The sequence below is a fragment of the Rhinatrema bivittatum genome, chromosome 8, assembly GCF_901001135.1.
Source record: "Rhinatrema bivittatum chromosome 8, aRhiBiv1.1, whole genome shotgun sequence".
Taxonomy (NCBI): domain Eukaryota; kingdom Metazoa; phylum Chordata; class Amphibia; order Gymnophiona; family Rhinatrematidae; genus Rhinatrema; species Rhinatrema bivittatum.
In genome coordinates this window covers 261,322,664-261,466,523 of record NC_042622.1, presented here as the reverse complement: position 1 = coordinate 261,466,523, position 143,860 = coordinate 261,322,664, and the positions used below count along the sequence as shown (strand labels likewise).

At 45.7% G+C, this 143,860-nt stretch overlaps 1 protein-coding gene across 4 annotated transcripts; it reads right to left on the bottom strand.

Annotated features, from left to right (window-relative positions):
• Window positions 1-32,244: 32,244 nt before the first annotated feature.
• FKBP2 (FKBP prolyl isomerase 2) lies at window positions 32,245-111,824 on the bottom strand. Of its 4 annotated transcripts, none has more exons than XM_029614778.1 (7): window positions 105,491-105,584; window positions 88,669-88,763; window positions 65,191-65,373; window positions 64,635-64,747; window positions 58,353-58,399; window positions 57,950-57,985; window positions 32,245-32,511 (listed from the first exon to the last, which is right to left on the bottom strand). In XM_029614778.1, exons 3-7 carry the CDS (start codon window positions 65,356-65,358, stop codon window positions 32,450-32,452), a joined length of 426 nt encoding a protein of 141 aa, XP_029470638.1. In that variant the 5' UTR covers window positions 65,359-65,373; window positions 88,669-88,763; window positions 105,491-105,584; the 3' UTR covers window positions 32,245-32,449. The 4 variants fall into 4 exon arrangements, with proteins under 4 accessions (XP_029470638.1, XP_029470637.1, XP_029470639.1 ...); XM_029614777.1 differs by lacking the exon at window positions 88,669-88,763 and adding an exon at window positions 101,514-101,600 and having other exon boundaries at window positions 105,491-105,583; XM_029614779.1 differs by lacking the exons at window positions 88,669-88,763; window positions 105,491-105,584 and adding an exon at window positions 111,736-111,824.
• Between the last annotated feature and the right edge of the window lie 32,036 nt (window positions 111,825-143,860).

Sequence of the window (143,860 nt, the reverse complement as noted above, 5' to 3'; positions counted from 1 at the left end):
AGTCTCTGGGGGAGAATAAGGTCCACAAGTTACCCAGTTACCTCGGAGCTCCAGGACATTCAGCTCTACTCATACCCATTTTCGGGGTCAACGTTGTTTTCGGCAGGCAAGACCAGTTTCACAAAAGCCATCCTCCTCCAGGTCGCAGGCCTGGTCCCATTCCTTTTGGGGGACGAAGACCAACCAGGGATAACTCCTCTCAAGGGGCTCCCTCCAAATCCTCCCAATGAAGTATTGCCGGCCCACTCTTCGACCCTCAGGATAGGGGGCCGGCTGTCCCTCTACTACGAGGAGTGGGTCAAGATCACCTCAGACTAATGGGTCCTGGATATTCTACAGCACGGCTACGCTTTAGAATTTGCTCGGCCCCTAAGAAACAGGTTTGTATTCTCCCCGTGCAGACCAGTGAAGAAACAAGAAATAGTTCGCCAGACATTCGATCATCTCCTGAATTTAGGGGCCATTCTCCCGGTGCCCTTAGCGGAACAAGGATTAGGCCATTATTCCATCTACTTCGTTGTCCCCAAAAAGGAAGGGTCCTTTCGCCCAATACTCGATCTCAAGATCAACAGGGCCCTCAAAGTTCCACATTTCCGGACGGAAACATTGAGCTCCGTGATAGCGGCGGTACAGAAGGGGAGTTCTTAGGCCTCCGTCAAATCCAAGGAAGCTATCTCCACATCCCAATATTCCAAGCCCATCAGCACTTCGCTTCAAGATCCTCGGCCAGCATTTTCAATTTCAGGCCCTGCCCTTCGGGCTGGCAACCGCTCCGCGCACATTCACCAAGGTGATGGTTGTCGTAGCAACGGCACTACGGAAGGAGGGGATCCTAGTGCATCCTTACCTGGACAACTGGCTCATCTGAGCGAAGTCCAGGGATCTGAGCCAGCGGGCAGTCAACAGAGTCCTCCATTTCCTCCGCTCTCTGGGATGGGTTGTCAATCTTGCCAAGAAAGCAGTCTTATTCCCTCGCAGACACTAGACTTTCTAGGAGCCCACTTCAATACTATGCTGGGCAAAGTATTCCTTCGTCTGGTCCGGGCGCAATCTCTGCTCACTCAGGTTCAGTGCTTCAGCGGTCTTCTGCTCCCCCACTGCATGGGACTACCTCCAAGTGCTGGGCTCTATGGCTTCAACTATAGATTTAGTTCCTTGGGCCTTCACACATATGCCTCCTTTACAGAGTGCATTACTCTCTCGTTGGAAGCCAGTGTCGCGGGAGTTCCAAGCACCCCTCCCACTGACGAACTCGGCCAGGGGCATTCAGTTTTGGTGGCTTAGTTTGGATCACTTGTTTTGGGGAGTGGACTTAGAGATGCCACAGTGGGTGATCGTCACCATGGTCGCCAGTCTCTCCGGCTGGGGAGCAGTATGCTAGATGCAGTCAACTCAAGGTCGATGGATGCCCATGAAGGTATCATAGCTGATTAATCGTCTGGAGACTAGAGCGGTCCGGCTGACGTTGAAGCATTTCCTCCCCTTAGTCCAGGGGCGAGCGGTGCGCATAGTCTCCGACAAACCGACGACAGCAGCATACGTCAACCGTCAAGTGGGAACAAGGAGCAGTCATGTATCCCGGGAGGCGGACAAGTTGATGGCATGGGCGGAGCTCCACCTCCCCAGGCTAGTGGCATCCCACATAGCGGGAGTGGACAATGTTCAAGCAGACTTATTTATTTATTTATTTAAACAAATTTATATACCGTTTTCCAGTAAAATTTACCGATCAAAGCGGTTTACAGTAATACAAACCTTAAATTATTAAAGGTTAAAAATAATTTGTACTAAATAAAACTTAAAATAACTAAGTATGAATAAAAATACATCATGGTTACATTATCAATAAAAATAAAAATGATTAAGAGAGAGAGAGTGGCCAATTTTCATTAAAAAATTAAAAGCAGGAAAAGTAAAGTAAGCTATGTAAACACACTTGATTTGTCTTATACTTTCTATTAAGGAACTTCTACATCTTTGAACGCTTCCTGAAAAAGATAGGTTTTTAACGCCTTCTTAAAATCCTTACGATTATTTATCAACCTAAGTGGGTCTGGCAGTGAGTTCCACATTATGGGGCCAGCAACCGAGAACGCTCTATTCCTAGTCATGCTTAATGCCGCGTTTTTCACTGAGGGAATTTCTAGCAGATTCTTCCCCATAGATCTCAGTTCTCGTTGAGGTCTGTAAAAATGTAACGTGAAACACATCCAAGTAGATTCAATGTTATTCAAGAGAGAGTGAATTAACATAATGATTTTATATTGAATCCTGTATTTAACTGGAAGCCAATGTAATTTGTACAGAATTGGTGAGATATGTTGCTTTAGTGGGGTACCGGTGAGGAGTCTAGCTGCTGAATTCAATATCAATTGTAACGGTCTAATGGAGGAATCTGGCAATCCCAAGTATAGGCCGTTACAATAGTCTAGACCAGATAAAATTAATGCTTGAAGCACAGAACGATAATCATGAGGAAATAAAAGGGGGCGTAATCGTTTGAGAACATGTAGTTTAAAAAATGAGGTTTTCACCACTTTTGAGATGTGTTGTTTTAAGGATAGATTAGTGTCTACCCACACACCGAGATTACGTGCAAGTTTGGTAACTTGAATGGTTTCTTTGCCAACTACTAAACTAGTAGGTGGTGCGTTAGAGGGGTTGGTTATAAAACTCAAACATAATATTTCCGTTTTCTTTTTATTGAGTTTTAGACGATTGTGTGCCATCCATTGTTCAATTGTGTTAATATAGACTTGGATCAGGGAAAAGGTGTCAGCCCAGGAAGACTTGTAAGGGACGAATAACTGAATATCATCAGCATACAGTTTGAATTGTACATTTAATGCTGACAGAATTTGACACAAAGGCAAAAGATAAATATTAAACAATATTGGGGACAACGAAGAGCCCTGAGGGACACCAGTTGTCTGGGCATATTTTTGGGAAGAAAAAGTACCCATAGTAATTTGACAAGTACGATTAGAAAGGAAGCTACTGAACCAACTCATGACTGTTGATTTAATTCCTATAAGTTGTAGAGCGGACAAGAGTAATTTATGATCTAACGTGTCGAACGCTGCTGATATATCCAATAGAACAACTACATAATCTGTATACGAGTCAAAGCCTCTCCTAAGCTGTCAACGCTTGGATCCAGGGGAGTGGGAACTGTCCTACAGACGGTGCAGCTTCTCTTCCGCAGATGGGGGACACCCCCCCCCCCCATCTAGATCTAATGGCCACTCAGCAAAATCTCCATGATTTTTCAGTCACAGAAGAGAGCACGGCGCGGAAGGAGTGGATGCTCTGGTCCTCCCATGGCCGCGGAAACTGCTACTCTATGTATTCCCCCCCATGGCTTCTGGTGGAAAAGGTGCTTCGGAGACTAGAAATCCACCAAGGGCCAGTAATCCTTGTGGAGCCGGAATGGCCTCGAAGGCTATGATTTGCGGACTTGATCAACATGGCAGTGAAAGGTCCTCTTTGCCTGGGACATCTGCCGAACCTCCTACGTCAGGGACCGGTATTTTTCGACCGGGCAGATCGCTTCTGTCTTGCGGCCTGGCTTTTGAGAGGCGCAGGCTGACACGACTAGGTTATCCAGAGGCCATTATTTCCACTCTCCTCAAGGCCAGGAAAATTTCTACATCCATCACATATGTCCACGTCTGGAAAGTATTTGAGGCCTGGTGTGTCTCTATGCATAATCCTCCACGTCGTGCTTCGGTAGCCAATGTTCTTTCCTTCTTACAACGAGGTCTAGAGAGAGGTTTGGCCTCTAATTCTCTGAGAGTTCAGGTGGCGGCCCTCGGTTCCCTTGTGCATCACCTGGACGGAGCTCCTCTTTCTTCTCATCCTGACATAGTACGGTTCTTGCATGGAGCAAAGCACATCAAACCACCCGTTCAGCTTGTGTCCATCTTGGAGCCTAAATTTGGTCCTCAGGAGCCTGTGCGCCCCACCTTTCGAGCCGCTGGCAAGAGCAACCCTCAAAGATCTCACTCTCAAGACGGGTTTTCCTGGTGTCTATCTGTTCGGCTTGAAGGATCTCAGAAATCCAAGCTCTGTTATGTAGGGAGCCCTACCTCTGTTTGTTTATTTATTTTATTTATTTAGCATTTTTCTATACCGTCGTTTGGTGGGGACCGTCACAACGGTTTACATTAAGGCACATAAAAGAGGCTAACGTATCTTAATTTACATAGGTGCCATTTTAGGGTTGGTAACATAGTTTGTAAATGATATTAATTGGTAAGTGTAATGAGTCATTTCCAGTTTACATTTTAACAGTTTAGGTTACTAGAATACCTTTATCATTGTACTTTCATCCTTTTGCTGAGCTTTAAAAGAATGAAACTTATTCTGATTAAAATTGCACACATTGATTTTGGTTATGTGTTTGTTGTTCAATTGTTTGTTTGTACCTGCTTTCCCTTTCATAGATTCAGGTGTCTCCTTGACCACAGTACCATCTTTTCTGCCTAAGGTGGTTTCCGCTTTTCATTTGAACCAGTTGGTGGAACTTCCATCTTTTCCGGACGAAGAGTCCAGAGAACTTTGACTCGTTCTCAAGCACATCCTCATTCGATATTTGGAGGTTACTAATGATTTCTATTTGTCGGACCACCTCTTTGTACTTTGCAGCGGGCCCAACAGAGGACACAAAGCTTCGAAAGCCTCTATTGTTCGATGGCTAAAGGAAGCTATTTCTTCAGCGTACATTGGTGCTGGTCGTTCGCCTCCAGAGGGCATCAAGGCTCATTCGCTTCGTGGTCAAGCAGCTTCCTGGGCAGAAAGCCAGGTTGTCTCTCCACAGGAGATCTGCAGAGCAGCTACCTGGAAGTTGTTGCACACGTTTGCACGGCACTATCGGTTGAATGTCCAACCACCGGTGTTTTGGCTCTTTTGGTATGCAAGTCATTCGAGCTGGGCTATCCGGGGTCCACGCTACATAGGAAGCATTAATACATCCCACAGTCTGGACTGATCCGGGTACATACAGGGAAAAGAAAATTATTCCTTACCTGCTAATTTTCATTCCTGTAGTACCACGGATCAGTCCAGACGCCCTCCCTAAGGTTCTATGGGATAGGGATTATCCTCAGCTCGACTGCTTAATTCACTTAGGATGTCTTTGTGACTGACTAATGGTTCATTTTTGCAAGTTTTTACAAGTTTACAGTTCAATGTTTTTCTTGATCCATCCAATGTTTCTTACTTGCTTTGATATTCTTTATACTGAAGGGACGCAGAGGGCGCTCCAACCTATTAGGGGCCGTCCTTACACTTTTTGCTCTGACTCCATCTGCTGGAAGGGGGACATAACCCACTGTCTGGACTGATCCGTGGTACTACAAGAACGAAAATTAGCAGGTAAGGAATAATTTTCTTATAAATTTCCTAGAGCTAAAGGTGGATAGCTATGCTTTCAAAGCAGTGGTTCCCAAACCTGTCCGGGGGGGGGGGGGGGTGGCTCTCATCCAGTTAGGTTTTCAGGATATCCACAATTAATATGCATGAGAGATTTGCATGAGCTGCCTCCAATGCACACACATTCATTGCAGATATTCTGAAACTCTAAATGGTTGGGGATCCCTAGGATAGGTTTGGGAACCACTGCTCTGTAGGCTTTCAAAAGTGACCTGGTTGCAGATAAACAATCAAGTAGCGAGATATATTACATCAGCAAGCAGATAAAAAAAAAAAAAGCTGGTTTCTCTGGATTTTTCGAGCCTGATTTCTCTTGGTGAGGGTACAGTCAATTAGGTGCTGTTGTAAAGAATAAAGATGCCGATCCTTGCAATCCCTGCTTGCCTCCGCTTGGAGTGAGTGACCCCATGTGGATGTGTGGTTTAATGTCAACCTGCACATGCCCAGTAGGATGAAGCCAAAGCCCTAGCAACTTTGACATAAAAGTTCCGGGCCAGGCTCTATCAAATAAGAACATACGGTATGCCATACTGGATAAAACCAAGGGTTCATCAAGCTCAGTATCCTGTGGCCAATCCAAGTCACAAGTATTTGGAAAGTACCCAAATATTAAATAGATCCCATGCTACTAATGCCAGCAACAAGCAGTAGCTATTCCCTATTGATTAATAGCCGTTAATGGACTTCTCCTCCAGGACATATCCAACCTTTTTTAAACCCAACTACACTAACTACCATAACCATATCTTCTGTCAATTATTTCCAGAGCTTAATTATGCATTGAATGAAAAAGAATTTTCTCCGATTTGCTTTAAATGTGCTACTTGCTAACTTCACGGAGTGCCCCCTAGTCCTTGTATTATCCGAAAAAGTAAATAACCATTTCACATTTACCCGTTTAAGTCCTTTCATGATTTTGTAGATCTTTATCATATCCCTCCTCAGCCGTCACTTCTCCAAGTTGAATAGCCCTAACCTCTTTAGTCTTTCTTCATAGGGGAGTCGTTCTAATGCCTTTTATCATTTTGGTCAGCCTTCTCTGTACTTTCTCCAATGCAACAATATCTTTTTTGAAATGCAGTGACCAGAATTGCACACAGCATTCAAGGTGCAGTCTCACCATGGAACAATGCAGAGGCATTATGGCATCCTCTGTTTTATTTGCCATTTCTTCCTAATAATTCTTAACATTCAGTTTGCTTTTTTGATCAGCTCAGCAAATTGAGCAGACAGTTTCAATGTTATATCAAATATGAAGCCCATCTCTTTTACGGGATGGTAACTCCTAATATGGAAACTAACATCGTGTAACTACAGCAAGGGCTACTTTTCCCTATATGTATCACCGTGTATTTATACACATTATATTTCATCTGCCATATGGATGTCCAATCTTCCAGCCTCGCAAGGTCCTCCTACAACTTATCACAATCCGTTTTTGAATAATTTTGTGTCATCTGCAAATTTGATCACTTCACACATCGTACCTCTTTCCAGATCATTTATAAGTACAGATCCCTGAGGCATCTATTGTTTACCTTTTTCCAGTATGAAAACTGGCCATTTAATACTATTCTCTGTTTCCTGTCTTTTAAGGAGTTTACAATCCACAAAAGAACATCGCCTCCTATCTCATGACTTTTTAGTTTTCTTAGAAGTTTTTTATGAGGAACTTTGTGAAACGCCTTCTGAAAATCTACATGTTTATTCATCCCTTTAAAAAATATGTAGCAGATTTGTGAGGCACGACTTGCCTTGGGTAAATCCATGCTGGCTGTATCCTATTAAACCATGTCTGTGTAAATGTTCTGTGATTTTATTCTTTACAATGGTTTCCACGATTTTTCCTGGTAGTGAAGTCAAGCTCACCAGTGTATAATTTTCTGAATCACCTCTGGAGCTCTTTTTAAAAATTGGGGTTACATTGGCCATCTTCCAGTCTTCAGGTATAATGGATGATTGTAATGATAGGTTACAAATTACGTGTCAAAGGTCTGAAATTTCATTTCTGAGTTTTTTCAGAACCTGGGGTATATACCATCCAGTCCAGGTGATTTGCTACTCTTCAGTTTGTCAATCTGGCCAGGTTCACTGTGCTTTGGTTCAGTTCAACTGACTCATCACCCTTGAAAGCCATCTCCAGAACTGGTACCTCCCCAAACATCCTCATCAGTAAGCAGTGAAGCAAAGAATTCATTTAGTCTTTCCGCAATGGCCTTATCTTCCCTAAAAGCCCTCAATCATCTAACAGTCCAACAGACTCCCTTGCAGGCTTCCTGCTCCGGATATATTTTAAAAAGTTTTTATTATGAGTTTTTGCCGCTGTGGCCAACTTCTTTTCAAGTTCTTTCTTAGCCTGTTTTATCAGTGTTTTACTTGTAACAACTGACATCCTGCTGTCCTCAGCGAACACCTCTCACAAATAAGCAACTCTGTTTTTTTTTCTTGGAAAAAGGTAGTGGATGCCTGGAATTCCTTTCCGCAAAGGGTGATGGAAGCTTAAATGGTAACCGAATTCACAGAAGATCCTTATTTTCAAAAAGTGAAGGGATATTGGAAGAGTAGTGGCATCATAGGGCATGTGGGTAGCCAAGAGGTAAGCCACACAGAGTGGATATGACTGTAACAACAGTGGTATGGCTGCGTCAGGCTTCCAAGAAGGCACTGGAGTGGCCTGCATGGAATGAGGGATTAAAACCCAGACTTCAATGAGCATGGGGAGGCCAGATGTTTTGGACAATGGCGTTTTGAGTAACTAAATTATAGGAAAAGTCGGTAATAAGACATGGAAGGGGTCCTGAGTGTTGGACTTACGAATGGTCTCCTACACGGAGCCGGCCCTTTAACAGATTCTGGCATGCTTGGGATGGACATGATGGGCAATGGCAGGAAAGTGGTTGGAAATTTAGGTAAAAGACGGGCGACTCAGGAGCTGGTGTTGGGTTGAGTATAAGAGTTTATGTGCACATCTGTCCGACGTAGAGGAATTGCATCTGGGAACACTGGATGGACCAATTTGGTCTTTTTATGCTGTCATTTACTATGTGTCCATAATAAAATGAGACACTGTTTGTCCTTCCCCTCCCCCCAAAAAAGGTATAAAACCATAAAATAGGGCATAAAGAAGAGACCCAGGAACATGCCAAGGAGCAGCAGCCCGCCCCTGACGAAGCAGACAGACAGATGGCCGCTGCTCGAAGGAGCTCCATTATTCCTGGCAACTGGTGTGCAGGCAGCTCAGTTCTTCATCTTGCTGGGGATCTGCCTCATGGCAGGGGATCTGCTGGGGATCTGCCTCATGGCAAAGAAAGCAACACCTTTTCTACCTTTTCCCTAAACTTCTCAGTTAATTGTAGCCGTCTCCATCTGCTGGTGGCTGGATATGGGCAATGCTGTTTTAAGTGGAGCTGCTTTTCAGGTCTCTGTCTCTTTAAAGGAAGCGAGCAGCGAGTCCCCTGGAGCTGTTACTATGGAAGGGACATAGCCACCCCAGCCGAGCAGGGCTCGTCATAAATAAAAGCGATTTCATGGTGCCGAGCGAGGGAGGGTGAAGCAGGGCTTCAGTCACCATCTCCCATCCAAGCACAAGGCCAATACGGAGTGGGGTGGGCCACCAAGGCCATGGGCCAACCAACATTTTGCCCCGCACAGCAGCAGTGGCTAGGGAATTTGTGGGGGTAGAGGTGGAGGGAGGGTGGTTGGTTTGCTGCCCCCCCCCCCCCCCCAATCAAAAAGGTGTTCTGCTGCCCCTGCCTTAGTGTCCCAGTCAGCTTAGTGCCCTGATAAAGCCCCATAAAACACAGAGATAAAGTGACTTGCCCCACTGGCGGAGCCAGGATTAGAGCTCAGCCACAGGCAAGGTGATTTTCCTCAGGATCCCGCACGGAGCAGAGCCAGGGAATTGCAACCGAGGCACACGGAGCTAAAGTGCTCACCCCGCTGTTAAACACAAGAGTGTGTGGGCGATGCATCCTGGATTAGAGTTTAGCCCCCAGATCACACGGTCAGGGGCAGAGCTTTGCGATTCGAGGTCAGGCACAGGGAGATTAAGTGGCTTGCCCTAATGCTGTACACGGACAGTTGGGGACTGTGCCCTCAATATTTGGGTGAACCTCTGTACATTCTCTTTCCCAGGACTTAACTGCCAATCCCCCTCTCACCCTCTGCTCTTTCCACCCAGGTCTTGAATTCTATTTCAGAAAGGTGCACGGGCGAGCTGTCATTATCTAAAACCAGTCCCAAGAAACAAAAAAAAAAGGAAAGCACGCAGCAGAGAGTGGGCAATGCCATAGACTCAAACCCAACAAAAATCAACAGCAGCTGTATTTTTTAGAACGTATATTTTCATGAAGAAGAATGCCGTAGCCAACATATCCATCAACCAAGTTTCAAAGATCTTCCCCCGATGAGTTATACGTTAACCCGAGGGCGCGAAGAGGGCAATGTTCAAAGCCATTTAAGTGAGCAAATTGTCCGCTGGAAAATGCCCTCCCTTGATCTTGCTGAAAGTGTGTGCGAGGCCTTTCACTGCAGGCCTGCTTTTAGCTGGACGCAAGGGGGCATTCCCGGGGACATCTTTAGTTCGGCGGGAATAACAGGCCTAGATTGTATTTTGAAAAACCAAACCCCTTATTTTTCTTTGAAATTAGTTTGTGCCTAAGCGGGCGAGTTAAAAAAAACAATTGCTGCCAAAGTGTCTTTAGAAGACAAGACAAAACAGAGAGAGATCCAAAGAGAAGTGTTGTTAGGGCAAATCCTGTGCCTAGTTCCATGTTTACGAAGGGGTAATAGCCTCCACCTCTTTACAACATATTGCCTTTAAATGTGATGGGAGAAGAGCCTAACCACGTGTTGGGAAAAAACAAAAGTACCTCTGCGTTTATCTTGGTCCCTGCCTAACCCAGTCCTCTCCAATTCCATGTGCTGAAGGGTTAAAGTTGACCACTGGGTTAGCGTTGGGCTTTCTTCAGTACTCCAGTCCAGTAAACGCCTACAAAGCTCTTTGTGTTAGAGTGCAATCTGACCAGGGGTATCCTGCTCGTGCAATAGGATGGGCGATCCATACCCAATCGCCAAACGTTTCCGATAAGGTTGCATTCCCCAACGTAAACATAGGCTTGCACCCATCTCGCCCCGGGAATTGTACGATGGAGGTAAACCCCATTTGGAAACTTGGGGGAGGGATAGGATATCTCTGAAGCAGGTGAAACGGCACTGCCCTGAAACAGTCATTTTTGGAATCCTCTTGAAGCTTTTGGCAAGTCTGTCCTTACTGTATATGGGCAAGAATTTTTACCCACAGCACTGTTCCCACGTGCAGGTATGCAGATATTCTAGAGAGGGAAATATCACTCTAGTGCAGTTTCTTTTCAACTTAATTTCTATTATCCCACTTAACTATACAACTCCTATAACTACCACACTTTCCTTTACGAGGTAATACACCATTTGCATATCTGAATATCGGACGTTTAACATAATTGACAGGAAAAAGCCTACAAAAGCTCAAGTACACTTTACCAGTACTGAAAAATATAACCCAAACAAAACATCTTTTTTTGGCACCTGCATGTTCTTGGACCCAACTGAACACGCTAACCCTCGGCCTTCCCCCATCCCATCTCTCAACAATCTTAACCGATTAAACAAATACAGCAAATGGCTTCCTTTCCATCTTTTATCTGTTGGACACATGCACTATTAGAGTTCACGAGGATAACTCTTGATAACTAGATTTTACTCTTTTTTTTTTTTTTTCCTTGGCTAAGCCTTTCCCTACCCAACCAGAAGATATTCATTCAGTTTCTATCCAACTTACTCAATTTCCCAAATGAACTTTGAACTGTGGCTGCACTTACTTTCTTCCACGTCTGTAAGATCACTCTTCTCCCAACTATCAATACTTTCTCAATTACATTTAATTCTTTTTCCTGTCTGTCTACGCAGGCAGATAATAAAGCAAATATACTCTAGGGTCATCAGGCATATTTACGTTTTTTTATTTTGCATTTTCAGATATATAACAATATCGAAATAGTATAAGAGAGAGAGATTTATACATCATATTCATATAAAGAAACAAGACAAAGAAAGCTCTTTCATTTAAATCTCTATTCGTTAAGGTAATAGGGAGCCAGATGAAATAAGGAAAAGTGAGCTCTCACTAAAACAAATAACACAGGAATTAGCGACACATGAAATACAATTCATGCCAATTTTTGCCCATAATTAACCTCACAGCTTCCCATCCAGAAAACCCCTTAATTGTTCTGGTTCCGATAACACATATTTTTCATTAGGGTATTTCACTAGGACATCTGCAAGGGTACCTAAGAATCATATTGGCCTCTCTTTCTATAACTTCTGATCTCATTGTAATAAACGTTTTCCCTACGTTCTTGTGTCTGTCTAACAGTGTCCGGATAAATCCAAACCAATTGACCATGATAGGCTGCCATCCTGTTTCTGAAAAAATGTTTCAGCACTAGGTTTCTGTCATATTCCAAAGCAAAGGAAACTAACAAAGTTCCTCTTGTTGTAATCTCAGTTTGTATCGACGTCTCTAATAGCTCCGTCACATTTAATGACTGGTGTTCTGGTGTCTCCACATTCTGTTGAATTATTGACTTTCTAGATATGAAAAAAGCTTTAGTTATAACAGGGATAACCTCCTTTGGTATTTTAAGACATTGTAACATGTATTCCCTAAACCTGTCTGCTGCCGAGATTTTCTTCACGTCAGGAAAGTTCACCACTAGTAGATTCAAATATCAGAGGGAATTTTCGATATTTTCAAATTTTCTTTCAGCAATATTATTTGATTTAATTAAGTTACTTTGAACTTTTTCCATGGATGTTAATCTTTACTTGCGCTTTATCAATCCTTTCCTGTTGATGGAAAACTACCTTCTCCAAATGTATGCCTCTTTTATTTGTTTCCACAAAAGCCTTAGTTAACGTAGATATTGCTGCTTCAATGGAAATGAAGGCCGACCAAACAGATTATACAGTCACAAGCGGGGGTTTAGTCAAAGTAAAAATTGTACCTGGAATCATTTTCTGCAAGTCCTGAGGCATACTGGGTTCAACGATTTCCATTGCCGGTGAAGCCTTAGGGGGCCTAGGCGTAGATGCGATTCCTCTAAACAGAGTGCTCACATCTCCCTCATTCGTGCTTTCTCCACCCGCACCGCTCGGCTCTGGGGATGCTGACTCCCTCCTCCTCAATCCTAGGGATGGCGTTGGTTTATCCTGCTCTGACCCAGTCTGTCCTCGCGGGGGAGGGGGGGGGGGACGGCGCCATTGGAGCCCCCGGGCTCAACTACATCATCTTGGCCAAAGTGTGAGAACCGAGGTCTTGGCCCTCACTCGCAGCGGCCCTCGTCTCCGGCTTATTGGCGTTGAGCTCAAAGAAGCTCTCAATTTTCGTTTGCAGACTGCCATCTTCTTTTTCAAGTAAAACATTTTTCAATTTAGCCTTTCGCTTTGTATGCAGCACTCTGCAATAATCCCAAACTGGGCAAATATTCAGAAAGGAAATTTAGTAACACAGAGAGAGCTCCTCCAATGTGCCTCACGTGTCGGCCATCTTGGCTTCGGGGCTGACAGCCCATCAGGCATATTTACACCAATCATACCCTTAATACAGTCTTTGATACTACCCCAGTACTTCTTAATAATTGGACAAGTAAATAAAATATGTGATAGATCCCCTCTGCTCCCTCACCTTCTCGCTTCCTCCTCGTTTGAAGTTTTGTGGGTAATGCTTCAGCTTTTTCAAGTTCATTCGAGATCCTGAGAAGTTACCAAAATGTAAAATTTCCCTATTAAGTGCTTCTTTTATATCATTCACAAATAGCCTCCTCGGTTTGCAGCTACAGGTTCTATATCCAATGTAAATGAGAGCGGTGCAAAGGGACATTCCCATTTGTAAACTCATCTGCCTTGACTACCGTGACTTTTGGTCCTGTAGATAAATGTTGATTTTTTTCAACACACTACATCAGTATTGTCACATCACCCTATCAAAAGCCATTTTGGCATCCAAACTGGCTATTATGGCATCACTCTGCTCCTTTTTAATCTAGACTCGGATATAATCATGGCTAATCATTTTTTTTCTTTTTGGCCCAGCGGTTTCCTCCTGCTCCTTTGGTTTTCCAGTTCAGAGGGAAGCAAGACTGGGATCTGACCCCTTGAGTCTTCATTCACTGATATCCTCCCTTCCAACTCACTCAGCCCCCTCATTACAGGGATGGTGCTTGGCAGGGGGCTCACACCAGGGCTCCTTCCCGAACCCTGCAGTCTTGGCCACTAGGTGGCACCTCCTGCCAAGGCCCTTGGCTCCATAGCATCCTAGGCTGACCCTGGAAGAAGAAGACCCAAGCCAGTGCACAACTCGGCCTCTGAGCCTCAGGGCTGGCCTTATGAGATGGCGGCGTCTCTCTGTTACAAAACCAGTTTGATCAATAGGAATAAGTCCTGGAAAATGATGTTTAGTTCTTTCTGCAAATAACTTTGCGATAATTTTACTACCTTGATTTAACGGAGAAATTGGTGTCTAAGAATCAGGTAGATTGGGATCTCTGCTCTCTGAAGGTATAACTTTTACTAAAGCTCCATTAGACATGTCCAAAAAGTGCTTGCATAATTTTTTTAATGTAGCTGTTGCAGGGAAAGGACAATTTTTAATTGCAAGATCTTATAGTACTTTACCCCCAAATGTATCAGGAATTGGTGCTCTTGTAACCGTCTCCCCAGGGTTTGACGCTTCACTAGCTTGAATTCTTTCTTGTATTGAAACTGGAGCAGCCCCATGGCAGATTGAAACACCTTCCCAAATCACCAGCATTTTCAGTTTTAGCAAGGTGATGGGTCTAGTTAGAGCTGAAATGTTGGCCTTGTGGAGAATGTAAATCAATGTTTGAAACATTTTTGATCCAGTGAGTTGCTGCTGCTCTTGACTGGAGTTTTATATCAGACATGCTGACACACACACACACACTCTCTCTCTCTCTCTCTCTCTCTCTCCTGGCGTTAAACCAGAAAACCTTAGGACCCAGATCCTGCTGACAGGCCAGCACCACAACACAGAGACTCAGATGCTGCTGCTCTTGACTGGAGTTTTATATCAGACATGCTGACACACACACACACACACACACACACACACACTCTCTCTCTCCTGGCGTTAAACCAGAAAACCTTAGGACCCAGATCCTGCTGACAGGCCAGCACCACAACACAGAGACTCAGATGCTGCTGCTCTTGACTGGAGTTTTATATCAGACATGCTGACACACACACACACACACACACACTCTCTCTCTCTCTCTCTCTTTCCTGGCGTTAAACCAGAAAACCTTAGGACCCAGATCCTGCTGACAGGCCAGCACCACAACACAGAGACTCAGATGCTGCTGCTCTTGACTGGAGTTTTATATCAGACATGCTGACACACACACACACACTCTCTCTCTCTCTCTCTCGCTCTCTCTCTCTCTTTCCTGGCGTTAAACCAGAAAACCTTAGGACCCAGATCCTGCTGACAGGCCAGCACCACAACACAGAGACTCAGATGCTGCTGCTCTTGACTGGAGTTTTATATCAGACATGCTGACACACACACACACACACTCTCTCTCTCTCTCTCTCGCTCTCTCTCTCTCTTTCCTGGCGTTAAACCAGAAAACCTTAGGACCCAGATCCTGCTGACAGGCCAGCACCACAACACAGAGACTCAGATGCTGCTGCTCTTGACTGGAGTTTTATATCAGACATGCTGACACACACACACACACACACACTCTCTCTCTCTCCTGGCGTTAAACCAGAAAACCTTAGGACCCAGATCCTGCTGACAGGCCAGCACCACAACACGGAGACTCCTGCAGGAAACCTCTCTCCCCCTTGCCCTCCCCCCCCCCAGGGAAACCTGCCGGAAGCTCAGGCAGCGCTGCCCTATGAGAGAAGGTGGGGAGGGCAGAAAGGGTGGGTGTGAGAGATATCTGCCTTAGAAGGACCAGGCAGAGCCCAGCACTTATGTCAGCGTGGAAAGAATGTCAGGCCAGGGGGCGGCACTAATCTTCCTCAGCTGCTCCCTGCGGTGCCAGGGCGCCCCAGGATGGTCTGCTCACCTCACCCAAACATGGCGGCGCTGGTGCCAGCGCAAACCTGGCTCCAGCACTTGAAGTCTGCTGCCAGTGGGCACAGCTAGGGAAAGTGAGCAGCCCTGTCGCGTAGCACGCACAGAGAGATGAGTCAAACCCCAACTTCCTGGGGAGTAGCAAGCCAGTTCCTAAGAGGGCAGATACACTATAACACATAGCAAGCAACAAGAGTGGTAAAAACAGGCCCCCCTGTCACTGAGAGAGAGACGACCTATTCACTCCTGCCAGCAAGGGGTTCAGAGACAGCCTCCTCACCCCTAGAGAAAGTGACAGTCTCCCACTAATTTGAGACCACAGAGGTACATAACGCTACAGACAGGTACAGAGACAGTCTCCAGGGATAAAGGGACATTGTTTCTTTAAGGCATTTGCCTGCAATCGCAGGAATAAGGTGGATTTAAAAAGTTTCCCATCGAGACTGAGCCACTGCATCTCTCATTCCTGTGTGTGACAAGGACCCACACACACACACACCTCAATCGTTACATTACAGGTTATGCTATACGCTGATATCTGTTTCATGAAACCCAACACCTGGGCGAGCTGTCTGCTTCTTATAATGAAATGGCAGAACTGGACTGGGCAAGCGTGCATGGGCCCGAGTGCTCCTCCTCACCGTGTTCTGAGGCCAGTGTAATAAGCTGGGCATTAAAACCATGCACTGAAATTCAGCAGGTTAATTCAGGTGCTAAAAAAATTCTTCTCATGACAGGAAGCTGTTATGCTAATGCATCAGGACTTTAAAAAAAAAAAAAATTGTGCTAACAACATAATGCCTGCTAGTCTTTTGCATTGGCTGAGCACACATTTTAATGGAGAAAAAAAGGATCAGATTCACAAATCATGTTTTATATGCAGCTGCCAGGTTTCCAGTGCCGCACATAATCTGCAAGAGAGGTGACACCATGTGGTGAAGCAAGGCATTGCATTGCATTGCATCCCCATTTAGTTGAGCAATGGCACGTTCACGAGATCAGCTTGATCAAAATACTTGCTGAAAAATAATAACATCTTAGATGAACAGGTATGGCGGCATCTTGGTGGCTCTAGAAGAAGGACACTGCAACGGAGAATTTAGCATTATCATACTCTGAAATGTGCAGGGGTTTATACCGCATCTATGCATTGGAATAGGAATTCACAGTCAGCGCGACACAGGAAAGATGGCGGGAGAACGGGCGCGCCGTGTTGAGCGCCCACTCTTCCCAACGCACGCCCAGCCACCTCTCCTGGGCGCGTGATCCTATATTTAAATGAGTGGGTCAGACTAAAAGGAGGCAGTAGGGATGATAACGTGCCCCTAGCGCCTCCTTGGCTCTGGAGAGGTGGCTCTGTCGGTGGGTTCAGTAAACTAACGCTCAATTTTACGGACTGGATCGGCCGGCACACTTATTTTTATTTTCTTTAAAAAAACATTTTTTATTTTTTTTTACATTTTTGGTTCCTCCGACTTAATATCGCTAGGATATTAAGTCGGAGGTTGTACAGAAAAGCAATATTTTCTGTAAGGGCAGCTGTTAATTTATGAGCGTAAAATGTACGGATTGGCTGCACATTTTACCTTTTGAATCCCGGGTGATTGACTAATAGCCTCATCAACAGGCATTTGCATGTGATGAGTTCTATTAGTTTTTGGGGGGGTTGGCCGCGCATTTTCAAAGCGCTAAACCCCTTACAGTATAAAGGGTAATGGATGCCCGTCGAAAACACGCGGCCGATCGCACACTACAGAATGAACCCATTAGCAAGATAGTTGACTCTCCAGGGAGGTGGGTGGGTGAGAATTCATCCTGCTGTATAGAGAGAACCCTATTTACAGGTAAGCAAACTTGCTTTCTCTGTCGACAAGCAGGTATGAATCCTTATGCGGAGAGCTGCAGTATGCAGCAACTACTGAGACATACCCCACCAATTGAAATTGGACTACTCTGAACAGGTCGTGCAATCTGTTTGTCCAAAGATACTGTCCCTTTGAGTCATGTTATCAAACAGTAGTGAGAATGTACAACCAAACAGCTGCCTTGCAAATGTCTTCAATGTTCGTGGTCCTTAGATGAGCCATTGAAGTTGCCAGGGCTCTCGCTTGTAATCTGCGAGCCAGCACATAACAACATGCAGTACAGTCCACTAGCCAATTAGAGAGAGTTCTCTTGGCAACTGCCTGTCCCAATCTGTTGGGATCAAGGGAAAAGAACCGCTGAGAAATTTGATGTTGAGGTTGAGTCCTTCTCAAGTAATAGACTAGGGCTGTCTAGCAGACCGAGGAGTAAAGAGTCCTTTCTCCTCTGTGGCATTTGTAAGCAGCAAGATAATTTGTTTAATGTGGAATACAGATACCATTTTTGGAAGGAACTTAGGGTGAATACGCACAACTACCTGTTAAAATAAAAATGCAGGTACAATGAGTAGGATCCAGTGCTTGAAATTCGCTTACTCTTTGAGCCAAAAAGACAGTTACAAGAAACACTTTCCAGGTGAGAAACTTCAAATCCACTGACTCAAAGGGGTCGAAAGAAGGCTTCATGCGTTGAGCAAGGCCTACTCTGAGGTCCTAAGATGCTGGAGGTTTACCAACCAGAAGATTAGAATGTACAACCCTTTTATGAACTTTGATACTTATGGATGGAAGGAGAGTGGAGTGCCCACCTCCTACTGGTGATATGCCAGAATGGCACTTAAATGAACTTTAATTGAAGAGGTGCTTAGATCTGTAGGAGAAGAGAAGGAAGAGATATTGAAGAAAGTCCTTCGGTCCACAGGAGATTCCTAGAAGATAGGTTGTCTGGAGATGGATGTTGTTATGACTGGCCCATGACTAGATTAGGAGGGCTTTCCAACAGAGAACATAGAAGCCCATGCCTGCCTACTGTTCACATACAACATAGCCACTTGTTTGTCTATCAATATTCTCATGCCTGACACTCCTAGCACATAATGGATAGCTGGCAGCTCCAGCAGGTTGATCTGCAGATGACTGCCCACTGTGGACTACAATCCCTGGGTCCATGTAACTTCTATGTGCATCCCCCACCTCTTGGTAGAAGCTTTGGTAGACAGGATCATATGATGCACTGGGACTGAACATTTGAGTCCATCCACCATTGAAAGGATGCCTTCATCTTGGAGTTCACAAAGATCTCATGGGCTAGCCGATCCCACTGGCTTTGAACAGCCACTGAAGGTCCTGCATGTGTACATGAACCAAGGGAACTACTATGCACCACCACAGCCATGTATCCCAGAAGAAGCAGAGCAATCTCGGTGCAGAAAAGAGCTCAGTAGATTTATCAATAATGTGGCTCTTTTGACTAGAAGAAAAACTTTCTCCTTGACTGAGTCTATCAAGGCTCCTATGAACTGGATTCTTTGAGATGGGATCAGGTTAGACTTAGGGGAAGTTGTCCATGAACCCCAGAGATTAGATAAGTCAAATGGTCGCTACAAGGGACTTCAGAATTCCTGTTTTGAGATTGATCCATTACCAACCAATCCATCCAGGAAAGGGAATATGCAGATTCCCCACCAACACAGCTGTGCAGACACTACTGCAAGATATTTTGTGAATACCCTGGGGGCTGCCAAAAGAAAGCACATTGTGCTGGTAGTGCATGTCCTTCACCGAGTGGCGTATCAAGGGTCCCTGGGCCTGGGGAGGGGGAGGGGGGGGGGCCAATGCATTTGTGCACCTCGCCCACATCCCCCACATCTTCCACCCCCACGCTCGTCCTTCTTGTAGTAATGCTTAAGGTCATAGAAAGTCACACTCCCAAAAAAAGAAATGAACTGTCAAACTGTTGTGAAGAGGCAATGGGGCGAAAGCTTCCCTGCCCTCACAGTGACAGGGCTGGCAATGAGAACAGGGGATCACCTGCGCTATCAGGGTAAAGGCCGACTTCAACCTAGAAGTCCAAGTTTGGTCACCCTGTAGGGGTCTACATAAAGAAAAAGGAATTCCCACCCTCCAGCTGGTTTATAAAACACGGAAATCCTCTACTCAGCTACTGGTGTCCCAGAGGTTGGGAGGGAGGCCTGAAATTTGAACAGAAAAAGACCGAAGGAAAGGTGGTGACGTACGTGAGGAAGGAGAGCCAGCAAGTTCGGCCTCTCTGAGGGAGCGGACAGAGATCACTGCCAGGCTGCTCACCCTGGGCAGAGCGAGATTCTTCACAATAACTTTGTACCAGTGAATCACATAACAGTACACGGACAAGATGGAGTTTATTTTCTTCCAGCACATGTTTCGGTCACTGAAAACAGAAGCAGTGATTTTTTTTTTTTTCGAAAAACAATGAATGCCCATTTTTTATGCTGTATATTATTAATCATCGTTGGGGCTTCTTTGAGCACCACACAAAGCCTCCAGATGGCACCCACAAAGTAACATCAACAGAGCCCCCAAAGTGCCACACAGTTCCAACTCCCAGGGGGAAAGCTTGCGCTGAGTCTCCTGCCTCTCTGCTAAGTATTCGGTGCTGTTCTCCAGCTCCCGTACTGAAAAAGTCTGCAGTACTAATGTCCTACGGCCTTTATCCCATGGCAGAGATCACTCTCTGGCCTCAAACACGCAGCACACGGCTGGTGTGGTGCTCACGGCCTTCTGTCACCGATTCTTTTTTTCTTTTTCCCACACCAGCAACAGCTGACCAGCAGCTGGTGGTTGCTGCTTTGAAACTCAGCAGCTCAGATTTAAAAAAGCAAGCCACGTCTCCCCACAAAACATAATAGATTACACTGCATTTCTCACATTGAAAATACAACTTTTTAAGCTTCAATTTCAGCAAAGTTATCTATAACACTGCCAGTACTAACTTTGTTCCACTTGGGAGGGTGCTCCTTTGTTTCCACAAAATTAACTCTCCACCACTTCTCTTCAGATAACAACAACATAAATTGCACATAAATAATGTAATGCTGGAAATTACATTCCAGTTGTGGTATTTTTTGTTACGTGTCCCGGCCGTGGTAGGCCCACACCCGGGCCTACTCACCCCAGGAATCCAGCTGCCAGCGCCGGTTCACCTTCACTCACGGCGGTGGGCATCCACCTCCGTCCCCGAGTGCCTGCAGCCACCTCTGCCGCTTCTGACTCCTGCGCGGTTCCTCCCTGCGCCCGGCAGGTCTCCCCGCTCGGGCTGCTGAGTGACGCCGCCGCCCTGCTTCTTCGGGGCCCTGGCTTAGGCGTGCGCAACTTGCGCACTCTTAAAGGGAAAGTAGCCTGCGGCCCCGGATGATGACATCACTGGGCCTCTGTATTTAAGGCAGGGCCCAGCCACTTGTTCCCTGCCTTTGGCAACAGGTCTCCATGATTGCTCATGTGCTCGTTGCTCGTTCCTGTTCCTGTCATTGTTCCTGTCTCCTGTTCCTGTCGTTGTTCCTGGTTCCTGTTCCTGCTTGTTCCTTCGTCTGCTCCTTGTACCCTTGGATTGATTCTCTGGTATTGACCCCTGCTTCGCCTGGACTATGCTTGGACTGATTCTCTGGTATTGACCCCTGCTTCATCTGGACTACGCCTGACCTGATCTCCTGGCTTTGCCCACGGACCTGGCCTCTCAGGCTTTGGCCTATCTTTACCTAGACGCCCCCTGCACTCCTCTGTTCCTGTTGGTGTCTAGGTCTCTGGAACCCTGCCTCCTCCAGATCGTCCTCGGCCCTCCAATACCTCTGCTGGTTTCTGGCGTACCCTTGTCTACACCAACTGGGAGTCTTCACACGAAGGCTCGCCTAAGTCCAGCCAGCCCCCGCACCCAAGGGCTCAACCTAAGGGGAACATGGGCTGGTATTGGCAAAGCTCCAGTCAGCCTCCATCTCCTAGCCTGCTCCGCCTCCCGATGGTGGGGACCCATAGGGCTTGCCTTGCAGATAGCGTCAACCCCACCTTGGGCCAAGGGTCCACCATCAGCACAACAGATTGCCAAGGCCATGGATTCGGCGGAGCCTTCCACCCTCCAGGCCATTCCTGACCTGACCTTGAAGATACAAGAACAGCAGCAGTTCCTAGAGGCATTGGCCTCTTCTGTCAAATGTCTCCATGCTTGGTTGGATACTCACGCAAATGCCACAGCTCTGACGTCTGCACCACCAGGGCTTTGCTGGCCCTACTCGGTCCAGCCCATTTTAACGGGGACCCTCGTCTCTACAGAGGGTTTATTAACCAGTGTTATATGCAGTTTGCTCTGCAGCCTTCCATCTTCCAGGATGAACTGACAAAGGTGACCTTTATTCTTTATTGTTTGGAAGGCAAGGCTTTGGCATGGGCCTCTTCCTTATGGGAGCGTTCGGACTCTCTTCTGCAAGAATTGCCACACTTCGTGACCGTCTTCCGATGGACCTTCGATGATCGCGGCAGGCAGACTGTGGCCAGTACCCATCTCTTACGCTTATGACAGGGTCAGAGATCCCTCAATGACTTCACCATTGAGTTTCGGACTCTAGCCACTGAATTGGTGTGGCAAGAGGAGTGCCTCAGGGATCTGTATTGGGACCCTTACTTTTCAATATATTTATAAATGATCTGGAAAGAAATACGAGTGAGATAATCAAATTTGCAGATGACACAAAATTGTTCAGAGTAGTTAAATCACAAGCAGATTGTGATAAATTGCAGGAAGACCTTGTGAGACTGGAAAATTGGGCATCCAAATGGCAGATGAAATTTAATGTGGATAAGTGCAAGGTGATGCATATAGGGAAAAATAACCCATGCTATAATTACACAATGTTGGGTTCCATATTAGGTGCTACAACCCAAGAAAGAGATGTAGGTGTCATAGTGGATAACACATTGAAATCGTCGGTACAGTGTGCTGCGGCAGTCAAAAAAGCAAACAGAATGTTGGGAATTATTAGAAAAGGAATGGTGAATAAAACGGAAAATGTCATGATGCCTCTGTATCGTTCCATGGTGAGACCGCACCTTGAATACTGTGTACAATTCTGGTCGCCGTATCTCAAAAAAGATATAAATGCGATGGAGAAGGTACAGAGAAGGGCTACCAAAATGATAAGGGGAATGGAACAACTCCCCTATGAGGAAAGACTAAAGAGGTTAGGACTTTTCAGCTTGGAGAAGAGACGACTGAGGGGGGATATGATAGAGGTGTTTAAAATCATGAGAGGTCTAGAACGGGTAGATGTGAATCGGTTATTTACTCTTTCGGATAGTAGAAAGACTAGGGGGCACTCCATGAAGTTAGCATGGGGCACATTTAAAACTAATCGGAGAAAGTTTTACTCAACGCACAATTAAACTCTGGAATTTGTTGCCAGAGAATGTGGTTAGTGCAGTTAGTATAGCTGTGTTTAAAAAAGGATTGGATAAGTTCTTGGAGGAGAAGTCCATTACCTGCTATTGAGTTCACTTGGAGAATGGCCACTGCCATTAGCAATGGTTACATGGAATGGACTTGGTTTTTGGGTACTTGCCAGGTTCTTATGGCCTGGATTGGCCACTGTTGGAAACAGGATGCTGGGCTTGATGGACCCTTGGTCTGACCCAGTATGGCATTTTCTTATGTTCTTATGTTCTTATGTCTTTGAGCCATTTACTTGGACGGTCTTTCATCCCAATTGAAAGACGAGCTCGCAGCCTGAGAACTTCCGTCCTCTCTAGAGGATTTAATCGACTTGACAGACCGGATTATCACTGCCTCCAGGAATGTCACCGAGAAGTTCAGACACCCCAACGTGTTGCTTTGGAGCGATCCCGCTCTCCTCCTTCCACGAAGCCCACTAGTAGTAGAACTCAATCTACCATCAAGTCGGAGGAACTTGTGCAGCTGGATCGTGGGTGCCTTACTCCGGAGGAATGTCTCTGATGGAGGGACTCCGGCTTGTGCCTGTACTGTGGGGCTTCCGGCCACCACCTTCAGACTTGTCCTATCCGTCTGGGAAACTCCCGGGCCTAAGTTCGGTTGGGATCCTGAACTTGGGCACTACTACTCCGGCCCCTCAATCATTACCAGTTACGCTAACCTGGGACTCCCATTCTTTCCCAACCATAGCTCTAGTTGACTCTGGAGCAGGTGGGAGTTTTATCTTGAAAGACCTGGTACATCCTCTTAGGCATACCTACTCATGCCATTGAAGTCCCTTTGCGGATTGCCTCTATCCATGGCGAACTGCTACCTGGGCAGATCTCCCAGATCACAGCACCTGTTTGACTACTCACCGGCGCTCTCCATGAGGAGGAGATTGAACTTCTTGTGTTGGAGAAATCCATTCCTGCTGTAGTCTTGGGGTTACCATTGCTCTAACACCACTCCCCCCAGTTTGACTGGGGAGCTCCACAGCTCACCGATTGGAGTTCTGTTTGTCACCAACAATGCCTGAACCCCTTCACCTGCGGTCCCCCTTGCAGTAGCCATTTCTGGTCTTCCGTTTCCCTATGGGGACTTTGAGGACGTCTTTTCTAAGCAGAAAGCAGATATCCTTCCACCCCTGCGTACGTTTGATTGTCAGATTTACCTGCTACCGGGTACTACCCCTCCCAGGGGTAGGACTTATCCTTTGTCTCTGCCTGAAACCCGAGCCATGACCGAATACATCCAGGAAAACCTAGCTAAGGGGTTTATCTGACCATCCACCTCACCTGCAGGAGCAGGTTTTTTCTTTGTCAAGAAGAATGTGTCATTAAGACCTTGTATCGATTACCGCAGCCTAAATGCAATCACCCGTAAGGACAGATAACAGTTACCCTTGATCTCCGAATTGTTTGACAGCCTTCAGGGCGGTACTATCTTTAAAACCTGGACCTGCGGGGCGCCTACAATTTAGTCCGAATTCGCCCAGAGGATGTTTGGAAAACTGCATTTAACATGAGAGATGGGCATTATGAATACCTTGTCATGCCTTTCGGTCTCTGCAATGCTCCCAAAGTATTTCAACAGATGATTAACGAGATCTTTCATGACCTTTTATACACTAAGGTCGTCGCTTAATGGGATGATATCCTTATCTTCTCAAAGGACCTGGATTCCCATCGGGCCAATGTCCGCACTGTTCTCCAATGGCTTCGTGAAAACCACCTATTTGGCAAATTGGATAAATGTTTATTCAAGAAGTCCAGTTTGCCTTTCTTGGATTACATCATCTCACAACGAGGATTTACCATGGACCTTAGTAAGTTAAAGGGTACCCGCAATTGGCCTCAACCTGTGGGCCTACAGGCTCTCCAAAGATTTTTTCGGATTCACCAACTACTACCGTCATTTCATAGCAAATTACTCAGTGTTGGCTGCAGCCCTCACAGTCATGACTAGGAAGGGCAGCGATACAAGAAATTGGTCCCCTGAAGCTTTGGCTGCCTTTCAAAACCTTAAGAACACCTTCTTTTCTATACCTTGTCTGCGCCACCCGGATCCAAGTCGCCCCTTTGTCGAGGTGGATGCCTTGACTATTGGAACTGGGGCAGTTCTAAGTCAGCACTCCACTCGAGGAACTCTCTTTCCATGCTCTTTCTTTTCCCATAAATTCTCCTGTATGGAACAGCACATTATTGGAGACCGGGAATTGCTGGCCATTCAGCTCGCTCTCGAGGAATGGCGCCCCTGGTTGGAGGGCGCTCAGCATAAATTTACTGTCTATACCAACCTCAAGAATCTTGAACACCTTCAGCATGCCCAGCGTCTCAATGCTCGCCAGGCCCACTGGGCTTTATTCTCTCTCAATTTGATATCGAGCTCCGATACCATCCAGTGGAGAAGAATCTCCAAGCAGACGCCCTGTCTCGTTCTTTTGACCTTGATGGCATTCAAGAAGAACCCAGTCATATAACTGATCCTGCTTGCATTTGCCTTTCCGCCACCGTCACAGTCCCAGATGGAAAAACCATTGTGCCTTGTCGGCTCCGAGAGAGGGTCCTACACTGGGCGCATGACTCCAAACTTGCTGGTCACCCTGGCCATACCATTCAGAGGGATATAAAAAAATGGGACAGGGAATCTTATTCCTGGTTGGGACGAGTTGCAATAATAAAAATGAATGTGTTACCTAGGCTACTTTATCTTTTTCTTACTTTACCAATATATATTAGCCCAGCCATCCTGCAGTCGTGGCAAAAAAATGTTGTTTGATTTTATTTGGCGTAGGCAACCACTACGGGTGTCTAAGCACCTCTTGTTCCAACCGAGAGATAGAGGAGGCTTGGGGGTACCCAACGTGGAAAGGTACTATGCAGCAGCTCAGCTTAATGCAATTCCTGACATGCATAGACAGGGGTCAGCGAAGCAATGGGTGTCTTTTGAAGAACAAATTGTAGGGGGGATGCCGCTAGCGGCCATGGTGTGGCAACCTCGTCCCACTTGGCTTGTCGGAGGGAGATTACCCATGGCATTGGAAACAACTATGAAATTATGGTCCAAATGGAAGGGGCGTATGGTGAGTAATAGGGATATTTTTACTCCTTAAGTCTCTATCACCATGCTCAATTTATGGTGGGTAGGGAAAATCGCTCCTTTAGAGCCTGGCAAACAAAAGGCATTACTCAAATAGAACACTTAATTCAGGGAAATTCATTAATGCCATGGATGGAAATACAAAATGTATACCAGTTGCCAATGGGGGATTTCCTTGCCGGGAATCAAATAACTCATTTCTTACACTTGCCCATGATACTATCCTCTCTAAAACAGGGTAAAACATTATTTGAACATTATTGTAATGATGTAAATCGAAAGAGAGGAATGAGTTCTAAATTGTATTCATTACTACTTGGTACGGAGACTTTGCCTCATCCCCATGTTAAGAGCTGGGAGACAGACCTAGGGCGTACTTTGACTGCGGAGGAATGGGAGCAGGTGATTATCTCTGCTCACAAGTGCTCAGTGTCTGCCTCATTACAGGAGAACTGTTACAAACTCGTAACTCGGTGGTATCTTATCTCTACATCACAGATATTCCCATTTAAGTGCATTATGTTGGAGGAACTGTGGGCAGACTGGCACGTTTCTTCATATGTGGTGGTCATGTGACAAAGTACAACGTTTGTGGACTTAGATTACCTTCTGGCTTGAAGGGCTGCTAGCAGTCAGAGACATTCAGGACGCTGGATTTATGTTACTTCATTCTCCACCACCTTCTCTTGCTAAACAACATCTGTTATTTTGTCAGCAAGTTTTTATTGCCACTTGGCATTGGAAACTCTATTCGCATGGTACAACAGAAAGTACATCTTTATTGCAAAATGGCTGCAATTATGACAGAACTACACAACTCGTTATCCAAGTTTCAAGCCATTTGGACTCCGTTTATTCAATGGGAAGAACAACAGGCTATATCGTAGCCGTCTTTCCTCCCGGTGTCGCTTCCAAATTCATACTGTTTTATTCTGAACATACTCCCATATCTTTTAATGTACTCAAAGCACTGCAGCCGGCAGGCATAGATTGTATGAGCTCATGGATAGGTGGGGAGGGGGGAAGGAATGGGGAGGCATCTGGAGATTCAGGGCATGTGGTTTTTGTAGTGGTTGTTATAATGGTTTGGCATGATACTGACTCCACTGTCAGTTAACCTTGAAATTAATAAAATTATAAATTGGAAAAAAAAGAAAAAGAACCCATAATATTTCTTCAACAAAAACATGTGAAGGAATATGCCAGCCCGAGTGTCGTCCTCTGATAGATAATCCTTGTAATTCAAGAACAATAGGAACGATAACTAGAAAAGCCAAGTAGGAACCGATAACTAGAAAAGCCAAGTAGGAAAACCATATCGGCTCCTTGGATTGCCAGGTGCGCTCTCAGTCCATCAGACCAGCTGCCATACCGATAGACGACTGTAAATGACCAGAAATTCAAATTAGTCACAGTCTGCTCAGTCATTCCAGCAACGTACTCTGCCACAGTATAGAAAAGGCTAACCGCCCATAGACAAAATACTGTGCAAGGAAAAACACTTCCCAAGATTATCTTCAGTTTCTCGCACCAGAACCTGAGAGCGATTCTACTCACCAAGGCTCTAGCTGCGCTGCCAGCAGTGAGCCACTTAGTTTCCCCATGATAAAAAACTTTGTTTGGCTGGGAATTTTACGGAGAACTTTACTCCCTTGCAAAACAGTTGTCTGCAATACAATGTGAATTCCTTCCTGGCCACTTGAACCTTCACCGAGAAATCAGGGAATAATAAAAGTTTATTGCGCCCATATTTAACATCCTACGTTTTATGCGCAGCCATCAATATTTTAACCTTGTCGGTATAATTTAGGTACTTAACAATTTGCCGGCGAGGTCTGTTCTGATCATTGCGAGAAGTGCTGAGCCTATGCGCCCACTCCACAAGGATTGCCCACTCCGTAGTGTCGATGTACAGAATGCCAGGCAGCTATTTTTCACAAACGTTTATGAGTTTGTAGTTTTGTATTATCTCCGGATCTCCCACCATTTGTAAATTGTTTTGGCGACTGCAGTTTTCTAGATTGACTTCTAGTTGCTGGTTTTTCTCTTTTAACGCCACTAATTCTGTCTGGAAAGTTTCAAAGCGTTCGTCACGATCAGCAAGCTTGGCATGAATACCAGGGAGTGCTGCATTATACACTTCCACCTCTTCTTTCAGCTTATCAACCAATGACTGAATTTTCTGAAACTGATCAGTAATGGCAGCAGAAACAGCCCTTGCTAGTTCTTTTTAACACCGCATCAGTCAGGCCTTCCACCTGAACAGTGCCGGACACCATCTTATCCTCTACTCCATCAACTTTATCTGCACCCTATCTGTGTGATCGTCCCGACATCACAAATGTAGTTGGCAGATCTGAACAGTCCATGAATTCCCACACACGAAAATGGAAATATTTCCAAAAGGAAGTCACTTCTGAGCCCGATATAAGAGGGAGAAATGTTGGTTCCAAAGGAGCAGGAATTGGGGATGATCGCTCAGAATGACATCATCACGATGCCCTCCCAGATTATGAATATTTAGGTTCATAGCTTTGCAGCCTCTCTCACTTGACTTGCTCCTCTTCCTGGTCACCTTTTCTGCCCATTTGTTTAAAAGTGGACTGTTGAGCCGATTATTTTTACTTTTTCCACTCACTTCCTGTATTTGTCGGGGATGACCTTCCAACTTCATTCTGCCGCCTCCTTTAAATGCCTCATGACAGAGATGAAGCAGAAGCCTTTGGGGGGCTTTGGACAGCACTGCTATAAGGGAAGATTTCTTCCATCTTTGACATTTTGGTCGCCCTTCTCTGTACCTTCTCCATCACAACTATGCCAATGTGTGATGAACAATCGGCACCCTCAGATGCAGGCCTTGAAGTCCCTGACTGTGGCCTTCTGATCCCCAGGTTTCTCCATTTCACTTGTTTTTAGTAGAACTGAAAAGTTCTGCTGAGGGGCTGATGAGGTAGTGCTTGAAAAAGCAAAAACAAGGTAGAAAAATCTAGGCCATGGCTTCCCAAACACTGAGTCAATGTGACCCCATTTTAGCATCTCAAAATTTGCATGACCCCAGAGAATGACCAAAACAAATTAGCAGGGATGTGGAACCCCTCCAATCTCTCCTTCTAACCTTCTCTGCACTACAGCTAATTTCCTCTCTCGACTTCCATCACTTTCAGAAGACTCCCCCCCCCCCCCCCCAGCAGATCCCCTCTCACTTCTGCAGCCCATCCAGCCCTTTTCATATCCTTCCAGCTGATCTTCTCTCCCTCAAGCCCTTCTTATAACCCCCAGCTGATCCTATCATCTCCTCCTCATCCCATCTCTCATTTCCACCTCACTCTCATCCTCCATCCCCTCTTTCACCTCCCAGCATCACTTCCTTCCCGCTGATCATACTTGGGAACTCTCCGGATCTGGCCCGGAGACTCTGTAATTCTGAACAAGTCGCCAGGTCTCCAGGCCAACACCTGAAAACTCCACGTGCCTTGGCTGCATAAGGCCGGAAGAACAAGGGTCTGGAGCAGCGCAAGCTCGAGGAAGGAGGAGCGTCAGCATCCATGCCTCAGGGAGACGACATGAAGAGCGAGACGAGCATTAGCATTGCTCTCCCCCACGGGAAACAGGACGCAGGAGGAGGAGCAACAGCATCCGGCCACGTGCTGAAAGTGGCCCGACACTGCAGGAGGAGGAGCAAGTAGAGTGCATGTCCCGCAGGTCTAGAGAAAGAGGAAGCTCATGTGGCTAATGAGAATCAAGGTGAGAAGAGAGAATGAGAGTGCATGTGTGTGTGGAAGATGGAGAGAAGAGAATGAGTGTATGCATTAATGGGTGTGTGTGTGTGTGTGTAAAAGAGTGTGCATGTGTATGTATTGAAGAGAAGTGTGTGTGTGGAAAACAGAAGTGAGTGCATGTATATGTGTGGAAGGAGTGTGCATATATGTGTGTGGAAGAGAGTGAGGGTGTGTGAAAAAGAGGAATGTGTGTGTGGAAGAAGGAGAAAAGTGAGTGTGTATAAGTTTGTGGACAAGGGAGAGAACTGAGTGTGTGAGAATGAGCATGTGTGTGTGTGTGTGTGTGTGTGTGTGTGTGTGAACCTGTGAGTGTGCTAGTGTGTGAGAAAGTTTGTGAGCATACTAGTACCGCCCTTCCCCTCCCCCACTGTGACAATCTCAGGGTGACAGGAAACCAAGAGTTCCCAGGTTATACCTCTGACCCCTCTCTCACATTCCATCCAGCTTATTCCCCTTACCCACCCACCCACCCCCACCTCCTTGAGCATCCCCCAGGGTGATCTTCTGTTATTCCCCTCCCCAGCCAATCCCTCTTCACCTTATCCAACCCTCAAACCTCTCCCGCTTCTCACCACTCCTTCAAATAGCCCCTTCTTTACTTTAAACATCCCCCTGACCAGGTTCAGTGGAAACATTTTCCTTTGGGTTCTGGGCCAAAGGTGAATGACAACTGGTGGGAATAGAAGATAGGCAACATTTTACTCTTGGGTAGATTCAGTGGTGGCTGAGGAGAGAATTAACATAGAAGAATCTAACATGGTAACGATGGCAGAAAAAGTCCAAAGGGTCTACTTAGTTTGCCCAGTAAGTTTCTTATGGCATTAACCGCCACTCCATGCAGGTTACCCCGATGTTTCTGTTAAGAGCAGTGACAATCTTCTCCTCCCCCTTCATGGCTGGTCCCAAGCATGACTTAATCTGAAAACAGCAGCAGAATTACTAAGACAATTCAGCATGGGGCCTGTGAGCTACTGCAAAGTGACAGGACCTTGCAGAGGCCCCGATTCCTCTTCCAACAAAATGTTGGGACTGGGAATACATGTGTGTGGTGCCTTGGATGAAGGATAGACAGGAGTCAGTGTGCGAATGTGCGGACTCCTGTGCATAAGTAAAGTCTTTACTGAGCTCGGTCCGTTTCGGAGCCGTTAGATGATGTCACCTACTTGTCTTGTCGACAAGTAGGCATGAGTTAGCCAATATGCATATATTGGCTAACTCATGCCTACTTGTCTTGTCGACAAGTCATACTTGTCTTGTCATATTGGCTAACTCATGCCTACTTGTCGACAAGTAGGCATGAGTTAGCCAATATGCATATATTGGCTAACTCATGCCTACTTGTCGACAAGAGAACCCATATATGTCTCAGAGCACACCAGAGCAGCACACTCTCATGCATACATTCAGATGCTCATACATCCAGAGACACAAACGCACAGACATGCCTTCAGAGCACACCCAGAGATGCAAACACACATACATTCATCCAGAGCACAATCGGAGATGATCTCCCTCCCTCCTTGAGCACATCCAGATGCATGTACCCCCTCAGAGCACAACCAAGTACACATACACACAATCACATCCAGTCATTCCTCCCAGAGCATGAGTACAACCAGAGATGCACATATCCCAAAACACATACACCCTTTCCTAAAGTTGCACCACCAGACACACACACACACACACACATACATATACTGGGGAAGGGCAGTACCAGTATGCTCACATATACTGACCCCAGAACAAACCAGAGACAAAACGTACATTCCCCAGAGCATATCCCAAGATGCACACATACACCCGAGTACAGCCAGAGATGCGCACATATCCGCCAAAGCACACCCTGAGACACATACACCCTTCCTCCAGACAGTCCCCACCTCAGTGCACATCTAGAGATGCACAGATCCCATATGTACCCCAGACACACACACACACACACATACTCCCAGACATGCGTGCCCTTCCCCCCCCGATGCACCCATCCCTTACAGACAACCCCTGTTGAGCACATTCAGAGGTGCACAGATCCTGCATATCCAGAGTACATACATCCCCCCCTCCAGAGCACATCCAGCAATGCGCACACACACCCCTCTAGAACATATCCAGACAGACAGATTCACCCCTCTCTACAAACATCCCTCCCAGGACATATCCAGAGATGCACTGCGTCTAGCCCTCCCCTCCCCCCAGAGCACACTCAAGACTTATGCACGCACACAGACTCTTCCTCGTCCTAGGGCAGTAGTTGGAGAAAATGGCACCCAGGGCTTGCATACTCACAGACTGAAAAAGACAGCATGGTATCACCCAGCCCCGGTGCCCTGAAGAGCTGCTCTTCTTGCCTAACTTTTGCAATGGCCCTGTGCGGCCCCCTCACTTGCATGAACAAATCCATACTCCCAGTATGCAGCCCCATGTACATCTCCCCTGCCCTGAACCGTAATGCAGAAGCTCACACAAACATTTTTTTTTTCTCTGTGCTTTTATTAATCTGTCATTTTTTGTAAGTTAAAGCACAGGTCTTAATTTCAGTGTCATCTTCAGTTCGGTGTACTTACCCCTCCCTCCCCCTCCCTCCCGTGACAAAAAGACAGGGTACGTCCAGCCCCCCTCCCCCACACTCCTTCCCCCTCCTCCACAAGCAAAAGCAAGACCCTCCAGCCACAGCCTACAGGTCAGATCGCGTCTCAATCTTCAGCAGTTCCACCTCGAAAATCAAAGTCGCGCCACCTGACAGGATGAAATCAGAAAGAGAAAAATGGTCAGCTCCCTGCTCTTGGAAATACGGACAAAGACAAGCCCTCCCCTGACCCCACACTCCCTAATCTCCCCCACCCCAGAGAGCAGCATCTCGCCTGTTACCCAAAAGGGAGCAGGAAGGAAGGGTGAGAGAGTGTCTGTTAGGTTGTTTTCCAGAGGGGGAGGAATTTGGCTTTTGTGAACACTCCTGCATGCACAGAAACCTAAGAAATGCCCTGCTGAGTCCGAGGAAGACGGTCCGTCAAACCCAGCATCCTGCCCGCAATAGGGGCCAGCCTGGGTCACAAGAATCTGGAAGGTGCCACACAATGGACCTATTTCTGGTTACTCCCCAAAAAAATAGCAATAACTTTCTTTAATCTACTTGGCTAATACTGGTTTCAGGCTTTTCCCTTCAGGAACTTGTCCAAACTTCTTTTAAACCCTGCTATGCTAGTTGTCTTAATAGTGCGCTCCACAGGTTGATAATGTGCTGAATCTATGATTTGTTTTAAATCTGCTGGTTGTTAGTTTCATGGGGTGTCCCCCTTTGTGTTAATATTATTTTTGCCTGGGGGAATTCTGCACACAAATTTACAGTTCTGCAAAATTTTGCATACTTTATATTGGTCAAAATAACACAATGCATATCACAGCCTTGGAGAAATTAATTTACAATGTAATACAGAAAAGATATTACTCAAAGATGCTAGAGTTTTAAATATTTTGAGCACAATTTCCCTAGACGTACACTGTAAGAGTGTCCCTTCCACCCTCTCTCCCTGCTCCCCTGGCCAGACCCCTTTCACTCTGCCTTCTCAGGCCCCCAACTCCTCCACCATTCACTATCTCTCCCCTCTAGGCTCAACCCCTTCCACTCCATCTCCACTCCCAGAATTTGACCCCTCTCATATTTCCCTTCACACAGGCTCTCTTCTCTTTCATGCATGTACACACCTCACACAGGCTCCCTCTTCTCTTGCACACCCCCCTCACACATGATCCCTCTCTCTCTTGCACACACACACTCACACAGTCTTCCTCTCTCTTGCACACCACAAACACCCACACAGGCTCCCTCTCTTGCTCGCACACACCCCCTCAGATAGGCTACCTGTCTCTCTCACAAACCCCTGCACTCAGGCTTCCTCTCACTCTCACACACATATACCCCCCCTACACACAGGCATCCTTCCTCACTCCACACAATCCCTTTTTCCCCCCCACACACCAGCTCCCAATCTCTTACACATATACACCCCTCCCTCACACATGCTCCCTCTGTCTTCTTTCTGGCACACTCTCCCTCGCACAGGTTCCCTTCTTTTCTCTCTCACACACACACATACCTCTCTGCACACAGGCTCTCACTCTCTCTCACCAGGCCTGTGGCATTGTCGCTGTGAACAAGATGGGCTCTGCTCGTGGCTCACCGGGCAGGTTACATCTTCCCCATAAGCAGGATGGGCTCTGCTCGCGGCCTGCTGTGCACAATTGTGCAGAATTCCCCCAGGAGTAATTATTTGAGAGAGTAAATAACCATCCTTTAACTGTTCCCCTCACATATGATTTTATAAAAACTTCTATCACGTCCCCATTCAGCTATCACTTTTCTAAGCTCGTGTAACTTCTCATCGTAAGGGTGCCATCCCACCCCCTTCATCATTTTTGTTACCCTCTTCTGCAGCTTTTCTCGTTCCGCTATGTCTTTTATTGAGATGGGGTGACAAGAACTGCCCAGAATACTCAAGGTGGGGTCACCCTATGGACTGATACGGAGGCATTATGATATTTTCCGTTTTATTATCCATTCCTTTTCGGATCACTCCTAACATTCTATTTGCTTTTTTGACCACAGCCATGCACTGAGCTGAAGATTTCAATGTATTGCCCACAAGGACTCCAGGGTCCTTTTTATGGGTGGTGACTCCTAATACAGAGACTAGCATTGAGTACCTGGATTTGGAATTATTTTTCTCTATGCGTATCACTTTGCACTTTTTCACATCAAATTCCATTTGTCATTTAGATGCCCACTCTCCTGGTCTCGCCAGGTTCCTAACAATGGGGTAGATTTTCAGACCGCGCGAATAGGCGTACTTTTGCTGGCGCATCAGGAGCAAGCAAAAGTATGCTGGATTTTAGTAGATACGCGCGGAGCCGCTAAAATCCTGGATCGGCGCGCGCAAGGCTATCGATTCTGTATAGCTGGCGCGCACCGAGCCGCGCAGCCTACCCCCGTTCCCTCCGAGGCCGCTCCGAAATCGGAGCGGCCTCGGAGGGAAAGAACTTTCTTTTGCCCTCCCCTCACCTTCCCCTCCCTTCCCCTACCTAACCCACCCGCCCGGCCCTGTCTAAACCCCCTCCTTACCTTTGTTGGGGGATTTACGCCTCCCTCTGGGAGGCGTAAATCCCCGTGCGCCAGCGGGCCACTAGCGCGCCGGGACGCGACCTGGGGGCGGGTCCGGAGGGCGCGGCCATGCCCCCGGGCCCGCCCCCGACACGCCCCCGACACGCCGCACGGCTCGGGCCCGCCCCGACACGCCCCCTCGGAAAACCCCGGGACTTACGCGAGTCCCGGGGTCTGCGCGCGCCGGTAGGCCTATTGAACATAGGCGCACCGGCGCGCAGGGCCCTGCTCGCCTAAATCCGCCCGGATTTAGGCGGATTTAGGCGAGCAGGGCTCTGAAAATCCGCCCCAATGTGCTGCTATTTTAACAATGTTGAATAATTTCAAGTCATCTGCAAATTTGATCACCTTGCTACTCATTTGCTTTTTCAGATCATTTATGATTATGTTACAGAGCACAGAACCCAGTTTGCCCTTTCTCCATTTGCAAAACTGACCATTTAATTCTGCCTTCTGTTTCCTGTCTTTCAGATACCAATCCACAATAGAGTAATGCCTCCTATCCCATGCCTTTTTAATTTCCTGAGGAGTCTCTCATGAGAAACTCCGTGAAAGGCCTTCTGAAAATTCAAGTACACTGTATTAACCAGCTCACCTTTTATCTACGTTTGTTTACATGCAAGACTTCCTTTTGCTAAAACCATATTGACTCTTCTCCATTAAGCCATGTCTATCTATAAGGCCAGTAATATGTTTTTTTAAGACTAGTTTCTAACATTTTGCCCAGCATAGACGTCAGGCTCACCAATCTATAATTTGCCGGATCATCCCTGGAGCCATTTTTAAAAATTAGCGTTACAATGGCCACCCACCAATCTTCAAGAATTGTGCTTGTTTTAAATGATATTTCAGATTACTAGTAACAATACTGTACATAGTAATGACAGCAGATTAAGACCAAATGCTCGTAATTTGGGCAATAAAATCCCAGATCTGCAAGCCCTAATGGCGGAGGCGGACTTGGACGTTGTTGCTGTCACGGAGCCGTGGTTCACGGAATCTCATGATTGGGATATGGCAATACCAGGCTATAACTTGTTAAGGAAGGACAGAGAGGACAGGAAAGAGGGAGGAGTGGCTCTTTATGTCAGAAACAATATCCAAGCATCTGAGCTGCGAGGAAGATGGGGCAAAGAAGAAGCATTATGGGCCTACCAAAAAAAAGATGATGGGGCATCCATTTTTCTTGGAGTGGTTTACAGGCCTCCAAATCAAGTGGAAGAGCTTGACAGATATCTGGTTGAAGACATCCAAAAGGTGGGAAAGAAGGGAAAAGTGATTGTTGGAGCTTTTAATCTGCCGGATGCAGAGTGGAGAATCCCTTTGGCAGAATCTAATAGTAGAGAAATAGTGGATGCCTTGCAAAGGGCTCTGTTCAAACAAATGGTAATGGAACCCACAAGGGAGGGAGCTAAACTAGATTTAGTGCTCACCAATGGAGATAATGTCTCTAACGTCCAGGTGGGTGCCCACCTCAGCACAAGTGATCATCAAACGGTATGAGGCAAATTTTATAAAACTACGCGTGCGCGTATTTTTGTTCGCCGGATTTCAATAGATACGCGCATAGCCACACATATCTGTTAAAATCCGGGGTCGGCGCACGCAAGGCTGACCAAAATCGGCATAACTTGCACGCGTCAGGCCAGCCGCCGGTGCGCCATGGTCCAGTCTGGGGGCTGGTCTGGAGGCCACAGCCACGCCCCGGAACACCCCCGATGACGCACCGGCCGTGACACGCCCCAGGAAAGCCCCGGGACTTACGCACGTCCCGAGGCTTTGCGCGCGCCGGCAGCCTATGCAAGATAGGCTCGGCGCGCGCAGGGGAGGTTGGGGGTAGGTTTTTGGGGGTTACGTGCGTAACCCTTAGAAAATCTACCCCTATGTTTTCACATCACAAATAGGATATGGAGAAGAAGCACGAAGACCCGAGTTTTGCAGTTCAAAAACACGAACTTTGATGAAATGGGGAAGTATTTGGAAGAAGAACTAGAAGGCGTGAGAACAAGAGAGATGTGGAACAATAATGGACCAAAATAAAAGGAGCAATTACCAAGGCAACTAATCTATGTGTTAGAAAAGTAAAGAAAAGCTAGAGAAAAATGAAACTTATATGGTTCTCAAAGGAGGTGGCTGACAAAATAAAAACTAAAAAAACAGCGTTCAAGAAATATAAAGGATCCCAAAGGGAGGAGCACAAGGAAGAATATCTGATGGAACTGAGAGAGATGAAGAAAGTAATCAAGACAGCAAAAAGTCAAGCGGAAAAAAGGATTGCCAAAGAGGTAAAGAGAGGTGACAAAACATTTTTCAGATACATCAGAGAAAGGAGAAAAGTCCAAAGTGGTATAGTGAAATTGAAAGGTGAAAAGGATCAATGTGTGGAGAGAGACAAAGAAATGGCAAAAATATTAAACAAATACTTCAGTTCAGTGTTCACTAAAGAGGACCCTGGAGAAGGACCGTCGCTAGTTAACAAGAAACTGGAGGGAAGTGGAGTAGAAGTAACTCCATTTACAGTAGAGAATGTATGGGAAGAGCTGGGGAAACTGAAAGTGGACAAAGCCATGGGGCCTGATGAGGTCCATCCCAGGATACTGAGGGAGCTCAGAGATGTGCTGGCGGGTCCGCTGTGTGACCTGTTCAATAGATCCCTAGAAACGGGAGTGGTGCTGAGTGATTGGAGAAGAGCGGTGGTGGTCCCGCTTCACAAGAGCAGGAGCAGAGAAGAGGTTGGTAACTACAGACTGGTTAGCCTCACTTCGGTGGTGGGAAAAGTAATGGAGTCACTGCTGAAAGAAAGAATAGTGAACTATCTACAGTCAGAATAACTGATGGACCAGAGGCAACATGGATTCACCAGGGGAAGATCCTGTCAGACAAATCTGATTGACTTTTTTGATTGGGTGACTAAGGAATTAGATCGAGGAAGAGCGCTCAATGTCGTCTACTTGGATTTCAGCAAAGCTTTTGATACGGTCCCGCACAGGAGGCTTGTGAATTTTATTTATTTAAAATTCTTATATACCGCACAAATAAGGCAGGTGTCTGCCCGTCTAGGCGGTTTACAACATTACACTCATAAAAAGTAGGAAACAAAACAATCACATTAAATACATTAGGTACATCAGATCTTGAAATGATTCAGCAGATTGGGTTACTGGTTATTAAATGCTTTAATAAAAAGATGAGTTTTCAGTTTTTTCTTAAATTCGTTATGATTAACTGTCAATCTTATGTGATCAGGTAAAGCATTCCACTGGGTTGGGCCAGCCACAGAAAAAGCACGCTTTCGAGTTAAAGCCAGGGTTGCTGATTTGACTGAAGGAATTTCTAAAATGCATTTGTCCATCAAACAGAGTTGTCTTGAAGGTTTGTAAATATGTAATAGTGTACAAAGCCAGACAGTATTTGTATTGTAAAGCAGACTATGGTTCATGGTTAGGACCTTATAAGTGATATGTTGAGTAATCGGAAGCCAATGTAATTGTTGTAATATTGGGGTTATATGTTCTGATCTTGGTAAGCTGAAAATGGTTCTGGCAGTCGCATTCTGAACAAGCTGCAGAGGGTGTATTGTTGACAATGGTAGACCTAAGTATAAAGAGTTGCAATAATCAAGTTTAGTTAAAATTAGTGCTTGTGTTATAGAGCGAAAATCAGCTGTCGTTAGTAAGGGTTTGAGTTCTTTTAAGCATAATTAATTTAAAGAAGGATTTTTTAACTGTATCTGATATGTTATTTGTCATGGATAATTTCGAATCTATAATCATGCCTAAATTTTTTGCGTGATTGTTTATAGGAATAGACTGGTTTTCAAACATGAAAGATTGTGGAGGCTGAAGAGCTGAGTCTGGTGCAGTGGATAAGTATATTAATTCAGTTTTTGAAGCATTAAGTTTTAATCTCTCAACCTCATGGGATTTCAACAATTAATAAACGAACCCACTCACAAAGCGGGACATACACTTGATCTAATCTTTATAAATCAATTTATAACCATCTCTTCTCAAGTTCTCTGTTTACCAATCCCTTGGTCTGATCACAAATTAATCACTACTTCTCTTTCAATCTTACATCCAAACCCTACAACCTCACAGAAAAGTACAATTCATCTCAGAAAACTATGCAACCAGGAAACCCTCAACTCATGTCTATCAGAAGAACTAAAACAACTCAATATAACAGATGCTGACTCAGCCCTCTCTTCCTGGTCCTCTATAACCAAAAAAGTTGCAGACTTAACCTGCCCTGTAGTATCTAAAACCATTAACGCTAACAAGGAAAAAAAAAAGCCTTGGTACACACCAGAACTTAGACATTTAAAGCAGGAGCTCAGAAACAAAGAATTCTTATGGAGAAAAAACCCAACCAATGCAAACATCTCAGCCTTCAAAACCATCATGCACCAATACAGAATCTCCATACTCCAAACAAAGAGAAACTTTTATTCTAAAAAAATACACCACTTCATTTATGACCCAAAAGCTCTTTTCTCCCTGGTCTCGTCCCTCACCAAACCACCTTCTACAGTTATTCCAGAAGAATCTGCTGCAAATAAAGCTGAAGAATTGGCCATCTTCTTCAAAGAGAAAATTTCCAACCTCCTGAATCCTATTAAAGACTTTAAAAAGAATCCTCCCACGCATAATTTTCTCTCTGCGGCTCCATCTCTAACCACAAGCCTGGATACCTTTGAACTAACTTCCTCTCTAGAGGTTGAAAACATCCTCAAAAAACTTAAACCAGCTTCCCACCCCCTTGACTCAATACCTGTTAACCTTCTCATAGCATGCTCCAAAGTTATCGCTAAACCAATAGCTCAAATCATCAACACCTCCTTAATTCAGGGTCTAGTGCCTACACCACTCAAACTCGCCATTCTGAAACCTCTCTTAAAAAAACCAAATTTATCTCCAGAAAATTTAGCAAACTTCCGTCCAATAGCTAATCTCCCTTTTATTGCAAAGATCCTGGAAAGAATTGTTAATTTTCAACTTTCCGAATTCTTAAATGACAATAACATCCTCGCCCCTTCACAATTTGGATTCCGTAAAAACCGAAGCACTGAATCATTATTAATCTCCTTATCTGATAACATTCTTTTTAATAGGGAAAAAAAACATCCATGCCTTCTTATCCTCCTTGATTTATCAGCTGCATTCGACACTGTTAACCATGAAATTCTCCTCGACCGACTAACAGAGATTGGAATCAAACACACCGCTTTGAATTGGTTTAAATCCTTCCTCCAAGACAGGTTTTATAAAGTCAAAATTAACAATAATGAATCACAGCCCATCCGCTCCACTCTAGGAGTCCCTCAAGGATCCTCCTTATCGCCAACCTTATTTAACATTTACCTGCTCCCCCTTTGTCACTTATTATCTAATCTGAAGCTAACCTACTACCTGTACGCGGATGATGTCCAAATACTCATTCCAATTACCAAATCCCTGCAAGAAACTCTTCATTTTTGGAATACATGTTTTACTTCCATCTCTAATCTCCTTAAGGACCTCTGCTTAATTCTCAATTCTAACAAAACGGAATTTCTACTCATCACCCAAGATGGCAACTATCAACACTCTATATCTCACCCTATTCAATCACCTTCTTTTTCTCCCATGGTTAAAAACTTAGGAGTGATCATGGATAAGCAACTTAATTTCAAAAACTTCATCAATAATACAGTGAAGGATTGCTTTTTCAAACTTCAAGTTTTAAAATGTCTCAGACCCCTTCTTCACCCCCATGATTTCAGATCAGTTCTGCAAGCGATCATATTTTCTAAAATTGACTATTGCAATGCCCTTTTAATTGGTCTCCCATCGATTTCCCTTAAACCTCTACAAATTCTACAAAATGCCACAGCCAGGATTCTTACAAAAGCAAAAAAAAGGGACCACATCACGCCAATTTTAAGGTATCTCCACTGGCTCCCTATAAAATATAGAATTACCTATAAATCTTGTTCTATCATACACAAATCCATCTATAAATCCTCCCCCCTCGACCTCAGATTCCCTTTACAATTATTTTCATCTTCCCGTCCAATGAGAGCTGCCCAAAAAGGCTCTCTTAAAACACCACCAATCAAAGCATTTTCAAATAAAAGAGCCTTCTCTACAGTCGGCCCGAATCATTGGAACTCTCTCCCTTCAGATCTTAGACTTGAGCATTGTCCAATTACTTTCAAAAAAAGACTAAAGACTTGGCTCTTCACCCTAGCCTATGCCTAATTCAGACGTAATCATTCCTTCATACTTGTTGCACACCCATAGACTTAAACTCATAATATTCTAGGCTCTTTTAATCGCCTGTTACATGTATTGACTACCAAGTTATACTAACTCTGTTACTCAAGGATTTTAATTCATTACGAATTTATTGTTTATATCCCAGTTCTTATCTCCTGTTCTTTGTAAGACTCTAGTCAGTCATTTCATCTGTTGTCTGTAAACCGAAGTGCTTAGTGATTCTATCTCTAGAACCTCAGTATATAAAAAATGTTAAATAAATAAATAAATAAATAATCTATTGTGGGATAACCAGGTTTTTATGGTCGTTAAGTAGAGGTGTAATAAGGAAAAAGTGTTAGACCAAGAAACGGAGAATGGAATCATAAATTCGATATCATCAGCGTAAATATTGAAGCAACCAAGCCCAAGTAATTGGATCGATCGCTTATTGTAACTGTATTGCTTTGTAATTTCAATTTGTTTAAGATGTTATTGAATTAATTTTTCATACTTTGTTACTTAAAGTTTGCTTAGATGTTTCTTGTTCTATGTAAAGCCCACTGGCAAGTTTTTATTGTTCACTGTAAACCGGTTTGATTTGTATCCAATGCAAGAAGATCGGTATATAAAAGCTAAAAATAAATAAATAAATAAACCAGTCCGGGAACATGGGCCCTCTAGGAGTGAGTACCGGTTCCTGACTGTGACCTGAAAAACAAAGAGCGAGCGAGGCCCCCGAGGAGCGTGTACCCCTGGTAAGTCCAAGGAGGCAGAGCAGCTTAGGTAGAGTAACCCCTTCCTTTGCTAACTCGATAGTTAGCGATTTCTGAGACTTTATATATCCAGAATGGATGACGTCATCTCAGAGGGACGCCCCTGAGGTTCGCGCCACTGCTGGTATATCAGTTGGGGCCACGCACCTTAGGCTCTTGTGAATCATGGCGGATTGCAGCGTCGAGCCGCTCCAGGGATGCCGGGAGGAGTCGGCAGAATGATGCCGCAGCAGCCAACCTTCCACTTGAGCAAGAGGGAGTCGCCAAGGAGGTCGGAGTGGAGATGTCGAGCAGCGACGGTCGCAACAGTACCCCCCTTCAAAGGGCGATTTCCTCTTCGGGTACCAGACTAGGATCTTGAAGGATGCGCGAGGTGGAACTGATTAAGCATCTCTTTGTCCAGAATATTGGTCTGAGGCTCTCAAGAGTTTTCTTCGGGGCCGAAACCTTCCCATTTTAGAAGGTATTCAAAAGTATTGCCTCTTTTACAAACATCCAGGACATCTTCGACTTTGAATTCTAAGTCGTCTTCTGCATTGATGACAGGTGGATCTTGAGGTTTGGAAGAAAATTCGCCGAGTATATGTACAGACAAGGGCAACCAAAATGATAAAGGGGATGGAACAGCTCCCCTATGAGGAAAGGCTGAAGAGATTAGGGCTGTTCAGCTTGGAGAAGAGACGGCTGAGGGGGGATATGATAGAGGTCTTTAAGACCATGAGAGGTCTTGAACGAGTAGATGTGACTCGGTTATTTACACTTTTGAATAATAGAAGGACTAGGGGGCATTCCATGAAGTTAGCAAGTAGCACATTTAAGACTAATTGGAGAAAATTCTTTTTCACTCAATGCACAATAAAGCTCTGGAATTTGTTGCCAGAGGACGTTGTTAGTGTAGCTGGGTTCAAAAAAGGTTTGGATAAGTTCTTGGAGAAGTCCATTAACTGCTATTAATCAAGTTGACTTAGGGAATAGCCACTGCTATTAATTTCATCAGTAGCATGGGATCTTCTTAGTGTTTGGGTAATTGCCAGGTTCTTGTGGCCTGGTTTGGCCTCTGTTGGAAACAGGATGCTGGACTTGATGGACCCTTGGTCTGATCCAGCATGGCAATTTCTTATGTTCTTATGTCTTCAAAGTAAGTAACCTCAAGGAGAGGCTATGCAGTGGTTGAAAGGTGGAACCTGCCAAAAAATCCAAAACCAGATTAAGACTTCACAAGGACACCTGCAACCGCAAGGAAGGATGAAGACGCTTCACACCTTTTAAGAATCAGGCCACATCCATATGGGCCAACAAGGGTTCACCATTCACCTGACCTCGGAAAAAGGCAAGAGCTGCTACCTATACCTTCAAGGAATTAAGAGCCACCCCCTTAACCCATCCTGCAAAAAATCCAAAATGAGCAGGATCTTAACCGAACGAGTCCTCACACTAAGCCTCAAATACTTGCCAAACCGGAACATAAGCTAAGGAAGTGAAGAACTTTCACGCTCGAACAAGATGGCAATCATACCAGTGGAGTATCCATGCTTCAGCAACCAAGCCCTCTCAAGGGCCATACCGTAAGACAAAATAGAGTTGGATCTTCATGAAGAACAGGCCGCTGCTGTAGCAGATCCCTGTGGGCTGGTAATCGGAGAGGAGAGTCCATCAGGAGCCTTCACAGATCTGCATACCAAGGCCTCCTGGCCCAATCTGGCACCACCAGAAGCACCATCCCCTGAGTGACTCTTGATTCTCTGAATCATTCTGCCCAACATGGGCCACGGGGGAAACACATATAGAAGCTTGCCTTCCAGCCACTCCTGCATGAGGGTATTGATGCCCAAAGACTTCAGATCTCTCCTGTGATTGAAGAAGCGAGGAACTTTTGCACTGTATGATGTCACCAACAAGTCTAGAAATGGGAGGCCCTAATGGTCCACTATGAGCTGGAATGCTTTGTTTAACAATTCCCATTCTCCTGGAGCCAGAACTGACTGAAAAGAAAGTCTGCTCTTACATTGTCTTTTCCTGCAATGTGTGAGGCTGAGATCTCCTGAAGATGTACTTCTGCCCATTCCATGAGTTGGGCTATTTCCTGCGACACTTGCTGGCTCTTGGTTCCTCCCTGGCAATTGATGCAAGCCTCTGTCATTGCATTGTCTGACATTATTCAGATCACTCAACCCTGCAAACAGTTGACGAATGACAGGCATGCCAACCGAATGGCATGGGCTTCCAGCTGATTGATGCTCCATAGAAACTCTTCTGTACTTCAGTGCCCCTGCAGTGTAGGCCCTGTTAAGAGCCATGCCATTTTTTATGATGCTTATGGCCAGGGAGATAAGAACACTTAGATTTTTATTGAAAGCATAATTTTTTATTGAACAATATAAGTATTTTTGGGAGATGCTGATGCCATGCCTCTGACAAACAGACTGTTGCGTCCGTTGGTCTCAGACAGCTACGACCTTTGTGCCTCACCTTTCTTCCTGCTCTCTCCTCAAGCCTTGGGAAGTTGGCTGCCACCGCGTCTTCATGCTGCTCTCCCCAGCGTCCCTGGATCGGCGACGGCGTTCGCCATGTTTTTCCTGAGGACCTCCTAGGGTGCGCGCGCATGCCACCCACGTCTTTATCTACATCATGGCGGGAACCTCGGGGGCGTCCTCTCCGAGAGACGTCAGCACATCTTGGTATTTAGCCTGCCCTTCATTTGCTAACAAACCGAGTTAGCAAGGATTGGAATAGCTCCGGTCTAAGCTACTCTGCCGCTTCATAGCTACCGCAGGAAGCTCTCTTCGACCTTCGGGGTAATTCTACTAACTTGGGTACCTGCTCCTCGAGGGCCCTTCTATTCTTTCAGGTGCCTATCCTGGGATCCCAGGTACTCGCTCCTCGAGGGCCTGCTCTCCCTAACCTGGTGCCTGCCACTCTATCTCCTCTACAGCTTCAGAGCTCTACATCTGGGACTTGTTCCTGTTCTCCATCTACTACAGAGTGAGACGGGTCCTCTCAGCAGAGGATCCCTGGACTACCACTGCTGGAGCTATCTATCACTGCTGTCCGCTTCCCGGGCAGTGCCATCCTGCTGTATAATAAAACTATCTTCTCTGTGTTGTGTGCAAAGAGAAGAACTGCAGTTCTTCATGGGGCTCCTCCCCATGGGAGTGGCCATCACTGCAGTACCCAAGAATCCACTCCAACACCTCACAACCATAACACAGACCACCAGCATCTCATTGTATACAGGAAGTGATCCTTCTTTTATAGATAACATACAATATTGTGGAAGATTCTAATGTGCATGACTGCCTTAGAGAATAATTTACATTGGTTGTCATGTCAACAGCATGATAAAATTATCCCTAATATTTCTCCAAGGTGGGGCCCATTTACCATCACTCTTTGCATAGTCTTTTGTTCTGTTAGAATCTTGCTGGTCAGGTTAATTAACACATCTGTGGCTGTGTTTTATAGAAACCCCTGAGAAAGATTGCCTCTTTAGTGTCCGTATAGCTTGAAGTTCCCGCCTTTGGTTTCTGCTTTGTTTGACCCTATGATTAGGTGTCACCTTATGGAGCCAGCTTGACTGCCTGTGCAGATGTCCTAGGAATTCTGCAAGTCATTCTCAATAAGTCACTTAGAGTTCATACAGCTATGGCAGGCTAAGAAAACCAAGGATTCTGGGTCATTTTCTTTTCTCCATGTTGGTTTTCTGTTCAGGCACACTCATCATTTCCCTCTTGTGCCACTCCCCTGACAGTAAGCCCCCCAACCCTGAAGGCTTGCATTTGTCATGAGTACTAGCCAGTCTGGTGTTCATAGGGAAATGCCCTTCCTTAAATGATCTGCTTGCAACCACCACTGCAATTGGATGGTGATGTCCACCAGTAAGTGAATCTGTATCGAGTAATCCTGAGACTATGGACTCCAACGAGCAGGCATTGTGCACTGAAGAAGATGCATATGCACCCTTACCCATGGAACCACCTCTAGGGTGGCTGCCATCAACCCAAGCACCTGTAGATAAGACCACACCGTTGGGCGTATTGTTTCTGTCAAAAGTCACACCCGCGCCATCAGTTTCTGAATGCGGATCTCCATCAAGAACACCCTGCCTTGCTTCATGTCAAAACAAACACCGACATACTCCAGTGACTGGGATGGCTGCATATTGCTCTTGGCCAAGATCACCACCCAACCTAGTTCCTGTAGCAAGGGGATCACCTTGTGCGAGACTGAAGGCTCTCTTTCATTCTCTTGGCCCAAATTAGCTAATCATCTAAGTATGGGTGGACCAGAATGCCATCCTTTCTCAACACTGGTGCTACTACCACCATGACCTTGGACAAGGTTCTGGATGCAGTGGCCAAACTGAAGGGTAACACTCGAAATAGATAATGTCGTGCCACAACAGTGAAACACAGAAACCATTGATGCTTCAGCCGGATGGGAATATGTAGGTATGCCTCTGACAAATCCAGACATAAGAAACTCCCCTGACTTTACTGCCATTATCACCAAGCGTAAGGTTTCCATGTGGAAATGAGTCACCTGCAAATGACAGTTGATTCCCTTGAGATCCAGGATGGGGGCGAAAGGAACCTTCCTTCTTGGGTACAATGAAATAAATGAAATATCAGCCAGTATTTTCTTGTGACATGGACACTGGAACTACAGCTCGCAGGCTGAGTCTTGACAATATACACTCCACTGCCTGCCTCTTCTGCGAAGAGCTGCAGGAAGACACCATGAAAATGTCCCAAGGAACGCTGAGAAACTCCAGAGCATAGCCATCTCTTATCACCTCCAGAACCCACTGGTCTGACGTGATCTCGACCCACCTCCGATAAAAAAGAGAGAAGCAATCCCCTATCTCCTGTTCCCAGGTGTGGGTCAGCACACCTTCATTGAGATCCAAAAAGGATTGGATAAGTTCTTTGAGAAGTCCATTACCTGCTATTAATTAAGTTGACTTAGAAAATAGCCACTGCTATTACTAGCAATGGTAACATGGAATAGACTTAGTTTTTGGGTACTTGCCAGGTTCTTATGGCCTGAATTGGCCACTGTTGGAAACAGGATGCTGGGCTTGATGGACCCTTGGTCTGACCCAGTATGGCATTTTCTAATGTTCTTATGAGAGGTTCGGGGGCCACCACCACGTGAGCCTCAGCCCCATCTAGGCTGCCAGAGATGAAATGACTGACACCTACCCAAAGGTCGAACCCTCTGAGAAGCCACTCCTCTGTAGGGTCAAAAGTGTTTGAAACCCCTAGCAGGACCTCTTGCACCAAAAGAGCTTGGTGCCTGCTTCTTATCCTCTGGTAACTGAGGAACCAGGGACTCACCCCACTTATTGGCCATTTTTTCCAACTCACTCCCAACAAGAGTGATCCTTTAAAGGGTAATTTCATAAGATTAGACTTTGAAATTGTATCGGCCGACCAATTCCTGAGCCAAAGCTGACGCCTGGCCGCTATCACTGAAGGGGTACAATGCTTCCAAGACTCATCCCCCTTTAAAATTCGCTTTCAGGGTGCCCCATTCAAGATCAATCAATTCTTGAATAGCATCTATAATGGGGAAGAATCATGATGCTCTACGCAAAGAAATTAAAATTGGATTTTTCTTTGGCTCAGACATGAAATCAGTACCTGCCACCCCCAGCATCTTCAATGTCTGGGAGATCACGGCCAGCAACTCATCTCTATGAAAGAAGTGCAACACTGTTCTATACGGCTCTAATTCCAGAGGAATTTCCCCATCTTCTAGGAAGAAATGATCGACATCATCATTCATGCTATCTGGGTCCCAATCAGCATGACCCGGAGCACAGGCATGTGGGAATCCACAGCCTGCCATCCTGAATTGTTAGATTTGGCCAATGCCACCGACTGCGCCTGAAGAAAGGGTTACAGCCCTTGAAAAAATTCCACCCAAGAAAAGGCAGAAGGATCCATACCAAAACCAGGGGGCATCGGTCCTGCACCCAATGAGTTACCTTTCCCCGCTGACGAACCAGTTAGGGGAGCCCCAAAACCAGGCAAAACCTCTGGCAGTTCCCCTTCCTGTCCCAGTCCCGTATCATGCTGGGAAGGGCCAGGCTTAGCAAAACCACTCTGAGACAACTCTCCCTGAGCCTCCAAGCAGTGCTGTCACGTTAGAGGGAACGCCAGGCTGTGATGCCCGAATGTGGCAAGCAGCACAAAGGGTAAGGCGCTTAGGTTTCTTTGCTACCAATGCCGTGGATAAACACCTACTATCAGCCTGCTTCCAAAAGTGTCTGATAAATGTGTACCCACTGCACAACCGCCTGGTCAGGGCACCCAATAAATGTACACTACAGACGCCCAAAATGTACGCGCCCAATACACGCACGGTTCAAGTACACTCCCCCGAGTGCCCACCTATGCTTCCACCCAAACACATATCCGAATGCGCAAGCGTGAAATGACGTCAGACACCGATTCGTTGCAGCCTTGTGCACTGGAAGGCGTGCAAATGCCACAGTAACTTACCACATGGCATCTAAGCAAAGCCTGAGAGCAGGGCCTAGCCAAAAATGCTGCTCAAGCGCCAAGCTGCCACAACTCCCCAAGCTCTCCCAGAAATGGGAACGGACTTCGGATCGGCGCACCAAGCTCGGAGTCTAGAAGGGGAATGGAATCCCTAAAATTAATTCCCCTTCTGTTTTTTTTTTTTTAATCTAAATACTCTTTACCTGAGCTCAGCCTGTCTGGCTGCAGGGTAAGAGGGCAAAGGCCTTCACCGCCGTGCTTGGCTTCCTGCACCCACTAGCCTCTCAGCTGTTTGTCTCTCTACAGCTGAGTCCACACCAGAAAACCAGCTACCAGCCCAAGGCACTCTACTGAGGGAGAGATCCACAGATATCACCTCAGGAAAACTCGATTGAGGGAGGGACCATAAAGTATCACCACAGGAGAGTGGGGCAAATGAATTTCCTTTTTCTTTTCTCCTTCAAATTTTTTTTTTAAGAAATCCCCAATAGAGAGATGCACGTCCACGATCTGCGAGACAGAGAATACTGGCAGACTGTCAGTGCAGGGGTATATATATATATATTGTGATGTCAGCTTTGCTCCATCTCCATTTGCTGGTAGAGGTGCATAACCCCCTGGTGTGGATTAACCTGTCTGAATACTAAGAAATGGCGTTGGCGGATGTCTATTGTAAAATTTACTCATGCGACACCAATGAGTCTTGCACACACATGCGCATGTCCATTTAAAACTGAGCGCACATGTATGCGTGCCGAGGCTATTTTATAACATGCGCGCATATAGGAGCATATGTTATGAGCGTGTCCCTGGGTGCAGGCTGACAAACGTGCGCACACGTGTGCCTATGCACCACTTTTAAAGTTACTGTCAATGATGTAGTAAGACTTGCAAATAAGGGTCCCATAAATCCAATACCAATTTCTTCTTTCTAGAGGTGCTCTCTCTATCATCCAAGAGTTCCCTGCATTCCTCCATTGTGTCCCTGATGGAGCCTCTGTCGACTGCCAACAATTTAATACGTCGCTCTTTGCAAGCAAGAAGACCTTCCGCATCCGTAATCTCTTCCATTTAGTATCAGGAGGAAAAGTATGTAAGGTCCCCAAACAGAGCTGACTCGGCCCCAAAAGCAATCTTTAATCTCTACAAAGTGAAAAACACCTTTCCAGAAATGCTGTATAGGTGCACCCATCCAAAAAGAGTGTGGACTTATACTCCAAACAGAATAGTGATTAGGATTTGGGGCTCTCCTGGCCAGGGCCTGGGTTCAGGACCTGGTCAAGGAAATTTGGCTTTTATTAAGTGCTGTGGCTTAGTTGGTGAAAGCACCTGTCTATTAAACAGGAAATCCTAAGTTCAAATCCCAGCACCGCCTCTCTTTGCTGGAAGATGAACTAGGGCAAACTGACAAACTACAGAATATCAAATTACCCAGACCAAATGATATATATCGCAGAGAGCTGAAAAAACCTAAAATATTAAACTGCAGACCTAAATGATCATTAACATCAGCTATAGTATCTAGACTATTGTAATGCTCTCTACCTAGGATTACCAGACTCCTCACTCTACCCTCTTCAATTGATTCAAAATAGCACAGCTCGGATACTAACCAGAACTTCTCTACGCAATCACATTACTTCAACTTTGCAATCGTTACATTGGTTACCCATAACGTTCAGGATAAAATATAAAATTCTTTCTATTATCCATGGTCTAATTCATAATCCTACATCCACCTGGCTCTGTTCATTACTACAGATCTACAAACCTACCCGACACTTAAGATCACTCCTCAAAATCTCTTGGGTTCCATATTAGGTGCTACAACCCAAGAAAGAGATCTAGGCGTCAGAGTGGATAACACATTGAAATCGTCGGTTCAGTGTGCTGCGGCAGTCAAAAAAGCAAACAGAATGTTGGGAATTATTAGAAAGGGAATGGTGAATAAAATGGAAAATGTCATAATGCCTCTGTATCGCTCCATGGTGAGACCGCACCTTGAATACTGTGTACAATTCTGGTCGCCGCATCTCAAAAAAGATATAGTTGCGATGGAGAAGGTACAGAGAAGGGCGACCAAAATGATAAAGGGGATGGAACAACTCCCCTATGAGGAAAGACTAAAGAGGTTAGGACTTTTCAGCTTGGAGAAGAGACGACTGAGGGGGGATATGATAGAGACGTTTAAAATCATGAGAGGTCTAGAACGGGTAGATGTGAATCGGTTATTTACTCTTTCGGATAGTAGAAAGACTAGGGGGCACTCCATGAAGTTAGCATGGGGCACATTTAAAACTAATCGGAGAAAGTTCTTTTTTACTCAACGCACAATTAAACTCTGGAATTTGTTGCCAGAGAATGTGGTTCGTGCAGTTAGTATAGCTGTGTTTAAAAAAGGATTGGATAAGTTCTTGGAGGAGAAGTCCATTACCTGCTATTAAGTTCATAGAGAATAGCCACTGCCATTAGCAATGGTTAACATGGAATAGACTTAGTTTTTGGGTACTTGCCAGGTTCTTATGGCCTGGATTGGCCACTGTTGGAAACAGGATGCTGGGCTTGATGTACCCTTGGTCTGACCCAGTATGGCATTTTCTTATGTTCTTAGATATTCCCTCACCCAAACAAGCCAGATTAGACATTACCAGAAAGAGAGCTTTCTCGGTAGCCGGACCAATACTTTGGAATTCACTACCAAATCCTTTACGACTAATATCAAATCCTTCCCACTTTAAAAAATCACTTAAAACCTACCTTTTCCAACTTGCATTTAATATTCCATCCAATCAGACCAAAACTAATACCTAACATACACTTACAGAATTATTTATAAGCATCTACATATTACATTCCAAGTACCACTCCCACTAAATTGACTCTTCATCACATTCCCTCTTTTTTCCCTTCCCCCATTCCCCCTCCAGCCATTTCAACAATCTCTCACATTTCATATCCCCCCTTCCCGTTTTTTTCCGTTTATCTTTTCCCCCAGGAATAGTAAGTCCCATGGCAACATTATTTTATTTTTATTTTATTTAGTAAATTATTTGTTTATGCTAGTACTCTATCTAGCTATTGACTATTTTATGTATATTTTAAATTTAATTTTATTTTGATTGTTTTAATTTAATTTTATTCTTTGTAAACCGTTTTGACAAAATTTATTTTTATAAAACGGTATATAAATGCCTATAAATAAATAAATAAATAAATAAATAAATAAATGATTTTTATTTTACAAGGGTTCCAAGAGCGATCAGGGAAACTACAGACTGGTGAGCCTGATGCAGTGCTGGGAAAATTGGTTGAAACTACTCTAAAGAACAACATTACTGAACCTGTACAGGAGATAGACATAGTTTAATGGGACAAAGCCAACATGGATTCAGGTAAGGGAAGTCTCTTGCCGCACTGATTTGCTACATTTTCTTGAAGGGGCGAATAAACCTGTGGATAAAGGTGAGCCCGTTGATATACTATATCTGGGTTTTCATAAAGCATTTGACAAGTCCCTCATGAGAGACTCTTGAGGAAATTAAAAACTCTTGGGGTAGGAGGCAGTGTTTATTGTGGATTAAGAACTGGTTAAATGATAGAAAACAGAGAGCAGGGCTAAATGGACAATTTTTCAATGGAAAAAGGGAAATAGTGGAGTGCCCCAGGGATCTGTATTAGGACAACTTTAATATATTAATAATGACCTAGAGATGGCAGGTCCGGTGCAAGCCTGTCTGTCACTGTAGGAAACTCTTTGGTCATTTAGCCCCTTCTCCCCCACTTTAACCACTGAAAATAGCGGCTCCAGCACAGTGCTCCCCCTTCTTTGACAGCACTGGATCTGAAACAGCACCCATCGAGATCTCACACTGGTAGGATTTTGCTGCCCCCCCAAAATCTTGGTGCTCTAGGTGACTGCCTATTTTGCCTAATGGAAGCACTGGCCCTGAGCGATCTTCTAATGATACAAACATTATTCAGGAGGTTTATGAGAAATTGCGAGACTGGGAGACTAAGCCTTCAAATGGCAGATGACATTTAATGAGGACAAGTGCAAAGTGCTACATGTAGGGAAGAGCAACACAATTATAGCTGGACAATGCGAGGTTCCTCAGTGGGAGTGACCACCCAGGAATAGGATCTAGGGGTCGTTGTGGATAATATGTTGAAATCCACTGTCAAGTGTATTGCGGTGGCCATACCAGCAAATAGAATGCTGGGGATTATTAGGAAAGGAACAGAGAATAAAACGGAGAATATCATAATGCCTCTGTATCGCTCCATGGTGAGACCTCATCTTCAGTACTGTGTGCAATTCTGGTCACCATATCTCAAAAAAGATACAGCAGAATTTAAAAAGGTACAGAGAACAGCAAATAAAATGATAATAAAGAGGATGGAACGAGTCCCTTATGAAGAAAGGCTAAAGAGGTTAGGACTCTTCAGTTTGGAGAAGAGAGAGCTAAGGGGAGATATGACAGAGGTCTATAATATCATGAGTAGAATGGAATGAGTAAACGCAATTCTGCTGTTTACTCTTTCAAAAAGTACAAAGATTAGGGGACATTCAATTAAGTTACTAGGTGATACATTTAAGACAAATAGTGAAATTCTTTTTTACTCAACGCATAATTAAACTATGGAATTCATTGCTGGAGGATGTGGTGAAAGCTGTTAGGGGTAGATTTTCTAAAAGTGCGCCCGCGCAAACAAAAGTACGCCGGATTTTATAAGATACGCGCATAGCCGCGCGTATCTTATAAAATCCGGGGTTGGCGCGCGTGCAAGGGGGTGCACATTTGTGCAATTTGCACATGCTGCCCGTTCCCTCCACCCCCCGCACCTTCCCCTCCCTTCCCCTACCTAACCCCCCCCACCTGTGTTTTAAAAGTTATGCCTGCCAGAGGCAGGCTGTTGGCGCGCGATTCCCCAGCCCGGGACCCGTTTTGGAAGCCTTGGCCACGCCCCTGAAACGCCCCCGGGCCGGTACCACGCCCCTCAACACACCCCCGGAACGCCCCAAATGTCGTGTCGGGCCCGACACGCCCCCCTCCGGAAAGCTCCGGGACTTGCGCGTGTCGCCGAGCCTATGCAAAATAGGCTCGGCGCGCGCAGGGGGGCTTTTAAAGGATTACACGCATAACTTGTGCGCGTAACCCTTTTAAAATCTACCCCTTAGTGTAGCTGGCTTTAAAAAAGGTTTGGACAGGTTCCTGGAAGAAAATTTTCATAAACCATTATTAAGGTCACTTGGGGAAATCCATTGCTTTTCCTTGGGATAAGCAGTATGGAATCTATTGCTCTTCTGTGATCTTGCCAGGTACTTGTGACCTGGATTGGCCACTGTTGAAACAGAGGGCTTGATGGACCTTTGGTCTGACCCAGTATGCCACATCTTTTATGTTACCAGAAAGCAAATCGGAAGCCGATCCAAGGTTGAGGTGTAGCAGTAAAGACAAAGTGGAGATCGGTGTATAAAGAGGAGACCTTTATTGAAACTCGCCTGACTCTGGCCGGGTTTTGCTCTTTTTCAAGAGCTGCCTCAGGGGCTATGCATGTCTGCAGGATGGATAGTACGAAGAAATATCTCATGTGATTATAATATTAATGCTCAATTTGTTCCAACTCAATATTGCAGCTGCCTTTGTGGTCCGGATTGTGTCAATACAATATCCAGCTTGGAATGTTACGATCACAATTCTTTGTTTCTATCTCCAGAGTATGAACAATTTCAATGTGACTGCTTAGACAAAAGCTACGGTGTGTGTCCACACAAGTACTGCCGCTTGTTTGGACACACAAGTTTCAATAAAGGTCTCTTCTTTATACACCAATCTCCACTTTGTCTTTACTGCTACACATCTTTTACGTTATGCTCTTATGTACATTTAATACATATCTTGGACTGATTAATTTTAGCCAAATAAGTTTGTCTATGTGAAAAATAAAACCTTATTAAAAACATTTATTATATATCTCTTAACAAGAAGGTGTTAGTAATATTTACTTATGTGAAACAATCAATAAACTTTTCTAATGGAAACTGAATTTGGAGTTCCTGGCTCCATTTTCTCAAAATAATATTTCAGTTTCATCCTCTTTATGCAGTACTGGAAGTTTTGGTCTACTTGGACTTTCCATATCAAACAATTCTGTAAACATTTCCTATTTTTGGCGCAGATAAAGCTTCTTTATTTAATGAAAGAATATGGAGGCCCATATTCAAAAGCATTTAGCTGGTTATCTCCGAAGTTAGCCGGCTAAATGAATATTACGGCACTTCTCTGGCTATATTCTAGCTTGGCTTATAAGATAGCCGACTAGAATTTAGCTAGCTAAATTCGGGACGTTCTGGAGGCATTAATGGGAGGCGTTAAGTTGACCAGCTAAGTTAGCCGGCTAAATCTGATATTTAGAGTTAACCAGATAGCTTAGCTTCCTAAATCTGGTCAGGCCAAAGACCTGTCCTAAAGTTAGCCTGCTAGAATTAACCAGCTAACTTTAAGATAGCCGGCTATACTCAGTAGTACAGTTGCACTATTGAATATATCTCTAAAGTTAGCTGGATAAAGTTTATCTGGCTAACTTTGCTATCCGGACTGTGTCTAAATATGGACCTCGCAATGTTTAAGCTGTGATGACCCAAAGAAATCTTTCTGCGCTATCCCATAGGAATCTTGCACATCTCCAAAGGGGGTAACTGCGTCTAGTCTATCTATTAATTGGGCAACTGTTTTAACGCCTCTCGAAGCCCAATGGATGAAGATACTAGAATACATTCCTGGCAAAAAAAGTGTGTGTATTTCCTCTTATTTGTAAGAAAGGAGAAAAAAAAGAAAATCCAGTTGTAACCGCGAGCACACCCAATGCCAAAATGCCTTCGATGGCCCAATTAGCTTATTGAGATGAACTGGCAATTTAAAAGGCGAGGCATATAACAAAAACCGTAAAGCAAGAGAAGCCAAAGTGAGGTCTTTATTGTGAATAAACATCTGCACCCATCAACCAGTCCCCAATATGTCCAAAATTAGCTGCCAAATCATATAATTTAAGATTAGGTAAATCCACAGCCTCTCTTACGCCAGGGCCTCATTAACTGAGATAGTGAGGCATGCTTTTCCCCCCTCAAAATCACTTCTGCAAATGTTTCTTAACCAAATCTTTCTGTATCAAATAAATGAGGATAATGTTAAAAATAGAGATCCGTTTAGGAAAAAGCATCATTTTGAAAAGCTGTTCTTTCCCAAGTAAAGAGATTGGATAAGAAGCCCAATTTAACTAAAGTTTTTTGGTCTGCTCCAATAGCATGATGATGGAGCTGAGCAAGATTCCTAGGGAGAATTATACCCAAGTATTTTGAAGAGTCATCATCCCACATACAGTTGTACTCATAAGTTTACATTCCCCTGGCAGAATTTGTAAGATGTGTAGCATTTTAAGAAAATATGAGTAATCAGACAAAACATGTCTGTTATTTTTAATGTTTAAAATTAAACTATTATGCATCACAGAATAACACAATCATTAAACAACCAATAGCAATAAAGAAAATAATAAAATGGTCCGGTTCAAAAGTTTGCATACCCTTGAATGTTTGTTTGATTGTAATTAGTGTCTGTCTATAAATAGTCAATGAGTTTCTTAGCTCTTGAGAAACCCTAGTGCATTTCATCCAGGTCTGCGCTGACTTTGGTGATTACTGAAGTATGGGGAAAGCAAAAGAACTGTCAAAGTATCTGGGAGCAAAAGTAGTTCAACTTTATAAATCAGGAAAAGTATATAAAACTATACACAAAGATTTGAAAATACCAATCAGTACTGTTCAAACTCTGATCAAGAAGTGGAAAATTATGGGTTTGGTTAATTCCAAGCCAGACCAAAAATTTCAGACACAACTGCCAGGAAAATCTGTTGGAATGCAAAGAAAAAAACACAAGCAACTGCTATTGAAATATAGGCTTCTCTGAAACAAAGTGGTGTGGGAGTTTCAGCATGCACTTAAACAAAAAGGGGCTGCATGGCAGAGTTGCCAGAAAAAAAAGCCATTGCTATACCAACTCCACAAACAGCCCACTTCAATACACCAAACAGCACCTAGCGAAGACTCAAAACATCTGGAACAAAATAATTTGGAGTGATGAGACCAAAACTGAATTTTATGGTCACAACCATAAATACTATGTTTGGAGAGGAGTCAACAAGGCCTATGAAGAGAAGCACACCATCCCTACCGTGAAGCATGGAGGTGGATCTCTGTGTTTGGGGAGTGTGAGAGCTTCAGCAGCACAGGAAATTTAGTCAAAATTGATGGCTATTGGAGGATAATTTGTATTCATCAGCCAGGAAGCTGCACATGGGGCGCACTTGGATTTTCCAATATGACAATGATCCAAAACAAGGCCAAGTCGACCCTTCAGTGGCTGCAACAGAAGAAAGTGAAGGTTCTGGAGTGGCCCATCTTAGTTTCCTGACCTCTCCCTCAATGAGCCACTTTGGGGAGAACTCAAATAAGCAGTTCATGCTAGAGAACCAAAGAATTTACAGGATCTGGAGGCTTTTTGCAAAAAGAAACGAGCAGCTTTACCACATGAGAAAATAAAGGGCCTCATTCACAGCTATCACCAAAAACCGCAAGCCGTCACTGATGCAAAAAGGGGCAATGCACGATATTAAGAACTAAGGGTATGCAAACTTTTGAACAGGACCATTTTATTATTTCCTTTATTGCTAAGGTTTGTTTAATGATTTTGCTATTCTGTGATGCATAAAATTGTTGAATTTGAAACATGTTAAAAATAACAGACGTGTTTTGTCTGATCACTCATGTTTTCTTAAAAAGCTACACATCGTACAAATTCTGCCAGGGGTGTTTAAACTTTTGAGCACAACTATGTTTTTTTATTTCTAATTTGTAGAGTCATTTGTAGTGGAGAGTCATACACATTGGGGTGCTCTCTCTCTACATTATCTGGGCGACTTCAGCCTTAACCACAACTTCTCTACTGGGATACTCTAATTTCCCTGTTTTTTGAGAATACTTAGACGATAACTCTCTCTGAACCATGTGCTTCTGAGCGACTATCTCTTTTTTAAATGGTAGACAGATATACACAAAAAAAAACCAGAAGGGGTGGCGCACACAGAACAGGGAGGGGCATAGCATGCAAATTAAAATAGCTCTGGGAGGGGGGGGGGGAAGAGGTCAGGAGATACAGAGGAGATGGACACTGGAGGTCAAGGGAGATGCTGGTGGAAGTGCTGTTCTAGGACCCAGTATTAGAACACAGTTGCTACTAATTAGTCAGGATAATGGACAATAACAGCTTTTGTTCAAAGTGCTGCCTGGCACCCATGCAGCCACTTGTCACCAATCACAGCTGGCCTTCACTTCCTTCAGTCAGGTACAGCGGGATACACCACAGATGCTCCATCTGCTCGGGACGGTGAAGGGTCTCATCACATTTGCACACACACACACACACACACACACACACATACCTGGAATCTTCGGCGGAGCTCCACGGTCCCCATACCCTGCATGAGAAGGAACAGAGATGGAAGCCTCAGTATACCACAAAACCCCGTCACAAGTTTCTTGGGGGAGGGGGGGGGAGGGAACGGGAAAGATGGCAGCACCCTATACCAGCAGTCGCATATATTAGTAACTATTGCTCGTGGTAAGCAGCAAGCCGCCCTGAGCTTCAGCTATCCAACTGGTAATTCAGAACTAAATCTAGGAAGGAAGTTAGTGTGGTGCATTGATCTAGCTACTGCAACAGCATAGCACCTATAACCAAGGGTCAAGGCCAGAAGAATATTTTTGCCTCTTCCCTGAGATGGAACATTGGGCAAAGTTTCCTCCCACCCTCCCCTGCTCCAGACCTATCCCCTCGGCACTTACCAAGCTCGGATGGAATGACCAGTTTCCTCTTTTCACCCTCACACATTCTGAAAAGGAAGGGAAACCGGTTCAGTGCACCTCTACCCATGACAGCTGGAGACTGGGAAGGATTAACAGGGGATGGCCAACTCACCACATGTCTTATTGGTTTGTTTCCTCCCCCCCCCCCCCCCCCCCAAAATAATTTTTATTCAGTGTATGCACATATCAATCATTTACAAAACATTCAAAAGATTTCTAAAGACAAACCATCTCATCATATGCTTGTAAGCATCTGTTCCTTCATATACTCACAATTTTATTCTCATAATACTTAAAGAACACATCCATCTCCTAATAGAAACATAAACCCTCCTTCCAACAAAAATACTATACATACAACATCCATCCTCATACATACTCATGCTCTGCTGAGCAAAATAGACCCTGGGTACAATTCAGGATGAGTTAGTAAGTTTGCTTACCATAAACGGTGGCAGGAAGAAATAGCCATGACACATGGGTGATGTCATTTGATGGTGCCAAACAGACCCTTCTCTCAGCTCACAGCTTTTGCTCCTCTGAGCATGTGCGGGAGATCCCGAGCAGGCACTGCCTTGTGAGACCTGCAGTCGATTTTAGAACTAGGTCTAGCTAGATAGTTGATTCCCTAGGGAGCTGGGTGGGTATTTAGCATGACTAATTCCTCCTGCTGACTATGGAGAATAATGTTTACAATAACCAAACTTGCTTTCTCTGTTGAAAAGCAGGGCTGAATTAGTCATGACACATGGGGAGTCAAGCTGAGGGTTGCAGCAAAACATTTACTGAATAAGCAACTCAGAACCCACCGTGAAGAGTAGACTACTGAGTGAACAGACTATGCAAAACTGCTTGTCCAAATTTACTATCATTTTTTGTTACATTTTCCAGGCAATAATGGGCCATGAAGGTGTGCATTGATGAATAAGTTACAGCTTTGCAGATGTCTTCAATAGGTACTGCTCACAGATAAGCCATTAATGTAGTCATTGCTCTCACTTGATGAGCCTTGATAGAGTCTAATCTGGAAGCCTGCTAGAGTATAACAATGTGCAATATAATCTGCTAGCCAATTGGCTAATGTTCATTTGGCAACCGCTGTACCCAGTCGGTTAGGATCATAAGAGATAAATAGTTGCAAGGCCTGACAATGTGGCTTAGCTCCTTTTTTGTAGGAAGCCAATGCTCTTTTACTGTCTAAAAAACGAAACGCCTTTTCACCTTTATATATGTAAGGCCTTGGAAAGAACGCAGGTAACACAATGGCTTGATTAATATGGAAAGCTGAGACCAACTTTTGTAGAAACTTTGGGTGGATAAAAAGCAGTACTCTGTTATGGAAGAATTGCTTTTAAGTAGAGTAATGAAGCAAAGGCTCAGTGACTCTTCTGACCAACATGACTGCAACAAGGAATAATACTTTCCCTGGGAGAAATCTGAGAGAAGCAAACTCCAATGACTCAAAAGGTGACTTTATAAGTTGTGCCAGAACCATGTTAAGGTCCCATGAACCGGACAGTCCCATGAACATTTTGAGAACTGGAGGTTTAGTATGTCATAAGCCTTTCATGAACTTCAATACCAAAGGATGGGTGGAGACTGGCTTATCATCAATCTAAATATGGTAGGCTGCTATGGCTCTGAGATGCACTTTCAGTGACAAAGTACCGAGATCTGAGAAAGAAAGAGCAAGTATTTTTATGACATGCATGCAAAGTGGTCCAAGGAGCTTTGCAGACACCAGAAGAAACATTTTCCATTTAAAGCTCTGAGCTCTCATAGTTGAGGGTTTTCTAACAGACTCTATTAAGTCCTCGCCTTCTTTAGGTAAGGAAAACGAGGTGATCAGCAAGCACTCAACATCCAGGCTTGTCAAGTTGAGAAAGGGAAGGTTTGGATGATATAAATCATTCATGACTGAAACTGTAAATAAAGGATGGTTATTTACCCTTTCAAATAATATTAAAATAAGGGGACACTCCATGAAACTAACAACTAGCAAATTCAAAACAGACTGTAGAAAATACTTTTTCACTCAATACACTATCAAGTTGTGGAATCTGTTGCCAGAGAATGTGATCAAGGAGATTGGCATAATGGGGGTTTAAAAAATAATTGAACAAGTTCCTAGAGGATCAGTCCATAGCCAGGTAGACTAAAGAAAGCTATTACTATGCCTGGAAGTAAGCGGAATTAGATCTACTTTATGGGATCTTCCAGTGCATGTGTCTGGACTGGCCACTGTCAGAGTCAGGCTGCTGGGTTCAATGGACCTTGGTCTGACCTAGCTCGGAAATTATGTTCCTAAGTTTGATCTGAAACTGCCTTTCTGCTAACAACCAAGTCTTCTGGGTGTGGAAGGGACACATGTGGGCTCCCCATCCCTTAGTAGAGGCATCTGTGTCGCTAGTGTCACTTGATAAGGACTCCCTCTTGAAGGATAGAGAGGTGTAGCCACCAGCAAAGCTCTTGCTTCATTCCTATAAGACATTCACCAATATTATCAAGGTCCCATTAAGAGAGGAGGCCCCATTATAAGAGTCACATATGGAAGCAGGTTAGTGATACTACATGGACTGCTGCCGTCATGTGGTTCAAAAAACCAGCGCTTCCCTGGCTGTGTTCAGCAATCTATGAACAAGGGATCTGAGTGTTCACTCGATCTGTTGGAAGAAACACTCTTTCCTAGAGAGTCTAAAAATGCCCCAATGAATCTGATTTTCTAAGATGGAATTAGAGTACTTTTTTTTTTTATTTACAAAGAATCGTAATTATTTTTAGGAGCTGAATTGACTTCTTTAGGGTGGTCAGCCCTTTTTCCAGGGAAGTCACGGTCACTAACCAGTCATCCAGGTAAAGGAAAACACAACTAGGCATTTGGTAAAGACCCTCAGTGCTGCTGCCTAACTAAAGGGGCGCACCTGATACTGGTAGTGAGAGGATGCCACCACAAAACAATGATAGTGCCAGTGGGAAGGACAGATGGGTATGTGAGCACAGGCGTCCAGACTCAGGGCACACATACATTCCCCCCCATCTGATTGAAAGGTTGAATTATGAGAAGGGAGTTCATCTCTAATTTCTCCCAACGTACATTCTTGTTCAGACTTATTTATTTCAGGATGGGTCTCAATCCCCCAGATTTCCTGGGGATAAGAAAACAGGAGTAGAACTCTTGGCTATGTTGATCAGGCAGGACTGGTTCTGTCATCTGATATGTGAGGACCGGCTCCTCCAGGCGGAGTTGTGCTGAGTGAGATAGATCCAGATTGGAGGCTAAGCAATAAGGAAGTGTGGAAAGCAAGGAGAACTGCACACAGTAACCAGACTATACGGTCTTAAGAACCCAGCAATCTTTGGTAATCTTACATCATTGCTCAAGGAAGAGGCATATTCCCCTCTCTGCTGGACAGGATGAGTGCTGGGTCAAAAACTTGGTCCAGGTTTGGGCTGTACTTGCTGTGTTGCTTTTGGTTGACATCTTTTGCGCCATCAGCTTCAAACTGGAATTTGCTGTTGCTGCAGAAGTGGAACTCTGTACTGCTGGAATTACCGGAAGGAACATCTCTGAAAGTGTGACTGCTTAAAAGTAAAGTAGGGCCACCTTGAAGCAGACTATTCTGAGCTGGTCGAGAGGGACTGGACTGCCACATGTCGCTCCTTAATTTGTGCAACTTTATCTCCGAGTTTGTCTTCCGCCTTAGAGATATCAGCTAACTTATTGTGAACATCATTGCACAACGTGCTTGCTCTCAACCGAGCCATTCCGCGTGCTCTGATGGAGGCTGAGGAGGAATAGGCCATCTTACTGAAAGCCTTGTAAACTGGCAGAATAAGATGGTGAATGCACTTTTCCTCATCAAGGAGCAGCTGCGGGTACGCAGAGCTGCCATCCACTGGAAGAACAAATGGCTTCAATCTTGAATACAATTATGTATGTATTTACCACATACCGTATTAGTGAGCAGAAATGCAGGTATTAAAACATGGAACTCTGGAACATCTTTATACCACAAAGTCTTTGAAGCCATCAATACAAATAAAACTGAATTCTTGGTTATCTCCTCCCATTCCTCCCCCTATCTATCGATCCCAAGCTTAACCCCTCTACAGCACAACCTTTTGTAAAGGACCTAGGAGTTCTCCTCGATCATCAACTAAACATGAAGAATTACGCTAACTCCATTCTTAAAACAGGTTTTTTCAAACTCAATGTTCTTAAAAAACTCAGACCACTACTATACAACCAAGATTTCCATAGTGATCCAAGCCACTATACCCCCCAAACTAGACTACTGTAACACACTCTTCCTAGGGCTCCCCTACTCCACAATAAAACCTCTACAAATGCTACAAAATGCCACAGCAAGACTCATCGCAAATACCCGTAAACATGAACATATCACCCCCATCCTTAGAGATCTACATTGGCTCCCTACCCTCTCCTGCATTCACTACAAAACATTGACCATAGTACACAAATCTATTCATGCCCACAACTCCAAATGGCTAGACATTCCTTTCAACTCTCCCTTTTCCACCCGACCTGCCAAAGGTACCCTATTTGTACCCTCACTGAAAATAGCCCATCTCTCCTCCACACCCGACCGTGCCCTCTCAATTGCTGGCCCCGCCCTCTGGAACTCCCTGCCTCCTAACCTGCGCCTGGAACCATGTATGATTAAATTTAAAAAGTATCTAAAATCTTGGTTATTTAAACGAGCTCATCCAGAATAGATTTTCCCCCACTCTGTCAGCCCCTAAGCCACTCACAATGTGATTAGACATGCCTTATGTTACGGTTTCTTGTTGTCTTTGTTTAAACTATATTTCCGTACTATAACTTGTTATCCCCGTCAATATGTATTTTCCAAGCCTTACTGTTCGAATGTAAACCGGTATGATGGCCCCCACTAATACAGGTATATAAAAGTCTTCAAATAAATAAATAAATAAATAAATAAATAAAGGTGGGCTTCTTGGTGTCAGATATCCTGTGAAGAAAAGGTTTTTTGGGGTTTTTTTGAGATAGCACTGAAAAGCGCTGTTTGGAGGGGGGGAGGCAGGGCCTACTGAAGTAGCGAGGCAACATAGCTATTGAAAAATTTGAAAAGAATGAAGGTATCAAGCAAATAAGAAGAGACACACGTCCATGCTGATGCTCGGACAATAAGACTGTGGCTCATGCGGGAGCACGCACATATGTTCAGGAGAGCAAAAACCCTATGAGCTACAGAAGAAGGGTCCAATCAGCAGTGTCTGCTACCATCAGCCACGTGTCAATAGCTAATTCAGCCCTGTTTGTCAGAGAACTTATGGGGTAGATTTTTAAAAAATGCGTGCGCTACCCGGCGCGCACACATGGACGCACAATTTTATAGCATGCGCGCGCACGTTACAAAATCGGGGGCGGCACGTCGACACATCAGGGCCTTCCCCAATTCCCTCCCAGTCGGCTCCAACTTAAGAGCGGACTGGGAGGAAACTTTCCTACCCCCTAACCTCCCTTCTCCTTCCCCTCCCTAGCCTCTAAAAACCCATTTTAAATCTTTTTATTTTTTATTTAACAAAGTACTTCAGGGCCCGACCTGAAATAACTTACTTGCGTGCGCCGGCACCCAGCCAGTGCACGAAGCTCCAGGACAGTGAACAATGGTGCTGTCCCGGTCCGCCCAAAACACATCCTCCGGCCCGCCCCTTCCAAGTGCTTGAGCGCGTCTCGGCCTTTACACACGTGGACGGGCCTCTTGGAAGATTCGCCCGGCGTGAGTAAAGGCCGGGATTTACCCACACAAGGCTTTAAAAATCTGCCCTTATATGTACATGGGAAAACGTGTCCACAGGAGAGGGCAATAGGGACCTCATATGAACATCAATCTCTCTGGTGGCTGTGAACAAGGCCGTTTTTCTGATGGATCTACACATTTCAAGACCACACATTTCAAAGCTTGAACAGACTCTCTCCTGGCCATTGGGCAACACTCTCAAAGGGTTACTAGGAACAAGAATTTCCGCAAGGACCACCAAAGCTATGTCAATGAGTCATGAAACTGCATCCCTCGCGAAGCAGTAGTTCCTGTGGTACCCAAAAGAGAGGCCCAAGGCCCATTGGAAATTATTTGCCCAGAGAAATTCCTCACACTACTCCCCAACTAGATTTCACCCCTAAATCACAGAAAGTCTCAGGAGCCGAGGATGTGCTCTCCTGACTTGTAGTGACCTCTCCTCCCCTCCTACAGAGTAGTTAAGGAGATGAATTACCCAAGTAGACCTTGGTCCCAGCCCTTGATCACCTGTCCGGTTCCCAGAGTGAAAGTGAATGGCTGGCCACGATGGACGCTGCTGTCAAACTCCACGCCGTCTTCCAGCTTCCCCTTCAGAGAGACATGGGAAGTGGGGAGGAGGGGGAAACAGGGTAGAGAGAGAGAGGGATGGAGGAAAAGAGGTGACAGCTGAGCTCCTTTCAGTCAGAGTCCAGTACACACAGCACAGTTAGATCAGGGCTCACACCATAACATTGCTCACTTGCATCCTCAAAAGTGTCTGCACCCCACATCCCCCGCTACAACACAGAGGTGTCCTTCACAGAAGAGTATGTGCAGCACTGAGGCATCCCCTTAAATCTAATTACCCCCCCTTGGGCATTATTCACAGTATAATACAGCTGCAGCACCTCTGCTCCCCTCTAGCTCACAGAGGCATCCCTTATGGTATAGTGCATGTGCAACCCCATTCCCTTCTAGAGCACAAAGGCATCCATGCTGGTAAAAGGCATGTGCAACCCCCTTTCCTCTGTCCAGCATGAGGTGTCCCTCACAGTATAGTGCATGTGTAGTATGTCTCCTTTTCGGGATTTGATGGGGCAGTTGTCCACCCGTTTCTTCACCCCAATCTGCAGTTTCTTCTTGCCCTCATTCCCGTGGCTGACAGAGCAGAGGGTCCAGAGGGCGAAAGAGAAAGCAGCCAGTGCTGGACTCAGCTTCATCGTGGCAGTCTTCCCCTGTAGGCAGAAGAGACAGCACAAAAAATAACACTCTCTCTTTTCAAGGATGAAGATCAAACGAGGGGGAGGTCTCCCCAGAAGGCATTTTTACCCTCTCTGTTTCAGCTGCAGAATCACAAGCATTTAGATCAGTGGTTCCCCAAACCCGTCCTGGGGGAACCCCCAGCCAGTCAGGTTTTCAGGATATCCACAGTAAATATGGATGAGAAACTTGCCTGGAATGAAGGCAGTGCATGCAAATCTAGCTCATGTATATTCACTGCAGGTATCCTGAAAATCCAGCTGGCAAGGGGTCCCCCAGACCAGGTGTGGGAACCATCGATTTAGATCATTAGTTAATAACCGTGCCTGTAATCTGACCCTGCAGCTCCCCCAAAGACTGACAGCCACTCTTTAAAATTTCTCTTTATGAAGTTTCAAAAATATCATTCCAAGAAAAAAAAATAGGTACACAACAGCTTTGAAAGAATACACACACCTGGAAACAGAATTTAAACAAATACATTATCTACCCTCTGCAACCAGGCCACAATTATATGGGAAGAGAACACAATTCCAAGAAATGTTTAACAAAAGAGAAATTAACCAGAAACCTATTACAGCACCAGTAACTCTGTTAGGTATATATTGCAAGAACCCTTTCTGAGTGATCAGCACTTACAGGATTACCCTCCTCTTTCCGCTATTGCTATTGAAGTCTCATTGTGGCTAGGATGAAGATATATTTTATTACACATAACCACCACCACTTTTTAAAAATAGCTCAAAACCTTGTAATTAACCCTCTTTGAAAAATATTCTCTCTTACACATAGATCCTGGAAAAAAAAAAAAAGTCAGATACTGGAAGCTTTTAAATCTCAAATTATTAAAAAAAAAACAAAACACAAAACAAGACGCATATAGGATGCCACAAACACTCTGAAGTATCAGGATAGAAAGTTTTAGAAAAATGCAGGTTCCAGCCCAAATGTTTTAGGAGTCAGGCAAAAATCTCTCTACTGCTTTTTAGCTTACTTTCTAAAGAGAGGCAGGCGCATGCAATCACCCCATGGGTGTCTGTCTTCCCCCCCTCCCAATAACTTTCCTACTGGGTCTAATACCACCAAGTAGTCCGGGCATGACAGGGAGGACCACAATGCCTTTTCCTTATGCTAACATACCAACTAATAATTAATAACCATCATAATAGACATTATCGGTCGTTGACCTTCATAGTCATATATACAATCATCTGGCATAAATGTGAAATCAAAAAATTCTCTCATTTTTTGCATATGAAACTCGTCTTTGGTTACCAAATCTGAAAGTCCCACATCCCGATAACATTTTCAAACTTGGCACGAATCCAGTGACAACACCAAACTTTAGCGATATGCTGCTATGGACTGAAAATGACGCACGGTACTTTCACCGAGATGAACCTGGAGGCAGAAATTTAGCTTCAAAACGCGGACCGTGTCGGGATATGGGACTCTTGGATTTTCTAAACAAGGATAAGTTTTGGATACAGTAAAATGTTATAGGGATTTGGGACTTTCGGATTAAGTAACTAAAGTTTCATATGCCCTCCCCTTTGTGCACCCCCTAGTTTTAAATATTCCCCTTGTTATCAATTTCTTCTTTATAATTGGTTTACATTTCTGACAAAGGTAATGTATGCTTTTTAGTATAATTTGTTGATTGTTCTATGTAACGCTCACAGGCGAAATTATGTTTTATTGTAAACTGGTGTGATTTGTATTTTATACAGGAATGTTGGTATAAAAAAAGTTAAAAATAAATAAATAAATGTGCTTACTCAAACAAGCATTCCCCTAATCAATACAAACAATAACCACGGCACAGTTCTGTCTTAGGCCTTCCAAGCACCCTCCATTCTCTATAGATGTATTGAATTTATGAGTTAACTTTCTCCCTCTGCATTTCCATGCCCCTGTTTTATTGTAACTTTTTGCTACTTTGTTATTGTTATGATTCTATGTTTCCTGTAAACCGATATGACTTTCGTCATGAATGTTGGTATAAAAAAAACATTAAATAAATAAATAAATATGCAAAAAAACCCAAACCACATTTACAGCAAATGATTATATATATATGGCTATGAAGGTCAACGACCAGTAGTGTCTATTATGATGGCTATTAATTATTAGTTGTATGTTAGCATAAGGAAAAGGCATTTTTGTTTGTCACTATTGCTCGACTATTTCCCGATTCGTTCGCTGCTCTTTATTAAGTAGAATTGTTTTTTTCTGGATCCACATATTCCACAACTACAAGTGCACATCGGTTGATCAATGCCACATCAGGGGCACACAAAATCCTACCATTGGTGTTTTAGGGGGCGGGATCCACATATTCCATACATATGTGAGTGCAGTCACACCATCTAATAACTTTTTGGTTTTGCATCCGATCCACACCGAATTTCCAGATGGTGTTAGGATGAACAAGAGAAGAGAGGCGTGGGTAACGTTTCTTGCTCCACTGTGTGCATACCCCGGAAATGTGGAGCTATTCTTCCTGTTGGGAGGGAGGCTTATGTAATCCATAGATGAATGCCTCCACCACCAATAACTTTCTTATGCCATTTGCTAGTGACACAACATGTTCACAGCATGTCAGGAAGGCCAAGAGGAATACAACACGGACCTTTCCACGCTACAGATACACTTACTAGGGCCGCCCAGCCAGGGGACTTCTGCGAGTCTGTGTTAGCCCTGTCTGGATGCTTGAGGTGATTTGTATACTGCTGTTTCTGCCAATGCTGGTCCATCCTTTCTGACAGAGGGGAGCAGGGCTGAAGACAAACATCTTCGGGGGGTTGTTCTGTCAGACAGCATCCGATTTAGGATGCTTCCTCCTTTGCCTGGGTGACATTTTTGCCAGGGTCTACAGACTTTTCTGCAGGGTTGTCCAACAGAGATGGCGATACCTTCTAAATTGGGTTTGCGTGCTCAGGATTCCCACTGTCAGCCACCACCTGCAAGCGCCATGGTGAAGCGGCCCTTATTGATGTTCAGGAATATGAAGGAGGCTATGTCAGATGAGTGACAGGGATTTGGGTTTCACTCCTCTGGAAGAGGGGGAAATTCCCCGGATTTAGAGATACTTAAGATGCTGCTCCAGTTCTTTCATAGAGATGAGTTGCTGAGTCTGTTGTCTCAGACTTTGAAGATGCTTGGTGGGGCTGGGGGGGTGACTCTACGGGTGTGCAAAAGGACCACCCCATATTGGTCACCCTACACAAGGGTCATGTTTCTTTCCCCTGCTGGAGGCAATTCAAGAGCTGACTGACCTTGAATGGAGTGCTCCAGAGGCAAACTTTAAAAGGGGGCATGCTTTAGCGGGTCAGTAACCCTTGGATCCAAAGGCAAAGGAACAGTTTTGCTTCCCGAAGGTGGATGCACTGGTGTGTTCTGTTACCAAACAAACCACTATTCTGGTGGAAGAAGGGGCAACTCTAAAGGATGCTCAGGACAGGAGAATTGAGGCTATCCTTAAAAAAGGCCTTTCAGGTCGTGGCGATGAATTTGCAAATTATGTCTTGTTGTTCACTGGTGGGTCCCGCTAGTCTGTGTCTCTCTCAGGAGGCCGAAGGAGCAGGGTCCGCTGGCAAAACAGTAATGGAACCAGGAGCCACCTTCTTAACTGATGCGGGCTGTAACCTTATTCAAACTGCTGCCAGAAGGGTGGCTTCCGTGATGGCAGATAGGGTCTGTGGCGTCAGGGACTCAATTCTGCATGACAATCCGGGTTGGTTTTGCCTTACAGTTTGGCCCTTGAGAGGGCTCAGTTGTTGAAGTATGGTCTTCAATGAGTAGATGTGGTGCGGTTATTTACACTTTCGGATAATAGAAGGACTAGGGGGCATTCCATGAAGTTAGCAAGTAGCACATTTAAGACTAATCGGAAAAAATTCTCTCTCATTCAATGCACAATTAAACTCTGGAATTTGAGGTTAGTGCAGTTAGTGTAGCTGGGTTCAAAAAAGGTTTGGATAAGTTCTTGGAGGAGAAGTCCATTAACTGCTATTAATCAAGTTGGCTTCGGGAAAGGCCTCTGCTATTACTGGCATCAGTAGCATGGGATCTTCTTGGTGTTTGGATACTTGCCAGGTTCTTGTGGCCTGGTTTGGCCACTGTTGGAAACAGGATGCTGGGCTTGATGGACCCTTGGTCTGACCCAGCATGGCAACTTCTTATGTTCTTATGAGTTAAGCATCTCCGTCCTCCATTGAAGGCAGCGTTTCTTTTGCCTAAGCAAGTTAGAGCACATTTTTGCCAAGAGCCGTTTCTGCGTGTTACTCCGGGGACAGTACAGCTTCGGACTGTACCTTCCTTTTTGCTGAAAGTGGTTTCAGAGTTTCATTTGGATCAGTCTATTTCCTACCTATGCTGGACAGGGATACAGATGAGAGTATTGTCTCGTCTTTTGCGTGCCTTGGATGTCAAGCGGCATCTGATGCGGTACATGAAGGTTACTAAATCTGTCAAAGTCTGACTGTTTGTGCTCCATGGTGGAGATAAACAGGGTGAACCAGCAACACAGGCAACTATAGCCCGTTGGGTTAAGGAAGTTATCACAGAGAGGCCGCGATTCCTTTGCCTAAGCAAGTTAGAGCACATTCCACTAGGGCTCAGGCGGTTTCGTGGGCAGAGCTTCGATTATTGTCACCTTTGAGATTTGCTGGGCTCAGGCGGTTTCGTGGGCAGAGCTTCGATTATTGTCACCTTTGAGATTTGCTGGGCTCAGGCGGTTTCGTGGGCAGAGAGCTTCGATTATTGTCGCCTTTGAGATTTGCTGAGCAGCGACATGGTCCTCCTTATGCACTTTTTCCAAGCATTACTGCTTGGACTTTTGGGCTCAGAAGGATGCCTTCGCACATGCAGTGTTTTTGGGACCATGGGCAGCCTCCTGCCCTGTTCGGGAGTAGCTTTGGCACATCCCACTCATGTGGAGTGGCCTGCCTGAGTGCAGAGAAAGGAGAAGTTACTACTTACCTGATAATTAATTTCCCCTAACGAAGGCAGACCAATCCACAACCCACCCTCGGCTGCCAACTTGCCTTTCATCTCGTCCTTTGTGTGCACACAATGCAGAATGTTGTTCAGGTATAATCAGTTTGTCCATAGTTTGGCTTTTCTAGAGCATACTGGCAAGCTGATGTTGGGGCAGAGCTATATGTCCTTGATGTCAGCTTTACTGTCTCCACCTTCCGGTAGAAGTGTATAATCCACTCAAGTGGTTTGGGCCTGCCTTCCTTAGAGGAAAGGAAATTATCATGCAAGTAGTAATTTCTCCATTCCATACATACACCCGTGCAATTACACAACTAATAACGTTTTGGTTTTGCATCCAATCTACACCCAATTTTCAGATGTCAAGGGGCCAAGAGAAACCAGACATGGGTGTTTTTTTTCTGCATCCATTGCATATGTGCATTCCAGAAAGTAGGGCCCTTTTAATTGTGTGGAACTTCTAGTTTCTGCTTTGTTTTGTTTTATTTGTATTTAATTTGTTTATTTTATGTTTGCCTCTTTCCCTTTCCCTCCCCAGTTTCTTCTCTTCTGCAGCCCTTTCTGCCTCGCCCTGACTGCCCCTCCATCCAACCCTGATCACAGCAGCAGCTCCTCTCCAGCAGAAGGCTAACAGCAGGTGCTAAATTTTAGGCACATTTTGGCAGCTGTTCAGGTTATTAAAATTGTGGTAACAAGACATGGAAGGGGCTTGGATAGTGGTCCTGTAAGAATCAAAGCCGACATGGTGGAGGTCAGCACCAGAACAGATTCTGGACATGCTTGAGACAGATTTGGAGGGTAAAGGTGGGTGAAAGGTTGAGGTCAATAAAAGACAAAATGGGGGTTCAATGATTAGCATATGGATATTTATATTCACATCTACCCAAAATGGAAGAATTTCAACTAGGCAGACCAGATGATCTGTTATGATGTGGCCTGGTGCCCTGGATTTTTACAACCCTGATAAAAAGCTTGCATGAAAATACCATTACCCAATCATAAATGGCTCTCAAACCTTATGAAAAAGACAGAGACACAAACACAAACAGGGAATGGCACAGAGAGGGGTTCAGTAGTGCCCTAGTACTGGATCCAGAAGAGTTTTCAATAAGCATTAAGGCCTTCGAACCATATCCTCTCTCCTTTCAGGTCTTAATAGATTTATTCCTCTGCATCTAAGAGAGTTTTGGATTTCATTTTATTCTGAAAGGAGGGGTGGAAAAAAATTACAAAATGTAGGCACCAAAAATTACATTTCCCTGGTCTTAAACATTTTTTTTTTTAAACTTTTTCTCTTTTGGCTACTTTGATTTTTATTACTTTGTCTCTTTTTTCTCTTGGGTTTCATTAGCATCTTTTCCTTTAATTTTTCAGTACTTTCCCCTCTCCTCCTCCAGGGCACTCGCCCCTTCAACCACATCCTCCTCCTGGCATTTCCACTCACCTACAGCTTTTTCCCCACACACTCCTGTCCTCTCTCTTCCACCTTCTCCATAACCTTCCCCAAAGCAATTTTCCCACCTCTGGTCCCATCCTCCCTCCTCTTGGCCCTCTTTCCCCCTCCTACTCTGGCCCCTCACTCCTCCTCCACACTTTTTCCTCCGCCCCAGCTGCATCTCTTCTACCTGGTTCCAGGCCTTGAATTTTAGATGCCTGTGTGACATGGTATTTCTTTTAGCCCTGACAAAGCTCCCTCTTCAGCAACCCCCAACTTTATTGATAATATGAAACAACTTTAACGGCCTCACTAATACTGGTCACTGCTCAGGCTGATTATTTCAAACAAGTTCATGATTTAGTGTCAGGAACGTACAAAGGAAGAGGTAAAATTAGAATCCTACCTGCTAATTTCCTTTCCTTGAGTCCTACCAGAGTAGTCCAGACATGTGGGATATGTCCCCCTACCAACATATGGAGGCAAAGAGCAAAATCTCAAGTTGATGTTTTCTATATATAGTCTCGTAAAGCAGGGAAAACAGTCAGACCCTTGCCCAATCTAGCAACAGAGCTGCCTTTGAATATCTTTTAAAAAAATTTTGAACACATGGAAAATGAACAGGCCAACTTGCTCTTCCTTCCTCTGGCTGAATCGCAGGCTGGTTATAGGATTTTTCTCCGAGACATTCCAATATCTCAGAAATATAATACACGGTTGCACTTTTGAGAAGGTACAGAGAAGGGCAAGCAAAATGAATGGAACGGCTCCCCTATGAGGAAAGGCTAACTAGGTTAGGGCTATTTAGCTTGGAGAAGAGACATCCGAGGAAGAATTTGATAGAAAACTATAAGATCATGAAAGGATTTGAATGGTTAATTGTGAATCAGTTATTTATTCTCTCAGATAATAGGACTAGGGGTGCACTCCATGAAGTTAGCAAGTAATAGAATATTCTTCAATTTGTTTTAATTGCATCTCACTCAATGCACAATTAAGCTCTGGCATTCACTGCCACAGAATATGGCTAAAGCGGTTAGTGGTTTGTGTTTACCTAGTCCACGCTACTCATGATTTTCTAGACCTCTATCATATCTCCCCCCTCGGCCATCTCTTCTCCAAGCTGAAAAGCCCTAATGTAAACTTCCCTCATAGAGGAACCATTCCATCCCCTTTATTTTGGTTGCCCTTCTCTCTATCCTTTCCAGTTTTGTTTTGTTTAAGATACAGCAACCAGAATTGCACAAAATACTCTAGATGTGGTTGCAGAATGGTAGTATGATACTCAGTTTTCTTCTGCATTCTTTTCCTAACAATTCCTAATGTTTTTTTTACCACCACCACCACCACTACACACTGAGCCAAGGATTTCAATATACCATCCATGGCACCTAGATCCCATCCTCTCATTGCTTCTCCTTTATCTTATTTGTATTTATTTTTAACTATTTCTTACCCTCCCCCCCCCACCGGCTTCACAGTGGGCTTTGGACTGTTTTGGCAGGATTTAAGGAAAGGAAATTAGCATGCAGGATTCTAATTGTACCTTCTTTATTGTCCTATCAAATCAGTTCAGCATGAACCCACCAAGCAGTGACAATTCCAGGTGGGAGGAGGCCAGTTCTGCTTCAAGAACCTCTGTCCCAAAAGCTGCATCCTTTTTTTGCCTGCAAATCGAGCCTGTAATGTTTAGCAAATGAATGAAAAAAAAGATGTCTTCAGCTGAGACCAATCGGCGTTCTGCCCAGGATATGGCCTGTGCCTTAACAGAGGGCTCTCTCTACACCCCCAGGCTTACCTTTCACAACATAGGCCAACACTATTGCCTCCTTAACCCAATGGGGCATAGATGCCTTCTACCCTATGAGCCCTACCAAACAAAATTAAGTCTGACTTGCAAAAAGAATTTGTGACCTGCCAGAAACTGTAGACCCTTTTTTTCTCTCCAACACATTCTGATGGCCTAAAACAGGGCAAAGACTGCCTGATTGAGAATGAACTCCACTACTACTTTAGGCAAACAGGATGGTACCGGCCAGATTGTGACCTTATCCTTTGAAAAGATCAGGTAGTTATCCAGACAGAACAATGCCTGTAGCTCAGAGATTTTTTTCTGGCTGAACAGACAGCCACCACAACTACTGTCTTCAGGATAAGACCTTTCAGTGAACCTCTCTTCGGAGGCTTGACTGGGGCTTCTATCAAGGCCTTCAGCACTAAGCTCAGATCCCATGCCAGGATCAATGGTCGCGGGAGAGTGCACATTTCATTCCCCTAAACGTAGCACACAACAGCCAGGTGTAATGGTAAGAAGCCACCTCTAACCAGGCCCCTATAGAAAAATATGGCCATTACTTGAACCCTCAAGGAGTTTAAGGCTAATTTCTTGTCTAGCCCATCTTGAAGAAATTGCAGGATTGAGGATAACTGCACTTTACACAGCAACAAGTTCTTCTCCCAACACCAAACCTCGAAAATTCTTCATATCTTGACCTAAGCCAGGGATGTTGACCTCTTTCTTGCTTTAAATAACATTTATATCATTGGCCCCAAGTATCCTTGCCTGCTTAACCTTTTCCATAAGACAGAATGGAGGGGGTACCCCAGAGTCACTGGGCCTTGCTATAACAACCCCCTGATTTAAGTAGCTCCCCTTGACAGAGTCTAACTAGATGTGCTTATCATTATCACCTTACCCAGTCTGGAGCCACAAAAATGACCCTTTCAGGGTGATCTGCAATCCTCTGGAGACTGCAGCTAAGGCAGGAATAAGAGGTTTTCCCATGGCCACGGCAGTCCCAAAAGCTGCATCCTACTATGAATCCTACTTCCCTTTTTCAACTGGAAAACTTTTTTCACTTTGGCAGTTCCATGAGTCGCCATCAGATCCCACTGAAGGTAGCCTCACCTGCTCAGGAGTTTTTTGAACTTTGGCTAGTTTCCACTCCCCTAGGTCCAGAGTCTGTTGGCTCAAAAAATCCAACTGCATGTTATCAGTTTTTGCTTCATGCATTGTCAAAATGTATTGCAAACATGTTTCTGCCCAAGCCATTAAATAACTCCGCTTCTCTTGCTACCTGAAGAGTCCTGGTACATCCTTGCCTGTTCATGTAGGCCACTGCTGTGGCATTATCAGAAAATACCCCAACTATTTCCCCTTCGATCAGCTGAAGAAAGCTAATTAGGGCTTGTCTGATAGCTCTAGCTCCAGTCGGTTTATTGGCCATACTACTTCTGTTATACACCAGAGACCATGCATCACTCTCCCCTTGCAGTGAGCTCTCCAGCCTTGCGTCTGTCAACATTGTGACCTAGCCTGGGGGCTCCAGGAGTAATTGCCTAGTGGTCAGAGCAGTGGACTACGAACCAGGGAAACCAGGGTTCAAATCCCACTACCACATCTTGTGACTTTGGGTAAGTCACTTTACCCTCCATTGCCTCAGGTACAAAGTTAGATTGTAAGCCCTCCAGGGATAGGGAAATACCTATGGTACCAGAATGCAATCCGCTTTGAAATACTGAAAAATAGAATATAAATAAATACACTTCCAAATTGGCTTTGACTAACTACCACGCCAAATTCCTCCTGGTCTGTTTTGTGATGGGAAGTGTCACTTCTAAGTCTTGACTCTGTTGTGACCACCTCATCATAAGAGTCTTCTGTAAAGGACACTTATGGGCCTATACCCTAGGCACCATCTCTATAGCTGCTGCCATAAATCCCTACAAATACAACCAAGCTTGAGGCACCCTCATGGTCAGCATGTTGCTGATTCTCTTGGCCATCTTGCATACTCTTCGTGTCCTCATCTCAAATCCTACTCCTAGATAAATCAAGGATTGGGAAGGCTATAAGAGGCTCTGGCACCTGTTCATCACCCAGCCTAAACCTTACAGCACCTGTGGGACTGAGCTGATTGATGGCTCCTCTTGAAAGGAACTGGTCCTGATTATGTTGACACAAGCAACACTCAAGAATGGTCACATTATTGACCTAATCTTTATACCTCAAAGTATAATTGTTCAATTAAGTTCAATAAAATTCACATCTCTGAAATGGATGGATTATGCAATGATAACATTTTCTGTGTCTTACACAGTTAGCCAGTCAAGACTAAATTTCCTATCCGAAACATGAAGAAACTTGACCTAGAAAAACTCGCACAAGTTATTGACATCCTTTCTTATTTTAGCACTCCTGCTCTGGATGACAAAATTCTTATATGGAATGATAAATTGAGAGGTCTCGATCAGATTGCTCCAGTTCATTATTGTACCCAAAAAGACAAAGAATCTTCCATGATATCATTCAGGTTTGAGAAGCTTAAAAAGACAGCTGAGACATCAGGAAAGAAAATAGCAGAAAAATAAGCTCCTGGAAGACCAGCATCAGCTAAAAAAATATATATATCAAGTACTCTCTTTTAGCTATTAAGCAGGCTAAGACGAAGTATTACGAAAAGATTTTAGATAGAGCCAATAATAGACCCAAGAAGCTTTTTGAGCTTGTATCCAATCTCTGGATCAAGGACTCTAAGGTCATCTGCCTTTATGAACCTAACAGCTGATAACTTCTTCTATGTTTTTGATACAAAAATCATATTTGGGCTGAATCATCAACTTCAGCTCATGTTTTGCCTTACATTGCTGATGTGACCACCTCTCCTGGAAATGTCAGTAAGCTATCATCCTTCAAAGTCACAATAGCTGGTCTTCAACTTATTTTAAAACAAATAATTGGGGGAGGGGAGGATTGGGTGTGCCTATTTTTAAATTATACAATATGGCCACTAATATACACCATATAGGAGACTGGCTTCAAGGATCTATTACACTGTTTTCATTTTAATCTGAACTGGTAGATCCTCTCTCATTGCCATTTATTTTACATGTCACTAATACACAATTACTTATCGCCTTGAAAAACCATTGGTTGATTGTGCCTTTGCAAAAATCTTGGCAGTAGCTTTTCTGCAAATTACAGTTGAAATATACAAGCTCCCCTTTTTCTACCTTTAGAGGACAATAGTAACTTTTTATCGGGAATGCAAAAAAGGGAATATCTCGGACTAAAGATTGGGATTAAACGTGAAGGCCAATTATTAAATGATTACAGGGATATTCTTAAACTTGCAGAATTACAGGAATCCTTTGCCTTAACTGGGGAAAGACCATTTTTCATATCTCCATTCGTCTCATTATGTGAGGTCTTTAGTGCATTCTGAATTATGAAATGATAGTTGGACACTTTTACAAGAATGGTTTATCATCAAAGAGGCACACTATAGTCTCTTTATAGGTCATTGATGTGAACGGAAGAGAGCTGGAATCTCACACCATTATGGAAGAAATGGTCAGATGAATTACAAATACAACTACCCATGAAGGTATTTCTTGCCTGTTTTTCTGGTATACTAAAACTCTCTAATAATGTACACATATAAGAAACAGTTTAAATTCTTAAATAGAGTTTTTATTTCACAGTATCAAGCTTTTTTGAAAAATATTACGTTTCAAATGTATGTATAAAATGTTTGAGGTGGGGAATCTAGGTCGTTCCTTTTGGAGGCAAGTATACACATGTGGAAGGTATCATATGAATCACTGATATTTGATGATATTTCATCAGCTCTATTTGGGGACATCCGCTCCACCTTTCACTGTTCTTCTGCACAGAGAATTTGGATACAGAAAATTCTATTACTGGCGAAATTGACTACATTGTATTTTTAGAGACAGCCAATCACTCAGTTGATCACTTTCTGGAGAAACAAAATGTTGAAATTTGTACTTACAAGATAATTTATTTTCCTTTAGTCCTAGCAGACCAGTCCACACTTGCGAGATTCCCCTGCGTGTCAATAGATGGAGGCAGAGAACTCTTCACATTTCTATACATTCTAGGATAGCTGAACGGTACCTCAGTAGCCTCTTAGGTTGATGTCCTGTATTTTAGTTCTTTTCTTTTTTTTTTTATTGAGGGGGTACTTGGATTGGTCTGCTAGGATTAAAGGAAAGTAGATTATCTGGTAAGTACAAATGTCACCTTCCTTTTCGTCCTGCAGACCAGTCCACACCTGTGGGATTTACTGGAGCAGTACCTAGTTTGGATGGGATCTGGCCTCTGTGGCCCTCAATACCCACTTACTAAACTTCAACTCCTCTTGTACTCGCAGGTATAGCCTGTAACGCAATGGGGTAGATTTTAAAACCCCTGCGCGCCTATTTTGCATAGGCTGCCGGCGCGCACAAGTCCAGGGGCTTCGTAAAATGGGCGGGAGGGGGCATGGAGACGGTTCGGGGGGCGGTCCCAAGTCCCCCGGCACTGCGGCCTGTGCCGGGGGATGCCGGGGCGGCAGGCGTAACTTGCCCAACAAAAGTAGGGTGGGGGATTTAGGTAGGGCTGGGGGGTGGGGTAGGTAGGAGAAGGGAGGGGAATGTGGGGGGACGCGGAAGGAAAGTTCCCTCCAAGGAGCGGAGCGGCCTCGGAGGGAACGGAGGCAGGCTGCGCAGCTCGGCGCGCACAGGCTGCTGATTTTGCGCAGCCTTGCGCGCACCGACCCCGGATTTTATAAGATACGTGCGGCTACGCGCGTATCTTATAAAATCTGGTGTACTTTTATTCGCGCCGGTGGCTCGAACAAAAGTACACACGCGCGTATGTTTTGAAGATCTACCTCTTTGTGAATATCCCCCAGGAGGAGAAAGTCGTTGTTCTACAGATAACCCGAGGTGTTGCTGCCTTGCTTTCTGCCCACAGGTTTACTTGTGCCCTTGTTGAATGTGCGCACAAAGACCTCAGGGTCTGCGTCCCCTGTTCAATATATGCTGCTGCTATCGCTTCCTTAATCCAGTGTGCAACTGAGGGTGCAGCCACTGCCTGGCCCTTTCTGTGACCTTCTAAAAGGACAAAAAAAACACCTCTGACTTTCTGAACTTATTGGTGACTCAAGTAGTGTAGCAGCATCCTTTGGACATCTAGTGGGTGAGGTTTTCCCGACTCTCCCCCCTCCGTTCTTGTCAGAGCTGGCAAAACCATTTCTTGATTTGAATGAAACTCTAATAATAACTTAGGCAAGAAGGACAGATGACTATTCTGTCCCTGTGAATCAAAAGCTAGGGCTCCCTACAGGACAAGGCCTGGATTTCCAAAGTTCTCCTAGTTGAGCATATTGCTACTAGGAAGACTGCCTTCAGTGTAAGGTTCTTTAACGTTGCCTCTCCGAACAGCTTAAAGGGTGCTTTGGATAAGGCCCTTAGCACCATAGTAAGGTCCCATGTGGGTGTTACCTAGCACTTTGGTGGCCACATGTATTTCACTGCTCTTAAGAAGCATACTATATCAGGATGAAATCCTAGTGAGCTGTTTTGTACTCGGCCCCCAAAACGAGCCAATGCTGCCACCTGCACTTTGAGGGAGTTCATGGATAACCCTTTCTCTAGGCCATCCTGCAGAAACTGCAAGATTTCTCTTACATGTGCTGTTTCTGCAAAGCCTTTTCTCCTTGGGCACCATTCTTGAAAAACTTTATAGACTACCATATGCCCAGAAGGTAAAATGCTTTCTAGACCTCAACAAGGTGGCCACTACTGCCCTTGAGTAACCCTTTTCTCTAGTCTGTCCCTCTCAAGAATCAAGCTGTAAGATAATATCAATCTGACTTTTCCCACGCAACTGGGCCCTGCCTTCTCTTCGTCTCAACAGTGCGACTTTCCTTAACTTCACTAAGTATGCATACCAAGGTCTTCTGGGCCAGGCTTGTACTACCAGAATGATCCAGCCCTCGTGTCTTGCCGCTTTCCTCAGTACCCGTGCTATCAAAGGCCATGGTGGGAACCTGTACAACAAATGCTTTACTGGCCATGGTCTGGCTAAGGCATCTATTCCTTTTGATCCCTTTCCCTGGTGTCTGCTGAAAAAATGTTTTGCCTTGGCATTCTTCTGTGTTGCCATCAAGTCCCAATGTAGCCTTCCCCATCTTTCTACTGCTCTTGTGAATGCATAGTCTGCTAATTCCCATTCTTCCTGCTCTAGCGTGTGTCTGCTGAGGTAGTCTGCTTGCATATTCTCCTTCCCTGCTATGTAATTGGCCATCAATCCCATCAGGTTTGTCTCTACCCAGTTCATTAGCTGTTCCACCTCTTTCTCTAGCTGACAACTCAATGTGCCTCCTTGCCTGTTTATACAGGACACTGCTGTGCTGTCTTCTGAAAAAACTCCTATCGGTCTTGCTCTTACCCTGGAACTTAAGTCTTTGAGCACCAGTCTTACTGCTCTCAATTCCAACAGGTTCGTTGAGGCCTCTCTCTCCTTGGTTGACAATTTCCTCCACCTCATCAACCCTTTGCAGTGCGCTCCCCAAACTAACCTGCTAGCATCTGTTAGTATAATCCACTCTAGCAGGACTAAGCTGACCCCTGACAAACTGTCTTCTACCAGTCACCAATGTAGGCTGGCCCTGGCCTCTGAGGTCAATCTGAGCCTCTCCCCATATTGCTTGGGTTCCATCAGGAGAGCAATGCTCTTTGTAGCAGACGCATATAAGTTTTCACCCATGAGACCACATCTGATTGCTGCCATCTAACCCAATGCATGAAAATTGGTTATTACATGCTAATTTTTGCTCCTGTACTACCACAGATCAGTCCAGACTCCTGGATTTTGCAAGCTGCCAGCATGGAGAAAGTTTCATTGATATTATACATAACCTAGTGCAGCACCTGCAGTCCCTCAGTAATGACCTGCACCCAAGCCAAAACATGAAATCACTATAAAAATGTAACCATCTCTCCTTCAAACTGAAAACTTCAAATACTCTATTCCAGAAAGAGGATATAGAAACTGCGTGGTAGCCACCAAGAATTTTGCAATCAAACAAGCATCAGAACGAGAGGAAGATTCCTTTTTCCTCAATGGGTGGGTCTCTGGTCTGATCTGTGGTACTACAGGAATGAAAATTAGCAGTAAGAACCAATCTTCCTTTCCCTGTACGAACCCAGATCAGTCCAGACTCCTGTAATGTACCTAAGCACCCCGAGAGTCCTGCTCGCAGAATACTTTTCCCCAAAGATCATGGAAGTTGGAGCCCTGATATTCAAGTGATGGAAGTTGCTGTACACTTTCGCCAGATACTAAGTAGCTGCCCTGCAAATCTCCTGCAGAGACACCTGCTGTGCCTCCATTCAAGAGGCCACATGAGAACATCTGAGGCCCTCAATCCCTCAGGCACCGGTTAACCCTTAGATATATATGTCAAACCAATTGTCTTCTTAAGCCAGCACGCAATCATAGCTTTAGACGCTTGACACCCCTTCTTTGTACCATTCCAAAGAACGAAAAAGTGATCTGATCTATGAAATTCATTCGGAACCTTCAGATACCTTAATGCATGCTTCACATCCAACAGCCTAAGTTCCCTTGTATAAGGCATGCAAGCATCTAAATATGGACATGCTGTATACTCCATGGATTGACTGACTTGAAATGCCAAAACCACTTTAGGAAGAAAAGAATGCACCGCAGCACCTCTGAAATTTGCAAAAAGGGATCCTGACACGATAGAGCCTGGATCTCAGATATCCTCCTGGCCGAACAAATGGCCACCAGGAAAACCACCTTAAGAGTCAAGTCTTTCGAAGTTGCCCTCCCAAGTGGTTCAAATGAAGCCTCACACAAACCTTTAAGCACCAGATTAAGATTCCAAGCCAGATATGCTGCCACAGATGACATCCAGATGCAACAACCAAGCATAGCACTGTATGGTACACCTTGGAGACAGCTCAAAGCTGCTATCTGTACCCTAAGAGTTAAAAGCCAAGCCCTTGACCAACTCTTGGAGAAAATTCAAAATATGTGATACTGTTGCTTCCGGAGCCTGCATGCTATTGGCAATACACCAGGAATCAAAGACCTTCCACACCCGCATATGCGCTAAAGACATGGAAGAATGCCTGGCTTGCAACAATATGGTAATGATCACCTTGGGATATCCTCTCCTTCTCAGCCATCACCTCTCTAAAATCAGGCCGAGAGACAAAAATGAGTCACCTGGTCCAAAAACATTGGACCCTGACAAAGAACATTTGGCAGATGACCGAACTACAGAGGCCCATCTATGATCCTGTTGATTAGATCTGTGAATCATGGATGATGTGGCCACTCCAGTGCTATCAGAATCACTTTGCCTGGACGATTCTCTATCCACTGTATTACCTTGTCCATCAGCGGCCATGGGGGAAAAACAAAATCAGGACTCCTTAGGGCCATGGAAGAACCAGAGCATAGACGCCCTCTGCCGCTTGCTCTCTTCACCTACTGAAGAAACGGGAGGCCTTGGAATTCTGTCTGGTCGCCATTACATCCAGATGGGGAAAACCCCATCTGTCTCAAATGAGACACATTGTTCTTTCCAACAGCTCCCACTCTCCGGGGTGTAAGGTCCTTTGACTGAGAAAGAACACTTGAACATTGTCCACACAGCAATATGAGAAGCCACTATTTGCTCCAAGTGCTGTTCTGCCCACAGAATCAAATTCTGTGCCACCACCTGACTCTTGGTTCCACCCTCTCAGCTGATGTATGTCACATTGTCTAACAAGACTCTCACCGGACAACCGCACAATAGCAGAAAAGCATGCAGTATGTATCTCATGGCTCTAATCTCTAACCGATCGATAGACCAACCAGCCTCTTTCCTTAACCACTGGCTCTGCGCCAACCGATCCTGACACACCGCTCCCCAGCCCAAAATGTTTGCATTGGTGGTAATCAGCACCCAATATGGAATCTCCAGATCCACACTACATTCCGAATTGGCTCGAAGACGCCATGACAGGCTCTCCTTGCCTTCCCCTTCTAGAGTAAGTTGAAACTCCTCAGACAATGGATTTCACCTGGAAAGGAGAGCCCTCTGAAGGGGCTGCATGTGAGCGAAAGCCCAAGGGACCAAGGCCAATATCAAAGCCCAGTCTCATGCTCTGGGGACCTCGATCTCCAATACGTGACAAACTTGCTCCTTCAGCTTCAACATTCTCTCCTCTGTCAAGCAGACTTTCCCTTCCTGTGTATTGAACCGCACCCCTAGATACTCCAGGGTCTGGGATGGGATGAGTCTTTGCAAGGTTTATTATCCAGTCTAATAACTACAGTCATTGCAGCATCTTTTGCACCAAAATGATAAGGGGAATGGAACAACTCCCCTATGAGGAAAGACTAAAGAGGTTAGGACTTTTCAGCTTGGAGAAGAGACGACTGAGGGGGGATATGATAGAGATGTTTAAAATCATGAGAGGTCTAGATGTGAATCGGTTATTTACTCTTTCGGATAGTAGAAAGACTAGGGGGCACTCCATGAAGTTAGCATGGGGCACATTTAAAACTAATCGGAGAAAGTTCTTTTTTACTCAACGCACAATTAAACTCTGGAATTTGTTGCCAGAGGATGTGGTTAGTGCAGTTAGTATAGCTGTGTTTAAAAAAGGTTTGGATAAGTTCTTGGAAGAGAAGTCCATTACCTGCTATTAAGTTCACTTAGAGAATAGCAACTGCCATTAGCAATGGTAACATGGAATAGACAGTTTTTGGGTACTTGCCAGGTTCTTATGGCCTGGATTGGCCACTGTTGGAAGCAGGATGCTGGGCTTGATGGACCCTTGGTCTGACCCAGTATGGCATTTTCTTATGTTCTTATGCACCAACTGCAGACAGAGGTCTTCTGACTTCACTCAAATTAGCCAGTCGTCTAGGTACGGATGCACCAGCACACCTTCCCTTCTTAAGGCTGCCATCACCACTACAATCACCTTTGTAAATGTCCACGGCACCACTGCCAAACCGAACAGAAGTGCCCGAAACTAGGATCATGAACTGCACAAACCCCTGGTGCACCTGTCTGGTGGCTATATGTAGATAAGCCTTCGTCAGATTTAGAGATGCCAAGAACTCTCCTTTTCGCACATATTGCACATCCCTCAACGCTGCCGATCCAGCCACCAGAATGGTGGTCTTTTTAGTGACCGCTGAAACTGAGACATCAACCTTGGGAAGAGTTAGAAGCTCCAAAGCCTACCGACCCTCAAACCAGATGCGAGGGTCCCACTCCCAAACCACTAACTTCTTTGCAGACCTGTGGAAAGGAAAAGCTTTCACTGGAACACACAACCCATTTAACATAGGATTTGTGTCCTCCAGTTCAGACTCCTCCTGCAATACCTTGATTCCTACCACCCGGATCACCAACAGAATCAAAAGCCAAAGTTCTTCCCTGCGGAAAAGCCTCACCACCTTGGGATCGTCACCCTCTGCCATGGGAACCTCTTCAGGATCCCCATCCAAGGCATCCACATGTGCATAGCTATCTGGCAAAACATCTGCCCCAGGAGGCACCCCTGGTGCTGTATCAGGGTCTTCGGATTCATCTGTGTCCCCCTGCGTATCTCCGGGTGCGTATCCCTCTGCGTATCCCTGGGTGCCTGAGAACATCCTCCATATGCCTCTTTTTGAAAGGAACTGTCCCTTCCACCATGAACAGAGACCTGAATTCCCCCCCCCATCCCCCGACCTGGCCTCGCCTTCTGCCTTTTTGGCTAAGTAAGCCTTATGCAATAAGAGGACAAAATTCGTGGAAAAAAAAAACTGGACTCCTCAGAATCCCACCACAGGGAAAAATCCCCAGCATCAAGACTGCCTGAACTCAGAGATAAATCTTCCCCATCAGAGCCGCTCTGGCCAGCCATAGTGCAGGGTACAACAGGAGACGGCGTTGGAGGGATCTCCCTGCTGCAAATGCTGTTGCTGCCAGCCCCGCTGAGACAAAATGGCCACCGTTCCCACGCTGAAGTTTGCTTCACCCAGGCACTCAGGTCACCATGGCAAATCGGGAACCAGAAAGAGAGACTCCTGGAGAGCCCTCTCCTCCCCTCCACACACCTGGAGCACAAGTCCTGTCTATTTAGCCTAGCATGGGATCCCCCCGCAGGTGCAAGCAGGCTGTGCCAGGCGACATAACGTGGCCCAGGGAAGTGCGTCTCACAAACCTGGGTCTCATCTCGGGAAAATCGCCAGAATGCTACCTGAAAGCTAGTGCCCCTGGCTGCTCCACTCACCATCTAACTACACCAGCCGAAAACAGCAGAGACCCCTCTGCTTTTTTCCTTTTAATTTTTTTTTTTAAAAACTTTAAGAGCCAGTGCCAGTAAATACACAGAAAAGAACACTTCCCTGCTCCTGAGGCTTGCAATTGCAGAGCTGCCAATTGGGGCCATCACTACCTCGTGGGGATGAGAGATCTGGACCACAAGATGTCCACCCTTCGGCACTTCTAGACAAGTTTTCAGAAGGGTCACCAACCCCCTGCTCATCTTCCACAAAACCAGAGGCTATGGCCCCACTAAGACCTCTCAAACCCCTGGGAGGATAAAGAAATTTTCTTCTATTTATTCATTCATTCATTCTCAGCTCTCTCCAAGACTGCAGCATCTGCACCATCTACCATCTGCTGGAGACAGAAAAATACTGAGGGACTGCAGGTGGCACACTGGGTTATGTACAGTGTCAGTGAAACTGCCTCCATCTGCTGGCAGGGATGCAAAACGCAAGAGTCTGGATTGATCTGGATACGTAAAGGGAGCTGCAGGTATTCCCTCGCTGTGGGCTTCCTGGCTGCTACAAAATTCCTCACCTAGTGTCTTACCTATATGCTCTTTCCTGCGTCAAAAATACTTTTGTCTGATTGGTGTCGAACAGGGCCCCTAAGTAGACCAATCTTTGAGATGGTCGTAAATTGCTCTTGGGCTTGTTCACTACCCATCTTAACGCCTCGAGGAACGCCCTCACTCTTTTTGTGAGGCTCCTGCTCCCCTCCTCTGACCTGGTTCTTCTGATCAGCCAATCGTCCAGGTATGAGCGCAATGGGATACTTTCCATTCTTAGGGCTGACGACACTACCACCATTACTTTCATAAAGGTCCTTGGTGCTGTAGCTAGTCCAAAAGGCCGTGCTTTGAACTGATAATGGTCCTCCAATACCGCAAATCTGAAAGACTTCCAATACGTTTCCTCTGATGGGGGATGAGTAAATAAGCTTCTGCCAGGTCCAGAGCAGTCAGGAATTCCCCTTTCCTGACTGCCCCATAACAGACCTCAATGTTTCCATCCTGAACCTTCGGACATTAGAGGACTTTATTTATTCTCTTCAAATCTAGCACTGAGCGAAAGTCTCTTCCTTCTTGGGCATTACAAAATATAGGGAGTAGCAACCTGCCCCACACTCTGAGTCTGGCACTGGTACTATTGCTTCTAGTGCTATCAGTTTGTCTAAGGTTTCTCCGATTGCCCTCCCCCTTCTCTCGAGACCTGCATAGCGACTTTAGAAAAAATTATAGTACTGGGGTGGCCAACATCAGTACATACCCTAGGTGGATCACCTCTAAGACCCACCTGTGCCCAGTGACTTGAACCCAACTCCTTGCAAACCAGTGTTAGACGACAACCCACTGTTGGAATCTTGGAGCGGATCCCCAAACCTCACTTAGGGACTCTGGAGGCCTTATCTCTGACCCAACTTTGTGCTGCCCGAAACAGCTGCCTCTGTTGTGGTCTAAATCCCAGACTGCCTGGCGCCCGTACCTGCCTAAATCCTCTAAATTCCTAGGTTTTTAATTTAAATGGCCTTGTTGGCCCCCTAGTCCTAAACTCCGGAAGGATTTGTAGCTTTGTGTCTGCTAGGCTTTTCATTAAGGAGTCAAGCTCCTTTCGGAACAGGAGGCATCTTTCAAGGGCAACTCGCTAAGCCTTGATTTTAGAGGGCGCATCTGCCAACCATGCTGGAGCCACAAGAACCTCTTTGCTATTACCACAGATGCCATCTGTTTGGCTGAAGTCCTAATCAAATCATAAAGCATATCTAACAGGAAGGCTGTCCCTAATTCTATTCTGGCCATACTCTCACCTGGGCTCTCCTCTATGCCTGGCGTTTCCTCTTAGAGCTGCTGAAGCCATTTGACTAACGCTCTGGCTACATAGCCACCGCACATAGCTGCTTGAAGAGACAGACTGGCTGTCTCACAAATGCTTTTTTCAGAAAGGCTTCTACCTTTCTATCATGTGCATCTCTCGGAAAAAATGTGCCCCCTTATACCGGAATAGTTGTCTTTGACACTGCTGCCACTGAGGCATCTACCTCCTTCCGTTGTAGTGAGTTCATTACGTATTTTGATTTTAGGGCTGAATCTGGTGTGACCCATTTTCCCCTCAATCATTTCTTTTATGGCCGAGTGGAGGGGAAAAGCCCTTGCAGGTCTCCCGATACTTCTGAGAACTGGATCCCCCTGCAAGTCCTTTTCCTTGTCTGCTTTCTGCAAGCTTAAAGCTTCTTTCCCCGAATAGTCTCACTGATACATCTCTCCCTTCACCCCCCCATCCTCAATGCCTGATTCCTCCGGGAGTTCCAAATCTCCTGAATCACTATCCATCCCCTCAGGAGAAGGAGACAGGGGGGAGGGGGAGGGCTCCCTCTATCCTGGTCTTTTTTAGTCTCTGTTTTCTCCTACAGGACCACAGCATGCTCCAATCACAAGGTCACCTCTGGAGCCACCCCTTTGGCTTTTATATTTTTATGGGCTTGGTGCATTAACAAACTCGGTGGAAATCACTGTTTCCTACTATGCACCTCGATGCTGGGACCTCTCTGTCTTTACTGGGGGTCTGCCTGTACCTCAGCTGCCTCCCCCGTGGCTCCCTCTGAGCCAGTGTCAGCAGCGCGCTCCTCCCCTCTTCAATGCAATTGTTTTTTTCATTGTATGGAAGAAAGCAGAAATTTCTGCAATAGTTATATATGGACTTTTGTTAGAAATTCATTAGAGCAAATTTATACTAAAACATTTTACCTCTTCTATTCAGGACCCTCTTGCTTTCAAATTCATTAGGAACTCACTTAGGCCTCTATTTTCCTCTCATGGATATCAAACACCAGCTTGGAGCTTGAGGTACTTCCTAAATCTCATAAGACTGCATCAGTTCACCTCTTTTAAAAAACATAACCAATATCTTGATTCTGGCACCCCAGAAAACTACTGCCCAATTTCTAACCTGAAAACACTATCTAAAATAATCAAAAAGGTTGTTCAGATTCAACTTTCTGGTTTCTTGGAAAAGACACTATCCAAGACATACAGATTACAGGAAAGGCTTTAGTTAAGAGCTATAAGTGCAGTCTCTGATCTCCCATATTGTCCATCGCCTTGACAAGGACAATGCTGAATTACTTGGTTGCCCCTGTCATGAGTGTTGGCTTTGATATGGTGGATCATCAATGCCTAAGAACAGATTGTCCAAAATAGGCTGGTTTAAAACTTTTTTTTTTTTCCTTTAGGTAAAGCATATCAGATCACATGAACTCCTCAACTTCACACATTAATTGTGACCTACAAGGTTCACTATTAATCGATTCTCTTGAACATCTACTTGGATCATTTAATTCAGTTTCAGCTATTCAAGCTATTTTTATGCAGATGACATACAGATAATCGCCACCTGTGATCCTCGATTCTCAGTCAGCCTAGAAAAGTTCCACCTTACAGAAGTGGCTAACATCTTTTAAACAAAGTAAACCCTTCAAAATTCAAAGCTACATGGTTTGCAAGGAAAAACAATCATTTTCCATCCTTTACTATGGCTGAAAATCTTATTCAGGTAAAGGAATGAATTACCATACTAGGGGGATGTCAACTCAAACTTTTCAGGACATATTCCCATCATATTTCTCTTACATTTTCCCCATAGAATTAGGCCTTTTCTTGAAGCTTATGATCTAAGAACTTTGACATATTCACTCACCCCGAATCGACTCGCTTATTGCAATTGTTTTATTGCATGGTCTTTCATCTCATCTGATACGACAACTTCAACTGGTTTAGAACACCGCTGTAAAGCTAATACGTGGAAGGAAAAACACAATCATGGTACTTCTTTGATAAAAGATTTACATTGGCTTCTTCTTTCTCCAAGAATACAATTTAAGATTGGTGCTGCAATGTTCCCTGCAAGGAGTGACTAGGTATATGCCAATTTTTTTTTTCATGTGATCAACAATTTTTTTTAAACCAACAATTTTTGAGCGCCAGTATTAGCATTGCATTTCTGCATATATGACAAAGAAAAACGCACATTTTCGAGCAATCGCTCACGTGCTCAGCTTAGAGGGAACTTGGTGCCTAGCCTTCAAAGCTCTTCGGTGGTGCACCCCCTACCTTACATTGCGTCTCACGTAGTTACTTATCGGCCTGGTTTCCAGCTTCGTTCAACTCAGCAAGAGTTCTAGGTTTTACCATCTCCAAGGAACATAAGAACATAAGAAAATGCCATACTGGGTCAGACCAAGGGTCCATCAAGCCCAGCATCCTGTTTCCAACAGTGGCCAATCCAGGCCATAAGAACCTGGCAAGTACCCAAAAACTAAGTCTATTCCATGTAACCATTGCTAATGGCAGTGGCTATTCTCTAAGTGAACTTAATAGCAGGTAATGGACTTCTCCTCCAAGAACTTATCCAATCCTTTTTTAAACACAGCTATACTTACTGCACGAACCACATTCTCTGGCAACAAATTCCAGAGTTTAATTGTGCGTTGAGTAAAAAAAGAACTTTCTCCGATTAGTTTTAAATGTGCCCCATGCTAACTTCATGGAGTGTCCCCTAGTCTTTCTACTATCCGAAAGAGTAAATAACCGATTCACATCTACCCGTTCTAGACCTCTCATGATTTTAAACACCTCTATCATATCCCCCCTCAGTCGTCTCTTCTCCAAGCTGAAAAGTCCTAACCTCTTTAGTCTTTCCTCATAGGGGAGTTGTTCCATTCCCTTGAGAAGACAAGAGAGAAGTTTTTCGTACTTAGCACCTAGCACCTAGAGAAGTTTTTCGTACTTAGCACCTAGCCTGTGGAACTCCTCCTTCCTGTTAGCTATTAGTCTTGAAAAGGGCTATTTAAAGTTTCAGAAAGCCCTGAAAACCCTTTTCTTTTTGAAAGTCTACGAGCCTGACAAGCTGGCAGACCTGTTAGAACTATATTGTCATCTGATCTATATACCTTTGAGAATTTTTTTTTTTTTTTAAATAGAATCTGATCTCCTTAGGAGTGTGTCATTTATATCATGCATTGTTTTATTTTGTCTTATCGTTCTTATTACAGTATCATGTTATCCTATTATTTTGCCTCTTTATGGTATCTATGCAGTTTAACCAGGTTTTATATTTGTTTGCTACAATTTTAGGTTTTATTTATTGTATGTAATGTTCTATAGTTATGTTAATTTTGTTTCTTTGCAACTTTCTTTTGTACATTGCATTGTTTTACTTAGTCAGAAATAGGGATTGATCAAATAAATAATAATTAGCCAATTGTCTAGGTATGGATGAATCAAAATACCTTCTCCTTGCAGAGAAAAGCTGCCACTACCACCATCACTTTGGTAAAGGTCTATGGCCAGACCAAATGGCAAGGCCTTGAGCTGAAAATGGAGAAATTACTTACCTGATAATTTCGTTTTCCTTAGTGTAGACAGATGGACTCAGGACCAATGAGTATAGTGTGCTCCTGATAGCAGTTGGAGACGGACCAATGGGTATAGTGTACTCCTGATAGCAGTTGGAGACGGATCAGATTTCAATCTGAAGTCAGCATCAGTATATATACCCCTGCAGGAAGCTCTGCTCTTCAGTATTCTCTTCGAAAAGCAATTGTGGATATATGTATGACTGAACAACTTGAATAACCTGGTTACCTTGAACTGGTTGATGTGGATATAGCTGGAGCTCGCCAGTGCACTCAACAGAGAAATGCCGACACCCGGTAGGTATGGGTGACCTAATTAGAGGGAAGCTTGGCTTACCCGTGTTTGTCTTGCTCTCGGGGAATTGTCACCCGAGGTTTCCGTGATTGTCGGCAGCCGTGACCGGGATGCTGAGTCCATCTGTCTACACTAAGGAAAACGAAATTATCAGGTAAGTAATTTCTCCATTTCCTGGCGCGTAGCAGATGGACTCAGGACCAATGGGATGTACAAAAGCTACTCCCGAACCAGGTGGGAGGCTGCCCGTGGCCCACTTAGTATTGCCCTTGACAGGCAATAGAACCTGGAGAAGGTGTGGATGGAGGACCATGTCGCCGCTCGACAGATCTCGGCGGGTGACAGCATCTTGGTTTCCACCTAGGACACTGCCTGGGCTCTAGTGGAATGGGCCTTGACTTGTAGAGGTGGAGGCTTGCCTGCCTCTACGAAGGCCACCTTGATAACGTCTTTGATCCAGCAGGCTATGGTTGCCCTTGAGGCCACTTACCCTTGTTTCTTCCCGCTGTGAAGGACGAAGAGGTGGTCCATCTTTTGTACGGATTCCGTCCTTTCCAGATATCGGACTAGGAGTCTGCCGACGTTAAGATGGCGAAGGCAGGAGAGCGAAAGGAGAGAGAACTTTTACCCTGTCTCTTGCCAGCAGCTGTTTTGAGTCCGGGGGTGAGTTTGTGAAGCCTGCCCAGACGGTAAACTCCGGCAGCTGAGCACAGTGTCAGAGGTGGGACCTGGAAACTGCCTATAACATCGGGCTGCTTGCGACGCGCAGCTGACACTGGCGCGCGGCTTGTCAGGCTTTGCTGGGCTTCGTCTGAGGTCATCTGGACTTTCTGGTTTCTCCTAAAATTGAAAGCTTACATGTCTTGAGGTAATTTTTCAGAATAATATTGTTTTCTCTCCTAAGGTCAACATTTATATGGTGGCTAAGATGGCTGCATAGACAAAATCAGAGAGGCTTTTTCTCTTGTGTTGGGTGTTGTATTTGAATATATTAATTATGCCTCCCAAACGTAAAGGGAAAGTGAGGGTTTTTCCCTCCCTCCCATTACCTTCATTCAACAGGAGATTAGCCACTTTATGATTTCTCCTGCATTAAGAAATAAAGAAACCAAGGCAGGGAGAACAGCTTGGCCTGGCAGAGGAGGCTTCCTTAAGTCCTAACATCAGACTACCACCAGCGCAGAGAGCCAGTGAGGAGAATCAAGGTGGTGATTCGCTGGAGAACATCAATACCGACCCCGAAGCGGGAACTTTTCAAACCCGCGATAAAGGACCGGAAGAGGAAGGTGCTACCTTTATCACTGGTTTGACACCAGAAAGGAAAGTAGGAGGACTGGAGTCTTTAATCCCCCTTAGTGTTATAATTTTGGGATCCCTCACCCGCCCTGCTGTGGTAACTTTAGACATTTTGTGGGAAATGATGGCCGGTATGTTGACAAATATTAAAGGGTTGGAAGGGAAAGTGGATGCGGTAAATGCTGGGCGTCAACGTGATTTTCTTTATACACAAAAACAAATTAAAGAATCTGTGGATAGAATTAAAAATCTGGAAGAACGAGAGAAAAAAGTGCAAGAATTTAATGCTGCAGTGGTAAAGGATAGAGAGATATTAACCAGGAGAATAGAGTCTCTCGAAAACAGCGCTAAGCGTCTTAATTTAAGATTTCTTAACTTCCCCAGTATAGCTGGGGAAGTTCCGCTGATTACTATTAAAAAAGTATTTACAGAAAAGCTTGGATTTGTTTTGGAAGACTCTCCTGTTGTGAATAATTGTTATTTCCTACCCAAACCCAGAAATATAAATAACAGATCTGAAATATTGTTCCTGGGAGATCTTACAAATTTCATAGAAGATTCAACGGCACAAGTCATTGAATGGGGGAATCTATTGGTTACTTTTTCCTTCATTAATGATATTAATCAAATAATGAAAAGGTATTTCAATAGATACCCCATAAAGTATCTGGAAAAAGCTATTAAAATAGTTCCAGACTTAGCAGTTTCCACACAGGTAAGACGGAAGGCTTTTTTAGCCTTCCGCCAGGAGGTAGTTTCTATGGGTTTCTCATTCACACTCAGTTTTCCATGTAAATGTTTAATTAAGAAACATGAAGATTTGTATATTTTCTTTATACCAGATAAATTTTCTTGTAGAAAGGAGATTACCAACCTCATCCCCTGTATCTAATTAATATTTTCTTAAGTAAAGGCTTTAACATAGAACCTGCACTAAATTTACTTTTTCATTTAAAGTTAAACACTCCTCTTTGGTTTGTCACCATGTAATATGCTCTCATTTATGTTCGATATTAATGGAGTTGGTATAAGATTTAAGTTGTAAAATGGTATTTTGCCGGAAATAAGTTTTTTCTAATTATCAATCCATGTATTTCTGAGTGCATTTAACAAGTTTGTATTATTTGAATAATTATAAATAAAGAATTAAAAAAAAAAGATGCGAAGGCGGCGAGATTCTTCAGAGTCCTTATGCTCATCTGGCGATGGCAGCTAGATGGTTTGGTTTAGATGGAAGGGAACTGTGCGTAGCTGTATGGGTTCTTGACAGGACAGTGCTTGAAGCTCGGAGATGCGACGGGCCGAACAGACTGCCACTAGAAATGCAGTCTTCAATGTTAGTAGTCGGAGGGGCAGACCGCGGGTGGGCCTGAAGGAGGCTCTTGCTAAGAAGTTGAGGACTAGGTTGAGATTCCATAAAGGTACTGACCATTTTAGGGGTGGTCAGATCTGTTTGACCCCTTTCAGGAAGCGGAAGATGTCCTGGTGAGAGGCTAGGCTGCCGCCCCCCACCTTGGCTCTGTAGCAGGCCAAAACGGCCACCTGCACCTTGATGGAGTTGGGAGACAACCCCTTCTGTAAGCCGTTCTGCAGGAATTCCAGAATCGTGGGAATTTTGACTGTCCGTGGGAGGATGTCGCGGTCTTCACACCAGGCTTTGAATATTCTCCATATTCATATGTAGGTTAGAGATGTGGAAAACTTGCGTGCTTGGAGCAGAGTGTCAATCACTGTCCCTGAGTAGCTGCTCTTCTTCAGGCGTGTCCTCTCAATGGCCAGACCATAAGAGAGAATAGAGTTGGGTCTTCGTGAAGGATCGGGCCTTGTTGGAGCAGATCCCTGTGAGGAGGTAGAGGGCTACCTGTCAGTAGTCTTCGCATGTCTGCGTACCACGGTCTTCTTGGCCAGTCCGGGGCCACTAGAAGTACTGGTCCCCTGTGGTGTTCTATCTTACGGATGATTCCGCCCAGTAGCGGCCATGGTGGGAAGGCGAATAGCAGGATTTCCTGTGGCCAGGTCTGGACGAGAGCTTGCCAGAAGGTCCATGGCTGGTGTTCCCCAGCTGTTTACTATCAACTGGAAGGCTGTGTTCGACAGCCTCCATTCCCCTAGGTCTAGTCTTTCTCTGCTGAGGTAATCCTCAGTGACGTTTTTTCCCTGTGATGTGGGCGGCTGAGATCTCTTGTAGGTTTGATTCTGCCCATGCCATTAGGGGGGTCTATTTCCAGGGACACCTGTTGGCTTCTGGTTCCTCCCTGGCGGTTGATGTAGGCCACTGTTGTGGCGTTGTCCGACATGACTCTGACCGATTCGCCCCGGAGTCTGTGACTGAACCGTAGGCAGGCTAGCCTGACTGCCCGTGCTTCCAGTCGGTTGATATTCCAACCCAACTCTTCCTTGTCCCATTGCCCCTGGGCGTTCAGTTCCTGGCAGTGGGCTCCCCAACCTCATAGGCTCGCATCCGTGGTGAGCAGCATCCAGGTCGGCGGGGATAGCCTTACTCCCTTTCTCAGATGGTCTTCTTGTAGCCACCATTGTAGCTGGGTTCGAATTTCCTCAGGGAGCTGGAGGCGAACGGAGTAATTCTGGGACATTGGACTCCATCATGACAGTAGGGAACGCTGTAGGGGGTCGCATGTCAGCTCTTGCCCCTGAGACCACTTCCAGTGTGGATGTCATGAGACCGAGGACTTGGAGGTAGTCCCACACCGTGGGGCGAAGACTGCTTAATAGGTTTTGCAATTGGTTCATCAGTTTTGTTCTCCTTGTAGGAGTCAGATTGACCTTGTCTAGTCTGGTGTCGAACCAGACTCCCAGGTATTCCAGAGATTGGGAGGGCTGCAGACAGCTCTTGTTTGTGTTGACCACCCACCCGAGGTTCTCCAGTAGAGTTTTGACTCTGGCGGTCGCCTGATGACTTTCCTCTGGGGATTTTGCCCTGATCAGCCAATCATCCAGATATGGGTATACAAGGATTCCTTCTTTCTTCAGTGTCGCCGCCACTACAACCATGATTTTGGTGAACATTCGGGGTGCTGTGGCTAGCCCGAAGGGTAGACCCGAAACTGGTAATGGAGGTCTAGGATCGCGAAGTATAAAAAACACTGATGCTCGTGATGGACAGGGATATGCAGGTAGGCTTCTGACAGATCCAGGGATGTGAGAAATTCTCCCGGCTGTATCGCCCTTATGATCGAGCGTAGGGTTTCTATGCGGAAGCGAGGTACTCTCAGGTGGCGGTTGATGGACTTGAGGTCCAGGATGGGCCGGAACGTACCCTCTTTCTTGGGAACGATAAAATAGATGGAATAGTGCCCCGTATTTTCTTGTTGCGTGGGCACCAGCGTTATGGCCTTTAAGTCAAGCAATTTGGTCAGTGGAGATTCCACTGCCGTCCTCTTGAAAGGGTCTGGCAGGGAGATTTCACAAACTTATCCAGAGGGATGTTGTGGAAGTCCAGATAACATTCCTTTCAAATGATGGTTAGGACCCACTTGTCTGAAGTTCTCTCGACCCATCTTTGGTAGAATAGGGCAAGCCTGCCCCCTATGGCTTCTTCCTGTGGATGGGTCAGCTGATCTTCATTGCGGGGTGCGGCTGGGGCCTGGACCAGCGCCGGCTCCCCTTTTATTTGTTTGTTCCGAAAGGACTGGCCCCTGCCTGCGGGGCAAGATACTTGATATGTACTTCTGTACGGTTTGAAGTGCTGCGATTCCCTGCCCTTAGATGTTAGAGGGGAGGGGCGCTGGCTTCTCTTGTTCTTGTCCTCAGGTAGCCGCGGTACTGGGGATTCGCCCCATTTGTCCAATATAATAAAACTCTCGTTAGCAAATATTAAGCTGCGTGAGTCTTTGGAGATCAACTTCCAGGGTGTGTGTGTGTGGGGGGTTTATAGACGTAGCCCGCATTGAAAGCCCGAGACTCCATAAGGGAGCAGGGCACAATGTGTGTGTGGGGGGGGGGGGGGGGGGGGGGGGCTGGCCATGAATCAAAGGTTTTAATGATTCATAGTCAACATCAAACTTTTTACAATGGAAAAAAATCAATAGAACTAGGGGTCACGATTTGAAGCTCCAGGGAGGAAGGCTCAGAACCAATGTCAGGAAGTATTTCTTCACGGAGAGGGTGGTGGATGCCTGGAATGTCCTTCCGGAGGAAGTGGTGAAGACAAACGGTGAAAGATTTCAAAAGCGGCGTGGGATAAACACTGTAGATCCATAAAGGCTAAAGGATGGGAATGAAGAGTAGAGCCATGGGGGTGGCTTGCTGGAATGTTGGCTACTACCTGGCGATTACTACCCTTACTCAAAAAATCCCATGCTCGGTTAATGCAACCCCAACATTGCGCTCTGCTTCAACAGCAAGGGGAAATGTGGAAGAGAGGATTTGCATTCAGACAACAACCAACAAGGACTGAACTTCATAATCTGGGTAAACAAATAAGCATGGGGGTAGCTTGCTTATTACGGCGGTTACTACCCTAAACCAATTAAGCTTGATACATCACTCAAATGCATACACAGTGTTGCTCTCTGTTTCTATGGCAGGGGGTAATGTGGAAAAGAGGATTAGCATTCAGGCAACAACCAACAAGGCATCGATCTGTGCAGTCTGGGTGAACAAGCATCGGGGTAGCTTGCTTGAAGCGGCAGTTACAACCCTTAAGCACAAGCCTTATGCTCACCTTTGATGCAACTCCAACATTACTCTCTGCATCAATGACAGGAAATGGCAGGAAATTTGAATCAAACAGTTACCAACAAGAGCCCTGAAGTTGGTGGTTGGTGAAACAGATAAGTATGGGAAAATAAGAGTCGAAGCTTGCTGGGCGAACTGGATGGGCCGATTGGTCTTTTTCTGCCGTCATTTCTATGTTTCTACGTTTCTATGTAACTTCTCCAGTTCGCTTCCAAACAGGTGGTTTCCCTTAAAGGGCATTCTCGTGAGTCTCGTCTTGGATGTTGCGTCGGCTGACCAGCTTCTGAGCCAGAGTTGTCTTCTGGCTGCCACAACGGATGAAACGCCTCTGGCTGCGGTGCGCAACAGGTCGGAGGTCGCATCTGTGAGGAATGATACTGCTGGTTCTAGTGCTTCGACTGGTGTGGTGGTGTTCCTTGTCTTTGATAAGCAGGCGCGTGTCACCACGGCACAGCAGGCCTCGATCTGTAGTGACAAAGCTGAAACGTCGAATGACTGTTTAAGGATGGATTCGAGACCTCTGTCCTGGGCATTCTTGAGTGCCGCTCCTCCCTCGACTGGGATAGTAGTGTGCTTTGAGACCACACAGACCATGGCATCCACTTTGGGGAATGCCAGGTGGTCTTTGGCAGCGGGGTCCAGGGGCTATAGGGCTGCCAGGGTCCGTCCCCCCTTGAACATGGCCTCTGGAGCCTCCCATTCCAGGTCAATCAGCTGTTGAACGGCCCTGCAGTAAAGGGAAATGGCGGTAGGCCTGACGGAGTCCCTCGAGGAGGGGGTTCGTCTTCGGTTCCCCTGTGGCACTCGTGCCTGGGATAGCGAGCTCTTTCTGGCTGTGAACCACAAGGTCTGATAGTTCATCTTTAGCGAAGAAACGCCTCATGATTCGGTAAGGTTCTGTTCCTGGAGGGATTTCCCCTTCCTCCAGGGAGTCTTGATCCTCATCCAAGGTGTCCGTGTCCCCAAAGTTGGGGCTTTGAGGCGGGAGGGGCACTTCTCTGGGTTTAGAGGGTCCCGGGATGTTCAGGTCCTCTGAGGCAGGCTGTGGCTGTGTCATCAGGGGCGCCGATTGCATGTGGACAAAGGTATGCAGGCCTTTGAAGAATTCTACCCAGGAGAAAGATGCTGGGTCTAAATTGAGCGGCGCTGCATCACCGGGGAGCCCCGTTTGAGGGAGGCTTCCACCAGGGATAGCCAGATCCGGTGTACTGTCAGTGGATCCAGATCCCTGTGCCTTCTGGAGAGGACCTTGGCCTGGTTCACCCAGAGTCTCCTCGCACTGTAGACACAGGGCCGTGGCCTCTTCGTGCTGTGCAGCTCTAATGTGGCACACTGGGCAGAGGCCCTGAGCCTTGAACTTCTTGTCCGGTGTTGCCATGGTTTGTGCGTGTAGGATTACTAAAAATTCCGGTTTGTGCGTTCAAGTGTACGCCGGGAGGCTTAGTTATGTGCTCTGGGTGTGCCGAAGTTGTGCGTGTAGGTCGGATGCGCGCTCGATAAGATGCATGTGTCGCTGTGCGCACGGCGCCTACTTATGCGCGCGCTGCTGTGCGCACAAGTGATTTTGTGTTCACAGCTCGCCTCTGTGCGCACGGATCAAATTGGCGGACAGGGCGGCGATCAAGTGAAAATGGCGACAGCGACCACGCGAGCAATATGGCCATCACCTCGAAGGGTCTCCAAGTGGGAGGACCCTCTTGCCGGACCGGGGTCTAGCCCGGATAGGGCTGATCAACCGGTAGCACAGACGCCAGCTGGCGATCTGTGTGGCTATTCGAGCCTCAGAGACCAGAGACTTTTAGGAAGTTTTCTACCTTACCTTGTCTCGGTGTTTCCCGGTCTCATCCCGGGCGGTCTCCAGCTACAGGGGGAGAGGGAAAGGTACCTTCACCGCCGCGCTGGAAGTTGCACCTGCTGCCTCTCAGCCACATCCATTGCCGGGGGCTAAGTCCACACCGGGAGCCGGCTGCCGGACCGAGGCCTATCTCTGAGGGATCGCAGAAATCACCTCAGGAATCTCGACTGGGGGAGGGACCCGTAGGTATCACCGCAGGAGAGCGGGGCTAGTCTGTAGAGGTAAGTTTTCTTCTTTGTTTCGGATTTCTTTGGTTAGAATACTCTAACACTGTGCAAGCATGTATAGAGTCCCGAACTGCTATGGAAACGGAAAATACTGAAGAGCAGAGCTTCCTGCAGGGGTATATGTACTAGGGCTGACGTCAGATTGAAATCTGATCCGTTTCCATTGCTATCAGGAGCACACTATACCCATTGGTCCTGAGTCCATCTGCTACACGCCAGGAAATGCTTTCCTAAAACCACAAATTGCAAAATCCTTTGGTGCTTCTCCCTGATGGGGATGTGGAGATATGCCTCGGACAAATCTAGGGATGATAGGAATTCTCTTTTCCTTACTGCCATAATCACTGATCTCAAGGTTTCCATGTGAAAATGAGAAACTCACAAATCTTTAGATCTAGAATCAGGGTGAATGTTTCCTCTGTCAGTGACAAAATAAACGCTTGCCTTTTCCTACTTCTCACACAGACACCTGCACCACAACTGGTCTATCATTGTTTAAATGGCCAACATCTTTACTGAGTATCTGCAAAAGGACAAGAATACCGATATCACAAGCAGATTGTGATAAATTGCAGGAAGACCTTGTGAGACTGGAAAATTGGGCATCCAAATGGCAGATGAAATTTAATGTGGATAAGTGCATATAGGGAAAAATAACCCATGCTATAATTACACAATGTTGGGTTCCATATTAGGTGCTACAACCTAAGAAAGATCTAGGTGTCATAGTGGATAACACATTGAAATCGTCGGTTCAGTGTGCTGTGGCAGTCAAAAAAGCAAACAGAATGTTAGGAATTATTAGAAAGGGAATGGTGAATAAAACAGAAAATGTCATAATGCCTCTGTATCGCTCCATGGTGAGACTGCACCTTGAATACTGTGTACAATTCTGGTCGCCGCATCTCAAAAAAGATATAATTGCGATGGAGAAGGTACAGAGAAGGGCAACCAAAATGATAAGGGGAATGGAACAGCTCTCCTATGAGGAAAGACTAAAGAGGTTAGGACTTTTCAGCTTGGAGAAGAGACGACTGAGGGGGGATATGATAGCGGTGTTTAAAATCATGAGAGATCTAGAACGGGTAGTTGTGAATCGGTTATTTACTCTTTCGGATAGTAGAAAGACTAGGGGGCACTCCATGAAGTTAGCATGGGGCACATTTAAAACTAATCGGAGAAAGTTCTTTTTTACTCAACGCACAATTAAACTCTGGAATTTGTTGCCAGAGGATGTGGTTAGTGCAGTTAGTATAGCTGTGTTTAAAAAAGGATTGGATAAGTTCTTGGAGGAGAAGTCCATTACCTGCTATTAAGTTCAGAGAATAGCCACTGCCATTAGCAATGGTAACATGGAATAGACAGTTTTTGGGTAATTGCCAGGTTCTTATGGCCTGGATTGGCCACTGTTGGAAACAGGATGCTGGGCTTGATGGACCCTTGGTCTGACCCAGTATGGCATTTTCTTATGTTCTTCTTCTTATGTTCTTAACCTCGTTTAATGATCTCTAGGACCCACCAGTCGCTTATAATGCAAGTCAATGCTTCATATCATCACACTCGTCATACCGGCAGGAATGATGGCCCCCTGGATCATCAACGCGAGACTCTGAATCCAACAGGATTCTGAGATCCTCCCCCCCACCCCGACCTCCTCTTCTACTTCCACAAAATGTCTGTGACTTGTTAGGCAGCCTGAATATTACACAGGCTGCTTGGCTTATACTGTTGGGAGTCCCACAATCACCTCCCATGGCTCAGCGTGGGCAAATTTTGATCCACAGGGCGAATGGTGAGATTGAGCCGTAGCTATATTCCCTGAATCCAGCAACAGCAGCAACATGGCTTCCAAGCTCACCAAGGCTCAAGCAATGCTACCTGGCCACTCCTTTCCTCTGTGGCTGGTGACCACCCCCTCTAGATCCTCCGCCCTCCAGAGCTTCCGCATTGTGGAAATTCCCCCAAAAGGAGCCAGAGAGTTGATTGAAACCATGGCACACCGGCTACATTTCCTTCTCTTCTCAGCCATACTTGATTACTGTCGGGGAGAGAGGAGCCGCCGTCACCATGGGCTGCCAGGCACCCATGCCATGTTGCATCCGGAACGGCTGGGTCTTCTCTTTGTCTACTCTTTTCCTGCCCAATAACTTTATGTGCCGAGAACAGAAGCTTCTCTGGAAACAGTCCTCTCACTGCTTGGGAATCCTGGGCCTAGAGGGGACCCGATTCCCCAGGGAAGGATCATCAGCCAGGTAGACTCATCTACAACTCCCTTTATTCAGTCCTGGCTACCACTAGGGAAATCAACCATCAAAAAGGCTGCTGCCTTAGAAAGCTTAACTTTCATTTCCTGCTGGACCAGATTGGACTCCATCTCCTATATAGAGGAGAAAGGTGTCCAGTTGGAGATTTTGTTCTCTGCCTCCATTTGTTGATAGGGGGACATATCCAACTTGTATGGACTGATCTGACAAGATGAAGAAAGGAGATAAGAGAATTTCTTTTTCAAAAAGTAAAAGAAGCTTAGCCCTTAACATTCTTGTCTACATTCCATCCAAAACTCCCAAAAAAAAGAAATATATTTTTGACACAGACACAGGTAGACAGCGACCAGCTGGAATGTTGGTAGAAACCTGTTGTGTGGTTGCTTTATGACATCACTTTGGCGTTCACCCCCTAGTCTGGCATCTCCATGGGCATGCACTGGTGAACAACCATCCTTGCCTCTCACACGTCTGGGGAGAAATTTCTACTTACCTATCACTCCGAAGTACCAGCTCCTTCTCCTCCTCCATCCCTTCCCTAGCAGCTGCTGTTCCAATCCCACTGCACCATACCGACAGCCTGGACAGCAAGCCGGGAAACAACCCACTAGAGTCAGCGGTCCCAGTCTCAGGAATTACGTTCTCCAGCAGGGACTCGAAAAAGATGTCACTAGCTGTGTGTGCACACAGGATGCTCCCCACCTCCATGGAGCCTGAGGTACCAGGTTATAAGCAGATACTGCCAGAACACCTCTTTTCTGTGGAATCCTGGTCGATTTACTCCTTCACATCTGACCTGCCACCATAACTTTCTTTTGGGGTTAATTCAGATCTTGTACCCCTCCTTCCTCACAGGCTTGGTGTGCTATTGCTTTTGCACTCCTCACCTATGAATCCTCAAATCCCCAATGCTTGACCTATGCTGCAAGACCCCACTTGTGTTATCATCCCACCCCCTCAATCTCATTTTTTGTCTTCCCCGAAGCTAGGTGACACAGGAGGGTTTTAGCACCAATGAAAGTGAAAGACTGATGACACTGGTCAGAGTCAGGGCTAGTGTGGGCAGGCATAAGGCAAGCTTTCTCCTACACACAAGCAACTTGGCTCAGCCCTGCAATACCCCTGGCCCTCTCCAGAGCAAAAATGGACAAATCCAACAAAACAGGATCAAGTTATGTGATGGCTTTAGTGTTACGGACAAGCTCCCTCCAAAAGGAGTCCGAGAGCTTTCTTGCTATACAGACAACATAAGACCCACAAACACCCACAAATCTACTGCTCTTCTGTCCCAACTTCAGTAACTAAGCATTCAATCCTGCAGGGTTATGTATCTTAACTGTCTCTGAAAATCCTTGCTACTCACACCTCGTAGGGCTGTAACTCTACCTAACTTTCTCCCTGCAGGTCAGCATCCCCCTTCAAAGCTCTCCAATCCCTTCCCTCTTCCACGGCCTTCCTTCCCATGACCCACTCCCTTGAAGTGCCCGTCCTGCCTTCCTAAGAGTTTGTTCTTTAATGGCCCTACTGGCATCCTTCCTCTCACACCTCACTGTGCCACCATCTCTCTCCAACACTCCCCGTTCATGGTAGATCCATGCACTTCCTAATCCACCGTGGCCTTTCTCCTTGTGCACAATCAACTCTCTGGCCCTGCGAGCTTCTTTATCCCTTCGAACCCACACCTCCCGGGCCCCTTGGCCAACCTCATCCCACTGTCTTTGGGCCCATCCATGCCCTGTCCTAGTGGGGTCCTTCTTCCTGCAGACCCAAACATCTTCTGCCTCAGGAACTCCCTGATCTCCCATCCTACGAGACCTGGGGTCCCCAGCTCCCTGTAGCCTTTTTGCCCACTTCCTACGCACCCAAATCTCACCAGATTCCAAAGGATCTCTCACCTCTTCCTTGAATTTTCTAGCTCTATGGTCCCTTTCTCTTCGAACCCACACCACTTCTGCCATGAGTGACCCCTGATTATCCTCTTTGCAAGCACCATGGTCCCCCAAATTCTGATTTCCCTTTCCACCTAAGTTGTTCTTTTCACTCTCAATTGATAAACTCCTCTTGGGTCCCATACGAATCTCATCCCAGCTCCATTTGAATTGAGACCTCTGCAAACCAACCTTCTTTTTGTTTAGCGAGTTGCTGGCCACTGAACTTCTTGCAGACCCTTCCCCTTCTGAATCCATGACATCCCTAACAGTTATTCCTACAGAATCTTTTTCCTCAGCCCTCTTTGAATCAACATCTCCCATCCTATCAGATCCTTCCTTCTCTGGTCTTGTCAAGTCATCTCCAGTCATACCAGCTTCAAATATATTCCCCCCTGTCCTTTCAAAATCCAAAGCTCTTACAGTTACCCTTTTCCTCAGTATCCCATCTATCTCCTCCAGCTCCTTAGAATTACTCATTTCCATTGGGCCTAGGATCTCCTCCTTCGTATTTCTACCTGCAGTCTTCTTTATACAAGCGATGTTCTTGCACCCTGGATCTACAAATAACCCCTTTTTTAAATCCCTGTATTTTGAATCTCCACACATATCTGTGTTTGGGTTCAAGAAACCCAAATCTCCACAGAACACACTGCTCTCAGTCATTACACATTCCAAAACACCACAACACACAATATTCTCAGGAACCATATACCCCAAATCTCCACAACACACAACACTCTCAGGGTTCGTATGCCCCAAATCACCACAAGCATCACCATCAGGACTCATGCACCCCAGATCACTACAGCATACAGTATTCTCAGGTAACATACATCCCAGATCTTCACAACATGCACTGCCATTAGGGCTCAGGCATCCACCATTTCCACTCACATCCCCATAATGCATATCACACTCAGAAACCATGCTCTCAGATTTTGTACAACAACCAACTCCTTCAGAGTTCATATACACCAAATCTCCACACACTCTTACCTCAAGGGCCAGGCAAACACCCCTCTCCAGAGCTTTGCAACCTGTGTATTGAAACTCGCTGTTCCCGCATCCAAAGTCTTCATATACACTCCTCTCAGTGCTCTTACACCCCACTTCATCACAAATTTCTTTCCAAGGAATTCTGCATCCCATGTATCTACATTCACCCACTTCCATGTTCTTAAGGTCCCTCAATTCCTTCTCTTTTATCCCTGCATCTTCCCTAGCTGAGGTCTCAGTACTACTGCTCTCTCTCACTTCATTCTTTGCAATCCCAAAATCTTTGTACTCAACATCTCTAGGTGCTAAATCCCCAGGATGCCCCATGCCTCCAGCACCAACATCGTCTAGGATCTCTTCCTCAGCCCCTTCAGCACTGCTGGGGCTGCTACACTTAATTCCTTCCATTATTATACTGTCAAGGTCCATATACCCTGTATTTCCTGTAGTAGCACTCCTGAGATTTTCGCTTTCTATATCTAACCTCCCTCTATCTCCAGAGTCTCTACTTTGTATACAGCCTCTCTCTCTTCCCTTATTGCTCCCAGTCTTTACTAACTCTAGGCTATTTTCCACAGAACTCCCAATATCTCTACACTCTGCATTTTTCCTCTTTGCCTCAGAGTACTCACACATGACAGCTCCCCTTTCTTTAACTGCTTTCAGAGATTCATTCCCAGTTTCTTCCAAGACCCTATGAGCCATGTGATCAATCACCGACCCCACAAAAGCCCTTGCATCTCGGGCACCTGCCTGGAGTAGATCTGTGCTGGCCATATCTCCATCTCCTATTTTGCCTGAATCTGCAACGCCAGCTATTTCCATAACCTCTTTCCTGGGGGACCTGCAAACTATATCTCTGCCTCCTGCATCCCCACAGCCCTCTGACTCTTTGGTCTTCAAGTCCTCTGCTCCTGTCACCATCAGTCCCTCGGGGTCTCTACAGTCTGTTCCTCTGGCCCCTGCACAATCAGAGAGCAAGCACGCCATACCCCCTCTCCCTGCTCCCCATGGAACTCCAGTCTCAAGCATCTCTATGCTCTCCACACTCTCCACCCCAAAGCCCTTATTCATTCCAGAAACTATACAGCCCATGTTCACAGCTCTTATGTTTCTGAGCGCCCTCTGTTCTGCTCTTCCTAGACTCCTATCAAGACTACCCTCGTTTCCGGGACTCCCAGGTTCCAAACTCCCCTCGCTCCTAGGATTCTCTGATCCTACTTCTCCCGGTGTCCCTCTCTTTTCGCTCTTGGGACCCCCTAGTTCCAAGCTTTTATTAGCACCCAAGTCCCTTAGCTCCACGTAACGGTTTCTCTCGGGGCCCCCTGGCTCTGGGCTCCTCTCGCCCCCGGGCCCCCCTGGCTCCGGGCTCCTCTCGCCCCCGGGGCCCCCCGGCTCCACTCCCTTCGGTACCCCTCTCTTCACTTCCCCGGGGCGCCTCTGCTCCAGTCCCCCCTCACCTCCGGTCCCCTTCTCACACTCCCTCCTCGCCTCTCCCTCGGGCCCCCGCGGGTCCCGCATCCCCCGCCCCGGAGCCGCTCACCTCTCAGCGCACTGCACCCCGGCGCCCCCCGCGCAAATACACACTCTGTACCACCGCCGCCGCTGCCTCCTCCTCCCTCTCAGCCAACTTCCGCTTCCGCAACCTTCTGCGCATGCTTCGTTTCGAGGCTCCGCCCTTTCGGGCCCATGCCTAGCCCGCCCCTTCACCCCACAACGCGTACTGATTGGATTCCTGATTAGCCTCTCCCATCACGTAAATGCGTCACTCGCGTCAGCCGGCTTCCGCAGCTTCCAGTTGGTTGTCTTGGCCCGTACCAAACAGGCGTAATGGGGGCGAGGACCTCAGGAGGAGGTCACCGCGGCAGTACCACGCCGCGGATACCAACTTCTGCCATCAGACCACTGCTGTTAAGGGTAGAGTTTCTCTGAAGGTTTCATTTGGGGTCAATCTTTGAGCCCTTTGCTTACAAGGTACACAGGCGGCACTCTGATTTCCCCTGCCCTATGCGGCTCAATGGTAAAGTCCTGTCTAGACGTCAGCTGACAGGCGCCTCGAGTTTACCTGAGGTGAAAGAAGGCAGGAGAGGAAAGAATCCTGGCAGAAAACCATTTTGTATTTTTTTCCCCATTTATCCTTTCTTAAATATCCAATTATACATAAAAATATGGAAAAGGAAAATTAATGTAGTGTTTTCAACAGTAAAGCAGAAATCACACAACTGTATCAGAAAAAACTAATATATCTTAGTTACTGAACACAAATCATTAATTTAGTCCACATTTAAAGGGGGGGGGGGCATATTTAAGAATAACAATAGAGAAAAAATAAAAGTATTGAGAACTAGAGAGCAATATTTTTACTCTATATCAGCTTCCCCAAAATTAGTAGCTACAACCTTTCTCTGATCCAGTTCCCAGCTCTTATTAGAGATAAATGTTTACAAATGTAGTGGATCCTAAAATGCTAATTTATTATTTTGAAAAGAAAACGAGCATTTACAAGGACATTTTAGAAAAAGGTGTCTCCTATAGTCAACACCTTTTGCTTCAATTAAAGAAATTGCTTTTTCGTAAGTTGAGTCACACAGGAAACATCTGGAAATATTTTATGATCACAGAAGGAAAAATCTTTATTATCAAAATACTTTTGGAAGACAAAATCCCTATACCTTTCAAAGCAAAAGGAAACAAAGTTGCCCAACAAGCCTTGATGCTTTTGATGCAACTGCAACATTGCTCTCTGCTTCGAAGGAGGGGGGTGGGGGATGAAAGAAAAGAAAATTTGATTCATGGACAACCAGTCTGGGGTACTGATGCACAGACATTAAGGAAAAACACACAGACCTTCTATGGCCAAGTCCATAAGTAAAGCAAAACTGTCTGATACATGGGGGTAATCTGTACGTCGTGGCAGATATTGCCATGGGAAGCTTGCTGGGCAGGCTGGATAGACCATTGGTCCTGTTCTGTCATCATTTCTATGTTTCTATGTATTATATTTATTGAAGCTTCCAAAAAGGTAGATATACTGTTGGTGTTTGAGGTAGTTGTGGGTGGATCTTTGTGCCGGTGGCAGATGACCACACCCCTGGGGGAAGATCCCGAGAGGAACCACCGGCCAGGCTCAGAGTATGGAGATAGAGACACACTAGTTCTTTTATTAAACAGTATATTGAACCACCAGAGGTGGCAGTAGTGAGCTGGAAGGGCCCGGCAGGGCTGTAGTCCCTCAGGTACTGGAACAGTGATCCTGGATAACTGAGCTGTAGAGAAACTGAATATAGTGAGTAGGCAGGGTATGCAGAGTACAGGAACAGAGCCTTGATGGTAACACTCACACAATAGTCTCTAGAAGTAGTCCAGGTGTTGGAATAGGTTAGGCCCTCGAGGAGCGAGTATCTGGTTACAGGGAAAGCTCTGAGAGAGAGAAGATAACCCACTGGTGTAGTAGGCAGCGATGACTTCCAGGCAGAAAGGGTATTCAGCAACCAGTCCGGGAACATGGGCCCTCGAAGAGCGAGTGCCGGTTCCTGACTGTGACCTGAAAAACAAAGAGCGAGGCCCCCGAGGAGCGGGTACCCCTGGTAAGTCTGAGAAGGCAAAGTAGCTTGGAACGAATCCTTTTCCTTTCCTTGCTAACTCGATTAGTTAGCGATTTCTAAGACCTTATATATCTGGTACTGATGATGTCATCTCAGGGGGACGCCCCTGAGGTTCGCGTCACTGCTGGTACATCAGTCGGGGCCGTGCCACACGCGCGCCCTTAGGCCCTTGAGAATCATGGCGGATCGCAGCATCAAGCCGCTCCGGGGACACCAGAGGAAGACGGCAGAGAGATGTCGCAGCGGCCAACCTTCCACTTGAGCAAAAGGAGTCGCCAAAGAGGTGAGGAGGGCGAAGTGGAGACATCGAATAGCGCCGGTCGCAACAGTACCCCCCTTCAAATGGCGATTTCCTCTTCGGGTACCAGGCTTGGGTTTTGAAGGATGCCCGAGGTGGAACTGATGAAGCATCTCTTTGTCCAGAATATTGGTCTGAGGCTCCCAAGAGTTTTCTTCGGGACCAAAACCTTTCCACTTTAGAAGGTATTCATAGTATTGCCTCTCTTACGAACATCCAGGACCTCTTCGACTTTAAATTCTAAGTCGTCTTCTGCATTGATGACAGGTGGATCTTGAGATATTGAAGAAACTTCACTGGGTATTGCATCGTCTTCCTTTCCTACCAAGCAAAAGCCTGCACTGGCTGGCGACATTGATGGTTGGATAAAACCCCTCTGGAGATTTTCTCCAATGTTTTCCGACGTTGCTTTATTCTCAAAAGCTGAGAGAAAATACACCTGACCTTTCGGAGGCTCGGCAATTGACTTCAGTCTTATGGCACAGTCATAGGGCTCCTGTGGAGGAAGAACATCAGCTGTTTCTTTGGAGAATATATCCCCGAATGGGGTGTACTGGAGCGGCAGTCCCGATACTGCTGGAGTCGCAGGCATGTCTACAATAGGCAAGGTCTCCTTAAGGCATTTCCCATGACATTCTGGGCCCCAACGGGAGAGATCCAAGGATGCCCAGTCAAATTGGGGTTGGTGTATTTGCAACCAAGGTAACCCCAGGATGATAGGGTGCACGGCCTTTTCCAGTACAAAGAAGGAGAGCGATTCCGTATGAAGAGCTCCAGTGCGGAGAGTAACTGGTTTAGTCTTGCAAGTCACATCTCCCGGTAAGGGCTCTCCATGAATGGAGGATAACAATAGTGGATCTTTCTACTTGATGAGGGGAATCCTCAAATATTCCACTAGTTGTCTGAGAATGAAATTACCTCCCGCCCCTGAGTCCACCAGGGCAGGAGTCTGAACCGTGACTGGTCCGTAGGTCAAGGAGACTGGAAGAGAGAGTGTCAGGGAGGGCGCAGTAAAGCCTAAAAACAGTCCTCCTGCAGGACTTTGGTCTGTTTGTTCTTTCGGACGAATGGAGCATGTAGCGACATCATGGCCGGGCTGACCACAGTACATGCAAAGGCCGTGCTTCTTCCGAAATCTTCTCTCTTTAGAAGTCAAACGTCCATGACCAAGTTGCATCGGTTCCTCTTTATCAATAGCAGGAATTACTGGAACCATCCGAGGTGCATCAATAGCACTGGCCTGTTTCAACCTGGGTAACACCTTAGGCCAGAGTTCCTTCACCTTGTCCCGGAGCCGGTGATCAATCCGAGTGGCCAAGGCTATTAATTCATCCAGCGAGTCAGGTGTTTGACAAGCAGCCAGCTCGTCCTTTAAACGCTTATCCAGGCCTCTGCAAAAGAGAGTCTTGAGACATTTGGGGTCCCAGCAGAGTTCTGCCGCCAGAGTTTTGAATTATATGGCAAATTCAGCCAACGATCTGTTGCCTTGCTTCAATTCCACCAAAGTAGAACTGGCTACAGCAGTTCGAGCAGGGTCATTGAAGACGGATTTAAACAAGTCCATAAATCCTTCTATGTCCTGCAAAATAGGGTCCTTGTGTTCCCACAAGGTAGATGCCCAAGTCAAGGCCCCACCATCCAGGTATGAAAGGATGTAGGTAGTCTTGGAGTGAACCGTAGGAAATAAAGATGGCTGTAAGGCAAAATGCATGCAGCAGTGGTTTAAAAAGCCCCGGGTCTTCTGGATTTCTCTGGAGAAGCGGATAGGAGCTGCCAGTGGTACAGCAATTTTTAAAATTACCTCCTGTAACTGACCTTCTTGGTTGGAAGCTGTGCCTTGAATCTTCTGAGTGTGCAGCTGATGAAACGCTGAAGTAAGTTTCTCCAAGGCGTCTTGCTGCTCCACAATGCGCTGGGCCAGGCCCGGTATGGCCTGCAAAGCACTCAGTTGTGCCGGATCCATGGAGTTAGCAATCTGTTGGTGTTTGAGGTAGTTGTGGGTGGATCCTTGGCCCGGTGGCAGATGACCACGCCCATGGGGGAAGATCCCGAGAGGGACCACCGGTCAGGCTCAGAGTATGGAGACAGACACACACTAGTTCTTTTATTAAACAGTATATTGAACCACCAGAGGTGGCAGTAGTGAGCTGGAAGGGCCCGGCAGGGCTGTAGTCCCTCAGGTACTGGAACAGTGATCCTGGATAACTGAGCTGTAGAGAAACTGAATATAGTGAGTAGGCAGGGTATGCAGAGTACAGGAACAGAGCCTTGATGGTAACACTCACACAATAGTCTCTAGAACTGGTCCAGGTGTTGGAATAGGTTAGGCCCTCGAGGAGCGAGTACCTGGTTCCAGGGAAAGCTCTGAGAGAGAGATGGTAACTCACTGGTGTTGTAGACAGCTGTGACTTCCTGGCAGAAGTAGTATTCGGTAGCAGGTCCGGGAACGTGGGCCCTCGAGGAGCAAGTGCCGGTTCCTGACTGTGACCTGAAAAACAAAGAGAGAGCGAGGCCCCCAAGGATGGTAAGTCCGAGGAGGCATAGTAGCTTAGAACAAATCCTTTTCCTTTCCTTGCTAACTCGATTAGTTAGCGATTTCTAAGACCTTATATATCTGGTACTGATGACGTCATCTCAAGGGGCCGCCTCTGAGGTTCGCGCCACTGCTGGTACATCAGTTGGGGCCGCGCGCGCGCCCTTAGGCCCTTGTGAATCATGGCGGATCGCAGCGTCGAGCCGCTCCGGGGACGCCGGAGGAAGACGGCAGAGAGACGCCGCAGCAGCCAACCTTCCACTTGAGCAAGAGGGAGTCGCCAAAGAGGTGAGGAGGGCGGAGTGGAGACGTCGAGCAGCGACGGTCGCAACATATACCAAGATTCACCAGCAAAAAGGCACCAAATATTCTATATTCACTACTCTTTGTGTGGACAGATAATAAACCTTAGAAATGAGTAGCATGTTAGTCTCTGATATAGACAAAATATCACTAAAATATTTTTTAAACATTTCTATAGGTGACAGTAATCTTGTAGTTGGAAAATTATGAAAACACAAGTTTCTTGATCTAACAGAATTTTCCAACATTTACAATTGATTATGGACAAACAAGCTATCTTTTATAGAAGATGCCCCAACATTCTGTAAAGATGCTACTTGTAGATTAAGGGCTAGATTTTTAAAAAAATACGCACACGCGTCCATGTGCGCACGATTTTATAACACGCGCATGCGGCTCTGGGACAGCGAGGAATGGCACTGTCCTGGGCCGCCCACCCCCTTTTAAGGCCCCCGGCCCTTACTCGTGTCCTGGGCTTTATGCGCGTGGCCGGACCCATTTGAAAATAGGCCCAGTGCTCGTAAGGCCCGACCACGCGCATAAACCCCAGGATTTACGCGTGCCGGGGTTTTAAAATCCGGCCGTAAATGTAGATACTGAATTTTCTAAGTGAGTAGCCTGTTCCTCAAATTTAGATCTTGGTTCAGAAGAAAAATTACAAAACTGGGAAACTGTACGGCTCAGATTTTGTGAAGCTTAGCAACAATCTTCAAAAGATCTTTTAGTGTAACATTAATAGGTTTCTGAATATCATTAGCAATCTCATTAAAGCTGGATATAATCGATGGTAATGGAACCCAGGAGGATGTATTTGGAAGAATGCCAACAGGCCCCAAAGCTGTGTCCAAACGGGTAACAACAGAAGCAGACTTGCCCAAATCAGCCCTGAGGTTGAGGGGAGATTACCCCCTCCTGGTTAAGACTGGATTGCAAAATCCCCTGAATGAAGGGCTGGCCTGTTGGCTGTGGGGGTGGCTGAATGTCACCTGGATTTAAAAAAAATCCCAAAGAGGAAGTTTCAAGATTCATGTCCATTAAGGGCAACTCACCAATTTGCTAGATGTGATTGTCCATAGGACTCCAAACGCTCCCTGGCACTGGAGAGGATGTTAATAGTTTGCTCTTCCTTTACTTCCTCATCTGACAGAAGGGGTGCACCCCTCTGGCACGTGATTTTTCGGCTGTGTTCCACAATAGCCGCAATTAAATAGCCACAAAGAAGGGATGCCAGCTGATGACCTCACTCCAGCAGGCAGGGGGAGAGACGGAGCGTGCAATGTATTCCAATGCCACCCACACCGATCGGGTGAGCACGCTCCGGACTCAGATTTCACAGTGTTCTCTCTATTCCCAACTCCTCGCAAATCCCCCCCCCCCCCCCCCCCCCCCCACCATTTTGTATTTTATGTTTCTGGGCTTTGGGCCTGTGAAATATAATTATTTAAAATAATAATAAAGCAAAACAATTCTTGCAATGTTTATAACTTATGGAAAACAAAGGTTAAGACATTCTGGAGTCAGTGCACCTTTAGAGAACAGAGCTGTTGCAACACATAATATACTCATGGACAGCACACCCCATATCTCCACAACATGCAATAATCTCAGGGTCAGGGCCAAGATTAGGGAGGTGGCGAGGGAGTGGCTGATCCAGGTGTCAAACACAGGAGCATCATCAGCAAGGATGTTTTTACCTATGAACACAAGCACATACCGGTATGTAAAAGTATAAGCCCAGATGAGTCCTACTCCAGCCCATCCCCTCCTAGGTAGCATGCAAGGAACTAGATGGAGGTGGAGGCGAGGAGCAGAAGGTGAGCCTGGAGCAGACAGAAAACAGTGCAAAGCATCAAGATCCCTCCTTAATCCGGCCCCTTGTCATTTCTTGTTCCCCCTTCCTCCTGTCTGCAGGGAACAGGAGTGGGGAGAGGGGGTTGGAACTGGAGTGGATAGCAGAACAAAGAAGAATTCAGGGTTTTTTTTATAATTACATTTTTATTGAAAGAACCTCCATTTTCTCAGTCACACTGAACACAAATAGCAATAATACATGCCAAAAATCTTTGTAAAGCAATGTAATTAATCGCCATCCTTGCCACCCCTCAACCCCTCAAGCGGGCCGATTCAGTAAAGTCTGCTGGAGAGCGGGCGAATGCCCGCTCTCCTATGCGCACGATTCAGTATGCTAATTAGGCCCGGCGGTAAAACCAGGTAAAAAGAGGCGCTAGGGACACTAACGTGTCCCTAGTGCCTCCTTTTGGACCGGAGCAGCGGCTGTCAGCGGGTTTGACAGCCAACGCTCAATTTTGCCGGCGTCAGTTCTCGAGCCCGCTGATGCCAGCAAAATTGAGCGTCCGGTTTTAGACACGACAGCCGCGGGCCGACTTCACATTTTTTTTTTTTTTACTTTTAGAAATTTTCGGGACCTCCGACTTAATATCGCCATGATATTAAGTCGGAGGGTGCACAGAAAAGCAGTTTTTACTGCTTTTCTGTGCACTTTCCCGGTGCCCGAAGAAATTCACACCTACCTTTGGGTAGGTGCTAATTTCTGAAAGCAAAATGTGCGGCTTGGCTGCACATTTTGTTTTCTGAATCGTGCGGGGAATACCTAATAGGGCCTTCAACATGCATTTGCATGTTGCGGGCGCTATTAGGTTCAGGGGATTGGACGCGCGTTTTTGGCCCCTTACTGAATAAGGGGTAAGGGAAAAAGTGCGTCCAATGGCGGGTTAACAGTGCACTCCGTCAGAGCACACTGTACTGTATCGGCCCGTAAGGAATTTCAACAATCCAGGAAAGCTGTACTCTTTTCTTTATCCCAAACTTGAAAACCATTCCAAATTTTTTTTAACTTTCCAATAATGTTATGTTTAAGTGCTATCAGCTTTTCCATCTGAAAATAGGCAGAAGACATTTATAAACAGAAAGTTTGCTAGGAGGATTCTTTTCCCAGTGAGTGGCTATTTCGCATCGTACTGCCAATAGGATTTGGGATATCAAATGTTCCATATGCTTTGTCATCCCATCCACTGGATATGACGATAATAAAACCAAAGAGTCATTTCCAAAGCAAAGTGAGTAATGTATTTAATTAGCTTCTGAATCATATCCCAAACAGGGACATTTCCCAGACAAAACCCACCAAATATGACCCATAGACCTCTTAACCCACACTCCCGCCAACATAAATCTGACATGATAGGAAACATAGCTTTCAATCTAACCAGGGTATAATACCAACACAGATAGATTTTATAGGAATGTTTTTATTTTATTTATTATGTATTTAAAATCTTTTCTTATACCGTCGCTAAGTTATATATCATCGCAACGGTTTACATGTAGGCACATAAATTAAGGTAGGTGAGTGCGGGTACTATAGTGCATTCTAACAGGTGCCACAAAAGGTTCAGCTGTAATAGATTTCTGAACTTGCTACCTGATATCTTTCCATGCGTTTTCTTGAACTGTGATTCCTAAATCCCTTTCCCAATCCTTTTCATGTTTGAGCAAACCATCTGGCAGGTAAATCAATCTCTTGTAATCAGTCTTATGGGTAATAAATCCCTTGAGTGGTAACCCCTTAATAAAAAAAGTTTCAAATGGAGATTGCCCCTTACGCCTCCATATTGATCCTAGTGCCCGATGCGTATATGACCGTAACTGTAAATAATCACCTGCTGCTAAATTATATTTGTTCCTCAGATCTGTAAAAGTTGTCGAACCTCGTGGTCCCAAGAGCTGTCCCATGCGAGGGAGTCCCTTACTTTTCCAAACAAGGAATCTTGCACCCTCCATTCCAACTGGAGAATCTTCATTATACCTTATAGGCATTAGTGGAGAATAGAAGCTCCAAGAAGTTAGTTTGTCTTTAAGTGAATTCCAGGCCTCCAAGGTCCATACAATAAATGGATTACGGTTATTTAGATTTCATAATTGTCTCTTACGCAGCCAAGGTAAAATGCCAATTGGCACCCCTCACACTGAAGGTGCTTCAATATTCACCCATTGTTTCCTCCCCAAATTTCTATGCCATTCCAATATTGCTTGAATTTGCGCTATTTGATAATATAATTCCACATGTAGGACTCCCAACTCTCCAGACCCCTCGAGTAAATACATAACATCTCTAGTTATTCTAGACGATTTCTGTTGCCATACAAAATTAACAAATCTATTCTGAATCTTTTTAAGGTCCCCCTCGGGGAAAATCCACTGGAGGCACCTGAAAAAGATAACGAAGCCTCAGCAGATCGTTCATTTTTAATACAGCGATTCTCCCCAACCAGGAAATATTACTTTTGCTCCACTTATTCAGGTCTAGCATTAATGCTTTAATAAGAGAGGAATAATTCAAATTAGCTAATTGAGAGTGATCTCAAATTATTTGAGAATATTTGACATATTCCGAAGCCCATTTAAAAGGGAAACTATCATGAGGGGGTTCTCTAGCTTTTGGGGAATGGACAAATTGAGAATTTTGGACTTACTCACGTTCGCCTTGAATCCTGAAGCTCTACTGTACAATGTTAACTCCTGCACCAAAACTGGCAAGGAAATCTGGACAAGGTGAACATGACGCCTGCAAACAATGAAATCTTATAATCCATATCGCCAACCCTAATCCACTTAATATCCACACTTCTTCTGATCCTTTCTGCTAATGGTTCCATAGCAAGGGTAAAGAGAAGTGGAGAAAGAAGACATATCTGTCTTGTCCCCTTCTCCAAAGGGAATCACTCTGATAACCTTCCATTAACTTTAATAGTTGCCTGTGGCTTATCATATAGCTTCTGAATCCAAGTATTTTTCTATAATTTTAAACATAATGTTAAACCCCGCACCCGCCAAGAAGATGCCCCAAATAGTGGACTAACCAGGCCCCAATGCTCCCTTACCACACTGAAATGCCACCACTATCTACTGCCGTCATTTCCTCATTGATCCGCGCCATAGGCACGGGAATACACACAGACATGTGCTAAGTATGTATGCGCCCAGCCTGAAGCCACCAGCAGTCGCTCGAGGATGATGTCTATCCACAGCCTTTTATGGATGCTCCTCCTGATACTCCCTGCCTCAGCAACAGGTTCCCTGAGCTTATGCCTTCAGTGCTAATTGCCCCTCTCTGCTTCCTGCTGTTCTGCCGTGCCTTACCCTGCCCTTGCCACTTCTCTTTCTCCAGCCCTTGCCTCCTGTCTTGTGCCTTCATGTTCTCTCGCCTTGTCTGTGTGTCCCTGTTTGGTTACCCTGTACTTGTCTCTGGCCTGATTTCCTGGTATCAACCTCGCATTGCTTCTGAACTACCCTGGACTGCTGCCTGCCCTGGCCAGTCACCTGCCTACTGGTTCTGCTGTCTGCTGCCTGCCCCATCCATTCACCTGCCTACTTGTTCCACCATCTGCTGCCTGCCTCGACTCTAGCTTGGACAGTGCCATTGCCTCTTCACTCTAGGGACCTGCCTAAGTCCTGCCGGCTGTCAGAACCCAAGGGCTCAACGTGCAGGGGAGACAATTGGTAAAGGTGAAGCTCCTGACAGTCCCTTTGCAGGGTTCATCCACCTGTGGCAGTAGACCACGCTACCGTCCAAGGGTCCACATTTTCTTGCCAAGGCCATGGACCCAGTGGACCTGGTGGTTTTACAAGCCATTCCTGGATTGTCATCCCAGGTTCAGCAACAGCAATAGCAAGGTGTTCTGGACCAGGTAACAGGGGTCTTCAAGAGGCTTGCTGAATGTATGGATGTCCTCGCTGTACCAGCACTGGCACTAGACCTCCTGCTCCGACTGTGAATTCAGTCCTTCAACTACCCCCTTCACCATGCTATAATGGAGATCCTCAAGAGTGCAGAGATGTTATTAATCAATGCCAAATGCACTTTACTCTCTAGGCAGCCCTTTTTCCTACAGATAAAATGAAGAATACCTTCATTCTGTCCCTACTCGGGGGATCTGTCTTGGCATTTCCCCTTTGGGAGTGAGAGGACCCCATATTGGAGGATTTGGGTCGCTTCCTCTGGGACTTTCATCTGGTGTTTGACAAACAGGGCTGCTCCACCTTGGTGGCCTCTGAACTCCTGCAGATCCGCCAAGGGTCTCGACTGTCGGAGAATATCCAGTTCATTTTAGGACACTGACTTCCAAACAATAGTGGGGAAACAATAGTCTCGCTGCAATCTTCCAGCAATGGCTATCTGAATCAATCAAATAAGTCCTCCAGATCCACCTAATAGTCTGGAGGACTTGATACGGTTGGCAATCCGTTTAGACCTACGCTTTCGGGAATGGGTCTGGAAGAGGGCTCCAATCCGCCATCCAGTCTGACTAGCCCCTACCGTCTAACACCCCATCGTTCCAGCCAGGCCTCTTGAACCTTGAGCACCGCCCGAGGAATCTATTCAGGTGGATCGCTTCAGGATCTTTCCTGAGGAACAATGAAAAATCAGGGATTGACTAGTTTCTAGTAGATAAACAACAATGATTAGTACATCCAACCAATGGTTGATACATATATGTCTCAAACAATTTTATGAAGTTGTTGCAATTTAACTGTTTGCAACAACTTCATAAAATTTTTGAGACTTATATGTATCAACCATTGGTTGGATGTACTAGTCATTGTTGTTTATCTCCCCTGAGGAATGCCAATAACAGTGTCAACACAACCTATGCTTGTGCAAGGTGATGCATATAGGAAAAAATAACCCATGCTATAGTTACATGATGTTAGGTTCCATTTTAGGAGCTACCACCCAGGAAAGAGATCCAGGCGTCATAGTGGACAATACATTGAATTCTTTGGCTCAGTGTGCTGTGGCAGTCAAGAAAGCAAACAGAATGTTAGGAAATATTAGGAAGGGAATGGTTAATAGAAAGGAAAATGTCATAATGCCTCTGTATCGCTCCATGGTGAGACCACACCTTGAATACTGTGTACAATTCTGGTCGCCACATCTCAGAAAAGATGATATTGCGATGGAGAAGGTACAGAGAAGGGCGACCAAAATGATAAGGGGAATGGAACAGCTCCCCTATGAGGAAAGGCTGAAGAGGTTAGGACTTTTCAGCTTGGAGAAGAGACGGCTGAGGGGGGATATGATAGAGGTGTTTAAAATCATGAGAGGTCTAGAATGGGTAGATGTGAATCGGTTATTTACTCTTTCAGATAATAGAAAGACTAGGGGGCTCTCTATGAAGTTAGCAGGCATCCTCAGCCTCTTCCACACCATAGGCCTCTCAGCGGAGCTCCCGTAGAGGTTTCACGTAGAGGCTTCGTGTCTTCCATCTCCTCTGCCCCACCCCTAGGGCCGAATTTGTAGACTTTAAAGGTTCTGTCCCCAGAACCTTGCCTTGACAATCGGGCCAACACCTCGGTGTTTCTAGTTTGCCTGTTCCTTGATCCTGTGTTCCAGTGTCTCCTTGTTCCAGCGTCTCCGTGTCCCAGTGTTCCCGTGGTCCTCTGTGTCTTCAGCGTCTGTCTTGTTCCTGCTCCACGTTCCTTGGTAGTACCCTTCGGACTGATTCTTGGTACTGACCCCTGCTTGCCTGACTACGACTGACCGCTGCCTGGACCTGACCTTTGCCTATCTTCTGACCACATCGACCACTGCCTGGAACTGACCTCTGCCTGCCTGACCATGTTGGCCGCCGCCTGGAACTGACCTTCGCTTGCCTTGACTATGCTTGGACTGACTGGATTTGACCCTTGATTTGGCTGATCACTTCTGGACGGATACCCTGGCTCTGACTCTTGCACTGCACTTGAATATCCTCTTCCTGCCTTCTGTGACCATCAGACCAACCTGCTTGGACTCTGACCATGGCCTTCCTCTGACCAGATCCACAGGCGCTGCCTGTTCTGCCCGGAGAGCCTTCCTGAACTGTTACCTCCCTGAGGTCTCTGGAGTTTCCAGTTCAGGTCTGGTCCATCCTCTCTGCATCAGCCACGCACCCTTGCTCGTGGTGGGCACACCTCTCCGCTACCTCTCCGGGAGACCCTCTGAGGCCCACCTAAGTCCAGGCGGTCCGGGTACCCAAGGGTTCAACCTGCGGAAACCCCGGACTGTTATTGGCGAAGCTCCAGCTAGCCTCTGTCTCCTCGTGTGCTCCGCCTCCTGGTGGAAGGCGCTTTCTGGGTCCGACCAGAGGGCCGTACCAATCCTGCACCAGGCCACCTCCAGCGCAACAAGAAGGACCAGGGGGTACTCCATGAAGTTAGCAAGTAGCTCATTTACAACAAATCAAAGAAAATTCTTTTTCACTCAGCGCATAGTTAAACTCTGGAATTCATTGGCAGGGGATGTAGTTTCAGCAGTTAGTATTACTGGGTTTAAAAAAGGTTTGGATAAGTTCTGGAGGTTAAATCCATAAACTGCTATGACGGTAATTTATAAGCAATAGTAGCTTGTGATCTATCTAATGTTTGTGTACTTGCCAGGTACTTGTGACTTGGATTAGCCACAGTTGGAAACAGGATACCGGGCTTGATGGACCCTTAGTCTGACCCAGTATGGCATTTCTTATGTCCTTATGTTCTTAACTCACCGGTCTATAGTTTCCCAGATCATCCCTGAAGCATAAAGATCAGGATTAATTGGCCACCCTCCAGTCTTCAGGCACAACGGACAATCCTAACAATAGGTTACAAATTACCAGTAAAAGATCTGCAATTTCATTTTTTTTAGTTCTTTCAGAACTTGGGGGTGTCTACCATCTGGTCTGAGTAATTTGCTATTCTGTAATTTGTCAATCTGTCTTATTACTTCTTCCAGCTTCACAGTGATTTGTATCAGTTCTTCTGAATCATCACCACTGAAAATAGTTTTTGGCATAGATATCTCCCCAACATCCTTGCCAGTAAACACTTCCCTAGGTGTCCTAAGTTCTGGGAGTTCGTGCTGTGCTTGGTATGGCAGGTTTGCTATATAGGTTCTGAGTGACGTTTTGCATGGTTTTGTGTGCCTGGTAATGGAGAGGCTTTGCATCACGTAACTGAAGTTATGACATAATTTGAATGTTTTTCCTTTGGTGAGTAGTAAGGGGAAAACAAAACCAATTCAGCCCATCCGACCATTTCAGAGATTACTTTCAACCAATCTAGTATGAATTTCATTTATTTGATAAATGTAGGTTTTTCTTGAGATTTTTTTTTCTTTTACAGTCTATCTCCAAAAATCACAGAACATATATTCATCATCTTTCGGATAATAGGAAAACTAGGGGGCACTCCGTGAAGTTAGCATGTAGCACATTTAAAACTAGTCGGAGAAAGTTCTTTTTCACTCAACGCACAATTAAACTCTGGAATTTGTTGCCAGGGGATGTGGTTAGTGCAGTTAGTGTAGCTGGGTTTAAAATGGTTTGGATAAGTTCTTGGAGAAGTCCATTACCTGCTATTAATCAAGTTGACTTAGAAAATAGCCACTGCTATTACTAGCATTAGTTGTTGGAAACAGTACTTGATGGACCCTTGGTCTGACCCAGTATGGCATGTTCTTATGTTCTTATGGCGACACAGAGAAGAGACGGCTGAGGGAAAATATAATAGAGGTCTACAAAATCATGAAAAGACTTGAACGGGTAAATGTATACAGTTATTTACTCTTTTGGAAAATACAAGGACTAGGGGGCACTCCATGAAGTTAGCAAGTAGCACAAATCAGAGAAAATTTGTTTTCACTCAATGCACAATTAAGCTCTGGAATTTTTTGCCAGAGGTTGTGGTTAAGACAGTTAGTGCAGTTGGGTTTAAAAAAGGTTTGGATAAGTTCCTGGAGGAGAAATCTATAAACTGCTATTAATCAATAGGGAATAGCCACTGCTTGTTGCCAGCATTAGTAGCATGGGATCTATTTAATGTTTGGGTACTTGCCAGGTACTTGTCGCCTGGATTGGCCACTGTTGGATACAGGATACTGGGCTTGATGGACCTTTGGTCTGACCCAGTATGGCATGTTCTTATGTTCTTATTTTTTTGAAACACATTTATATTTTATGTATGAGCATCCGTTTTCCTAACACGCTGACAGCCCCCTCTCCTGGGCACCTGCTGCTGAGTAGGCGCTAGGGGCGCACAGTTTCCCCTAGTGCCTCCTTTTTACCGCAGCAGCTGATTTAAATATTAAATCAGACGCCCGGAGAGGTTGATTGGCGAGCGATAGGAGAGCGAGTGCTCAATCATGAGCGCCCGTTTTCCACACTCAATACTGCATCCGTCTGTCTGTGCTTCTGCAGTCTCCAGGATTTTGGGCACAGTGTCCAATGTATCTGAATTTCCTAAAAAAAAAAAAGCAGTGATCAGGCTATAGTTCTGCAAAACTCTCCGTGCAATACACAAAAAACCTGTAGGAGAGTACGTGTACAGATGCCTGTATGGAGCAACCTGGCACGTCTCACCTTACTTGTTGTGTTGAAATAGGAGTATTGTTTGGGTAGAAGCTTTAAATGACAGATATAGAAACATAGACTCTGATGGCAAGTAACTAGTCTGCCCAATTTGATTCCTTTAACACTGCCATAAACCACAGCTGATCTCTGAATTTTTTTACAATTAAGAATCCATGCACTTATCCTGGGGGAAATATATGCAGTTAACTTGCTACATGAAGTTAGCTGCTTTAAGAGCTCATATGAACATACCAACATAAACGCTGCCTGTATTAAACACGGCCAGAACATATCTCTGCGGACCTGATGTGCACAGTAGCAGGTGCAAAGTGCAGGAAAATCTCGGTGTTTCTATGGAGCGGTCAGTCAGTGGCTTGGAACCCACGAATGGCTCTTTCATGTGCAAAACGTGGCTCTTGTCCTCCTGTCCTCATAGCAACCAGGCAGCACTGCTGAGGACAGGAGGAGAGGGGCTGTAGCAGGGAGGAGCACATGCAGCAGAAGAGCAGGGAAGGGCCTCCGTGCCCTTGTCTTCTGTCTTCACAATGCTGTTGGTTGTCCCCAGGGCTTAATTTGTAGACAGAAAGGGGGCCGATGCAATAAAGTGCGCCCCCAGCCCAGCGCACAGGTTAATGAGCGCTCGGCTGCGCGTCCATAACCCCCAATGCAGAAAGGGGATCAGTGCGTCCGAAACGCGCACGTAGCTAATAGCGCTCCTCGCATGCAAATTCCATGTAGATGAGGCTATTACCCTGTGATGCAAAATATGCCCGTGCGCCTTAGGCACACTTTCTAACCCGTCAAAGTTTATGTCTAAACTGGAGCAGACGTGAAGCCTTCCAGCATGTTCAAGGGCTCAACTTAAAAACAAAAAAACTACTTTCCTGCGGTTTCTCCTTCTTAGTATCGTCACAGTACTAAGTAGGAAGAACCACAGAAAGCAGCACCATGCAAAAAAAAAAAGTCTTGACATAAAAAAAAAATAAAATTTGGGGGCGCACAATATACATACTTCAGGCCGTGTATATTTTGCGTGCGTTGTTTATCTAAATTAGCTGCCACGGGATAAAACAGACACTCGTAAATTGAGCGTCCGTTTTCCTAACCCACTCACAGTCCCGTCTCCTGGACACTCGATGCCGTGGGCGCACTGGGGATGTACAATTTATCCCTAGCGCGTCCTTTTCAGCGCAGCACCTCATTTGTTTATTGCATCGGGTGCCCAGGAGAGGTGATTGTGTGCGCGTTAAAAACTCGTGCGCCCATAAGTGATCCCTGCAACTACTGGGTCTGTTCTGTTTCCTCAGGTGGGCAAGAACTGATATACACGGCCTGCTCTGCTCCGCTTTCTCGGGTCACAGAAAAAAGGTGGCAGAACGCCATTCTGCGTTGTTCTATCAGAAATTAAGCCCTCGGTAATGGAAACAAAAAGGTTGAATTTGCATAAGTTTGAAAGTTGTGAACAGTAGTGCCATTCATCAAGACCAGGGTCAAAACCTTAACAATTGACATTACTGCTCACAACTTTCAAACTTTTACTAATTCAAATCTTTTTTGTGCCTGTTTTTTGCTCTACAGTATCTGCTTCAATATACCCCTCCCCCGTCTCTTCCCTGCAATACAGGAGAGGTGGGGGAGGGGGAACAGGAGAGGAGGGGGTTGGATAAGGGAGCAGAGTGGCTGTTCTCTTCTCTTGTGCTCCAGGCTTAACTCCTCCCCCCTTCTCTTCCCTGCAATACAGGAGAGGTGGGGGAGGGGGAACAGGAGAGGAGGGGGTTGGATAAGGGAGCAGAGTGGCTGTTCTCTTCTCTTGTGCTCCAGGCTTAACTCCTCCCCCCTTCTCTTCCCTGCAATACAGGAGAGGTGGGGGAGGGGGAACAGGAGAGGAGGGGGTTGGATAAGGGAGCAGAGTGGCTGTTCTCTTCTCTTGTGCTCCAGGCTTAACCCCTCCCCCTTCTCTTCCCTGCAATACAGGAGAGGTGGAGGAGGGGGTTGGATAAGGGAGCAGAGTGGCTGTTCTCTTCTCTTGTGCTCCAGGCTTAACTCCTCCCCCCTTCTCTTCCCTGCAATACAGGAGAGGTGGGGGAGGGGGAACAGGAGAGGAGGGGGTTGGATAAGGGAGCAGAGTGGCTGTTCTCTTCTCTTGTGCTCCAGGCTTAACCCCTCCCCCTTCTCTTCCCTGCAATACAGGAGAGGTGGGGGAGGGGGAACAGGAGAGGAGGGGGTTGGATAAGGGAGCAGAGTGGCTGTTCTCTTCTCTTGTGCTCCAGGCTCAACCCCTCCCCCTTCTCTTCCCTGCAATACAGGAGAGGTGGGGGAGGGGGAACAGGAGAGGAGGGGGTTGGATAAGGGAGCAGAGTGGCTGTTCTCTTCTCTGTGTGCTCCAGGCTTAACCCCTCCCCCCTTCTCTTCCCTGCAATACAGGAGAGGTGGGGGAGGGGGAACAGGAGAGGAGGGGGTTGGATAAGGGAGCAGAGTGGCTGTTCTCTTCTCTTGTGCTCCAGGCTTAACCCCTCCCCCCTTCTCTTCCCTGCAATACAGGAGAGGTGGGGGAGGGGGAACAGGAGAGGAGGGGGTTGGATAAGGGAGCAGAGTGGCTGTTCTCTTCTCTTGTGCTCCAGGCTTAACCCCTCCCCCCTTCTCTTCCCTGCAATACAGGAGAGGTGGGGGAGGGGGAACAGGAGAGGAGGGGGTTGGATAAGGGAGCAGAGTGGCTGTTCTCTTCTCTTGTGCTCCAGGCTTAACCCCTCCCCCCTTCTCTTCCCTGCAATACAGGAGAGGTGGGGGAGGGGGAACAGGAGAGGAGGGGGTTGGATAAGGGAGCAGAGTGGCTGTTCTCTTCTCTGTGTGCTCCAGGCTTAACCCCTCCCCCCTTCTCTTCCCTGCAATACAGGAGAGGTGGGGGAGGGGGAACAGGAGAGGAGGGGGTTGGATAAGGGAGCAGAGTGGCTGTTCTCTTCTCTTGTGCTCCAGGCTTAACCCCTCCCCCTTCTCTTCCCTAGAGGCGAGGGACTGGAGCAGGATACCCCTGCTGCTCTGCCTCTCTAGCCTGAAAAGAAGTGCTGGATCTGTGTTCCTACCCGTTCCCCCACAAATTAAACCCTGGTTGTCACAGAGTCAGCAGGCAGATGCTGGAGCAGAAAGCAGGGGCTTTTCTGTGTTTCTCTGCTCTGTTCCTCCCTCCTATGTGCAAGCAGCAGCACCGGAGGACAAGACGGGAGGGGGAGAGACAGGAACTGACAGAACCACAGAGAGAGTGGGGGGACAGGATGGGGGACTGAGATAGAGGAAGATGCAGAGCAGCAGAAACTCATGGGGAAGAAGGTGGGAGGCTTGAGAAACAGGTTGGGTCATGAGGAGGGAACTGAAAGAGGCAGAGTTTGGTGGGAGACCACTGGTAGGGAAAGGGTGGGGTCTGAGAGAGAGAAACACCGCTGGGGTTAAGGGGGGTGGGGTGGGGCCCTGTTGGGCCTCTGTTCCTTAAGGTGGGTCCCTCTCAGCTCTTTGGTACTGTGCATTCTGGTTCTTTGGCTCTTGGTGCATGAAATGATGACCACATCTGCTGTGGAGGAAAAGGCCCAGGACTGACGCAGCCCAGGGCCGGTGCAAGGGGATTTGGCGCCCTAGGCGAGCCTTCTCCCTTGCGCCCCCCCGGGTCGCGCCACCACCCCCCGGTCTCGGCCCCGATTCCTTCCTCATTCTCGATCATGCCCGCTGTGTGGTTTTCCGGTCACAAGCAGGTTGGGCACTGCTCGTGTCCCGCCAAATCTCCACTCCTCTTTGCCACCGCTTGCGGCCCCATATGGTTCGCACCCAGTGGCGCACCAAGGGTCTCCGGCGCCTGGGGGCCAATGCATGTGTGTGCCTCTCCAGCATCCCCCCCCCCCCCCCCCCCCCCCGTAATCCTTCTTGTACTAATGCTTAAGGTCACAGAAAATCAGTGGTGTCGCTAGACAGAAGAATTTGGGGGGGGGGGGGGGAGCCAAAATGACATTTCTTCATCTCACCCACCTCTATGGCATGGATCCTGCTTTAAAATTGGTTATTAAAAAAAAGTGTTGTTAAAAAAGTCCAAAGGCTCTTCTGGGTAATTTTAAAAAGCTGGCCAGTTTCACACTATAAAATTATGTTCACAGCCTCATTCAACTAATTCTATATGGCTATGAGAGTGAAGTCTGGAATTTATAGGAAGGGACAGAAAGTCAATATAAATCCTGCACCTCCAGTTCTCTAACTCTGTGCATCCACTCAATTCCCCCAAACAATGGAGCTTGGATGTTTCCCTTACAGCTCATCATAGTAAAAGATATTTTCAAATTCTGGTGTCACCTCACAGTAACAGCAGCACAAACAGCTTCCACTGCAGACACATTGTGAACTAACACAATTCCCCACAAAAAAAAGACACTCAAAATCTATACTGCAATCCCATTGTAACATAACAGTAATAACACCAAGAACTCAAACAACAATAACCCTCCTGTGAAAAAGCAAGGGTAAATATTACACTGGGTCCTAGAATACCAATACACCACCTACTGAGGAAACAAAACAAACCCGATTGCTAATGATCCCTATACAGACACTATATGCTAGCAGAATCTCTCATCATGGTCACACATACAGAGCAGAGACAGACCTCTCATCAAATACAGAATAAAGCCACATAAAGTATAAACAGAAATGTGCAGACAAAAACTGAACTGTAAAACGCATCACGCCAGGCTCTATACAGTGTAACAATGGAAAAACAAAAATGTCACCATTCCTTGTGAAACAAATCAATAATATAAAGATATATAAATTATTAATCATAATTATAAAACCATACAAATAAGATAATTACAAAACAGCTGATGAATAGAATATCCAATAATTAAAGATTAATGCAAATTTTGAAAGCTTTACCAAACACCAATAAAATATTTCAAACAGCAGACACATCACATACTACCCAATAATTAAAATGGTAGTCAATCAAGAAAAATGAACTTAAAAAGCCATCTTTACTTACCCTCTCCAGCAGTTCTCCTACTCCTTTCCCTTGCAGGCCATACCAGAAGCAGCAGTAGCTGCTGAAGCTGTCCTCACAGTCCTCTTCCTTAGGGACCACAACCAGTCTCTTCTCTCTCTCTCTCTCTCTCTCTCACACACACACACACACAAGTCACACCCTCAGGACCAGTTTCTGTCTCACACATCACTCATCTCCCCAACCAGTCTCTCTCTCTCTCACACACACACACACACACACATACCAGTCACCTCTCTGGCCAGTCTCTCTCAATCACACAATGCTCTCGCTCTCTCTTACTAACACACAGGCTTTCAATCACACACATGCTCTCTCTATTTCAGTTACACACAAGCTCTCAATCACACGTTCTATCTCACTTACAAACAGGCTCAATCACACACATGCGCTCTCTTACAGCCACAAGCCAGCCAAAAACATGCTCCATCTCTCTCGCACACACACACTGACACACACAAGCACCCTCCCTGACTCACATATACACCACACACATACAGAAGCACCCTCCCTGTCTCACATACACATTACACTCACAGAAGCACCTTGCTTTCAGACTTACAGCATTTTTCACTTTTACTAAAAGTGAAAGTGATGCTCCCAACCATTAAATAAGAAAACCACATTCCTATCAGAAGGTGAAATGACACCCTTCCTTCAGGTTCTGTCCTCCCAAGGGACAGCCACCTACACCTTCTCTTGTTTTATGCTTTCAGGCAATGAACAGAAAGACATCCTTAGTCAGCTTCCCTTTTAAATGGGAAGACTCCAGTCTTAGTCATTTAAAAATATACATTTTCTAAAGGCTTAAAAAAAAAAAAAAAAAAAGCAAAACTGTTTCAGATTGGAACTATTCTAGTCTTCATGCTTAAATTATGCTTAAAAAAAAACCACCTGGCATCAGTATCTTAAATTTGTGATTTTGCTGAGATGAACATTTTAAATACTTAAATTTTTTTTTTTACTTTAGTATTTGTCTCTACCTACTTTGTTAAATTTTATTTTCCAGCAGAGGGATTCTTAAAATTCAGTAATTTCATCTTTCATCCAACTTTTCAACAAAATCAGCATGAAAGTTGAGGTATATGTATTATCACACTTCATTTTTTTTTTAAACTGGCAGATTCCTTTCTCACATACACATCACATACACACACACACACAGAAGCTCCATTCCTTTCTTACATATACATCACATCACATACACACACAGAAGCTCCATTCCTTTCTTACATATACATCACATACACACACACACAGAAGCTCCATTCCTTTCTTACATATACATCACATCACATACACACACAGAAGCTCCATTCCTTTCTTACATATACATCACATCACATACACACACAGAAGCTCCATTCCTTTCTTACATATACATCACAACACATACACACACAGAAGCTCCATTCCTTTCTTACATATACATCACATACACACACACACAGAAGCTCCATTCCTTTCTTACATATACATCACATCACATACACACACAGAAGCTCCATTCCTTTCTTACATATACATCACATCACATACACACACAGAAGCTCCATTCCTTTCTTACATATACATCACATCACATACACACACAGAAGCTCCATTCCTTTCTTACATATACATCACATATACACACACACAGAAGCTCCATTCCTTTCTTACATATACATCACATCACATACACACACAGAAGCTCCATTCCTTTCTTACATATACATCACATACACACACACACAGAAGCTCCATTCCTTTCTTACATATACATCACATCACATACACACACAGAAGCTCCATTCCTTTCTTACATATACATCACATACACACACACACAGAAGCTCCATTCCTTTCTTACATATACATCACATCACATACACACACAGAAGCTCCATTCCTTTCTTACATATACATCACATACACACACACACAGAAGCTCCATTCCTTTCTTACATATACATCACATCACATACACACACAGAAGCTCCATTCCTTTCTTACATATACATCACATCACATACACACACAGAAGCTCCATTCCTTTCTTACATATACATCACATACACACACACACAGAAGCTCCATTCCTTTCTTACATATACATCACATCACATACACACACACAGAAGCTCCATTCCTTTCTTACATATACATCACATACACACACACACAGAATCTCCATTCCTTTCTTACATATACATCACATCACATACACACACAGAAGCTCCATTCCTTTCTTACATATACATCACATACACACACACATAGAAGCTCCATTCCTTTCTTACATATACATCACATATACATACACACACACAGAAGCTCCATTCCTTTCTTACATATACATCACATACACACACACACAGAAGCTCCATTCCTTTCTTACATATACATCACATCACATACACACACAGAAGCTCCATTCCTTTCTTACATATACATCACATACACACACACACAGAAGCTCCATTCCTTTCTTACATATACATCACATCACATACACACACAGAAGCTCCATTCCTTTCTTACATATACATCACATCACATACACACACAGAAGCTCCATTCCTTTCTTACATATACATCACATACACACACACACAGAATCTCCATTCCTTTCTTACATATACATCACATACACACACACACAGAAGCTCCATTCCTTTCTTACATATACATCACATACACACACACACAGAAGCTCCATTCCTTTCTTACATATACATCACATCACATACACACACAGAAGCTCCATTCCTTTCTTACATATACATCACATACACACACACACAGAAGCTCCATTCCTTTCTTACATATACATCACATACACACACACACAGAAGCTCCATTCCTTTCTTACATATACATCACATACACACACACACAGAAGCTCCATTCCTTTCTTACATATACATCACATATACATACACACAGAAGCTCCATTCCTTTCTTACATATACATCACATCACATACACACACAGAAGCTCCATTCCTTTCTCACATATACATCACATACACACACACACAGAAGCTCCATTCCTTTCTTACATATACATCACATCACATACACACACACAGAAGCTCCATTCCTTTCTCACATACACATCACACACATACACACACAGAAGCTCCATTCCTTTCTCACATATACATCACATACACACACACACAGAATCTCCATTCCTTTCTTACATATACATCACATCACATACACACACAGAAGCTCCATTCCTTTCTCACATACACATCACATATACATACACACACACAGAAGCTCCATTCCTTTCTTACATATACATCACATACACACACACACAGAAGCTCCATTCCTTTCTTACATATACATCACATATACATACACACAGAAGCTCCATTCCTTTCTTACATATACATCACATCACATACACACACAGAAGCTCCATTCCTTTCTTACATATACATCACATCACATACACACAGAAGCTCCATTCCTTTCTTACATATACATCACATCACATACACACACAGAAGCTCCATTCCTTTCTTACATATACATCACATCACATACACACAGAAGCTCCATTCCTTTCTTACATATACATCACATCACATACACACACAGAAGCTCCATTCCTTTCTTACATATACATCACATCACATACACACACAGAAGCTCCATTCCTTTCTTACATATACATCACATACACACACACACAGAAGCTCCATTCCTTTCTTACATATACATCACATCACATACACACACAGAAGCTCCATTCCTTTCTTACATATACATCACATCACATACACACACAGAAGCTCCATTCCTTTCTTACATATACATCACATCACATACACACAGAAGCTCCATTCCTTTCTTACATATACATCACATCACATACACACACAGAAGCTCCATTCCTTTCTTACATATACATCACATCACATACACACACAGAAGCTCCATTCCTTTCTTACATATACATCACATACACACACACACAGAAGCTCCATTCCTTTCTTACATATACATCACATCACATACACACACACAGAAGCTCCATTCCTTTCTTACATATACATCACATACACACACACACAGAATCTCCATTCCTTTCTTACATATACATCACATCACATACACACACAGAAGCTCCATTCCTTTCTTACATATACATCACATACACACACACACAGAAGCTCCATTCCTTTCTTACATATACATCACATATACATACACACACACAGAAGCTCCATTCCTTTCTTACATATACATCACATACACACACACACAGAAGCTCCATTCCTTTCTTACATATACATCACATCACATACACACACAGAAGCTCCATTCCTTTCTTACATATACATCACATACACACACACACAGAAGCTCCATTCCTTTCTTACATATACATCACATCACATACACACACAGAAGCTCCATTCCTTTCTTACATATACATCACATCACATACACACACAGAAGCTCCATTCCTTTCTTACATATACATCACATACACACACACACAGAATCTCCATTCCTTTCTTACATATACATCACATACACACACACACAGAAGCTCCATTCCTTTCTTACATATACATCACATACACACACACACAGAAGCTCCATTCCTTTCTTACATATACATCACATCACATACACACACAGAAGCTCCATTCCTTTCTTACATATACATCACATACACACACACACAGAAGCTCCATTCCTTTCTTACATATACATCACATACACACACACACAGAAGCTCCATTCCTTTTTTACATATACATCACATATACATACACACAGAAGCTCCATTCCTTTCTTACATATACATCACATCACATACACACACAGAAGCTCCATTCCTTTCTTACATATACATCACATACACACACACACAGAATCTCCATTCCTTTCTTACATATACATCACATCACATACACACACACAGAAGCTCCATTCCTTTCTCACATACACATCACACACATACACACACAGAAGCTCCATTCCTTTCTCACATACACATCACATATACATACACACACACAGAAGCTCCATTCCTTTCTTACATATACATCACATACACACACACACACAGAAGCTCCATTCCTTTCTTACATATACATCACATACACACACACACAGAAGCTCCATTCCTTTCTTACATATACATCACATACACATACACACAGAAGCTCCATTCCTTTCTTACATATACATCACATACACACACACACAGAAGCTCCATTCCTTTCTTACATATACATCACATATACATACACACAGAAGCTCCATTCCTTTCTTACATATACATCACATCACATACACACACAGAAGCTCCATTCCTTTCTTACATATACATCACATCACATACACACAGAAGCTCCATTCCTTTCTTACATATACATCACATATACATACACACACACAGAAGCTCCATTCCTTTCTCACATACACATCACACACATACACACACAGAAAGAAGATCAGCGCAGCCGGTCTAGCTGATCACGTGGCCGAAGAAAGGAAGATCGGTGCAGCCGGAGACCAGCCGCCGAGACTAAAGGGGCGCCGCGGCAGGCAGCCAGCTCCCGACTCTCCCTGCCTCCCCTCCCCAGTGCCACCCTCCTGGTGGTCCAGCGGAGGGCCCGGGAGCGAAATGGCGCCAGTGGCCTTCAGCCCCTGTCACATGGTAGGGGCTAACGGTCACCGGCGCCATTTTGCTTAGTGGCAGCCGAGGTCCCGGGAGCGGCAGATCGCTCCCGGGACCTCCGCTGGACCACTAGGTGGGTGTCGGGAGGGTGACACTGGCGGGGGCGGCAGGGCGAGTCGGGAGCTGGCTGCCTGCCGCGGCGTCCCCTAAATCTCAACGCTTGGTCTCCATCTAGGCGAGTCGAAGGCTGGCAGAATTGTGAAAGGGCACTTTTTGCCCTTTCACAATTCTGCCAGCCTTCGACATGCCACTAAGTAGGAGGACATGCCACTAAGTGTCATGCCACTAAGTAGGAGGAACCTCAGAAAGCCGATTGAAGTAAAAAAAAAAAAAAAAGTCTTGAAAAATAAACCAAAACAATTCTGGGCACCCCGTATAGACAGTCCAGGCCGTGTATCTTGTGCCGGTGGCAGGGGCAAACAGACGCTCATATTGAGTGTCCCATTTTCCCAGCCCGCACCGATAGCCAACTCTCCTGTGCGTCCAATGCCGAGGAGTCGCTAGGGACACACAGTTCTCCCTAGTGCTTCCTTTTTAGCACAACCCCTCATTTAAATATTGCATCGTGTGCCCAGGAGAAATAGCTGGGCGAGAAGTAGGAGAGCGGGCGCTCAGTCAGGAGCACTCGTTTAACGTGAGCCTAATTATTTTAACAATCAGGTTCTCCTCTCTTCCCTACACCCTTTGAGTACTTCAGCAATCAGCTTTCAGATCCGCAGAGAACCCAGAACCCTGCCCCCCTGCCATGTCAGCATCAGGCACTTTGTAAAAGGCATTTTGAAAGTTCCTCCTGATTGTCAGAAGGTGGCAGGAGAACATTAGGTGCTGGAGACGCTTCTGGCAGGAGTCATCCACAGCTCCCCAACCACAGGGGGATGATTCGTCTCCCAATCTGCTGCCTTTTCAGGGAAAATGAATTCCTTGGACATGGGAAGTGACCTTCGTGTTCAGTTGTGATGTTATTTTTCCTGGGAATTTCAATGTTATAACAAAAAAGAAAAAAAATCAGTGGGAAAAATGAATTTTCCCACTGATTTTTCTCCTATGTGTTGTTATAACTCATTTTCCCAAGGATTTTGTTATAACATTGAAATTCCCAGGAAAAATTAAATGAAAACTGAAAGCAAAGATCCCTAAACCTGGGATGACGTTCTGTGCTCCTGTTTGTGCACTGTCTGTGGTTCACATCTCATTCTCCATGCAGCTTTCCGCCCTGGGTTGGGTTCTGATCCCGTACCAAGCTGAGAGCTCTGGCCAGGTCCTCTTCTGAAACAATTCAGGGTGTGGCCCTGTGGATTGGGGCAGGGGGTACATATCTCTCTGCCAGCATCAGAAACAATAGGAAGATATAAAGAGTGGGGGGGGGGGGGGGGGGAGAGCTGGGCCCCCAGAGAGACTCTCTGAGATCATGACTGCTGGCAGGGGCTCCATGGTGACCTTGTGCTCTGAACCCACAAGCCTGGGGACCATATTTATAGAAATGACCTGTGCCTACTAAATGTCTATTAGATAAAATGATAAATAATAAGAATCTAGGATTTTTTTTTTGGGGGGTGGGAGGGGGGGTTTGTAGAGTACAAAAAAGCAAAAGATGTGCCGTGCTGGGTCAGACCAGAGGTCCAGTGAGCCCAGCATCCATTCTCTGCCAGGAGTCGATCTGGGTCATCAGGAAGTACAGGGCAGATCCCAGATCATTCTTGGTTGCCCACTGCCATGGATAAGCATTGGCTTTTCCCAAGTCCACCTGGCTAATAATTGTTTATGGACTTTTCCTCCAGGAACCTGTCCAAGCCCCTTTTAAACCCAGCTATGCTAGATGAACATCAGAACATAAGAAATCGCCATGCTGGGTCAGACCAAGGGTCCACCAAGCCCAGCATCCTGCTTCCACATACTCCAGCAACAAATTCTCAAAAATATGATCTCCAATTGCTTTTATATCAACTACTAATTATTTTCATGGAGTGTCCTGTAGTCCTATCTGAAAGGGTAAATAACATTTATCTATTCCAGCCCACTTGCGATTTTATAAACCTGTATCTTATCCCCTTCGTCCTTTTTTCTCCAAGCCTCTCTTCTTAAAAGAGTCGTTCTTGGCTTAAGATCCTACAATTGCATTTGGAAAAGGTCCTGGGATATCTCATTCACCCTGATCAAACAGGTATTATGAGAGGAAGATCTACTGATAATATCAGACGAGTATCTAATGTACTTCATCTGCTACGCATCGACCACAGGCGGGGGCTTCGTCTCACTCGATGCGCTTGGTACAATATCTTGGAGATTTCTATTCTCCGTCCTCCAACGCTTTGGATCGCCAGAGGGATTTTAATGCATTTACTAGGGCTCTTTATCGGACTCCCAGGGCCATGGTCCCTTACGAATGATGCAACGTCTGTTTCTTTTCCTGTTTTGAGAGGAATCAGACAAGGTTGCCCCGTCACCACCACTTTTCAGTCTAGCCATGGAGCTCCTAGCCCTTTACGATTAGATCTTCAGCTATTGTTAAAGGGGTTTTCGTTTCATAATCCTACGCACAGCCTTGCATTATACGCAGATGGTTTGATTTTTGCTTCTCACCGATGCGAATAGGTCCGCTCCAGAGCTACCGAGGCTACTGACGATTTGTAGTAAAATGTCAGGGTCTTTGATCAGTTACACTAAATCTCATATCCTCCCTCTAGCCAGAGACACCGGATTCCAGATTGTTTATCTGGATTCCATGTAGTTCAAGGTCATTTTAAATAGCTGGGTATACAGATTTTGGAGCATGTACGGGATTTGTATACCTGAACTATATCCCTCTTTTGCATGGGATACCCACTGATCTGGACAGATGGGATGTCTTACCTATTTCACTTATTGGCAGAGTGCATATGGTTTAAGAGTACCATTTTAGCTCCTCTAGTGTTTCAACAGATCCCCTGTGATGTCCCTTGCATTTTTTTTTATGCGGTTATGAGGTTTTCTTTCATCTTTTCTGTGGCACAGAAGAGTGCCAAGGATAAAACTGGACCCTTTGCAAATGCCTAAGGGTTGTGGGGGGCTTGGATTTCCCAATCTCTACATTTTCTGCTTTGCCTGTAGATTGTTGGGGCTTTGGGAATGGATGGGGTGCGAAGGTGATCATGGGTAGAAAGAGGTCAAAATCCAGCTATCTTATTGTTTTATCCACCTGGGGTGAATAATTGGAACGATACAGTATCTGTAAAAAAACACCCTCTGATCTCACATTCCCTTATAATCTGACAGCAAGTATGGAAATTAACAGAGGGGAGAAATTGTATTCTCCCAGATTTGCTAACGCACATCTTTCTCCTATTACCTTTTCCCCCAAATACGGGGGATTGGGATTTCTGGACCAGTTACGGGTGGGATCCTCTTCATTTGAGGATTTAAGAGCACATTACCAGTTACCAGTATATACTCACTGCAATCTATCTACAGGGTCGTAGTTTAACATGGGGATGGAGTGAGGGGGCTTTTCTCCTTCGTACAAGGTACTTGATTGAGAAAATCTTAACTCAATCTGCCCCGCTGTCCAAGGGAATCACAAGGTTGTACCGCTTTCTAGCCGATGGAGATGGGGAATTCAGTACTAGTGTATCGCTTAGAGTGAGCCGAAATCGGGATCTTCAACCAGAGCTAGATGAACTGGATTGGCAGGGGATTTGGTGTGCTGCTGCTAAAAATTTCCATACAGAGTAATCAGAGTCAGGAACTCGCATACAAGCTACTGCATAGGGCCTATAGGTGCCCTCATTTTTTTCTCTAAATTTAGCTCCTCCGGTCCACCTTGCAGGAGGCAATGTGGGACTCTTGGTGCTTACGTGCATGCATGGTGGGAATGCGCCAGGGTACATTGCTTTCACATTTTTACTCAGGATATTGCTGGTTCTTCCTTTGCTCTGACCCCACAGCTGTGCCTCTTGGGGATATGATATGAGTAAATATTTGAAACAACTAGTGGGACTTTGTCTTCATATCGCACGATTAACAATTGCCTTTTTCTGGAAGAGCTGCCCTCGGATTACACATTGGCTGAGATAGCATTGATGGACAAATTGACTTATAAATGTTGGGATAAACTTGAAGTTTACAGCACCATCGGGGAAAGATACTGAAACTGGAGAATGCATATTTCTTAGTGAATCATCGCGATCATCTCTCTATGGGACATAATGGTTCATCAAGAGCTTATTGTTATGGTACCGGGGATTGAAATAGACAATGCGTGTGACAAAGGCGTATCGCAGAGCCAGCAGAAGGCTATTTCCTCACCAGTCTGGACAGGAGTTGGCTGATTTCTCCTTTATTGGGTATGAAAGGAAGCTGCTCTTGCTTCCGTCTCCTCTTCCTGGCCCAGTGGGAGGTTATTCCCTTCTCTTTTATCCAGATCAGAGTGAGATATCACCAACTCCTGTTCATATGGGCCCAGCAGGACACCAACTTTATCTTTCCCTGCCTGACCTGGCAGTGAGGCTGCTGATGCTCTCTTCACCCCAGGGGGCCTGGACATGAAAGCAGGAGGATGAGGGAGAGAGGTGCCTGCTTTATAGATCCACTGCCGACTTCCACTGCTGCTGCCTCATCTTCTTCCTCTCCTCAATGCATCTTGCCCTCATCTGCTGCTGGTAAAGTGGGAGGGAGACTCTGGATTGGACTGAAGGCTTTTATGCTGGCTGGGAAGCCAGGAGGAGGGGGAATGTGCAGGGCAGGAAGACTTTGGGAGATAGGAAGTCAGGAGTTTGGGTAGGAAGGGGTGGGGGGGAAAGGAGGTTGGGGTTGCTGGGTAGGGTGAAGTGGAGGAAAGAGGGGTGGGGGCCGCTGGGCAGGGAGGAGAGATGGAAGTGGAGGGAGGGATGGAGGTGTGGGACCTGCTGGGTTGGGAGAGAGGGGAGGTCAGGGGATGCTGAGCAGGAAGGGGTGGGAAAGAGGTGGTCAGAGGAATGTTGGGTAGGGAAGGGGAGAGGGAAGGGCAGGGAGAGTTGAGCAGGGGAGATGGGCAGCACAGGGAAGAGGATGTGGGGTGGGGAGTGTCGGGAATGTTGGACAGGGATAGGAGCAAGTGAAGGGACGATTGAGTAGTTGGGAGACGTGAGGGGTGATGGGGGCATGGAAGGGGAGTGACAGAGTACAAGGGCCGTACTATCTCAGTTTGGAGAATATGCATTTCTTCTATTTTTGAACTTTTGTTTAGCGTAGGAGGAAATATATTTCTGTTTCTAATTCTCCAGTTTTGCACTGCATGCAGGTGGTCTTCTTGGGGTTTCCAGTTTTTGTTTCCGCATTTGTAATTTGTGGTCTTTTATTCTAGATTTTGGGAAGGTTTAAGTCTGTGTGTGATTGGGATGAGGTACTTTATTAGCATGTAAGGATTTTAATCTGTCTTATTTGCTGTATTTTCTCAATATGATATTGCACTGGTGGTGAACTGCTGCCTTTTCACGGGTAGGGCGATTGCTGTTTTATTTCTTGGAGTTAGTGCTGCTGCAGTATGGCAAGTTTGATAGACATGAGCAGAGTGTAATGTTTGTTTTTGCCAGGTTTTGTATTATGTTACAATGCACCTGGTAGCAGAGGGAGTTTGGGATGCTGTTATTGAGACGACACCAGAATCAGAATATCTTTTTTTGTATGGCGAGTTGTGCAGGGAAAGGTCTTAGTTCTGCTCTGCACCCATTGGGGCCAATGCACTAAAAAGTGCAGAAAGCAGGCGCCAAAAAGTCAGCGCCCGCTTTCCTAACTTGTGCATGGCGCCCGCATGGAGGGACACCACGCAATTCCCAAATTAGGGGGTCGCGCTAGCAAGGAGGCGCTAGGGTCGCTTGCGTGACCTTAGCGCCTCCTTGCTAACGCAACCCCGCCGCGGCTGCCGCTTATGAAGACCGACGCCGGTAAACTCGGCGACAGTTTATTCGGCCTCCGTTTTCATTACTGGCAGATGGCCGGTTATGAAAAATGTCGCCGAGTTTACCGCCATCGGTCTTCATACCTTGGCGGTCTGCTGAGGTTTTTTTTCACTTAAGAAAAGAAGTACAGAAAAGCAGTTTTTTCTGCTTTTCTGTACTTCTTTTACCTGCGCTCAGCTCTTAACGCCTGCTCCAGGGAGGCGTTAATATCAGAGAGCAAAATGTGCATGTGAGATGCACACTTTTTTTTTTGTGCATGCGGCGTGAATGAGTATAAGCCTCATTCATGGGAGGTCTCTGGGAGTCTCTCGCGCCTCATCACCGAGCGTTAGGAGGGCCAGCAACGAGCCCGGTGGAGAGGCACGCGAGGGAGACCCCCGGTGGTGAGATGCGCGTCCCGGATAAGAGAAGAAGAGGGAGTGGAGGAGGGCTGAGGGAGAGGGAAGGGGTTGTGGATGAGGTGAGAGGGGAAGGAAAGGGAAGATGAGAAGGGATGGAAGGAAGAGGATGTGAGTAAATGGGAAGGGTAAAGTGGAGTAGAGAAAAAGAGGGAGTGGAGGAGGGCTGAGGGAGAGGGGAGAAGGGGAAGGAAAAGTGAAGAGGATATGACTGAACAAGTGAGAAGGGTAAGAAGTTCTGGAGAAGAGAAAAAAAAAAGAGTGGAGGAGGGCTGGGAGAGGGAGGGGGTTGTAGATGAGGTGAGAGGGGATGGAAGGAAAAGGGAAGTTGTGGAGACCGTGCCGGTTTGACCAATGGAATCTCGCCCGTTTTAACGGGCTTAACGGCTAGCATGTTTATATTTAGTCCCATGATGATCATGTGTTCAGTTGTCACGCATGTGAGCATCATCTCTCAGGTGTGTCCCGATAGAAAAAAAGGTTGAGAACCACTGCTCTAAGAGTGGTTTTCACAATCCTTGTGTCTCTGGCCCATGCATGGTCATGCTTTTGTATTGTTTTTCTGTCATGTGTGTGTTTCTATAAATAAAACATTATAAGCAGCCGTTCCATCCCCTTTCTCACTGTTGTTGCCTTTCTCTGTACTTTTCCTAGTTCTGCTATATCTTTCTTGAGATTGGGTAGCCAGGACTGCAGCCACTAGTGTAGTGCAGTATTTCCTAAACTGGGCCTGGGGACTCCCAGTCCAGTGCATGCAAATCTAATTCATGCATATTCATTGCAGATATCCTGAAAACCTGACTGGCTGGGAGTCCCCACTGCTCTAGGGTGTAGTCAACCCTGTCCTGGGGGACCCCCCAGCCAGTCACATTTTCAGGATATCCACAATGAATATGCATGAGAGAACATTTGCATGCACTGCCTCCATAACATGCAAATGTTCTCTCATGCATATTCATTGTGGATATCCTGAAAACATGACTGGTTGGGTGGGGGTCCCCAGGATAGGGTTGGGAACCATTGTCATAGATCTATACAAAGGCATTGTGATAAGAATGGAGAACAAAACTATGAATAACGTTCTATTTCCCTTCTTTTGGCCACTGTTGCACAAACTGAACTGAGGATTCCAACGTATTATCCATTATGATTCCTTTTCTTAGGTGGTTACTCCTACTATGGAACCCAACATTGTATACCTATTCTTATGGAAAAAATAATCCTATTCGCATCACTTTGCATCCACATTAAATTTCATAAGCCATTTAGATGCCCAATTCCCTGCTTTTGCAAGATCCTTCTGCCGTTCCTCAGTCTGCTTGTGTTTTTTTTGTAATTGTTTCTTTATTCGAAAATCAAACACATCAGCATTGTTTCTTATAGACAATAAAGCAGAGTTGCTTACTTGTAACAGGTGTTCTAGGACAGCAGGATGTTAGTTCTCATACATGGGTGATAGCAGCAGATGGAGTCCAGCACAGAAAACCTGTCAACGTTTCCAGAACTTTGACTGGGTACACTGAGCATGCCCACTATGCCCTATACCACATGTCCACATGGGGTCCCTCTTCAGTCTCGTAACATAGAATTATGATAAAAATAAAATAGGAGAAACGCAACTCTGCGGGGTGGCGGGCGGGTTGTGAGGACTAACATCCTGCTATGCTTGGAGAACTCCTGTAAGCAACGCCTGTAAGCAACTCTGCTTTCTACTAGGCCAAGCAAGATGGTAGTCCTCATACATAGGTGAAGCTCTAGCTCCAGGCTGCTCTCCAACCCAAAAGGGGACCAACAGATACCAACCAGGTGCCAAGGAACACAACAGTGCTGTTGGTAACAGAGGGGGAGACAGCCTGAACCCAAACAATGGGCCCTAGGTAGGGATCATTGGGTTCTACACCTCAAAGAGATTGCAGAGGACAGATTGGCTGAACCTAGTGTCATGTCGGCCATTCCTATCCAGACAGTAGTGTGATGTGAACGTACGGAGAGAACTCCACGTCGCAGCCTTGCAGATCTCCACCCAGGGAACTGCTTGCACGTGGGCTACCGATGTTGCTATGGCTCTGACAGAATGAGCCTTGACATCACCCCCAAGATGCAGTCCTGCCTGGGCATAACAGAAGGAGATGCAATCTACTAGCCAATTGGATAGTGTATGTTTGGCAACGGCAACTCCCAATCTATTCCTCTCAAAAGAAATGAAAAGTTGGGTGAACTGTCTAGGGGCTTCTGTCTGCTCCAGGTAGAAGGTTAAGGCTCTCTTGCAATTCAAACTGTGCAGTGCTCATTCACTTTGGTGCAAATGGGGCCTGGGGGAAAATGTTTGCAGGATGATTGGCTATGATGGAAATCCGTCACCACCTTAGGCAGGAACTTAGGGTGCGTGCACAAGAGCACCCTGTCCTGATAAAACTTGGTTTAAGGTGGAAAAGTCACTAAAGCCTGGAGTTCGCTGACCCTGCACGCTGAACTGACCACTGCCAAAAATATGACCTTCCAGCTAAGGTACTTCAGGTCACAGGTGCACGGCAGCTCAAAAGGAGCTTTCATCAGCTGAGCAAGCACCACTTTGAGGTCCCAAGACACAGCAGGAGGCCTTGGGGGAGGCTTCAACTGAAACAGGCCCCACCTGAAGTGTACAATTATAGGCTGCACAGAGATGGGCGTACCATCTACACCTTGGTGGTATGCTTCAATTGCACTTAGATGAACTCTAATGGAGTTGGTTTTTAGGCCAGTCTCTGATAGGTGCAGAAGGTAGTCAAGCAGTTTTTGTGTGGGGCAGGAGAAAGGATCTAGGACCTTTTGCTCATACCACATCATAAACCTCCTCCACTTCAGGCTATAGGACTTTCTAGTGGAAGGTTTTGTAGAAGCTATGAGGACCTGAGAACATCTTCGAAAGATCCAGTGGCTGCAGAATCAGTCTCTCAACATCTAGGCTGTGAGTGACAGGGCCTGGAGGTGGGGATGCCGCAGCCTGCCTTGATCCTGTGTGATGAGATCTCAGGAAATCCCCAGACTGATCGGTTTCTGGAGGAACAACTCCCCAAAGAGTAGAAACCAGACTGTCTCGGCCAATGAGGGGCTATGAGGATCATAGTCCCTTGCTCCTCTCGAAGCTGCAGGAGAGACTTCGTTACTAGAGGAAGTGGAGGATACACATATACACTCTTGTCTTAATGGCGAGCAAAAGTGTCCAAGGATGGTTTGCCGTCTGACTTTTACATGGAGCAGAACTGAGTCACCTTCCTGTTGCAGGGGGATGCGTATAAGTCCACATCTAGGTTCCTCCAGAGGCGGAAGATCAGATTTGCCAACCCCTGGTCCAGCGACCACTTGTGGGGTCTGAAGGCTCAAATCAGTCTGTCTGCTATTCCATTCTCCATTCCAGCCAGATACATAGGCCGGAGCACCATCTCATGGTACAAAGCCCAGGACCAGATCTGGACTACTTCCTGACACAGGAGGTATGACCCTGTGCCTTCCTGCTTGTTGATATACCACATTGCTACTTGGTTGTCTGTCTGGATCAGGACACCTTTATTGGACAGCCGATCTCTGAAAGCCCATAGAACATATCTGATCGCCTGGGAGCTCCAGGAAGTTGATTTGACATTGTACTTCCTGGGTGGACCACAGACCCTAAGTGCAGAGTCCATCTACATAAGTACCCCACTCCAAGGTGGATGCATCCCTGGTAAGGACGATTTGGGTAGGGGGAATTTAGAAAGATATTCTCTATTCCAAATTCGAAAGAACTCACCCCCAGGACAAGGAGTCCCGGAGAGATAGACTGGTGCGGATGCGAGCTTAGAGGTCCTGGGTGGCCTGATGCCACTGCAACCTCAAGGTCCATTGGGCTCTGCACAAGTGTAAATGTGTCAAGGAAGTAATTTGGACAGTTACTGCCATGTGGCCCAACAGCCTCCTCTTGTGCTGAGCTGGTACCTGCTGGCTCTGTTGACTCACCTCTGCTATGGACGCCAACATGAACACCCTGGAGCGCGTCAGAAAGGCTTTTGCCTGAGCTGTGTCTAGCAGGGTTCCTATGATGTCCAATTGAGGTGACTGGCTGAGATGGGACTTCGGGTAGTTGATGATGAACCCTAGTGACTCCAACACCTGGATGGTCAAGTGCAAGGACCGATCTGCAGGCACCTGAGAGGTGCTGTTAACCAGCTAATTGTCCAGATAGGGGAAAACATGCACTCCCAGTTTGCAGAGGTGCACCCCCATCACGGCTAGGCACTTTGTAAAGACAGGTGGGGCCGACCCTAGCCCTAACCGCAACACTCTACACTGGAAGTGCTGTTTGCCCACCACAAATCTGAGATACTTCCTGTGACCTTGGAAGGTCTTGATGTGGGTGTACGTGTCCTTTAAATTAAGGGAGCATAACCAGTCCCCTGTTTACAGGAGGAAAATCAGGGTGCCCAGGGGACCATATTGAACTTTTCTCTTTTTGGAAACTTTCTCAAGGCCCTCAGGTCTAGGATGGGATGGAGCCCCCCCTGTTCTCTTTGGAATCCCTATCCCATGTGCCTTGGTGGGACAAGCTCAACCGCTCCGGCTGTTAAGAGGGCAGAGAGCTCCTTCATCAGTACCTCCTGCTGCACTAGTGGCCCCCAAAACGGGCATAGAGGAGAATTTGGCAGGACACCCAATAGAATTAAATCGGTATCCTTGACGGATGATGGACAAAACCCACTGGTCTGAGGTTACACTGGGCCACAGATTCACGAAGAACCGTAGCCTGCCTCCTACTGGGGAATCCAGCATCTCGGGTACAGGTGGTTGGCTTAATTCTCCCTACGATCCAGTCAAAACCCCGTCCCGGGATTTGGCTGGGGTGCCGGTTGGGGCTTGGGAGCTCGCTGCTGCCTGGGACGGCCGCGGGAGCTCACCCTTTGCGAACGGGTGTGAGGGGCCCAGAGGACAGTACTTCCTCTGGCGGCAGAAAGACCTCCTCTGACCTAGTCTCGCAGACCTCCTGGCTAAGAGCAGGTCCGAAGTGCCAGCAGAGAGAGGTTGGAGGGTCTCATGGTAACCCTGCAACTGGGCCACCGTGTCCCTCACCTTGTCTCTGAAAAGATTCTTTCCTGTCCCTCCGGTTGGAGATCCGAGGCTGCAGCTATGCCATTCCACGGGTGCCGACTCCAGCTACCATCTCAAAAACAATGTAGGTGGAACGCACCTCGTGTTTTCCCCGCACTCCAAGCCCTGACGCACCAGCAGCCGAAAGGTGTCTTGCTGTTGAGGCAGTTGCTTGGCTGCCTCCTGTACCTGCTTCCAGAGGTTGCAAGAGTACTGGCTCATACAGAGCTGGTAGGAAGCATTGCCCCCTTAAAAACCTTCCTCCCAAGAGCGTCCAGTGCTCTGCGATCCTTTCCTGAGGGTGCCGAGGCATGGGTACGAGAGCATCTGGCCTTCTTGAGAGCGGATTCCACCCCGCCTGATTGATGTGCCAGCTGGTGCTTTTTGAATCCAGTAGCCTGTTAGACAAGGTAAACCCGGTCTGCCTTCCTATTTACAGGAGGTATCATGAGAGGGTGCTCCCAAATACTCAGCAGCAACTCCCTAAAGATTTCATGCACTGGGATCGGGGCAATCGCTTTAGGAGCCTCCACAAACTGGAAGATTTCCAGCATCTGGTGCCTGGCATCGTCCTCCATCATCAACTGAAACGGGATGGCCTCCACCATCGCCCAAACATAACCTGTGAAGGTCAGGTCCTCAGGAGACCT

What these genes read in the sequence shown, in the direction of transcription:
- FKBP2 (XM_029614779.1), bottom strand. Translation starts at nt 65,358, where the DNA reads ATGAAGCTGAGTCCAGCACTGGCTGCTTTCTCTTTCGCCCTCTGGACC. An exon ending in TACTACACATGCACTATACT is followed by an intron (nt 64,748 to 65,190) that starts GTGAGGGACACC and finishes GTCTCTCTGAAG; the next exon opens with GGGAAGCTGGAAGACGGCGT. An exon ending in GGTCATTCCATCCGAGCTTG is followed by an intron (nt 57,986 to 58,352) that starts GTAAGTGCCGAG and finishes CTTCTCATGCAG; the next exon opens with GGTATGGGGACCGTGGAGCT.